At 42.8% G+C, this 140,903-nt stretch overlaps 5 protein-coding genes and 1 non-coding gene across 8 annotated transcripts; 4 read left to right on the top strand and 2 right to left on the bottom strand.

Annotated features, from left to right (window-relative positions):
- The first annotated feature begins 54,169 nt into the window (after positions 1–54,169).
- LOC121841327 lies at positions 54,170–77,203 on the top strand. Of its 3 annotated transcripts, XM_042308730.1 has the most exons (4): positions 54,170–54,470; positions 54,846–54,977; positions 56,685–56,697; positions 71,187–77,203. In XM_042308730.1, exon 4 carries the CDS (start codon positions 71,280–71,282, stop codon positions 75,864–75,866), a length of 4,587 nt encoding a protein of 1,528 aa, XP_042164664.1. In that variant the 5' UTR covers positions 54,170–54,470; positions 54,846–54,977; positions 56,685–56,697; positions 71,187–71,279; the 3' UTR covers positions 75,867–77,203. The 3 variants fall into 3 exon arrangements, with proteins under 3 accessions (XP_042164664.1, XP_042164665.1, XP_042164663.1); XM_042308731.1 differs by lacking the exon at positions 56,685–56,697; XM_042308729.1 differs by lacking the exons at positions 54,170–54,470; positions 54,846–54,977 and having other exon boundaries at positions 56,382–56,697.
- Positions 77,204–83,252: 6,049 nt separating this feature from the next.
- On the top strand, positions 83,253–97,497 carry lg29h11orf65 (linkage group 29 C11orf65 homolog). The gene is made up of 10 exons (XM_024392441.2): positions 83,253–83,737; positions 83,972–84,021; positions 84,234–84,342; positions 84,414–84,506; positions 84,588–84,641; positions 85,156–85,365; positions 85,545–85,678; positions 93,067–93,237; positions 93,353–93,408; positions 93,544–97,497. The coding sequence occupies exons 2-10, from the start codon at positions 83,993–83,995 to the stop codon at positions 93,696–93,698; spliced, it is 1,011 nt and encodes a 336-aa protein (XP_024248209.1). The 5' UTR covers positions 83,253–83,737; positions 83,972–83,992; the 3' UTR covers positions 93,699–97,497.
- trnac-gca lies at positions 94,013–94,084 on the bottom strand. The gene has a single exon. It is a non-coding gene; the product is annotated as a tRNA-Cys (tRNA).
- A 1,495-nt stretch (positions 97,498–98,992) lies between the features above and the next one.
- On the top strand, positions 98,993–100,560 carry LOC112227643 (proteasome maturation protein). Its single transcript, XM_024392442.1, has 6 exons — positions 98,993–99,089; positions 99,538–99,638; positions 99,741–99,801; positions 99,951–100,052; positions 100,174–100,267; positions 100,357–100,560. The coding sequence occupies exons 1-6, from the start codon at positions 99,087–99,089 to the stop codon at positions 100,422–100,424; spliced, it is 429 nt and encodes a 142-aa protein (XP_024248210.1). The 5' UTR covers positions 98,993–99,086; the 3' UTR covers positions 100,425–100,560.
- A 2,874-nt stretch (positions 100,561–103,434) lies between these two features.
- On the top strand, positions 103,435–105,368 carry LOC112227645 (NADH dehydrogenase [ubiquinone] 1 beta subcomplex subunit 4). Its single transcript, XM_024392444.2, has 3 exons — positions 103,435–103,643; positions 103,925–104,068; positions 105,201–105,368. Exons 1-3 carry the CDS (start codon positions 103,467–103,469, stop codon positions 105,261–105,263), a joined length of 384 nt encoding a protein of 127 aa, XP_024248212.1. The 5' UTR covers positions 103,435–103,466; the 3' UTR covers positions 105,264–105,368.
- Positions 105,369–105,444: 76 nt separating this feature from the next.
- On the bottom strand, positions 105,445–116,811 carry LOC112227644 (homogentisate 1,2-dioxygenase). The gene is made up of 14 exons (XM_024392443.2): positions 116,532–116,811; positions 113,894–113,965; positions 113,648–113,736; positions 113,375–113,480; positions 113,227–113,286; positions 113,014–113,105; positions 112,888–112,922; positions 112,723–112,802; positions 112,032–112,131; positions 111,818–111,942; positions 106,500–106,604; positions 106,292–106,418; positions 105,923–106,104; positions 105,445–105,822 (listed from the first exon to the last, which is right to left on the bottom strand). Exons 1-14 carry the CDS (start codon positions 116,544–116,546, stop codon positions 105,679–105,681), a joined length of 1,332 nt encoding a protein of 443 aa, XP_024248211.1. The 5' UTR covers positions 116,547–116,811; the 3' UTR covers positions 105,445–105,678.
- Between the last annotated feature and the right edge of the window lie 24,092 nt (positions 116,812–140,903).

Below are 140,903 nucleotides of genomic sequence, written 5' to 3'. Positions count from 1 at the left end.
AGCTGGTCGGTCATAAAATAATAGAGACAGTAGATCTAGCTGGTCTGTCATAATATAATAATAGAGACAGTAGATCTAGCTGGTCTGTCATAATATAATAGAGACAGTAGATCTAGCTGGTCTGTCATAATATAACAGAGACAGTAGATCTAGCTGGTCTGTCATAATATAATAGAGACAGTAGATCTAGCTGGTCTGTCATAATATAATAGAGACAGTAGATCTAGCTGGTCTGTCATAATATAATAGAGACAGTAGATCTAGCTGGTCTGTCATAATATAATAGAGACAGTAGATCTAGCTGGTCTGTCATAATATAATAGAGACAGTAGATCTAGCTGGTCTGTCATAATATAATAGAGACAGTAGATCTAGCTGGTCTGTCATAATATAATAGAGACAGTAGATCTAGCTGGTCTGTCATAATATAATAGAGACAGTAGATCTAGCTGGTCTGTCATAATATAATAGAGACAGTAGATCTAGCTGGTCTGTCATATATAATAGAGACAGTAGATCTAGCTGGTCTGTCATAATACAATAGAGATAGTAGATCTGCCTGGTCTGTCAAATTAGAATAGAGACAGTAGATCTACCTGGTCTGTCATAATACAATAGAGACAGTAGATCTATCTGGTCTGTCATAATATAATAGAGACAGTAGATCTACCTGGTTTGTCATAATATAATAGAGACGGTAGATCTAGCTGGTCTCTCATAATATAATAGAGACAGTAGATCTAGCTGGTCTGTCATAATATAATAGAGACAGTAGATCTAGCTGGTCTGTCATAATATAATAGAGACAGTAGATCTAGCTGGTCTGTCATAATATAATAGAGACAGTAGATCTAGCTGGTCTGTCATAATAGAGACAGTAGATCTAGCTGGTCTGTCATAATATAATATAATAGAGACAGTAGATATAGCTGGTCTGTCATAATATAATAGAGACAGTAGATCTAGCTGGTCTGTCATAATATAATAGAGACAGTAGATCTAGCTGGTCTGTCATAATATAATAGAGACAGTAGATCTAGCTGGTCTGTCATAATATAATAGAGACAGTAGATCTAGCTGGTCTGTCATAATATAATAGAGACAGTAGATCTAGCTGGTCTGTCAAAATATAATAGAGACAGTAGATCTAGCTGGTCTGTCATAATATAATAGAGACAGTAGATCTAGCTGGTCTGTCATAATATAATAGAGACAGTAGATCTAGCTGGTCTGTCATAATATAATAGAGACAGTAGATCTACCTGGTCTGTCAAAATATAATAGAGACAGTAGATCTGGCTGGTCTGTCATAATATAATAGAGACAGTAGATCTAGCTGGTCTGTCATAATATAATAGAGACAGTAGATCTATCTGGTCTGTCATAATATAATAGAGAGAGTAGATCTAGCTGGTCTTTCATAATATAACAGAGACAGTAGATCTAGCTGGTCTATCATAATATAATAGAGACAGTAGATCTGGCTGGTCTGTCAAAATATAATAGAGACAGTAGAGCTAGCTGGTCTGTCATAATACAACAGAGACAGTAGATCTAGCTGGTCTGTCATAAAATAATAGAGACAGTAGATCTAGCTGGTCGGTCATAAAATAATAGAGACAGTAGATCTAGCTGGTTTGTCAAATTATAATGGAGACAGTAGATCTACCTGGTCTGTCAAAATATAATAGAGGCAGTAGATCTAGCTGGTCTGTCATAATATAACAGAGACAGTAGATCTAGCTGGTCTGTCATAATATAATAGAGACAGTAGATCTAGCTGGTATGTCATACAATAGAGACAGTAGATCTAGCTGGTCTGTCATAATATATCAGAGACAGTAGATCTAGCTGGTCTGTCATAATATAATAGAGACAGTATATCTACCTGGTCTGTCATAATATAACAGAGACAGTAGATCGTGCTGGTCTGTCATAATATAATAGAGACAGTAAATCTAGCTGGTCTGTCATAGTACAATAGAGACAGTAGATCTAGCTGGTCTGTCATAATATAATAGAGACACTAGATCTAGCTGGTCTGTCATAATATAATAGAGACAGTAGATCTAGCTGGTCTGTCATAATATAATAGAGACAGTAGATCTAGCTGGTCTGTCATAATATAATAGAGACAGTATATCTAGCTGGTCTGTCAAATATAATAGAGACAGTAGATCTAGCTGGTCTGTCATAATATAATAGAGACAGTAGATCTAGCTGGTCTGTCATAATATAATAGAGACAGTAGATCTAGCTGGTCTGTCATAATATAATAGAGACAGTAGATCTAGCTGGTCTGTCATAGTATATAATAGAGACAGTAGATCTAGCTGGTCTGTCATAAAATAATAGAGACAGTAGATCTAGCTGGTCTGTCATAATATAATAGAGACAGTAGATCTAGCTGGTCTGTCATAATATAATAGAGACAGTAGATCTAGCTGGTCTGTCATAATATAATAGAGACAGTAGATCTAGCTGGTCTGTCATAATATAATAGAGACAGTAGATCTAGCTGGTCTGTCATAATATAATAGAGACAGTAGATCTAGCTGGTCTGTCATAATATAATAGAGACAGTAGATCTAGCTGGTCTGTCATAAATATAATAGAGACAGTAGATCTAGCTGGTCTGTCATAATATAATAGAGACAGTAGATCTAGCTGGTCTGTCATAATATAATAGAGACAGTAGATCTAGCTGGTCTGTCTGTCAAAATATAATAGAGACAGTAGATCTAGCTGGTCTGTCATAATATAATAGAGACAGTAGATCTAGCTGGTCTGTCATAATATAATAGAGACAGTAGATCTAGCTGGTCTGTCATAATATAATAGAGACAGTAGATCTACCTGGTCTGTCAAAATATAATAGAGACAGTAGATCTAGCTGGTCTGTCATAATATAATAGAGACAGTAGATCTAGCTGGTCTGTCATAATATAATAGAGACAGTAGATCTAGCTGGTCTGTCATAATATAATAGAGACAGTAGATCTAGCTGGTCTGTCATAATATAATAGAGACAGTAGATCTAGCTGGTCTGTCATAATATAATAGAGACAGTAGATCTAGCTGGTCTGTCATAATATAATAGAGACAGTAGATCTAGCTGGTCTGTCATAATATAATAGAGACAGTAGATCTAGCTGGTCTGTCATAATATAATAGAGACAGTAGATCTAGCTGGTCTGTCATAATATAATAGAGACAGTAGATCTAGCTGGTCTGTCATAATATAATAGAGACAGTAGATCTAGCTGGTCTGTCATAATATAATAGAGACAGTAGATCTAGCTGGTCTGTCATAATATAATAGAGACAGTAGATCTAGCTGGTCTGTCATAATATAATAGAGACAGTAGATCTAGCTGGTCTGTCATAATATAATAGAGACAGTAGATCTAGCTGGTCTGTCATAATATAATAGAGACAGTAGATCTAGCTGGTCTGTCATAATATATAATAGAGACAGTAGATCTAGCTGGTCTGTCATAATATAATAGAGACAGTAGATCTAGCTGGTCTGTCATAATATAATAGAGACAGTAGATCTAGCTGGTCTGTCAAAATATAATAGAGACAGTAGATCTAGCTGGTCTGTCATAATATAATAGAGACAGTAGATCTAGCTGGTCTGTCATAATATAATAATAGAGACAGTAGATCTAGCTGGTCTGTCATAATATAATAGAGACAGTAGATCTAGCTGGTCTGTCATAATATAATAGAGACAGTAGATCTACCTGGTCTGTCATAATATAATAGAGACAGTAGATCTAGCTGGTCTGTCATAATATAATAGAGACAGTAGATCTAGCTGGTCTGTCATAATATAATAGAGACAGTAGATCTAGCTGGTCTGTCATAATATATATAATAGAGACAGTAGATCTAGCTGGTCTGTCATAATATAATAGAACAGTAGAGAGTCTGTAGATCTAGCTAGTCTGTCATAATATAATAGAGACAGTAGATCTAGCTGGTCTGTCATAATATAATAGAGACAGTAGATCTAGCTGGTCTGTCATAATATAATAGAGACAGTAGATCTAGCTGGTCTGTCATAATATAATAGAGACAGTAGATCTAGCTGGTCTGTCATAATATAATAGAGACAGTAGATCTAGCTGGTCTGTCATAATATAATAGAGACAGTAGATCTAGCTGGTCTGTCATAATATAATAGAGACAGTAGATCTAGCTGGTCTGTCATAATATAATAGAGACAGTAGATCTAGCTGGTCTGTCATAATAATAGAGACAGTAGATCTAGCTGGTCTGTCATAATATAATAGAGACAGTAGATCTAGCTGGTCTGTCATAATATAATAGAGACAGTAGATCTAGCTGGTCTGTCATAATATAATAGAGACAGTAGATCTAGCTGGTCTGTCAAAATATAATAGAGACAGTAGATCTAGCTGGTCTGTCATAATATAATAGAGACAGTAGATCTAGCTGGTCTGTCATAATATAATAGAGACAGTAGATCTAGCTGGTCTGTCATAATATAATAGAGACAGTAGATCTAGCTGGTCTGTCATAATATAATAGAGACAGTAGATCTAGCTGGTCTGTCATAATATAATAGAGACAGTAGATCTAGCTGGTCTGTCATAATATAATAGAGACAGTAGATCTAGCTGGTCTGTCATAAATATAATAGAGACAGTAGATCTAGCTGGTCTGTCATAATATAATAGAGACAGTAGATCTAGCTGGTCTGTCAGCTAATATAATAATAGAGACAGTAGATCTAGCTGGTCTGTCATAATATAATAGAGACAGTAGATCTAGCTGGTCTGTCATAATATAATAGAGACAGTAGATCTAGCTGGTCTGTCATAATATAATAGAGACAGTAGATCTAGCTGGTCTGTCATAATATAATAGAGAAAGTAGATCTGCCTGGTCTGTCATAATATAATACAGACATTAGATCTAGCTGGTCTGTCATAATATAATAGATACAGTAGATCTAGCTGGTCTGTCATAATATAATGGAGAAAGTAGATCTACCTGGTCTGTCATAATATAATAGAGACAGCAGATCTAGCTGGTCTGTCATAATATAATAGAGACAGTAGATCTAGCTGGTCTGTCATAATACAATAGAGACAGTAGATCTAGCTGGTCTGTCATATAATAGAGACAGTAGATCTAGCTGGTCTGTCATAATATAATAGAGACAGTAGATCTAGCTGGTCTGTCATAATATAATAGAGACAGTAGATCTAGCTGGTCTGTCATAATATAATAGAGACAGTAGATCTAGCTGGTCTGTCATACTATAATAGAGGGATTAGATCTAGCTGGTCTTTCATAATATAATAGAGACAGTAGATCTGCCTGGTCTGTCATATTATAATTGAGACAGTAGATCTAGCTTGTCTGTCATTATATAATAGAGACATAGAGACAGTAGATCTAGCTGGTCTGTCATAATATAATAGAGACAGAGAAAGTAGATCTAGCTGGTCTGTCATAATATGATAGAGAGAGTAGATCTAGCTGGTCTCTCATAATATAATAGAGACAGTAGATCTAGCTGGTCTGTCATAATATAATAGAGACAATAGATCTAGCTGGTATGTCATAATATAATAGAGAGAGCAGATCTAGCTGGTCTGTCATAATATAATAGAGACAGTAGATCTAGCTGGTCTGTCAAAATATAATAGAGACAGTAGATCTGGCTGGTCTGTCATAATATAATAGAGACAGTAGATCTAGCTGGTCTGTCATAATATATAATAGAGACAGTAGATCTAGCTGGTCTGTCATAATATAATAGAGACAGTAGATCTAGCTGGTCTGTCATAATATAATAGAGACAGTAGATCTAGCTGGTCTGTCATAATATAATAGAGACAGTAGATCTAGCTGGTCTGTCATATATAATAGAGACAGTAGATCTAGCTGGTCTGTCATAATATAATAGAGACAGTAGATCTAGCTGGTCTGTCATAATATAATAGAGACAGTAGATCTAGCTGGTCTGTCATAATATAATAGAGACAGTAGATCTAGCTGGTCTGTCATAATATAATAGAGACAGTAGATCTAGCTGGTCTGTCATAATATAATAGAGACAGTAGATCTAGCTGGTCTGTCATAATATAATAGAGACAGTAGATCTAGCTGGTCTGTCATAATATAATAGAGACAGTAGATCTAGCTGGTCTGTCATAAATATAATAGAGACAGTAGATCTAGCTGGTCTGTCATAATATAATAGAGACAGTAGATCTAGCTGGTCTGTCATAATATAATAATAGAGACAGTAGATCTAGCTGGTCTGTCATAATATAATAGAGACAGTAGATCTAGTCTAGTCTAGCTGGTCTGTCATAATATAATAGAGACAGTAGATCTACCTGGTCTGTCAAAATATAATAGAGACAGTAGATCTAGCTGGTCTGTCATAATATAATAGAGACAGTAGATCTAGCTGGTCTGTCTGTCATAATATAATAGAGACAGACATTAGATCTAGCTGGTCTGTCATAATATAATAGAGACAGTAGATCTAGCTGGTCTGTCATAATATAATAGAGACAGTAGATCTAGCTGGTCTGTCATAATATAATAGAGACAGTAGATCTAGCTGGTCTGTCATAATATAATAGAGACAGTAGATCTAGCTGGTCTGTCATAATATAATAGAGACAGTAGATCTAGCTGGTCTGTCATAATATAATAGAGACAGTAGATCTATCTGGTCTGTCATAATATAATAGAGACAGTAGATCTAGCTGGTCTGTCATAATATAATAGAGACAGTAGATCTAGCTGGTCTGTCATAATATAATAGAGACAGTAGATCTAGCTGGTCTGTCATAATATAATAGAGACAGTAGATCTAGCTGGTCTGTCATAATATAATAGAGACAGTAGATCTAGCTGGTCTGTCATAATATAATAGAGACAGTAGATCTAGCTGGTCTGTCATAATATAATAGAGACAGTAGATCTAGCTGGTCTGTCATAATATAATAGAGACAGACAGTGATCTAGCTGGTCTGTCATAATATAATAGAGACAGTAGATCTAGCTGGTCCTGTCATAATATAATAGAGACAGTAGATCTAGCTGGTCTGTCATAATATAATAGAGACAGTAGATCTAGCTGGTCTGTCATAATATAATAGAGACAGTAGATCTAGCTGGTCTGTCATAATATAATAGAGACAGTAGATCTAGCTGGTCTGTCATAATATAATAGAGACAGTAGATCTAGCTGGTCTGTCATAATATAATAGAGACAGTAGATCTAGCTGGTCTGTCATAATATAATAGAGACAGTAGATCTAGCTGGTCTGTCATAATATAATAGAGACAGTAGATCTAGCTGGTCTGTCATAATATAATAGAGACTATAGAGACAGTAGATCTAGCTGGTCTGTCATAATAATAGAGACAGTAGATCTAGCTGGTCTGTCATAATATAATAGAGACAGTAGATCTAGCTGGTCTGTCAAAATATAATAGAGACAGTAGATCTAGCTGGTCTAATAGAGACAGTAGATCTAGCTGGTCTGTCATAATATAATAGAGACAGTAGATCTAGCTGGTCTGTCATAATATAATAGAGACAGTAGATCTAGCTGGTCTGTCATAATATAATAGAGACAGTAGATCTAGCTGGTCTGTCATAATATAATAGAGACAGTAGATCTAGCTGGTCTGTCATAATATAAATAGAGACAGTAGATCTAGCTGGTCTGTCATAATAATAGAGACAGTAGATCTAGCTGGTCTGTCATAATATAATAGAGACAGTAGATCTAGCTGGTCTGTCATAATATAATAGAGACAGTAGATCTAGCTGGTCTGTCATAATATAATAGAGACAGTAGATCTAGCTGGTCTGTCATAATATAATAGAGACAGTAGATCTAGCTGGTCTGTCATAATATAATAGAGACAGTAGATCTAGCTGGTCTGTCATAATATAATAGAGACAGTAGATCTAGTAGATCTAGCTGGTCTGTCATAATATAATAGAGACAGTAGATCTAGCTGGTCTGTCATAATATAATAGAGACAGTAGATCTAGCTGGTCTGTCATAATATAATAGAGACAGTAGATCTAGCTGGTCTGTCAAAATATAATAGAGACAGTAGATCTAGCTGGTCTGTCATAATATAATAGAGACAGTAGATCTAGCTGGTCTGTCATAATATAATATAGATCTATCTGCTGGTAGAGACAGTAGATCTAGCTGGTCTGTCATAATATAATAGAGACAGTAGATCTAGCTGGTCTGTCATAATATAATAGAGACAGTAGATCTAGCTGGTCTGTCATAATATAATAGAGACAATAGATCTAGCTGGTCTGTCATAATATAATAGAGACAGTAGATCTAGCTGGTCTGTCATAATATAATAGAGACAGTAGATCTAGCTGGTCTGTCATAAAATAATAGAGACAGTAGATCTAGCTGGTCTGTCATAGTATAATAGAGACAGTAGATCTAGCTGGTCTGTCATAATATAATAGAGACATAGAGACAGTAGATCTAGCTGGTCTGTCATAATATAATAGAGACAGTAGATCTAGCTGGTCTGTCATAATATAATAGAGACAGTAGATCTACCTGGTCTGTCAAAATATAATAGAGACAGTAGATCTAGCTGGTCTGTCAAAATATAATAGAGACAGTAGATCTAGCTGGTCTGTCATAATATAATAGAGACAGTAGATCTAGCTGGTCTGTCATAATATAATAGAGACAGTAGATCTAGCTGGTCTGTCATAATATAATAGAGACAGTAGATCTAGCTGGTCTGTCATAATATAATAGAGACAGTAGATCTAGCTGGTCTGTCATAATATAATAGAGACAGTAGATCTAGCTGGTCTGTCATAATATAATAGAGACAGTAGATCTAGCTGGTCTGTCATAATATAATAGAGACAGTAGATCTAGCTGGTCTGTCATAATATAATAGAGACAGTAGATCTAGCTGGTCTGTCATAATATAATAGAGACAGTAGATCGAGCTGGTCTGCCATAATATAATGGAGACAGTAGATCTAGCTAGTCTGTCATATTACAATACAGACAGTAGATCTACCCGGTTTGTCAAAATATAATAGAGACAGTAGATCTAGCTGGTCTGTCATAATATAATAGAGACAGTTGATCTAGCTGGTCTGTCATAATATAATAGAGACAGTAGATCTAGCTGGTCTGTCATAATATAATAGAGACAGTAGATCTAGCTGGTCTGTCATAATATAATAGAGACAGATCTAGCTGGTCTGTCATAATATAATAGAGACAGTAGATCTAGCTGGTCTGTCATATATATAATAGAGACAGTAGATCTAGCTGGTCTGTCATAATATAATAGAGACAGTAGATCTAGCTGGTCTGTCATAATATAATAGAGACAGTAGATCTAGCTGGTCTGTCATAATATAATAGAGACAGTAGATCTAGCTGGTCTGTCATAATATAATAGAGACAGTAGATCTAGCTGGTCTGTCATAATATAATAGAGACAGTAGATCTAGCTGGTCTGTCATAATATAATAGAGACAGTAGATCTAGCTGGTCTGTCATAATATAATAGAGACAGTAGATCTAGCTGGTCTGTCATAATATAATAGAGACAGTAGATCTAGCTGGTCTGTCATAATATAATAGAGACAGTAGATCTAGCTGGTCTGTCATAATATAATAGAGACAGTAGATCTAGCTGGTCTGAGACAGTAGATCTAGCTGGTCTGTCATAATATAATAGAGACAGTAGATCTAGCTGGTCTGTCATAATATAATAGAGACAGTAGATCTAGCTGGTCTGTGTCATAATATAATAGAGACAGTAGATCTAGCTGGTCTGTCATAATATAATAGAGACAGTAGATCTAGCTGGTCTGTCATAATATAATAGAGACAGTAGATCTAGCTGGTCTGTCATAATATAATAGAGAATAGAGACAGTAGATCTAGCTGGTCTGTCATAATATAATAGAGACAGTAGATCTAGCTGGTCTGTCATAATATAATAGAGACAGTAGATCTACCTGGTCTGTCAAAATATAATAGAGGCAGTAGATCTATCTGGTCTATCATAATATAATAGAGACAGTAGATCTAGCTGGTCTGTCATAATATAATAGAGACAGTAGATCTAGCTGGTCTGTCATAATATAATAGAGACAGTAGATCTATCTGGTCTGTCATAATATAATAGAGACAGTAGATCTACCTGGTCTGTCATATAATAATAGAGACAGTAGATCTACCTGGTCTGTCAAAATATAATAGAGACAGTAGATCTAGCTGGTCTGTCATAATATAATAGAGACAGTAGATCTAGCTGGTCTGTCATAATATAATAGAGACAGTAGATCTAGCTGGTCTGTCATAATATAATAGAGACAGTAGATCTAGCTGGTCTGTCATAATATAATAGAGACAGTAGATCTAGCTGGTCTGTCATAATATAATAGAGACAGTAGATCTAGCTGGTCTGTCATAATATAATAGAGACAGTAGATCTAGCTGGTCTGTCATAATATAATAGAGACAGTAGATCTATCTGGTCTGTCATATAATATAATAGAGACAGTAGATCTAGCTGGTCTGTCAAAATATAATAGAGACAGTAGATCTAGCTGGTCTGTCATAATATAATAGAGACAGTAGATCTAGCTGGTCTGTCATAATATAATAGAGACAGTAGATCTAGCTGGTCTGTCATAATATAATAGAGACAGTAGATCTAGCTGGTCTGTCATAATATAATAGAGACAGTAGATCTAGCTGGTCTGTCATAATATAATAGAGACAGTAGATCTAGCTGGTCTGTCATAATATAATAGAGACAGTAGATCTAGCTGGTCTGTCATAATATAATAGAGACAGTAGATCTAGCTGGTCTGTCATAATATAATAGAGACAGTAGATCTAGCTGGTCTGTCATAATATAATAGAGACAGTAGATCTAGCTGGTCTGTCATAATATAATAGAGACAGTAGATCTAGCTGGTCTGTCATAATATAATAGAGACAGTAGATCTAGCTGGTCTGTCATAATATAATAGAGACAGTAGATCTAGCTGGTCTGTCATAATATAATAGAGACAGTAGATCTAGCTGGTCTGTCATAAAATAATAGAGACAGTAGATCTAGCTGGTCTGTCATAATATAATAGAGACAGTAGATCTAGCTGGTCTGTCATAATATAATAGAGACAGTAGATCTAGCTGGTCTGTCATAATATAATAGAGACAGTAGATCTAGCTGGTCTGTCATAAAATAATAGAGACAGTAGATCTAGCTGGTCTGTCATAATATAATAGAGACAGTAGATCTAGCTGGTCTGTCATAATATAATATAATAGAGACAGTAGATCTAGCTGGTCTGTCATAATATAATAGAGACAGTAGATCTAGCTGGTCTGTCATAATATAATAGAGACAGTAGATCTAGCTGGTCTGTCATAATATAATAGAGACAGTAGATCTAGCTGGTCTGTCATAATATAATAGAGACAGTAGATCTAGCTGGTCTGTCATAATATAATAGAGACAGTAGATCTAGCTGGTCTGTCATAATATAATAGAGATAGAGTAGATCTAGCTGGTCTGTCATAATATAATAGAGAGACAGTAGATCTAGCTGGTCTGTCATAATATAATAGAGACAGTAGATCTACCTGGTCTGTCATAATATAATAGAGACAGTAGAGTAGATCTAGCTGGTCTGTCATAATATAATAGAGACAGTAGATCTAGCTGGTCTGTCATAATATAATAGAGACAGTAGATCTAGCTGGTCTGTCATAATATAATAGAGACAGTAGATCTAGCTGGTCTGTCAGTAGTAGATCTAGCTGGTCTGTCATAATATAATAGAGACAGTAGATCTAGCTGGTCTGTCATAATATAATAGAGACAGTAGATCTAGCTGGTCTGTCATAATATAATAGAGACAGTAGATCTAGCTGGTCTGTCATAATATAATAGAGACAGTAGATCTAGCTGGTCTGTCATAATATAATAGACACAGTAGATCTAGCTGGTCTGTCATATTATAATAGAGAAAGTAGATCTAGCTGGTCTGTCATATTATAATAGAGAAAGTAGATCTAGCTGGTCTGTCATAATATAATAGAGACAGTATATCTAGTGGTCTGTCATAATATAATAGAGACAGTAGATCTAGCTGGTCTGTCATAATATGATAGAGACAGTAGATCTAGCTGGTCTGTCATAATATAATAGAGACAGTAGATCTAGCTGGTCTGTCATAATATAATAGAGACAGTAGATCTAGCTGGTCTGTCAAAATATAATAGAGACAGTAGATCTAGCTGGTCTGTCATAATATAATAGAGACAGTAGATCTAGCTGGTCTGTCATAATATAATAGAGACAGTAGATCTAGCTGGTCTGTCATAATATAATAGAGACAGTAGATCTAGCTGGTCTGTCATAATATAATAGAGACAGTAGATCTAGCTGGTCTGTCATAATATAATAGAGACAGTAGATCTAGCTGGTCTGTCATAATATAATAGAGACAGTAGATCTAGCTGGTCTGTCATAATATAATAGAGACAGTAGATCTAGCTGGTCTGTCATAATATAATAGAGACATAGAGACAGTAGATCTAGCTGGTCTGTCATAATATAATAGAGACAGTAGATCTAGCTGGTCTGTCATAATATAATAGAGACAGTAGATCTAGCTGGTCTGTCATAATATAATAGAGACAGTAGATCTAGCTGGTCTGTCATAATATAATAGAGACAGTAGATCTAGCTGGTCTGTCATAATATAATAGAGACAGTAGATCTAGCTGGTCTGTCACATATAGATAGAGACAGTAGATCTGGTCTGTCATAATATAATAGAGACAGTAGATCTAGCTGGTCTGTCATAATATAATAGAGACAGTAGATCTAGCTGGTCTGTCATAATATAATAGAGACAGTAGATCTAGCTGGTCTGTCATAATATAATAGAGACAGTAGATCTAGCTGGTCTGTCATAATATAATAGAGACAGTAGATCTAGCTGGTCTGTCATAATATAATAGAGACAGTAGATCTAGCTGGTCTGTCATAATATAATAGAGACAGTAGATCTAGCTGGTCTGTCATAATATAATAGAGACAGTAGATCTAGCTGGTCTGTCATAATATAATAGAGACAGTAGATCTAGCTGGTCTGTCATAATATAATAGAGACAGTAGGTCTGGTCTGTCATAATATAATAGACAGTAGATCTAGCTGGTCTGTCATAATATAATAGAGACAGTAGATCTAGCTGGTCTGTCATAATATAATAGAGACAGTAGATCTAGCTGGTCTGTCATCATAATATAATAGAGACAGTAGATCTAGCTGGTCTGTCATAATATAATAGAGACAGTAGATCTAGCTGGTCTGTCATAATATAATAGAGACAGTAGATCTAGCTGGTCTGTCATAATATAATAGAGACAGTAGATCTAGCTGGTCTGTCATAATATAATAGAGACAGTAGATCTAGCTGGTCTGTCAAAATATAATAGAGACAGTAGATCTAGCTGGTCTGTCATAATATAATAGAGACAGTAGATCTAGCTGGTCTGTCATAATATAATAGAGACAGTAGATCTAGCTGGTCTGTCATAATATAATAGAGACAGTAGATCTAGCTGGTCTGTCATAATATAATAGAGACAGTAGATCTAGCTGGTCTCTGTCATAATATAATAGAGACAGTAGATCTAGCTGGTCTGTCAAAATATAATAGAGACAGTAGATCTAGCTGGTCTGTCATAATATAATAGAGACAGTAGATCTAGCTGGTCTGTCATAATATAATAGAGACAGTAGATCTAGCTGGTCTGTCATAATATAATAGAGACAGTAGATCTAGCTGGTCTGTCATAATATAATAGAGACAGTAGATCTAGCTGGTCTGTCATAATATAATAGAGACAGTAGATCTAGCTGGTCTGTCATAATATAATAGAGACAGTAGATCTAGCTGGTCTGTCATAATATAATAGAGACAGTAGATCTAGCTGGTCTGTCATAATATAATAGAGACAGTAGATCTAGCTGGTCTAGAGACAGTAGATCTAGCTGGTCTGTCATAATATAATAGAGACAGTAGATAGCTGGTCTGTCTAGCTAGGTCTGTCATAATATAATAGAGACAGTAGATCTAGCTGGTCTGTCAAAATATAATAGAGACAGTAGATCTAGCTGGTCTGTCATAATAATAGAGACAGTAGATCTAGCTGGTCTGTCATAAATAATAATAGAGACAGTAGATCTAGCTGGTCTGTCATAATATAATAGAGACAGTAGATCTAGCTGGTCTGTCATAATATAATAGAGACAGTAGATCTAGCTGGTCTGTCATAATATAATAGAGACAGTAGATCTAGCTGGTCTGTCATAATATAATAGAGACAGTAGATCTAGCTGGTCTGTCATAATATAATAGAGACAGTAGATCTAGCTGGTCTGTCATAATATAATAGACAGTAGATCTATCTGGTCTGTCTAATATAATAGAGACAGTAGATCTAGCTGGTCTGTCATAATATAATAGAGACAGTAGATCTAGCTGGTCTGTCATAATATAATAGAGACAGTAGATCTAGCTGGTCTGTCATAATATAATAGAGACAGTAGATCTAGCTGGTCTGTCATAATATAATAGAGACAGTAGATCTAGCTGGTCTGTCATAATATAATAGAGACAGTAGATCTAGCTGGTCTGTCATAATATAATAGAGACAGTAGATCTAGCTGGTCTGTCATAATATAATAGAGACAGTAGATCTAGCTGGTCTGTCATAATATAATAGAGACAGTAGATCTAGCTGGTCTGTCATAATATAATAGAGACAGTAGATCTAGCTGGTCTGTCATAATATAATAGAGACAGTAGATCTAGCTGGTCTGTCATAATATAATAATAGACAGTAGATAGATAGCTGGTCTGTCATAATATAATAGAGACAGTAGATCTAGCTGGTCTGTCATAAATATAATAGAGACAGTAGATCTAGCTGGTCTGTCATAATATAATAGAGACAGTAGATCTAGCTGGTCTGTCATAATATAATAGAGACAGTAGATCTAGCTGGTCTGTCATAATATAATAGAGACAGTAGATCTAGCTGGTCTGTCATAATATAATAGAGACAGTAGATCTAGCTGGTCTGTCATAATATAATAGAGACAGTAGATCTAGCTGGTCTGTCATAATATAATAGAGACAGTAGATCTACCTGGTCTGTCATAATATAATAGAGACAGTAGATCTAGCTGGTCTGTCATAATATAATAGAGACAGTAGATCTAGCTGGTCTGTCATAATATAATAGAGACAGTAGATCTAGCTGGTCTGTCATAATATAATAGAGACAGTAGATCTAGCTGGTCTGTCATAATATAATAGAGACAGTAGATCTAGCTGGTCTGTCATAATATAATAGAGACAGTAGATCTAGCTGGTCTGTCATAATATAATAGAGACAGTAGATCTAGCTGGTCCGTCATAATATAATAGAGACAGTAGATCTAGCTGGTCTGTCATAATATAATAGAGACAGTAGATCTAGCTGGTCTGTCATAATATAATAGAGACAGTAGATCTAGCTGGTCTGTCATAATATAATAGAGACATAGAGACAGTAGATCTAGCTGGTCTGTCATAATATAATAGAGACAGTAGATCTAGCTGGTCTGTCATAATATAATAGAGACAGTAGATCTACCTTGTCTGTCATAATATAATAGAGACAGTAGATCTAGCTGGTCTGTCATAATATAATAGAGACAGTAGATCTAGCTGGTCTGTCATAATATAATAGAGACAGTAGATCTAGCTGGTCTGTCATAATATAATAGAGACAGTAGATCTAGCTGGTCTGTCATAATATAATAGAGACAGTAGATCTAGCTGGTCTGTCATAATATAATAGAGACAGTAGATCTAGCTGGTCTGTCAAAATATAATAGAGACAGTAGATCTAGCTGGTCTGTCATAATATAATAGAGACAGCAGATCTAGCTGGTCTGTCATAATATAATAGAGACAGTAGATCTAGCTGGTCTGTCATAATATAATAGAGACAGTAGATCTAGCTGGTCTGTCATAATATAATAGAGACAGTAGATCTAGCTGGTCTGTCATAGTATAATAGAGACAGTAGATCTAGCTGGTCTGTCATAATATAATAGAGACAGTAGATCTAGCTGGTCTGTCATAATATAATAGAGACAGTAGATATACTGGTCTGTCATAATATAATAGAGACAGTAGATCTAGCTGGTCTGTCATAATATAATAGAGACAGTAGATCTAGCTGGTCTGTCATAATATAATAGAGACAGTAGATCTAGCTGGTCTGTCATAATATAATAGAGACAGTAGATCTAGCTGGTCTGTCATAATATAATAGAGACAGTAGATCTAGCTGGTCTGTCATAATATAATAGAGACAGTAGATCTAGCTGGTCTGTCATAATATAATAATAGAGACAATAGATCTAGCTGGTCTGTCATAATATAATAGAGACAGTATATCTACCTGGTCTGTCATAATATAATAGAGACAGTGGATCTAGCGGTCTGCATAATATAATAGCGACAGTAGATCTAGCTGGTCTGTCATAATATAATAGAGACATAGAGACAGTAGATCTAGCTGGTCTGTCATAATATAATAGAGACAGTAGATCTAGCTGGTCTGTCATAATATAATAGAGACAGTAGATCTAGCTGGTCTGTCATAATATAATAGAGACAGTATATCTAGCTGGTCTGTCATAATATAATAGAGACAGTAGATCTACCTGGTCTGTCAAAATATAATAGAGACAGTAGATCTAGCTGGTCTGTCATAATATAATAGAGACAGTAGATCTAGCTGGTCTGTCATAATATAATAGAGACAGTAGATCTAGCTGGTCTGTCATAATATAATAGAGACAGTAGATCTAGCTGGTCTGTCATAATATAATAGAGACAGTAGATCTAGCTGGTCTGTCATAATATAATAGAGACAGTAGATCTAGCTGGTCTGTCATAATATAATAGAGACAGTAGATCTAGCTGGTCTGTCATAATATAATAGAGACAGACAGTAGATCTAGCTGGTCTGTCATAATATAATAGAGACAGTAGATCTAGCTGGTCTGTCATAATATAATAGAGACAGTAGATCTAGCTGGTCTGTCATAATATAATAGAGACAGTAGATCTAGCTGGTCTGTCATAATATAATAGAGACAGTAGATCTAGCTGGTCTGTCATAATATAATAGAGACAGTAGATCTAGCTGGTCTGTCATAATATAATAGAGACAGTAGATCTAGCTGGTCTGTCATAATATAATAGAGACAGTAGATCTAGCTGGTCTGTCATAATATAATAGAGACAGTAGATCTAGCTGGTCTGTCATAATATAATAGAGACAGTAGATCTAGCTGGTCTGTCATAATATATAATAGAGACAGTAGATCTAGCTGGTCTGTCATAATATAATAGAGACAGTAGATCTAGCTGGTCTGTCATAATATAATAGAGACAGTAGATCTAGCTGGTCTGTCATAATATAATAGAGACAGTAGATCTAGCTGGTCTGTCAATAATATAATAGAGACAGTAGATCTAGCTGGTCTGTCATAATATAATAGAGACAGTAGATCTAGCTGGTCTGTCATAATATAATAGAGACAGTAGATCTAGCTGGTCTGTCATAATATAATAGAGACATAATATAATAGAGACATTAGATCTCTAGCTGGTCTGTCATAATATAATAGAGACAGTAGATCTAGCTGGTCTGTCATAATATAATAGAGACAGTAGATCTACCTGGTCTGTCATAATATAATAGAGACAGTAGATCTAGCTGGTCTGTCATAATATAATAGAGACAGTAGATCTAGCTGGTCTGTCATAATATAATAGAGACAGTAGATCTAGCTGGTCTGTCATAATATAATAGAGACAGTAGATCTAGCTGGTCTGTCATATAATAGAGATAGTAGATAGCTGGTCTGTCATAATATAATAGAGACAGTAGATCTAGCTGGTCTGTCATAATATAATAGAGACAGTAGATCTAGCTGGTCTGTCATAATATAATAGAGACAGTAGATCTAGCTGGTCTGTCATAATATAATAGAGACAGTAGATCTAGCTGGTCTGTCATAATATAATAGAGACAGTAGATCTAGCTGGTCTGTCATAATATAATAGAGACAGTAGATCTAGCTGGTCTGTCATAATATAATAGAGACAGTAGATCTAGCTGGTCTGTCATAATATAGAGACATAGATCTAATAGAGACAGTAGATCTAGCTGGTCTGTCATAATATAATAGAGACAGTAGATCTAGCTGGTCTGTCATAATATAATAGAGACAGTAGATCTAGCTGGTCTGTCATAATATAATAGAGACAGTAGATCTAGCTGGTCTATCATAATATAATAGAGACAGTAGATCTAGCTGGTCTGTCAAAATATAATAGAGACAGTAGATCTAGCTGGTCTGTCATAACATAATAGAGACAGTAGATCTAGCTGGTCTGTCATAATATAATAGAGACAGTAGATACAGCTGGTCTGTCATAATATAATAGAGACAGTAGATATAGCTGGTCTGTCATAATATAATAGCGACAGTAGATCTAGCTGGTCTGTCATAATACAATAGAGACAGTAGATCTATCTGGTCTGTCATAATATAATAGCGACAGTAGATCTACCTTGTCTGTCATAATATAATAGAGACAGTAGATCTAGCTGGTCTGTCATAATATAATAATAGAGATAGACAGTAGATCTAGCTGGTCTGTCATAATATAATAGAGACAGTAGATCTAGCTGGTCTGTCATAATATAATAGAGACAGTAGATCTAGCTGGTCTGTCAAAATATAATAGAGACAGTAGATCTAGCTGGTCTGTCATAATATAATAGAGACAGTAGATCTAGCTGGTCTGTCATAAATATAATAGAGACAGTAGATCTAGCTGGTCTGTCATAATATAAATATAATAGAGACAGTAGATCTAGCTGGTCTGTCATAATATAATAGAGACAGTAGATCTAGCTGGTCTGTCATAATATAATAGAGACAGTAGATCTAGCTGGTCTGTCATAATATAATAGAGACAGTAGATCTAGCTGGTCTGTCATAATATAATAGAGACAGTAGATCTAGCTGGTCTGTCATAATATAATAGAGACAGTAGATCTAGCTGGTCTGTCATAATATAATAGAGACAGTAGATCTAGCTGGTCTGTCATAATATAATAGAGACAGTAGATCTACCTGGTCTGTCAAAATATAATAGAGACAGTAGATCTAGCTGGTCTGGTCTGTCATAATATAATAGAGACAGTAGATCTAGCTGGTCTGTCATAATATAATAGAGACAGTAGATCTAGCTGGTCTGTCATAATATAATAGAGACAGTAGATCTAGCTGGTCTGTCATAATATAATAGAGACAGTAGATCTAGCTGGTCTGTCATAATATAATAGAGACAGTAGATCTAGCTGGTCTGTCATAATATAATAGAGACAGTAGATCTAGCTGGTCTGTCATAATAATAATAGAGACAGTAGATCTAGCTGGTCTGTCATAATATAATAGAGACAGATCTAGCTGGTCTGTCATAATATAATAGAGACAGTAGATCTAGCTGGTCTGTCATAATATAATAGAGACAGTAGATCTAGCTGGTCTGTCATAATATAATAGAGACAGTAGATCTAGCTGGTCTGTCATAATATAATAGAGACAGTAGATCTAGCTGGTCTGTCATAATATAATAGAGACAGTAGATCTAGCTGGTCTGTCATAATATAATAGAGACAGTAGATCTAGAGACAGTAGATCTAGCTGGTCTGTCATAATAATAGAGACAGTAGATCTAGCTGGTCTGTCATAATATAATAGAGACAGTAGATCTAGCTGGTCTGTCAAAATATAATAGAGACAGTAGATCTAGCTGGTCTGTCAAAATATAATAGAGACAGTAGATCTAGCTGGTCTGTGATAATATAATAGAGACAGTAGATCTAGCTGGTCTGTCATAATATAATAGAGACAGTAGATCTAGCTGGTCTGTCATAATATAATATAGACAGTAGATCTAGCTGGTCTGTCATAATATAATAGAGACAGTAGATCTAGCTGGTCTGTCATAATATAGAGACAGTAGATCTATCTGGTCTGTCATAATATAATAGAGACAGTATATCTACCTGGTCTGTCATAATATAGCAGAGACAGTAGATCTAGCTGGTCTGTCAAAATATAATAGAGACAGTAGATCTAGCTGGTCTGTCAAAATATAATAGAGACAGTAGATCTAGCTGGTCTGTGATAATATAATAGAGACAGTAGATCTAGCTGGTCTGTCATAATATAATAGAGACAGTAGATCTACCTGGTCTGTCAAAATATAATAGAGACAGTCTAGCTGGTCTGTCATAATATAATAGAGACAGTAGATCTAGCTGGTCTGTCATAATATAATAGAGACAGTAGATCTAGCTGGTCTGTCATAATATAATAGACATAGAGACAGTAGATCTAGCTGGTCTGTCATAATATAATAGAGACAGTAGATCTAGCTGGTCTGTCATAATATAATAGAGACAGTAGATCTAGCTGGTCTGTCATAATATAATAGAGACAGTAGATCTAGCTGGTCTGTCATAATATAATAGAGACAGTAGATCTAGCTGGTCTGTCATAATATAATAGAGACAGTAGATCTAGCTGGTCTGTCATAATATAATAGAGACAGTAGATCTAGCTGGTCTGTCATAATATAATAGAGACAGTAGATCTAGCTGGTCTGTCATAATATAATAGAGACAGTAGATCTAGCTGGTCTGTCATAATATAATAGAGACAGTAGATCTAGCTGGTCTGTCATAATATAATAGAGACAGTAGATCTAGCTGGTCTGTCATAATATAATAGAGACAGTAGATCTAGCTGGTCTGTCATAATATAATAGAGACAGTAGATCTAGCTGGTCTGTCATAATATAATAGAGACAGTAGATCTAGCTGGTCTGTCATAATATAATAGAGACAGTAGATCTAGCTGGTCTGTCATAATATAATAGAGACAGTAGATATAGCTGGTCTGTCATAATATAATAGAGACAGTAGATCTAGCTGGTCTGTCATAATATAATAGAGACAGTAGATCTAGCTGGTCTGTCATAATATAATAGAGACAGTAGATCTAGCTGGTCTGTCATAATATAATAGAGACAGTAGATCTAGCTGGTCTGTCATAATATAATACAGACATAGAGACAGTAGATCTAGCTGGTCTGTCATAATATAATAGAGACAGTAGATCTAGCTGGTCTGTCATTATATAATAGAGACAGTAGATCTACCTGGTCTGTCAAAATATAATAGAGACAGTAGATCTAGCTGGTCTGTCATAATATAATAGAGACAGTAGATCTAGCTGGTCTGTCATAATATAACAGAGACAGTAGATCTAGCTGGTCTGTCATAATATAATAGAGACATAGAGACATTAGATCTAGCTGGTCTGTCATAATACAATAGAGACAGTAGATCTATCTGGTCTGTCATAATATAATAGAGACAGTAGATCTAGCTGGTCTGTCATAATATAATAGAGACAGTAGATCTAGCTGGTCTGTCATAATATAATAGAGACAGTAGATCTAGCTGGTCTGTCATAATATAATAGAGACAGTAGATCTAGCTGGTCTGTCATAATATAATAGAGACAGTAGATCTACCTTGTCTGTCATAATATAATAGAGACAGTAGATCTAGCTAGTCTGTCATATTATAATACAGACAGTAGATCTACCTGGTTTGTCAAAATATAATAGAGACAGTAGATCTGGCTGGTCTGTCATAATATAATAGAGACAGTAGATCTAGCTGGTCTGTCATTATATAATAGAGACAGTAGATCTATCTGGTCTGTCATAATATAATATCTAGAGACAGTAGTCTGTCTGTCATAATATAATAGAGACAGTAGATCTAGCTGGTCTGTCATAATATAATAGAGACAGTAGATCTAGCTGGTCTGTCATAATATAATAGAGACAGTAGATCTAGCTGGTCTGTCATAATATAATAGAGACAGTAGATCTAGCTGGTCTGTCATAATATAATAGAGACAGTAGATCTAGCTGGTCTGTCATAATATAATAGAGACAGTAGATCTAGCTGGTCTGTCATAATATAATAGAGACAGTAGATCTAGCTGGTCTGTCATAATATAATAGAGACAGTAGATCTAGCTGGTCTGTCAAAATATAATAGAGACAGTAGATCTAGCTGGTCTGTCATAATATAATAGAGACAGTAGATCTAGCTGGTCTGTCATAATATAATAGAGACAGTAGATCTAGCTGGTCTGTCAAAATATAATAGAGACAGTAGATCTAGCTGGTTGTCATAATATAATAGAGACAGTAGATCTACCTGGTCTGTCAAAATATAGACAGTAGATCTACAGTAGATCTAGCTGGTCTGTCATAATATAATAGAGACAGTAGATCTAGCTGGTCTGTCATAATATAATAGAGACAGTAGATCTAGCTGGTCTGTCATAATATAATAGAGACAGTAGATCTAGCTGGTCTGTCATAATATAATAGAGACAGTAGATCTAGCTGGTCTGTCATAATATAATAGAGACAGTAGATCTAGCTGGTCTGTCATAATATAATAGAGACAGTAGATCTAGCTGGTCTGTCATAATATAATAGAGACAGTAGATCTAGCTGGTCTGTCATAATATAATAGAGACAGTAGATCTAGCTGGTCTGTCAAATATAATAGAGACAGTAGATCTAGCTGGTCTGTCATAATATAATAGAGACAGTAGATCTAGCTGGTCTGTCATAATAATAGAGACAGTAGATCTAGCTGGTCTGTCATAATATAATAGAGACAGTAGATCTAGCTGGTCTGTCATAATATAATAGAGACAGTAGATCTAGCTGGTCTGTCATAATATAATAGAGACAGTAGATCTAGCTGGTCTGTCATAATATAATAGAGACAGTAGATCTAGCTGGTCTGTCATAATATAATAGAGACAGTAGATCTAGCTGGTCTGTCATAATATAATAGAGACAGTAGATCTAGCTGGTCTGTCATAATATAATAGAGACAGTAGATCTAGCTGGTCTGTCATAATATAATAGAGACAGTAGATCTAGCTGGTCTAGACAGTCTAGCTGGTCTGTCATAATATAGTAGAGACAGTAGATCTTGCTGGTCTGTCATAATATAATAGAGACAGTAGATCTAGCTGGTCTGTCATAATATAATAGAGACAGTAGATCTAGCTGGTCTGTCATAATATAATAGAGACAGTAGATCTAGCTGGTCTGTCATAATATAATAGAGACAGTAGATCTATCTGGTCTGTCATATTATAATACAGACAGTAGATCTACCTGGTTTGTCAAAATATAATAGAGACAGTAGATCTGGCTGGTCTGTCATAATATAATAGAGACAGTAGATCTAGCTGGTCTGTCATAATATAATAGAGACAGTAGATCTAGCTGGTCTGTCATAATATAATAGAGACAGTAGATCTAGCTGGTCTGTCATAATATAATAGAGACAGTAGATCTAGCTGGTCTGTCATAATATAATAGAGACAGTAGATCTAGCTGGTCTGTCATAATATAATAGAGACAGTAGATCTAGCTGGTCTGTCATAAAATAATAGAGACAGTAGATCTAGCTGGTCTGTCATAATATAATAGAGACAGTAGATCTAGCTGGTCTGTCATAATATAATAGAGACAGTAGATCTAGCTGGTCTGTCATAATATAATAGAGACAGTAGATCTAGCTGGTCTGTCATAATATAATAGAGACAGTAGATCTAGCTGGTCTGTCATAATATAATAGAGACAGTAGATCTAGCTGGTCTGTCATAATATAATAGAGACAGTAGATCTAGCTGGTCTGTCATAATATAATAGAGACAGTAGATCTAGCTGGTCTGTCATAATATAATAGAGACAGTAGATCTAGCTGGTCTGTCATAATATAATAGAGAGATCTAGCTGGTCTGTCATAATATAATAGAGACAGTAGATCTAGCTGGTCTGTCATAATATAATAGAGACAGTAGATCTAGCTGGTCTGTCATAATATAATAGAGACAGTAGATCTAGCTGGTCTGTCATAATATAATAGAGACAGTAGATCTAGCTGGTCTGTCATAATATAATAGAGACAGTAGATCTAGCTGGTCTGTCATAATATAATAGAGACAGTAGATCTAGCTGGTCTGTCATAATATAATAGAGACAGTAGATCTAGCTGGTCTGTCATAATATAATAGAGACAGTAGATCTAGCTGGTCTGTCATAATATAATAGAGACAGTAGATCTAGCTGGTCTGTCATAATATAATAGAGACAGTAGATCTAGCTGGTCTGTCAAAATATAATAGAGACAGTAGATCTAGCTGGTCTGTCAAAATTTAATAGAGACAGTAGATCTAGCTGGTCTGTCATAATATTATAGAGAAAATAGATCTACCTTGTCTGTCATAATATAATAGAGACAGTAGATATAGCTGGTCTGTCATAATATAATAGAGGCCGTAGATATAGCTGGTCTGTCATAAAATAATAGAGATAGTAGATCTAGCTGGTCTTTCATAATATAACAGAGACAGTAGATCTAGCTGGTCTATCATAATATAATAGAGACAGTAGATCTGGCTGGTCTGTCAAAATATAATAGAGACAGTAGAGCTAGCTGGTCTGTCATAATACAACAGAGACAGTAGATCTAGCTGGTCTGTCATAAAATAATAGAGACAGTAGATCTAGCTGGTCTGTCATAATATAATAGAGACAGTAGATCTAGCTGGTCTGTCATAATATAATAGAGACAGTAGATCTAGCTGGTCTGTCATAATATATAGAGACAGTAGAATAGAGACAGTAGATCTAGCTGGTCTGTCATAATATAACAGAGACAGTAGATCTAGCTGGTCTGTCATAATATAATAGAGACATAGAGACATTAGATCTAGCTGGTCTGTCATAATAGAATAGAGACAGTAGATCTATCTGGTCTGTCATAATATAATAGAGACAGTAGATCTACCTGGTCTGTCATAATATAATAGAGACAGTAGATATAGCTGGTCTGTCATAATATAATAGAGACAGTAGATCTAGCTGGTCTGTCATAATATAATAGAGACAGTAGATCTAGCTGGTCTGTCATAATATAATAGAGACAGTAGATCTAGCTGGTCTGTCATAATATAATAGAGACAGTAGATCTACCTGGTCTGTCATAATATAATAGAGACAGTAGATCTAGCTGGTCTGTCATAATATAATAGAGACAGTAGATCTAGCTGGTCTGTCATAATATAATAGAGACAGTAGATCTAGCTGGTCTGTCATAATATAATAGAGACAGTAGATCTAGCTGGTCTGTCATAATATAATAGAGACAGTAGATATAGCTGGTCTGTCATAATATAATAGAGACAGTAGATATAGCTGGTCTGTCATAATATAATAGAGACAGTAGATCTAGCTGGTCTGTCATAATATAATAGAGACAGTAGATCTAGCTGGTCTGTCATAATATAACAGAGACAGTAGATCTAGCTGGTCTATCATAATATATAATAGAGACAGTAGATCTAGCTGGTCTGTCATAATATAATAGAGACAGTAGATCTGGTCTGTCATAATATAATAGAGACAGTAGATCTAGCTGGTCTGTCATAATATAATAGAGACAGTAGATCTAGCTGGTCTGTCATAATATAATAGAGACAGTAGATCTAGCTGGTCTGTCATAATATATAGAGACAGTAGATCTAGCTGGTCTGTCATAATATAATAGAGACAGTAGATCTAGCTGGTCTGTCATAATATAATAGAGACAGTAGATCTAGCTGGTCTGTCATAATATAATAGAGACAGTAGATCTAGCTGGTCTGTCATAATAATATAACAGTAGAGCTGGTCTGTCATAATATAGAGTCTGTCTAATATAATATAGATCTAGCTGGTCTGTCATAATACAGTAGATCTAATAGAGACAGTAGATCTAGCTGGTCTGTCATAATATAATAGAGACAGTAGATCTAGCTGGTCTGTCATAATATAATAGAGACAGTAGATCTAGCTGGTCTGTCATAATATAATAGAGACAGTAGATCTAGCTGGTCTGTCATAATATAATAGAGACAGTAGATCTAGCTGGTCTGTCATAATATAATAGAGACAGTAGATCTAGCTGGTCTGTCATAATATAATAGAGACAGTAGATCTAGCTGGTCTGTCATAATATAATAGAGACAGTAGATCTAGCTGGTCTGTCAAAATATAATAGAGACAGTAGATCTAGCTGGTCTGTCATAATATAATAGAGACAGTAGATCTAGCTGGTCTGTCATAATATAATAGAGACAGTAGATCTAGCTGGTCTGTCATAATATAATAGAGACAGTAGATCTAGCTGGTCTGTCATAATAATATAATAGAGACAGTAGATCTAGCTGGTCTGTCATAATATAATAGAGACAGTAGATCTAGCTGGTCTGTCATAATATAATAGAGACAGTAGATCTAGCTGGTCTGTCATAATATAACAGAGACAGTAGATCTAGCTGGTCTGTCATAATATAATAGTAGATCTAGCTGGTCTGTCATAATATAATAGAGACAGTAGATCTAGCTGGTCTGTCATAATATAATAGAGACAGTAGATCTAGCTGGTCTGTCATAATATAATAGAGACAGTAGATCTAGCTGGTCTGTCATAATATAATAGAGACAGTAGATCTAGCTGGTCTGTCATAATATAATAGAGACAGTAGATCTAGCTGGTCTGTCATAATATAATAGAGACAGTAGATCTAGCTGGTCTGTCATATTATAATAGAGACAGTAGATCTAGCTGGTCTGTCATAATATAATAGAGACAGTAGATCTAGCTGGTCTGTCATAATATAATAGAGAGTAGTAGATCTAGCTGGTCTGTCATAATATAATAGAGACAGTAGATCTAGCTGGTGTGTCATAATATAATAGAGACAGTAGATCTAGCTGGTCTGTCATAATATAAAAGAGACTGTAGATCTAGCTGGTCTGTCATAATATAATAGAGACAGTAGATCTAGCTGGTCTGTCATAATATAATAGAGACATAGAGTAGATCTAGCTGGTCTGTCATAATATAATAGAGACAGTAGATCTATAGCTGGTCTGTCATAATATAATAGAGACAGTAGATCTAGCTGGTCTGTCATAATATAATAGAGACAGTAGATCTAGCTGGTCTGTCATAATATAATAGAGACAGTAGATCTAGCTGGTCTGTCATAATATAATAGAGACAGTAGATCTAGCTGGTCTGTCATAATATAATAGAGACAGTAGATCTAGCTGGTCTGTCATAATATAATAGAGACAGTAGATCTAGCTGGTCTGTCAAAATATAATAGAGACAGTAGATCTAGCTGGTCTGTCATAATATAATAGAGACAGTAGATCTAGCTGGTCTGTCATAATATAATAGAGACAGTAGATCTAGCTGGTCTGTCAAAATATAATAGAGACAGTAGATCTAGCTGGTCTGTCATAATATAATAGAGACAGTAGATCTACCTGGTCTGTCATAATATAATAGAGACAGTAGATCTAGCTGGTCTGTCATAATATAATAGAGACAGTAGATCTAGCTGGTCTGTCATAATATAATAGAGACAGTAGATCTAGCTGGTCTGTCATAATATAATAGAGACAGTAGATCTAGCTGGTCTGTCATAATATAATAGAGACAGTAGATCTAGCTGGTCTGTCATAATATAATAGAGACAGTAGATCTAGCTGGTCTGTCATAATATAATAGAGACAGTAGATCTAGCTGGTCTGTCAAAATATAATAGAGACAGTAGATCTAGCTGGTCTGTCATAATATAATATAGACAGTATATCTACCTGGTCTGTCATAATATAATACAGACAGTTGATCTAGCTGGTCCGTCATAATATAATAGAGACAGTAGATCTAGCTGGTCTGTCATAATATAATAGAGACAGTAGATATAGCTGGTCTGTCATAATATAATAGAGACAGTAGATCTAGCTGGTCTGTCATAAAATAATAGAGACAGCTGGTAGATCTAGCTGGTCTGTCATAATATAATAGAGACAGTAGATCTAGCTGGTCTGTCATAATATAATAGAGACATAGAGACAGTAGATCTAGCTGGTCTGTCATAATATAATAGAGACAGTAGATCTAGCTGGTCTGTCATAATATAATAGAGACAGTAGATCTAGCTGGTCTGTCAAAATATAATAGAGACAGTAGATCTAGCTGGTCTGTCATAATATAATAGAGACAGTAGATCTAGCTGGTCTGTCATAATATAATAGAGACAGTAGATCTAGCTGGTCTGTCATAATATAATAGAGAGAGTAGATCTAGCTGGTCTGTCATAATATAATAGAGACAGTAGATCTACCTGGTCTGTCATAATATAATAGAGACAGTAGATACAGCTGGTCTGTCATAATATAATAGAGACAGTAGATATAGCTGGTCTGTCATAATATAATAGAGACAGTAGATATAGCTGGTCTGTCATAATATAATAGAGACAGTAGATCTAGCTGGTCGGTCATAAAATAATAGAGACAGTAGATCTAGCTGGTCTGTCATAATATAACAGAGACAGTAGATCTAGCTGGTCTATCATAATATAATAGAGACATAGAGACAGTAGATCTAGCTGGTCTGTCATAATATAATAGAGACAGTAGATCTAGCTGGTCTGTCATTATATAATAGAGACAGTAGATCTACCTGGTCTGTCAAAATATAATAGAGACAGTAGATCTAGCTGGTCTGTCATAATATAATAGAGACAGTAGATCTAGCTGGTCTGTCATAATATAATAGAGACAGTAGATCTAGCTGGTCTGTCATATTATAATAGAGATTGTAGATCTAGCTGGTCTGTCATAATATAATAGAGACAGTAGATCTAGCTGGTCTGTCATAATATAATAGAGACAGTAGATCTAGCTGGTCTGTCATAATATAATAGAGACAGTAGATCTAGCTGGTCTGTCATAATACAATAGAGACAGTAGATCTAGCTGGTCTGTCATAATATAATAGAGACAGTAGATCTAGCTGGTCTATCATATTATAATGGAGACAGTAGATCTAGCTGGTCTGTCATAATATAATAGAGATAGTAGATATAGCTGGTCTGTCATAATATAATAGAGATGGTAGATCTAGCTGGTCTCTCATAATATAATAGAGACAGTAGATCTAGCTGGTCTGTCATAATATAATAGAGACATTAGATCTAGCTGGACTGTCATATTATAATAAATATTGTAGATCTAGCTGGTCTGTCATAATATAATAGTGACAGTAGATCTAGCTGGTCTGTCATAATACAATAGAGACAGTAGATCTATCTGGTCTGTCATAATATCATCGTGACAGTAGATCTACCTTGTCTGTCATAATACAATAGAGACAGTAGATCTAGCTGGTCTGTCATATTATAATAGAGACAGTAGATCTAGCTGGTCTGTCAAAATATAATAGAGACAGTAGATCTAGCTGGTCTGTCATAATATAATAGAGACAGTTGATCTACCTTGTCTGTCATAATATAATAGAGACAGTAGATACAGCTGGTCTGTCATAATATAATAGAGACAGTAGATATAGCTGGTCTGTCATAATATAATAGAGACAGTCGATATAGCTGGTCTGTCATAATATAATAGAGACAGTAGATCTAGCTGGTCTGTCATAAAATAATAGAGACAGTAGATCTAGCTGGTCTGTCATAATATAACAGAGACAGTAGCTCTAGCTGGTCTGTCATAATATAATAGAGACATAGAGACAGTAGATCTAGCTGGTCTGTCATAATATAATAGAGACAGTAGATCTAGCTGGTCTGTCATTATATAATAGAGACAGTAGATCTACCTGGTCTGTCAAAATATAATAGAGACAGTAGATCTAGCTGGTCTGTCATAATATAATAGAGACAGTAGATCTAGCTGGTCTGCCATAATATAACAGAGACAGTAGATCTAGCTGGACTGTCATATTATAATAAAGATTGTAGATCTAGCTGGTCTGTCATAATATAATAGAGACAGTAGGTCTAGCTGGTCTGTCATAATATAATAGAGACAGTAGATCTAGCTGGTCTGTCATAATATAATAGAGACAGTAGATCTAGCTGGTCTGTCATAATATAATAGAGACAGTAGATCTAGCTGGTCTGTCATAATATAATAGAGACAGTAGATCTAGCTGGTCTGTCATAATATAATAGAGACAGTAGATCTAGCTGGTCTGTCATAATATAATAGAGACAGTAGATATAGCTGGTCTGTCATAATATAATAGAGACAGTAGATCTAGCTGGTCTGTCATAATATAATAGAGACAGTAGATCTAGCTGGTCTGTCATAATATAATAGAGACAGTAGATCTAGCTGGTCTGTCATATTATAATAAAGACAGTAGATCTAGCTGGTCTGTCATAATATAATAGAGACAGTAGATCTAGCTGGTCTGTCATAATATAATAGAGACAGTAGAAGCTGGTCTGTCATAATAGACAGTAGATCTAGCTGGTCTGTCATAATATAATAGAGACAGTAGATCTAGCTGGTCTGTCATAATATAATAGAGACAGTAGATCTAGCTGGTCTGTCATAATGTCATAGAGACAGTAGATCTAGCTGGTCTGTCATAATATAATAGAGACAGTAGATCTAGCTGGTCTGTCATAATATAATAATAGAGACAGTAGATCTAGCTGGTCTGTCATAAAATAATAGAGACAGTAGATCTAGCTGGCTGTCATAATATAATAGAGACAGTGATCTAGCTGGTCTGTCATAATATAATAGAGAGAGTATATCTACCTGGTCTGTCATAATATAATAGAGACAGTAGATCTAGCTGGTCTGTCATAATATAATAGAGACAGTAGATCTAGCTGGTCTATCATAATATAATAGAGACAGTAGATCTAGCTGGTCTATCATAATATAATAGAGACAGTAGATCTACCTGGTCTCTCAAAATATTAGAGACAGTAGATCTAGCTGGTCTGTCATAATGTAACAGAGACAGTAGATCTAGCTGGTCTATCATAAAATAATTGAGACAGTAGATCTACCTTGTCTGTCATAATGTAATAGAGACAGTAGATACAGCTGGTCTGTCATAATATAATAGAGACAGTAGATATAGCTGGTCTGTCATAATATAATAGAGACAGTCGATATAGCTGGTCTGTCATAATATAATAGAGACAGTAGATCTAGCTGGTCGGTCATAAAATAATAGAGACAGCAGATCTAGCTGGTCTGTCATAATATAACAGAGACAGTAGCTCTAGCTGGTCTGTCATAATATAATAGAGACATAGAGACAGTAGATCTAGCTGGTCTGTCATAATATAATAGAGACAGTAGATCTAGCTGGTCTGTCATTATATAATAGAGACAGTAGATCTACCTGGTCTGTCAAAATATAATAGAGACAGTAGATCTAGCTGGTCTGTCATAATATAATAGAGACAGTAGATCTAGCTGGTCTGTCATAATATAATAGAGACATAGAGACATTAGATCTAGCTGGTCTGTCATAATACAATAGAGACAGTAGATCTATCTGGTCTGTCATAATATAATAGCGACAGTAGATCTACCTTGTCTGTCATAATATAATAGAGACAGTAGATATAGCTGGTCTGTCATAATATAATAGCGACAGTAGATCTAGCTGGTCTGTCATAATACAATAGAGACAGTAGATCTATCTGGTCTGTCATAATATAATAGCGACAGTAGATCTACCTTGTCTGTCATAATACAATAGAGACAGTAGATCTAGCTAGTCTGTCATATTATAATACAGACAGTAGATCTACCTGGTTTGTCAAAATATAATAGAGACAGTAGATCTAGCTGGTCTGTCATAATATAATAGAGACAGTTGATCTACCTTGTCTGTCATAATATAATAGAGACAGTAGATACAGCTGGTCTGTCATAATATAATAGAGACAGTAGATATAGCTGGTCTGTCATAATATAATAGAGACAGTCGATATAGCTGGTCTGTCATAATATAATAGAGACAGTAGATCTAGCTGGTCGGTCATAAAATAATAGAGACAGCAGATCTAGCTGGTCTGTCATAATATAACAGAGACAGTAGCTCTAGCTGGTCTGTCATAATATAATAGAGACATAGAGACAGTAGATCTAGCTGGTCTGTCATAATATAATAGAGACAGTAGATCTAGCTGGTCTGTCATTATATAATAGAGACAGTAGATCTACCTGGTCTGTCAAAATATAATAGAGACAGTAGATCTAGCTGGTCTGTCATAATATAATAGAGACAGTAGATCTAGCTGGTCTGCCATAATATAACAGAGACAGTAGATCTAGCTGGTCTGTCATAATATAATAGAGACATAGAGACATTAGATCTAGCTGGTCTGTCATAATACAATAGAGACAGTAGATCTAGCTGGTCTGTCATAATATAATAGAGACAGTAGATCTAGCTGGTCTGTCATAATATAATAGAGACAGTAGATCTAGCTGATCTGTCTGGTCTGTCATAATATAATAGAGACAGTAGATCTAGCTGGTCTGTCATAATATAATAGAGACAGTAGATCTAGCTGGTCTGTCATAATATAATAGAGACAGTAGATCTAGCTGGTCTGTCATAATATAATAGAGACAGTAGATCTAGCTGGTCTGTCATAATATAATAGAGACAGTAGATCTAGCTGGTCTGTCATAATATAATAGGGACAGTAGATCTAGCTGGTCTGTCATAATATAATAGAGACAGTAGATCTACCTGGTCTGTCATAATATAATAGAGACAGTGGATCTAGCTGGTCTGTCATAATATAATAGAGACATAGAGACAGTAGATCTAGCTGGTCTGTCATAAAATAATAGAGACAATAGATCTAGCTGGTCTGTCATAATACAATAGAGACAGTACATCTAGCTGGTCTGTCATAATATAATAGAGAGAGTATATCTACCTGGTCTGTCATAATATAATAGAGACAGTAGATCTAGCTGGTCTGTCATAATATAATAGAGACAGTAGATCTAGCTGGTCTATCATAATATAATAGAGACAGTAGATCTAGCTGGTCTATCATAATATAATAGAGACAGTAGATCTACCTGGTCTCTCAAAATATTAGAGACAGTAGATCTAGCTGGTCTGTCATAATATAACAGAGACAGTAGATCTAGCTGGTCTGTCATAAATAATAGAGACAGTAGATCTAGCTGGTCTTTCATAATATAATAGAGACAGTAGATCTAGCTGGTCTGTCATAATACAATTGAGACAGTAGATCTAGCTGGTCTGTCATAATATAATAGAGACAGTAGATCTACCTGGTCTGTCAAAGTATAATAGAGACAGTAGATCTAGCTGGTCTGTCATAATATAATAGAGACAGTAGATCTAGCTGGTCTGTCATAAATATAATAGAGACAGTAGATCTAGCTGGTCTGTCATAATATAATAGAGACAGTAGATCTAGCTGGTATGTCATACAATAGAGACAGTAGATCTAGCTGGTCTGTCATAATATAATAGAGACAGTAGATCTAGCTGGTCTGTCATAATATAATAGAGACATAGAGACAGTAGATCTAGCTGGTCTGTCATAATATAATAGAGACAGTAGATCTAGCTGGTCTGTCATAATATAATAGAGACAGTAGATCTAGCTGGTCTGTCATAATATAATAGAGACAGTAGATCTAGCTGGTCTGTCATAATATAATAGAGACAGTAGATCTAGCTGGTCTGTCATAATATAATAGAGACAGTAGATCTAGCTGGTCTGTCATAATATAATAGAGACAGTAGATCTAGCTGGTCTATCATAATATAATACAGACAGTAGATCTACCTGGTCTGTCAAAATAAAATAGAGACAGTAGATCTAGCTGGTCTGTCATAATATAACAGAGACAGTATATCTAGCTGGTCTGTCATAAAATAATAGAGACAGTAGATCTAGCTGGTCTGTCATAATATAATAGAGACAGTAGATCTAGCTGGTATGTCATACAATAGAGACAGTAGATCTAGCTGGTCTGTCATAATATAATAGAGAGGGTAGATCAAGCTGGTCTGTCATTATATAATAGAGACAGTAGATCTAGATGGTCTGTCATAATATAATAGAGACAGTAGATCAAGCTGGTCTGTCATTATATAATAGAGACAGTATATCCACCTGGTCTGTCATAATATAATATAGACAGTAGATATAGCTGGTCTGTCATATTATAATGGAGACAGTAGACCTAGCTGGTCTGTCATAATATAATAGAGATAGTAGATCTAGCTGGTCTGTCATAATACAATAGACACAGTAGATCTAGCTGGTCTGTCATAATATAATAGAGACAGTAGATCTAGCTGGTCTGTCATAATATAATAGAGACAGTAGATCTAGCTGGTCTGCCATAATATAACAGAGACAGTAGATCTAGCTGGACTGTCATATTATAATAAAGATTGTAGATCTAGCTGGTCTGTCATAATATAATAGAGACAGTAGGTCTAGCTGGTCTGTCATAATATAATAGAGACAGTAGATCTAGCTGATCTGTCATAATATAATAGAGACAGTAGATCTAGCTGATCTGTCATAATACAATAGAGACAGTAGATCTAGCTGGTCTGTCATAATATAATAGAGACAGTAGATCTAGCTGGTCTATCATATTATAATGGAGACAGTAGATCTAGCTGGTCTCTCATAATATAATAGAGACAGTAGATCTAGCTGGTCTGTCATAATATAATAGAGACATTAGATCTAGCTGGACTGTCATATTATAATAAAGATTGTAGATCTAGCTGGTATGTCATAATATAATAGAGACAGTAGGTCTAGCTGGTCTGTCATAATATAATAGAGACAGTAGATCTAGCTGATCTGTCATAATACAATAGAGACAGTAGATCTAGCTGGTCTGTCATAATATAATAGACACAGTAGATCTAGCTGGTCTGTCATAATATAATAGGGACAGTAGATCTAGCTGGTCTGTCATAATGTCATAGACACAGTAAATCTAGCTGGTCTGTCATAATATAATAGAGACAGTAGATCTAGCTGGTCTGTCATAATATAATAGAGACATAGAGACAGTAGATCTAGCTGGTTGGTCATAAAATAATAGAGACAATAGATCTAGCTGGTCTGTCATAATACAATAGAGACAGTACATCTAGCTGGTCTGTCATAATCTAATAGAGAGAGTATATCTACCTGGTCTGTCATAATATAATAGAGACAGTAGATATAGCTGGTCTGTCATAATATAATAGAGACAGTAGATCTAGCTGGTCTATCATAATATAATAGAGACAGTAGATCTAGCTGGTCTATCATAATATAATAGAGACAGTAGATCTACCTGGTCTCTCAAAATATTAGAGACAGTAGATCTAGCTGGTCTGTCATAATGTAACAGAGACAGTAGATCTAGCTGGTCTATCATAAAATAATTGAGACAGTAGATCTAGCTGGTCTGTCATAATATAATAGAGACAGTAGATCTAGCTGGTCTGTCATAATATAATAGAGACATTAGATCTAGCTGGTCTATCATAATATAATAGAGACAGTAGATCTACCTGGTCTGTCAAAATATAATAGAGACAGTAGATCTAGCTGGTCTGTCATAATATAACAGAGACAGTAGATCTAGCTGGTCTGTCATAAAATAATTGAGACAGTAGATCTAGCTGGTCTGTCATAATATAATAGAGACAGTAGATCTAGCTGGTATGTCATACAATAGAGACAGTAGATCTAGCTGGTCGGTCATAATATAATAGAGACAGTAGATCTAGCTGGTCTGTCATAATATAATAGAGACATAGAAACAGTAGATCTAGCTGGTTGGTCATAAAATAATAGAGACAATAGATCTAGCTGGTCTGTCATAATATAATAGAGACAGTAGATCTAGCTGGTCTGTCATAATCTAATAGAGACAGTATATCTACCTGGTCTGTCATAATATAATATAGACAGTAGATATAGCTGGTCTGTCATAATATAATAGAGACAGTAGATCTAGCTGGTCTGTCATAATATAATAGAGACAGTAGATCTAGCTGGTCTATCATAATATAATAGAGACAGTAGATCTACCTGGTCTGTCAAAATAAAATAGAGACAGTAGATCTAGCTGGTCTGTCATAATATAACAGAGACAGTATATCTAGCTGGTCTGTCATAAAATAATTGAGACTGTAGATCTAGCTGGTCTGTCATAATATAATAGAGACAGTAGGTCTAGCTGGTCTGTCATACAATAGAGACAGTAGATCTAGCTGGTCTGTCATAATATAATAGCGACAGTCGATCTACCTTGTCTGTCATAATATAATAGAGACAATAGATCTAGCTGGTCTGTCATAATATAATAGAGATAGTAGATCTAGCTGGTCTGTCATAATACAATAGAGACAGTAGATCTAGCTGGTCTGTCATAATATAATAGAGACAGTAGATCTAGCTGGTCTGCCATATTATAATGGAGACGGTAGATCTAGCTGGTCTGTCATAATATAATAGAGACAGTAGATCTAGCTGGTCATATATTTTGTCAGTCCACTAGGGACCTTTGTCTCATGTAAGTGTGTGTGTGTATTCTGTGTTATTATTTAGTTAGATAGTAAATAAATAATTAAACCAATTTGTGTAGTACTGAATAATGAGTACGGCTGGGGTTTCTGCAGATCCAAGAATGTTACGCCTGTTCAGAATGAGAATTGATACGAGATGATTAATATGTTGACTCGTTTATGGATGATATAGGTAAAGACCTTATAGAGTTTAATTCGGGAGATGGTAACTCTCTAAATAACTTCTTCCATGTTGCCCCAAATCCTAACGAGTTAATTGTTAAATGATTAATTTAATTGGGTAACAATTAAACATATTTAGTGGATTATATAAATAAATCATCAGATTAATGAAAGTAAAGTCACTGCAATATACAGATCACAAATTCCAATTGACTATACTTAAACTCTTTAACTGGCAACGGTGTGCGTACTGGGAGCGGAGTCAGGTGCAGAAGAGCAGAGAGTTGTGAACAGGCTCACACTTTATTTAGGCAGGAGAAACCAACAGACGGACGCCACTGCGTCAAAACCTCCAGCCAATGCAAGTGCAAACGCGCAAACAGTCACAATAATATTGTATAAACACAATAACGATTCCAAGAACACAGGATGAGATGTTACTATCCTTTGTGCAAGCACTTCCAAGAGTTTATGTACAGTGAGCCTGGTGAAATTTGGGGAGCACATCATCAGTAGTGTACCTTTGGTTCCTAGGGTGTTTCGGCCTTTCACACTATACACCCTCCCCAAAGGCGGAGAGCGACAGGGTGATCAATCCTACGCTTGCGTCCCATTCCCAATTAGTCATAGGAGTTGCCTTGTTGATGATAGCCAACATCCCATGGGACTATGCATGGCAGGGGCGTCCACCTCCCTGAGTCAAGCATTGTTGACCGCATACCTCCTGGCCCTCTCACTTCGGGGCCCAGCTGGGGTCTTTCCTCTTCATCCAGAGCCACTGACTGCTGCCTTCTGCCGCCTCCAATACAGCTTTGATTGCCGAACGCTGGCTCTGGCCCTTAATTCCCAGGTCTCTAAGCAGTCTGGTTGTAGATGTTGCCACAAAACCTCTGCAGCCCACCTCCACTGGTCGGACTTCTGTGTTCCAGCCATGATGCCGTGCTTCGGCAGCTAGATCGGCATAGCGCAGATGTTTTCGCTCATAAGCCTCATCTACTGAGTCCTCCCAGGGTACTGTGAGCTAAATGATGAAGCCCTTCTTGAGCTAACGGGACCAGAGCACCATGTCAGGTCTTAGGGTGGTGGTTGCGATCTCCGGAGGAAACACAAGTTCAAATCAAATCAAATGTTATTTGTCACATACACATGGTTAGCAGATGTTAGTGCGAGTGTAGCGAAATGCTTGTGCTTCTAGTTCCGACAATGCAGTAATAACCAACAAGTAATCTAGCTAACAATTCCAAAACTACTACCTTATAGACACAAGTGTAAGGGGATAAAGAATATGTACATAAAGATATATGAATGAGTGATGGTACAGAGCGGCATAGGCAAGATACAGTAGATGGTATTAAGTGCAGTATATACATATGAGATTAGTATGTAAACAAAGTGGCATGGTTAAAGTGGCTAGTGATACATGTATTACATAAGGATGCAGTAGATGATATAGAGTACAGTATATATGTATACATATGAAATGAATAATGTAGGGTATTTTAAACATTATATTAGGTAGCATTGTTTAAAGTGGCTAGTGATATATTTTACATCATTTCCCATCAATTCCCATTATTAAAGTGGCTGGAGTTGAGTCAGTGTGTTGGCAGCAGCCACTCAATGTTAGTGGTGGCTGTTTAACAGTCTGATGGCCTTGTGATAGAAGCTGTTTTTCAGTCTCTCGGTCCCAGCTTTGATGCACCTGTACTGACCTCGCCTTCTGGATGATAGCGGGGTGAACAGGCAGTGGCTCGGGTGGTTGTTGTCCTTGATGATCTTTATGGCCTTCCTGTGACATCGGGTGGTGGAGGTGTCCTGGAGGGCAGGTAGTTTGCCCCCGGTGATGCGTTGTGCAGACCTCACTACCCTCTGGAGAGCCTTACGGTTGTGGGCGGAGCAGTTGCCGTACCAGGCGGTGATACAGCCCGACAGGATGCTCTCGTTGTGTATCTGTAGAAGTTTGTGAGTGCTTTTGGTGACAAGCCAAATTTCTTCAGCCTCCTGAGGTTGAAGAGGCGCTGCTGCGCCTTCTTCACGATGCTGTCTGTGTGGGTGGACCAATTCAGTTTGTCTGTGATGTGTACGCCGAGGAACTTAAAACTTACTACCCTCTCCACTACTGTTCCATCGATGTGGATAGGGGGGTGTTCCCTCTGCTGTTTCCTGAAGTCCACAATCATCTCCTTAGTTTTGTTGACGTTGAGTGTGAGGTTATTTTCCTGACACCACACTCCGAGGGCCCTCACCTCCTCCCTGTAGGCCGTCTCGTCGTTGTTGGTAATCAAGCCTACCACTGTTGTGTCGTCCGCAAACTTGATGATTGAGCTGGAGGCGTGCGTGGCCACGCAGTCGTGGGTGAACAGGGAGTACAGGAGAGGGCTCAGAACGCACCCTTGTGGGGCCCCAGTGTTGAGGATCAGCGGGGTGGAGATGTTGTTGCCTACCCTCACCACCTGGGGGCGGCCCGTCAGGAAGTCCAGTACCCAGTTGCACAGGGCGGGGTCGAGACCCAGGGTCTCGAGCTTGATGACGAGCTTGGAGGGCACTATGGTTTTAAATGCCGAGCTGTAGTCGATGAACAGCATTCTCACATAGGTATTCCTCTTGTCCAGATGGGTTAGGGCAGTGTGCAGTGTGGTTGAGATTGCATCGTCTGTGGACCTATTTGGGCGGTAAGCAAATTGGAGTGGGTCTAGGGTGTCAGGTAGGGTGGAGGTGATATGGTCCTTGATTAGTCTCTCAAAGCACTTCATGATGACGGAAGTGAGTGCTACGGGGCGGTAGTCGTTTAGCTCAGTTACCTTAGCTTTCTTGGGAACAGGAACAATGGTGGCCCTCTTGAAGCATGTGGGAACAACAGACTGGGATAGGGATTGATTGAATATGTCCGTAAACACACCAGCCAGCTGGTCTGCGCATGCTCTGAGGGCGCGGCTTGGGATGCCGTCTGGGCCTGCAGCCTTGCGAGTGTTGACACGTTTAAATGTTTTCCTCACGTCGGCTGCAGTGAAGGAGAGTCCACATGTTTTAGTTGCGGGCCGTGTGGCACTGTATTGTCCTCAAAGCGGGCAAAAAAGTTATTTAGTCTGCCTGGGAGCAAGACATCCTGGTCCGTGACAGGGCTGTTTTTCTTTTTGTAATCCGTGATTGACTGTAGACCCTGTCACATACCTCTTGTGTCTGAGCCGTTGAATTGAGATTCTACTTTGTCCCTATACTGACGCTTAGCTTGTTTGATTGCCTTGCGGAGGGAATAGTTACACTGTTTGTATTCGGTCATGTTACCAGTCACCTTGCCCTGATTAAAAGCAGTGGTTCGCGCTTTCAGTTTCACGCGAATGCTGCCATCAATCCACGGTTTCTGGTTTGGGAATGTTTTAATAGTTGCTATGGGAACAACATCTTCAACGCACGTTCTAACGAACTCGCACACCGAATCAGCGTATTCGTCAATGTTGTTATCTGACGCAATACGAAACATCTCCCAGTCCACGTGATGGAAGCAGTCTTGGCGTGTGGAGTCAGCTTGGTCAGACCAGCGTTGAACAGACCTCAGCGTGGGAGCCTCTTGTTTTAGTTTCTGTCTGTAGGCAGGGATCAACAAAATGGAGTCGTGGTCAGCTTTTCCGAAAGGGGGGCGGGGCAGGGCCTTATATGCGTCGCGGAAGTTAGAGTAACAATGATCCAAGGTCTTTCCACCCCTGGTTGCGCAATCGATATGCTGATAAAATTTAGGGAGTCTTGTTAAAATCCCCAGCTACAATGAATGCAGCCTCCGGATATATGGATTCCAGTTTGCAAAGAGTCAAATAAAGTTTGTTCAGAGCCATCGATGTGTCTGCTTGGGGGGAATATATACGGCTGTGATTATAATCGAAGAGAATTCCCTTGGTAGATAATGTGGGCGACATTTGATTGTGAGGAATTCTAAATCAGGTGAACAGAAGGACTTGAGTTCCTGTATGTTGTTGTGGCCACACCACGTCACGTTAACCATAAAGCATACGCCCCCGCCCCTCTTCTTACCAGAAAGATGTTTGTTTCTGTCGGCGCGATGCGTGGAGAAACCAGCTGGCTGCACCGTCTCCGATAGCGTCTCTCCAGTGAGCCATGTTTCCGTGAAGCAAAGAACGTTACAGTCTCTGATGTCCCTCTGGAATGCTACCCTTGCTCGGATTTCATCAACCTTGTTATCAAGAGACTGGACATTGGCGAGGAGAATACTAGGGAGTGGTGCACGATGTGCCCGTCTCCAGAGTCTGACCAGAAGACCGCTTCGTTTTCCCCTTTTTCGAAGTCGTTTTTTGGGGTCGCCGATCCATTCCGTTGTCCTGGGTGAAAGGCAGAACACAGGATCGGCTTCGCGAAAGTCATATTCTTGGTCGTACTGATGGTGAGTTGACGCTGCCCTTATGTTCAGTAGTTCTTCTCGACTGTATGTAATGAAACCTAAGATGACCTGGGGTACCAATGTAAGAAATAACACGTAAAAAAAACAAAAAACTGCATAGTTTCCTAGGAAACTATACATAAGTTGCCGGCCAATGTCAGCTAGCATTTTCCAGTCGCGGGCCAAGCACAGCTGGTCTCGCTCTAATGGTGTAGAGCCGCTCTTCGGTGGTTTAGACCCTTCGCGGACAAAGGTCGTCCGTAAGGGGTGTGATGCTGCTGGGGGTGGTAGGGAGTTGGTGGCAGCTCGCTTGTCCTCCAGGGCGGACGCAAGGTTTTTAAGGACTTGGCTGTGATGCCAAGTGTAGCGTCCTTGGGTGAGGCTTGTTTTACACCCTATGAGAATGTGCCTGAGGTTGGCTGTCATGGAACAGAGGGCACAGTCCGGATCTTCACCATACCATTGGTGAAGATTAACTGGTGTTGGAAGGACGTCATATGTTGCTCTGATGGAAAAGCTCAACCGCCTCGCTTCCATGGCCCACAGATCCTTCCAGCTGATCTTCCTCTTCTCCACACTGTCCCATCGAGTCCACTGTCCTTGTTTGACAAGAGAGACTGCCTTGGCCCACCTTGCAGCCTCCTCCTGATGGCGTACTTCCTGCACTACCATCTTCCGCTGCTCTGGTGCAGTGGCCTTACTCCAAGCAGCATGGCTAGTTAGCCCAAAGCCTCCTCTCCCTTGCTGAACATGACCCAAAATGTCAGCATGTCTGAGGGCTGCTGTTGCCTCCTGGACTGCTTTTCCTGGCCTTCATTTGCGCCCAGTTGCCACGGTCGGCGCGTTGTTGCTCACCACTGGGTCTCGATATTCATTCAGTGTCATCTGGAGCCTGGTTTTTGCACACTTGAATTCCTCTGTTAGACTGGTGAGGGGCAGCTTGAGGACACCATCTCCATAGAGGCCTATGGTGGTAAGGCATCGTGGAACTACGAGCCACTTCTTTAAGTAGCCTGTGACTCCTCTTTCCATCTTCTCCACTGTTGAGATTGGAACCTCATACACTGCTAGGGACCACAACACCCGGGGTAGGAGACCAAACTGCAGACACCAGGCCTTTAACTTTCCAGGTAGTTGGGTGTTGTCGATGGACTGTAGGCTACTACTGATGTCTTTGCGCAGCTGTTGCACCTGGTCTTTGTCCTTCAGGCTTGCATCATACCACCTTCTAAGGCTTTGTACCGGCTGCTCAGACACTGTTGGGATTTGGTCATCTCCGATGAAGAATTTCAGGTCAGAGAATACTCCCTTCACAATCGAGATGCTGCGTGACTTGGATGGTTTCACCTCGTGAAATAAAACACTGAATAAACGCATACCAGTAAAGCGCGTCAACACAAAACTCACACAAAGACATGAGGGGGAACAGAGGAATAAATACATGTAGTGTGATTGGGGAATGAAAATCAGGTGTGCAGGGAACAAGACAAAACAAATGGATAAATGAAAAATGGAGCCGGCGATGGCTAGAAAGCCGGTGACGTCGAATGCCAAACGGCGCCCGATCAAGGAGAGGGGCTGACTTCGGCGGAAGTCGTGACATTAACGTCATCCTCAGCTCTGGAGAAAAACATACGACCATACAAATTCCATGTACACAAACAACAAGTGTGAGGTTAAAATTGGTTGTTTGGTTGTTTGGTTGTTTGCGCAACCAAGGAGGTTTGGGGACAGCACCTAGATATTCTGCACAGATTCTGTCAGACCTGGGCCCTGACTGTAAATCTCAGTAAGAGAAAAATGATGGTGTTCCAAAAAAGGTCCAGTTGCCAGGACCACAAATACAAATTCCATCTAGACACCGTTGCCCGAGAGCACACAAAAAACTATACATACCTCGGTCTAAACATCAGCGCCACAGGTAACTTCCACAAAGCTGTGAACGATCTGAGACACAAGGCAAGTAGGGTTTCTATGCCATCAAAAGGAACATAAAATTTGACATTCCAATTAGGGGCTTCCTAAAAAATACTTTAATCAGTTGTAGAACCCATTGCCATTTATGGTTGTGCAGTCTGGGGTCCGCTCACAAACTAAGAATTCACAAAATGGGAAAAACACCAAATTGACACTGCCTGCAGTATTCTGCAAAAATATCCTCTGTGTACAACACCAAATAATGCATGCAGAGCAGAATTAGGCCAATACCCGCTTGTTATCAAAATCCAGAAAAGAGACGTTAAATTCTACAACCACCTAAAAGGAAGTGATTCCCAAACCGGAAATAACAAAGCCATCATCTACAGAGAGATGAACCTGGAGAAGAGTCCCCTAAGCAAGCTGGTCCTGGGGCTCTGTTCACAAACACAAACAGACCCCACAGATTTGATAGGGAAGCTGAGTGTTCAAATATACTGTTTAGGTTTTCTACTGCCAAGTTTAGACCTTCATTATTCCAGTGGAACGTTTTGTACAGGAAGTTCTCTCTCCCTCTCTATTTTGTGCTGAGCTGGCTCTTTGAATATGAGCAAGTCTCTATGGTTGTTGCTGTAGGAGAATGATGGGGCGGCATTGGGCGGTGCTCAAATTAAAAAGACATTTCCCTGTGGGCCCCTATCAGCTCCAACAGCCCTCCCTGCGGCTGTAATGGCTCCCTCAAGATCACATTAATACATTTTCATAGAGTCATAAAAAACTCCCGACTGCTCTTAGTAGCACAACCACAGGTAGTGAGAGAATAATGTATGGTGGTATTTCAGCAGGAGGAGAGGCAGGGTATGACTGGGGTAAGCCACAAAGTGTACACCATACATGGAGACAGATGGACTGCCACATCAATCAAGTGTAGATGGCTGGGGACTTGCAGTTCAAAGCATTGATCAAAACCTTGTAGAGCTAACTGTGCTAAGATGAATCAATTATTTCTTGACTTGTGATGATCTTGTGATGTTTCACCCTGTTCATAAACCACACAAAAAAAGCACACGTGAAGAAACATATCATAAATACCTACAACTGTGATTGGATTCAGCGGTTTTGCAGAGCTAATCTCAAACCCTGTCATCAAGGAGTACTTAACCTTTGACCTCTGATCATTGAACAGGTGCTCAGGCTCTTAGATGTAAAGGCAACAAACACTGAGCATACAAAACATTAAGAACAGCTTGAAATGCTTTACTTAATTGAGCATACTGAGCACACTGAGCACACTGAGCATACAAAACATTAAGAACAGCTTCCGCTTGCTGTGCATTAGCAGAGAGAAGACTTCGTGCTCCGGTACCGCTTGCTGTGCATTAGCAGAGAGAACTGTCTATGACTTGGGTAACTGGAGTGTTTGACAATTGTTTGGGCTTTCCGTTGACATCGTCTGGTATAGAGGTCCTGGATGACAGGGAGCTCAGCCCGAGTGATGTACTGGGCCGCACACACGTTCTGTAACGCCTTACGGTCGGATGCCAATCAGTTGCCTAACCAAGTGATGATGCAGCCTGTCAAGATGCTCTCAATGACACAATGACACAATGACACACACACTGTTTTCTTCTCTTCAGGTGTGTGTGTGTGTGTGTGTGTGTGTGTGTGTGTGTGTGTGTGTGTGTGTGTGTGTGTGTGTGTGTGTGTGTGTGTGTGTGTGTGTGTGTGTGTGTGTGTGTGTGTGTGTGTGTCATTGGGGGCTAATAAGAGGATAAGTAATGGCTTTCAGTGATTCAACACAAAACATAATTATCCTCCCCGCAGTCGCATCATCAATCTCTACAGAGTTATCCTGAACAACAGCAGAGGCATCACTTTCCACCAAACACACACACACACACACGCACACGCACACACACACCTGAAGAGGTGAAAAACAGTGTGTGTGTGTACAAGATGCAGAAATGCAAGAGCCTCCGGAAGGGGGGGAGAGAGAGAGAGGTAGAGAGAGAGAGAGAGAGAGGTAGAGAGAGAGAAAGAGAGAGAAAGAGAGAGGTAGAGAGAGAGAGAGAGAGAGCGAGAGACAGACAGACAGACAGACAGACAGACAGACAGACAGACAGACAGACAGACAGACAGACAGACAGACAGACAGACAGACAGACAGACAGACAGACAGACAGACAGACAGACAGACAGACAGACAGACAGACAGACAGACAGACAGACAGACAGACAGACAGACAGACAGACAGACAGGGGTTATCTCTCTTGGGTGAAACAACCCATTACAAAATTTGTAGAATTGCAGGAAATGAGCTGTATTTTATATATATATTTTTTTTGCGACAACATTTTGCTTAGGGCCCCCAGATGTGGGTGTGTAGACCCACAAGCCACTGAGGCCACTCGTGATGAGTTTAGATCAATTTGCCCATCCCTGAACTAAGTAGACCTGACCCAGCAGCTGTTGCATTGGTGTCTACGGGACACACCCAGTTAACCAATTTTTGTGTCAATGGTAAATGGCCTGAACGATCTTCATTTATCTGCCATCTTTGTTTGAACTCAGATTTGTCGGTGAAGAGAGCGAGAGAGGAAGAGGAGACAGAGGCGTGCCAAAGTTTCCTGTAGGCTACAGAGAGATGCAAACTGGAAGTGGACGACAGAGTAAGTTTATTTACTGTTTATTGATTGATTACCAGTAGGCCCCGGGAAAAAAATTACTTAGCTGGAATTGCATTTGGAAGTCAAATGATAGTTTATAGAATTGTGGTTTTCATCATTTGCAGCTAATTGATTTCAGTGGGCTATTTCTGATAGCCTATCATTTCAATGGACATCATTTGGTGTTTTTACTATTGATTTGACTTTTGTTTAGTATTTTTTGTGCATTTTATTTTAACCTACTTGTTTACTGCGATTGAGGCAGGCCTATAGGAAAGCAAAGCAGGACGTTTGGAAGTGTTGATTAGCAGATAGTTCAACTCTGCTTCAGCTGAGATGAGTTCACAAAACGCTCCCTGACATCCCTGACATTTAACTGCCACCTAGGAAAGAGTCTGTGCTGAAAGTTCTATAACACTATATAGTAGGTGTTCAGAATTGTTCCTTTGCCATTTAAGCATGCCAATCCCTCCACAAAAGGTCAGCAAATATGTGCTATAAAGTACCGTACACGTATTAAGTTGGGGCGGGACTGGCAGACAGTTGTCACTTGTGACATGCCAATGTTATCAGTAAGGTCGTAATAGGCTAACCTACTGTAAAGCCAAATCCCTTTGATGAATCTTCCTTAGAAATCATTTAGGACGGTTTGTTCCTGACAGTTCTGTGTCCTTATACAGGTTACACCCTCATTATGTAACACCTAGTTGGCAGATGTGTAGGTCTAGGCACACACACACACACACACACACACACACACACACACACACACACACCCACTCCTGCAGAACCACACACACACATCGGACCGCACACACACACACACACACAAGCGCGCGCGCACTCACACACACACACACACATCAGACTACACACACACACACACACACACACAACCACACACAACCACACACACACACACACACGCGCGCACTCTCACACACACACACACACACATCAGACTACACACACACACACACACACAACCACACACACACACACACACACACACACACACACACACACCCACTCCTGCAGAACCACACACACACATCGGACCGCACACACACACACACACAGCGCGCGCGCACTCACACACACACACACACATCAGACTACACACACACACACACACACACAACCACACACACACACACACACACGCGCACTCTCACACACACACACATCAGACTACACACACACACACACACACAACCACACACACACAAACACACATACACTCAACACTTATTTGGCATGTACAGAACATACACTCACTCCTTCAGACCCATACATTACCACACACACATACAGTATGCATGCTAGCAAACAAACACACACACACACACACACACAGTACCAGTCAAAGGTTTAAGCACACCTACTCATTCAAGGCTTTTTCTTTGTTTTTACTATTTTCTACATTGTAGAATAATGAAGACATCAAAACTATAAAATAACACATATGGAATCATGTAGTAACCAAAAAAGTTTATTTTTGAGATTCTTCAAAGTAGCCAACCTTTGCCTTGATGACAGCTTTGCACACTCTTGGCATTCTCTCAACCAGCTTCATGAGGTAGTCACCTGGAATGCATTTCAATTAACAGATGCGCCTTGTTAAAAGTTAATTTGTGGAATTTCTTTCCTTCTTTCCATCAAACAAACAAAAGAGGACGGCTTCGGAATGATTTAGTTTGGAAACATGGATCAAGGAAGGCAGGTTGATGGGGAAAGAAGAGTGGCAGGGAGAGGGAGAATGCGTGGAGGACAAAGGAGAGGAAGACCAAGAGCGGTGGTCTCTGATGAGATAAAAATTATTGACCGTGTTGTAAACCATGGTGTCTCTTTGAGAGAGGACAGTTTAAGGGTGCAACCAAATCTGCAGTATTCAACAGTAGCGTTGAAACTCTTTAGGGTTTAGTTTCCTGAACTTCCTCCTGACTGACGTACCCAAAGTAAACTGCCTGTTACTCAGGCCCAGAAACCAGGATATGCTATGATATGATAATTGGTAGCATTGGACAGAAAACACTTTGCAGTTTCTGAGACTATAACATAATTGATTTGGCAGGCAAAACTCAGAAGAAAATCCAAACATAATTTTTTTTTTTTGACCTCCTAGGCTCTTACTATGGAAACCTATTGATTCTATGTAACTCCGTCTCCCAGATTGCAATTCCTATGGCTTCCACTAGATATCAACAGTCTTTATTCAAGGTTTCAGCCTGCTTTTATGAAAAACCAACAAGTATTTGGAGTTTTTGTTAGGAGACCACCTGAAGCAAATCAGTCTTTCGACGAGCACTTACGAATTTTCCTTTCCTTATTGAGCTACTTTCAATATGATATATTATAGTTTATTTACCTGAGGATTTACCTGAGGATTTACCTGAGGATTAAATTACCTGAGGATTTACCTGAGGATTTACCTGAGGATTAAATTACCTGAGGATTTACCTGAGGATTTACCTGAGGATTAAATTACCTGAGGATTAAATTACCTGAGGATTAAATAGAAACGCCATTTGACTTGTTTGGACGAAGTTTAGCGGTAGCTTTTTGGACTCCTTTGTCTGCATGTTGAACGAGTGGATTACTGAAATCAATGGCGCCAACTAAACAGACCTTTTGGGATATAAAGAAGGATTTTATTGAACAAAATGACCATTCATGTTGTTGCTGGGACCCTTGGAATTGCAGACAGAGGTAGATCTTCAAAGGGAAGTGATTTATTTCATCGCTATTTGTGATTTTGTGAAGCCTGTGCTGGTTGAAAAATATGTTGATGTGGGGCGCCGTGCTCAGACAATCATGTGGTATGCTATCACCGTAAAGCCTTTTTGAAAACTGACAACACAGTTATATTAACAAGAAGTTAAGTTTTTAAATTATATAAAATAGTTGTATGTTCAGGAATGTTTAATATTATGACTATTTATTTGAATTGCGCGCCCTCCGATTTCACCGGATGTTGTCGGCTTGTGTCCCGCTAGCGGTACACCTATCCCTAATTAATAGTACACATTTTCCAGCAAAACAACAGGTGAGATGTGCATCCTTCAATAATAATTGAACTACATATTACAGTACAATACAGTATGTTCACATTTTTACATGTACTGACATTTAGAAATATATTGATTGTTTTGTGTATTTCAGTAGGATCCAAAGGTTGCCTCCCATAGGAGGGAGAGGCAGAATATTATCAGATGTGCAAGATATTGTCAGCGTTGACATGGTAATTGGCAACAATGCAATAAAACTGCGGGAAATCCGGGACAGAGTGCTGGCAGACAATATCACTTTTGGGAATGTGTATACGGTCAGGACAATGACATTTGCCAGAGTCCTAGAGAAACCTCAAACAAGGATGAAGCAGATGTATACTGTACCCTTTGAGAGAAACAGTGAACATGTGAAAGAACTCCGGTATCAAAATGTCCAGGTAAGATGTCTGTTTAATAACCAAACAGGGTACATACCAAGCTATACATAATGTAAAGTACTGGAAAACTGTGGATTTACTATATTTTAGTGAGTAATGAAGATGGAAGCCAGGCAAACTGCACATACATTCACCTTTGTGGATGAAGCTGGATTCAACCTGGCAAAAACACTCCACAGGGGAAGAAATGTGATTGGACAGAGAGCAACCGTAGATGTCCCAGGCCAGAGAGGAGCTAACATCACACTGTGTGCAGAACTGTCCAAAGTTAGTTTGCTGTTACACAAACCACATGACCAGATGTCCTTACTGGATGCCATGAATGCAGGGTGTGGAGACACTTCTCCTGAAGACTGCCAGGGTGTGGAGACACTTCTCCTGAAGACTGGCAGGGTGTGGAGACACTTCTCCTGAAGACTGCCAGGGTGTGGAGGCACTTCTCCTGAAGACTGCCAGGGTGTGGAGACACTTCTCCTGAAGTCTGGCAGGGTGTGGAGACACTTCTCCTGAAGACTGGCAGGGTGTGGAGACACTTCTCCTGAAGACTGGCAGGGTGTGGAGACACTTCTCCTGAAGACTGCCAGAGTGTGGAGACACTTCTCCTGAAGACTGCCAGAGTGTAGAGACACTTCTCCTGAAGACTGGCAGGGTGTGGAGACATTTCTCCTGAAGACTGGCAGGGTGTGGAGACACTTCTCCTGAAGACTGCCAGGGTGTGGAGACACTTCTGCTGAAGACTGCCAGGGTATAGAGACACTTCTCCTGAAGACTGCCAGGGTGTGGAGACACTTCTCCTGAAAACTGCCAGAGTGTGGAGACACTTCTCCTGAAAACTGTCAGGGTGTGGAGACACTTCTGCTGAAGACTGCCAGGGTATAGAGACACTTCTGCTGAAGACTGGCAGGGTGTGGAGACACTTCTCCTGAAGACTGCCAGAGTGTAGAGACACTTCTCCTGAAGACTGGCAGGGTGTGGAGACACTTCTGCTGAAGACTGGCAGGGTGTGGAGACACTTCTCCTGAAGACTGGCAGGGTGTGGAGACACTTCTCCTGAAGACTGCCAGGGTGTGGAGACACTTCTGCTGAAGACTGCCAGGGTGTAGAGACACTTCTCCTAAAGACTGCCAAATATGGAGACACTTCTCCTGAAGACTGGCAGGGTGTGGAGACACTTCTCCTGAAGACTGGCAGGGTGTGGAGACACTTCTCCTGAAGACTGGCAGGGTGTGGAGACACTTCTCCTGAAGACTGGCAGGGTGTGGAGACACTTCTCCTGAAGACTGGCAGGGTGTGGAGACACTTCTCCTGAAGACTGGCAGGGTGTGGAGACACTTCTCCTGAAGACTGCCAGAGTGTGGAGACACTTCTCCTGAAGACTGCCAGAGTGTAGAGACACTTCTCCTGAAGACTGGCAGGGTGTGGAGACATTTCTCCTGAAGACTGGCAGGGTGTGGAGACACTTCTCCTGAAGACTGCCAGGGTGTGGAGACACTTCTGCTGAAGACTGCCAGGGTATAGAGACACTTCTCCTGAAGACTGCCAGGGTGTGGAGACACTTCTCCTGAAAACTGCCAGAGTGTGGAGACACTTCTCCTGAAAACTGCCAGGGTGTGGAGACACTTCTGCTGAAGACTGGCAGGGTGTGGAGACACTTCTCCTGAAGACTGCCAGAGTGTAGAGACACTTCTCCTGAAGACTGGCAGGGTGTGGAGACATTTCTCCTGAAGACTGGCAGGGTGTGGAGACACTTCTCCTGAAGACTGCCAGGGTGTGGAGACACTTCTGCTGAAGACTGCCAGGGTATAGAGACACTTCTCCTGAAGACTGCCAGGGTGTGGAGACACTTCTGCTGAAGACTGTCAGGGTTGGATTAGAAATTCCAGAAGACACTTTCCAAGATGCATCACCAGAGAAGATATAAGATGTGATGTTAATGAGAACTTGTGGCCAAATGCAGGAGAGAGGGAGAACTAGAACCCTCACAGTACTGTACAGTATGAGTGATTATACTATACATGTTGATGATGTTTTTTAAATTATTATTATCGCAGCCCTGGAATTTAAGGAAGTAGTTTTTTGTTTCAACTTCTTTATTTTTCACAAGTAAATGACTATATGCAAAGATATAGAAAAAAATCTAGGCGATTGAAGCAAACTGCTGCATTTCTGATTGATTCTTGTTACATATACCTTAGTACAGTCAGTAAAGTGAAAAGGTGTTAGTCTTATTATATAATAAAATACTGATTCATGTGAAAAATCTTTCAAACTTCAAAGAGAAAAGTTAATCATTTATGTAATGCTCCCTGTTGTTAGTGTTTTTTAGGACAGTGTGTTACGCGTGACGGTGTATGTTTTCGGAGTGAGAATTGTTGCCAGTGTTCTGGTCCAACGAGCTTATTTTGAGACATGTATGAATTGTTTTGGTGGTTTGAGTGAGTTTTGGAGGTGAGATGAACTGTTTGGCCTCAGATGCGTTGTCAGGGCCGTTGTCGGTGGAAGAAGGTGAGGACCAAAGCTCAGCGTGGTATGGGTTCATGATGTTAATATTTCATAAATCAAACTGAACACTGAAATACAAAACAACAAAACGAAACAACAAAACAGTCCTGTCTGGTGAAGACAAACAACAGAAAATAATCACCCACAACTCAAGGGTGAAAACAGGCTACCTAAGTATGGTTCTCAATCAGGGACAACGATGGACAGCTGCCTCTGATTGAGAACCATACCAGGCCAAACACAGAGATACCACAAAGAAAAAAGAACATAGACTACCCACCCCAACTCACACCCTGACCATACTAAAACATAGACTACCCACCCCAACTCACACCCTGACCATACTAAAACATAGACTACCCACCCCAACTCACACCCTGACCATACTAAAACATAGACTACCCACCCCAACTCACACCCTGACCATACTAAAACATAGACTACCCACCCCAACTCACACCCTGACCATACTAAAACATAGACTACCCACCCCAACTCACAGCCTGACCATACTAAAACATAGACTACCCACCCCAACTCACACCCTGACCATACTAAAACATAGACTACCCACCCCAACTCACAGCCTGACCATACTAAAACATAGACTACCCACCCCAACTCACACCCTGACCATACTAAAACATAGACTACCCACCCCAACTCACACCCTGACCATACTAAAACATAGACTACCCACCCCAACTCACACCCTGACCATACTAAAACATAGACTACCCACCCCAACTCACACCCTGACCATACTAACACACAGACAACCCACCCAACTCACACCCTGACCATACTAAAACAAAGACATAATAAAAGACAACCCACCCACACCCTGACCATACTAAAACAAAGACATAATAAAAGACAACCCACCCACACCCTGACCATACTAAAACAAAGACAAAAACAAAGGAACTAAGGTCAGAACGTGACATGCCTGTTGGTAATGCAGACTGTGTGAAGAGTTTTGAAAAAGTGGCTTCAGTATTTACCGATGCTTGTTAGCAATTGAAAAAAACGGTAATGTGTTTGAGCCAATCAGTTGTGTTGTGACAAGGTAGGGTTGGTATACAGAAGACAGAAGATAGTTTTGATGTCTTTACTGTTATTCTACAATGTAGAAAAGAAAAACCCTTGAATGTGTAGGTGTGTCCAAACATTTGACTTGTACTGTACATCTGTCTTATGACAGGCCTCTGAGCTTTCATTGGAATTATCCGTGGAGCTGACCTGTCATAGACTTATGATCTATAGAGTCTACAGGTATGATCTATAGAGTCTACAGGTATGATCTATATAGTCTACAGGTATGATCTATAGAGCCTTCAGGTATGATCTTACATGTTGTACTGTACATATTAGATATGTGCAGAGTGAAGCCTTGAAGCACATGCAGACAGCTGTAGAGTGCAGAGTGGTTTGACCAAGTTGTATTTACTCAGAACGCAATCTGAAGCTTTCCTTTAGGAGGGATGTTTGGTTTGCATTGTGGGTGCTGTATGCATGCCACTGATGCCAATTTAGTTTTATAATCATGTGCCTACAACATTGCGTGTATCTGTGACTAGAACGTGTTCACCTATTTTTCCTTGTTGACATCGATGCACTGATTTGATCTTAATGCAGGATGTCCTCTCCTGACCTGTGGGAGAGAAAAAGAGGGAAAACATTGAGAGAATCTTCCCTGCGGTCTGTTGAACTTGGCATTAACCTCTGTGATAGAGGAATGACTACCACAGAATAACTTTGCTTATAGCATGTCCTGCCACGTTGTCCTGGTATGATACAGGGCTTAGTAAGCCTTACAGCCAAACAAGTATTTTCTACAGGAAAGGCGTTGCAGCTTGTGCATGGCTTGTTTCTCCCTCCTATAGGGCACTCCCTGGACTGGGCGGGAGAAAAGGGGAGGGAGAAAGAGAATGAAAGAAAGAAAAACAGAAGATGGACAGACGGAGAGATAGAGAGTGACGAACAGACAAGTAAACAGGCAGAGAGATAGAGAGTGACGAACAGACAAGTAAACAGGCAGAGAGATAGAGAGTGACGAACAGACAAGTAAACAGGCAGAGAGATAGAGAGTGACGAACAGACAAGTAAACAGGCAGAGATAGAGAGTGACGAACAGACAAGTAAACAGGCAGAGAGATAGAGAGTGACGAACAGACAAGTAAACAGGCAGAGAGATAGAGAGTGAACGAGACAGACAGACAGACAGACAGACAGACAGACAGACAGACAGACAGACAGACAGACAGACAGACAGACAGACAGACAGACAGACAGACAGACAGACAGACAGACAGACAGACAGACAGACAGACAGACAGACAGACAGACAGACAGACAGACAGACAGACAGACAGAAAATCCTTACATGACTTCTATGCCAAAGAGAGCCAAAGGCTTTAAACTGTACTGTGGTCACATTGGATTTAACTGTAGCAGCAAGGACAGGCCAGCCCAGGACAGACCAGCCCAGGACAGGCCAGCCCAGGACAGACCAGCCCAGGACAGGACACACCAGTGTTGTTGAGATGGTAATCACTGCCTTTCCCTGAGGTATAGTACTCTCTGATTACTTTATCTTTCTCAGTGACCAGATTATGTTCAGAATCAGGGAGGATAATCAGATTTTTAGTGGGATTATTTGGACAGGTTGTGATTGTTACATTAGTCCGGGCAGAGACAGATGTCATCAGATAGATGTATGCCAGAGAGATTGTTGCTCTGTGACATACATGATTGACTTGTTTTGCCAACATCAGTGAGAGTTATGGGCGTATCTATGTTAGATTATTGTCAGATCTCTGTCTGTGTTGGTGTGTTAGCTGGCATATCAGTCAGCAGCGTAATGACAGCCTTTATGTATCAGAGTGTTTAGTGGCTGGAGCAGATCATTATGTAATAAATCAATTGGTTTCCATGGATACTTAGGTGTGTTGTTGCCTTGGAGACACCAAGATGTGAGGCAATCCCAGGAGAAGAATCGTTGTGAAAACGAAGTGGAAAGTGATCAGTGCGCTCCAACACCACTCAGTACCAACAGCAGGGGGATAGAACAGACAGGTGAGACACCCCACACACACACACACACACACGCACAGGTGCACGCATGCACACACACACACGCACGCACGCACACACACACACACACACACACACAAACACACACACACACAACCCAGACTAAAAGCCACAGCACAGAAGGGGGTGACTATCTACACAGGTGAAATATTGAAGCTTGGTTGTGTACTATAAATGCTGGGATTTATACATTATACAGTTATTTTCGGTGTTCAGAGATTTTATTTCTCTTGAAGACCCTCAGCCTTTCTATCAGCATTTGTGTATGTCACAGATAGATTTACATAAACACTGCTCCATAAAACAAGGATGTGTGTGTGTGTGTGTGTGTGTGTGTGTGTGTGTGTGTGTGTGTGTGTGTGTGTGTGTGTGTGTGTGTGTGTGTGTGTATTCTTCTATCCTCGTAGGGCCCTAAAATCCCCGAAAGTCCCCACAAGGATAAATGCTATTTTAAGTTTAGGGGTTAGAACTAGGATTATGGGTTAAGGGTTAGGGGTTAGTGGCTAGAGGTTAGGGTTAGGGGTTAAGGTTTAGGGGTAAGGGGTAGGGGTTAAGGTTAGGGTTAGAACTAGGGTTAGGGGTTAAGGGTTAGGGGTAAGGGGTTAGGGGTTAGGGATTAGGGGTTAGAGGTTAGGGGTAGGGGTAAGGGGTAAGGGGTTAGGGGTTAGGGTTAGAACTAGGGTTAGGGGTTAGGGTTAGAACTAGGGTTAGGGGTAATGGGTTAGGGTTATGGTTAGAAGTAGGGTTAGGGTTAGACCTAGGGTTAGGGGTAAGGGGTTAGGGTTATGTTTAGAACTAGGGTTAGGGGTAAGGGGTTAGGGTTATGGTTAGAACTAGGGTTAGGGGTTAGGTGTTAGGGTTATGTTTATAACTAGGGTTAGGGGTAAGGGGTAGGGGTTAAGGTTAGGGTTAGAACTAGGGTTAGGGGTTAGGGTTAGGATCAGGTTCAGGGTTAGGTGTTAGAACTACGATTAGAGGTTAGGGTTAGGGTCAGGTGTTAGGGAAAATAGGATTTTGAATGGAAATGAGTTTTAGGTCCCCACGAGGACAGAAAAACAAGTTTGTGTGTGTGGTGTGCATGCGTGCGTACGTACGTCTGTCTCAAGACATGACAATTACATGATAAAGACAAGTTATTACAAGTGTGATTTATGGCGTTAATTATTAGTTCCACTTTTCCACTATTGCTAAACAATCCCAGGTAAACATTAACATAAATCATGAGAGGAACAGAGAGAGAAGGGGAGATGAGGAAAGACTAGAGAAGGGGAGAGGAGGAAAGACTAGAGAAGGGGAGAGGAGGAAAGACTAGAGAAGGGGAGAGGAGGAAAGACTAGAGAAGGGGAGAGGAGGAAAGACTAGAGAAGGGGAGAGGAGGAAAGACCAGAGAAGGGGAGAGGAGGAAAGACTAGAGAAGGGGAGAGGAGGAAAGACTAGAGAAGGGGAGATGAGGAAAGACAAGACAAGGGGAGAGAGAGAGTGAGAGACGACGGGAGAGAGAGCTGATGGAAAGCAGTTGATCCTGTTGATCAGGGTCACGGAGGTGAATGTGGAACACACTGGAGGAGGTGTGTGTGTGTGTGTGCGTGTGTGTGTCCTACCTAATGCATGTTAGTATGATAACCATTAATATTCATTCTAATGATTTGTTATGTTGTTTTTCACCTCCACGTCTCCCTGCTGTGGCAGTTCTCAGAGAGAGGTAAGGAAAGGCACCCAGGGCTCAGCATGCGCAGGTCAACACAAGGCATTACCATTTAGTGACAACGTTATCGATGACACTTTACTTGACCCCTCTGTTATAAAGCCTAATGACGTAACACATATTATTAACAGTCGGGACGACAGTTCATGTCACCAGTTTTTGTCATTACGGGTGTTGCCATAAGCTAACATTAACTGTCTGCTATATGGCATTATGGAGGCGTCATGGAGGCCATATTATGAATTCACTTAAGACATTAACTCCTTATGAATGTCAGTAGGAACATTGCGTCATGTGAAAACAACCATCATGGAATGCCTGTTTGGGGAGGAGAAGAAGAGTTGTGTTTCCATGGACATCTCATGTACTTGGAAATCATGGTTGGGGTCAATTCCATTTCAATTCAGGAAGTGAAATTCTAAATGTCTTCCAGGCTTTTCAATTTGGAATTTTTTGAGTTGACTGGAATTTAAATGGAATTGACATCCAACCCTGTTGGAAATAAACCTGTTGGTTCTTGACTTATTCTCTTCATAACATTTCCATGGGAATGTGGTGTCAGAATTTGGGATGAGCTCTCAAGGGAAATGTTCTGTGTTGAACTGTGATGTTATGCCTTTCATAGACTCCTGGTATGTTTACACCCTAAGACAAGGCCATTGTGTTTCGGGAACTGTTGATATATTGAAAGAACTGTTGTGTGAACAATATGATTGTATTATTACCGTCTCACTATATAAGGGACATTGAACCATTTCCTCATTGAGTTCTTCCCTGTGAAATCAGAGCTAGATCTCCCCTGCTGCTGCTTGTATTAAAGATTTTTATATTATACAATTATATAGTCTCTGCATTAATCTTTGGATCGAATTGTCCTCAACAGTAACACGAGTCCTGCTCCAGTTTCAATTAGTACACTATTTCCTTTTCCCTGTCAGATTAAATGTCTTTGTCTCACACGTTGAGCTTCTACCTCTCAGCCCAGATAGCCTCTACCTCTCAGCCCAGATAGCCTCTACCTCTCAGCCCAGATAGCCTCTACCTTTCAGCCCAGATAGCTTCTACCTCTCAGCCGAGAAATCCTCTACCTCTCAGCCCAGATAGCATCTACCTCTCAACCCATATAGCTTCTACCTCTCAGCCGAGAAATCCTCTACCTCTCAGCCCAGATAGCCTCTATCTCTCAGCCCAGATAGACTTTACCTCTCATCCCAGATAGCATTTACCTCTCAGCCCAGATAGCCTCTACCTCTCAGCCCAGATAGCCTCTACCTCTCATCCCACATAGCATTTACCTCTCATCCCAGATAGCATCTACCTCTCAGCCCAGATAGCCTCTACCTCTCACCCCAGAAAGCCTCTACTTCTCTGCCCAGATAGCCTCTACCTCTCATCACAGATAGCATTTACCTCTCAACCCAGATAGCATATACCTCTCAGACCAGATAGCCTCTACCTCTCAGCCCAGATAGCCTTTACCTCTCAGCCCAGATAGCCTCTACCTCTCAGCCCAGATAGACTTTACCTCTCATCCCAGATAGCATTTACCTCTCAGCCCAGATAGCCTCTACCTCTCAGCCAAGATAGCCTCTACCTCTCATCCCAGATAGCATTTACCTCTCATCCCAGATAGCATCTACCTCTCATCCCAGATAGGCTCTACCTCTCAGCCCAGATAGCCTCTACCTCTCAACCCATATAGCTTCTACCTCTCAGCCCAGATAGCCTCTACCTCTCAGCCCAGATAGCCTCTACCTCTCAGCCCAGATAGCCTCTACCTCTCATCCCAGATAGCATTTAACTCTCATCCCAGATATCCTCTACCTCTCAGCCCAGATAGCCTCTACCTCTCAGCCCAGATAGCCACTACCTCTCTGCCCAGATAGCCTCTACCTCTCAGCCCAGATAGCCTCTACCTCTCAGCCCAGATAGCCTCTACCTCTCAGCCCAGATACCCTCTACCTCTCAGCCCAGATAGCCTCTACCTCTCATCCCAGATAGCCTCTACCTCTCAGCCCAGATAGACTTTACCTCTCATCCCAGATAGCATTTACCTCTCAGCCCAGATAGCCTCTACCTCTCAGCCCAGATAGCCTCTACCTCTCATCCCACATAGCCTCTACCTCTCAGCCCAGATAGCCTCTACCTCTCAGCCCAGATAGACTTTACCTCTCATCCCAGATAGCATTTACCTCTCAGCCCAGATAGCCTCTACCTCTCAGCCCAGAAAGCCTCTACCTCTCATCCCAGATAGCATTTACCTCTCATCCCAGATAGCATCTACCTCTCATCCCAGATAGCCTCTACCTCTCAGCCCAGATAGACTTTACCTCTCATCCCAGATAGCATTTACCTCTCAGCCCAGATAGCCTCTACCTCTCAGCACAGATAGCCTCTACCTCTCATCCCACATAGCATTTACCTCTCATCCCAGATAGCATCTACCTCTCATCCCAGATAGCCTCTACCTCTCAGCCCATATAGCCTCTACATCTCAACCCATATAGCTTCTACCTCTCAGCCCAGATAGCATTTACCTCTCAGCCCAGATAGCCTCTACCTCTCATCCCAGATAGCCTCTACCTCTCAGCCCAGATAGCCTCTACCTCTCAGCCCAGATAGCCTCTACCTCTCATCCCAGATAGCCTCTACCTCTCAGCCCAGATAGACTTTACCTCTCATCCCAGATAGCATTTACCTCTGAGCCCAGATAGCCTCTACCTCTCAGCCCAGATAGCCTCTACCTCTCATCCCAGATAGCATTTACCTCTCAGCCCAGATAGCCTCTACCTCTCAACCCATATAGCTCCTACCTCTCAGCCCAGATAGCCTCTACCTCTCACCCCAGATAGCATTTACCTCTCAGCCCAGATAGCCTCTACCTCTCATCACAGATAGCATTTACCTCTCAACCCAGATAGCATATACATCTCAGACCAGATAGCCTCTACCTCTCAGCCCAGATAGCCTCTACCTCTCAGCCCAGATAGCCTCTACCTCTCAGCCCAGATAGACTTTACCTCTCATCCCAGATAGCATTTACCTCTCAGCCCAGATAGCCTCTACCTCTCAGCCCAGATAGCCTCTACCTCTCATCCCAGATAGCATTTACCTCTCATCCCAGATAGCATCTACCTCTCATCCCAGATAGCATCTACCTCTCAGCCCAGATAGCCTCTACCTCTCAACCCATATAGCTTCTACCTCTCAGCCCAGATAGCATCTACCTCTCACCCCAGATAGCCTCTACCTCTCAGCCCAGATAGCCTCTACCTCTCATCACAGATAGCATTTACCTCTCATCCCAGATAGCATATACCTCTCAGACCAGATAGCCTCTACCTCTCAGCCCAGATAGCTTCTACCTCTCAGCCCAGATAGCCTCTACCTCTCAGCCCAGATAGCCTCTACCTCTCATCCCAGATAGCCTCTACCTCTCAGCCCAGATAGACTTTACCTCTCATCCCAGATAGCATTTACCTCTCAGCCCAGATAGCCTCTACCTCTCAGCCCAGATAGACTTTACCTCTCATCCCAGATAGCATTTACCTCTCAGCCCAGATAGCCTCTACCTCTCAGCCCAGATAGCCTATACCTCTCATCCCAGATAGCATTTACCTCTCATCCCAGATATCCTCTACCTCTCAGCCCAGATAGCCTCTACCTCTCAGCCCAGATAGCCACTACCTTTCTGCCCAGATAGCCTCTACCTATCAGCCCAGATAGCCTCTACCTCTCAGCCCAGATAGCCTCTACCTCTCAGCCCATATAGCCTCTACCTCTCAGCCCAGATAGCCTCTACCTCTCATCCCAGATAGCCTCTACCTCTCAGCCCAGATAGCCTCTACCTCTCAACCCATATAGCTTCTACCTCTCAGCCGAGAAATCCTCTACCTCTCAGCCCAGATAGACTCTACCTCTCAGCCCAGATAGACTTTACCTCTCATCCCAGATAGCATTTACCTCTCAGCCCAGATAGTCTCTACCTCTCAGCCCAGATAGCCTCTACCTCTCATCCCACATAGCATTTACCTCTCATCCCAGATCGCATCTACCTCTCATCCCAGATAGCCTCTACCTCTCAGCCCAGATAGCCTCTACCTCTCAACCCATATAGCTTCTACCTCTCAGCCCAGACAGCCTCTACCTCTCACCCCTGAAAGCCTCTACCTCTCAGCCCAGATAGCCTCTACCTCTCATCACAGATAGCATTTACCTCTCAACCCAGATAGCATATACCTCTCAGACCAGATAGCCTCTACCTCTCATCACAGATAGCCTCTACCTCTCAGCCCAGATAGCCTCTACCTCTCAGCCCAGATAGCCTCTACCTCTCAGCCCAGATAGCCTCTACCTCTCAGCCCAGTTAGCCTCTACCTCTCACCCCAGATCGCCTCTACCGCTCAGCCCAGATAGCCTCTACCTCTCAGCCCAGTTAGCCTCTACCTTTCAGCCCAGATAGCATCTAACTCTCAGCACAGATATCCTCTACCTCTCGGGCCAGATAGCCTCTACCTCTCTGCCCAGATAGCCTCTACCTCTCAGCCCAGATAGCCTCTACATCTCAGCCCAGATAGCCTCTACCTCTCAGCCCGGATAGCTTCTACCTCTCAGCCGAGATAGCCTCTACCTCTCATCCCAGATAGCCTCTACCTCTCAGCCCAGATAGACTTTACCTCTCATCCCAGATAGCATTTACCTCTCAGCCCAGATAGCCTCTACCTCTCAGCCCAGATAGCTTCTACCTCTTAGCCCAGATAGGCTCTACCTCTCAGCCCAGATAGCCTCTACCTCTCATCCCAGATAGCCTCTACCTCTCAGCCCAGATAGCCTCTACCTCTCAGCCCAGATAGCCTATACCTCTCATCCCAGATAGCATTTACCTCTCATCCCAGATATCCTCTACCTCTCAGCCCAGATAGCCTCTACCTCTCAGCCCAGATAGCCACTACCTCTCTGCCCAGATAGCCTCTACCTATCAGCCCAGATAGCCTCTACCTCTCAGCCCAGATAGCCTCTACCTCTCAGCCCAGATAGCTTCTACCTCTCATCCCAGATAGCCTCTACCTCTCAGCCCAGATAGTCTCTACCTCTCAGCCCAGATGGCCTCTACCTCTCATCCCACATAGCATTTACCTCTCATCCCAGATAGCCACTACCTCTCTGCCCAGATAGCCTCTACCTCTCAGCCAAGATAGCCTCTACCTCTCAGCCCAGATAGCCTCTACCTCTCAGCCCAGATAGACTTTACCTCTCATCCCAGATAGCATTTACCTCTCAGCCCAGATAGCCTCTACCTCTCAGCCCAGATAGCCTATACCTCTCATCCCAGATAGCATTTACCTCTCATCCCAGATATCCTCTACCTCTCAGCCCAGATAGCCTCTACCTCTCAGCCCAGATAGCCACTACCTTTCTGCCCAGATAGCCTCTACCTATCAGCCCAGATAGCCTCTACCTCTCAGCCCAGATAGCCTCTACCTCTCAGCCCATATAGCCTCTACCTCTCAGCCCAGATAGCCTCTACCTCTCATCCCAGATAGCCTCTACCTCTCAGCCCAGATAGCCTCTACCTCTCAACCCATATAGCTTCTACCTCTCAGCCGAGAAATCCTCTACCTCTCAGCCCAGATAGCCTCTACCTCTCAGCCCAGATAGACTTTACCTCTCATCCCAGATAGCATTTACCTCTCAGCCCAGATAGTCTCTACCTCTCAGCCCAGATAGCCTCTACCTCTCATCCCACATAGCATTTACCTCTCATCCCAGATCGCATCTACCTCTCATCCCAGATAGCCTCTACCTCTCAGCCCAGATAGCCTCTACCTCTCAACCCATATAGCTTCTACCTCTCAGCCCAGACAGCCTCTACCTCTCACCCCTGAAAGCCTCTACCTCTCAGCCCAGATAGCCTCTACCTCTCATCACAGATAGCCTCTACCTCTCAGCCCAGTTAGCCTCTACCTTTCAGCCCAGATAGCATCTAACTCTCAGCACAGATATCCTCTACCTCTCGGGCCAGATAGCCTCTACCTCTCTGCCCAGATAGCCTCTACCTCTCAGCCCAGATAGCCTCTACATCTCAGCCCAGATAGCCTCTACCTCTCAGCCCGGATAGCTTCTACCTCTCAGCCGAGATAGCCTCTACCTCTCATCCCAGATAGCCTCTACCTCTCAGCCCAGATAGACTTTACCTCTCATCCCAGATAGCATTTACCTCTCAGCCCAGATAGCCTCTACCTCTCAGCCCAGATAGCCTCTACCTCACAGCCCAGATAGCCTCTACCTCTCAACCCATATAGCTTCTACCTCTCAGCCGAGATATCCTCTACCTCTCAGCCCAGATAGCCTCTACCTCTCAGCCCAGATAACCTCTACCTCTCAGCCCAGATAGACTTTACCTCTCATCCCAGATAGCATTTACCTCTCAGCCCAGATAGCCTCTACCTCTCAACCCATATAGCTTCTACCTCTCAGCCCAGATAGCCTCTACCTCTCACCCCAGATAGTCTCTACCTCTCAGCCCAGATAGCCTCTACCTCTCTGCCCAGATAGCCTCTACCTCTCAGCCCAGATATTCTCTACCTCTCAGCCCAGATAGCCTCTACCTCTCAACCCATATAGCTTCTATCTCTCAGCCCAGATATCTTCTACCTCTCAGCCCAGATAGCCTCTACCTCTCAGCCCAGATAGCCTCTACCTCTCATCCCAGATAGCATTTACCTCTCATCCCAGATATCCTCTACCTCTCAGCCCAGATAGCCTCTACCTCTCAGCCCAGATAGCCACTACCTCTCTGCCCAGATAGCCTCTACCTCTCAGCCCAGATAGCCTCTACCTCTCAGCCAACATAGCCTCTACCTCTCAGCCCGGATAGCTTCTACCTCTCAGCCCAGATAGCCTCTACCTCTCAGCCTAGATAGCCTCTATCTCTAAGCCCAGATAAACTCTACCTCTCAGTCCAGATAGCCTCTACCTCTCAGCCCAGATAGCTTCTACCTCTTAGCCCAGATAGGCTCTACCTCTCAGCCCAGATAGCCTCTACCTCTCAGCCCGGATAGCTTCTACCTCTCAGCCCAGATAGCCTCTACCTCTCAGCCCAGATAACCTCTACCTCTCAGCCCAGATAGACTTTACCTCTCATCCCAGATAGCATTTACCTCTCAGCCCAGATAGCCTCTACCTCTCAACCCATATAGCTTCTACCTCTCAGCCCAGATAGCCTCTACCTCTCACCCCAGATAGTCTCTACCTCTCAGCCCAGATAGCCTCTACCTCTCTGCCCAGATAGCCTCTACCTCTCAGCCCAGATATTCTCTACCTCTCAGCCCAGATAGCCTCTACCTCTCAACCCATATAGCTTCTATCTCTCAGCCCAGATATCTTCTACCTCTCAGCCCAGATAGCCTCTACCTCTCAGCCCAGATAGCCTCTACCTCTCATCCCAGATAGCATTTACCTCTCATCCCAGATATCCTCTACCTCTCAGCCCAGATAGCCTCTACCTCTCAGCCCAGATAGCCACTACCTCTCTGCCCAGATAGCCTCTACCTCTCAGCCCAGATAGCCTCTACCTCTCAGCCAACATAGCCTCTACCTCTCAGCCCGGATAGCTTCTACCTCTCAGCCCAGATAGCCTCTACCTCTCAGCCTAGATAGCCTCTATCTCTAAGCCCAGATAAACTCTACCTCTCAGTCCAGATAGCCTCTACCTCTCAGCCCAGATAGCTTCTACCTCTTAGCCCAGATAGGCTCTACCTCTCAGCCCAGATAGCCTCTACCTCTCAGCCCGGATAGCTTCTACCTCTCAGCCCAGATAGCCTCTACCTCTCAGCCTAGATAGCCTCTATCTCTAAGCCCAGATAGACTCTACCTCTCAGTCCAGATAGCCTCTACCTCTCAGCCCAGATAGCTTCTACCTCTTAGCCCAGATAGGCTCTACCTCTCAGCCCAGATAGCCTCTACCTCTCATCCCAGATAGCCTCTACCTCTCAGCCCAGATAGCCTCTACCTCTCAGCCCAGATAGCCTATACCTCTCATCCCAGATAGCATTTACCTCTCATCCCAGATATCCTCTACCTCTCAGCCCAGATAGCCTCTACCTCTCAGCCCAGATAGCCACTACCTCTCTGCCCAGATAGCCTCTACCTATCAGCCCAGATAGCCTCTACCTCTCAGCCCAGATAGCCTCTACCTCTCAGCCCAGATAGCTTCTACCTCTCATCCCAGATAGCCTCTACCTCTCAGCCCAGATAGTCTCTACCTCTCAGCCCAGATGGCCTCTACCTCTCATCCCACATAGCATTTACCTCTCATCCCAGATCGCATCTACCTCTCATCCCAGATAGCCTCTACCTCTCAGCCAAGACAGCCTCTACCTCTCAGCCCAGATAGCCTCTACCTCTCAGCCCAGATAGCCTATACCTCTCATCCCAGATAGCATTTACCTCTCATCCCAGATATCCTCTACCTCTCAGCCCAGATAGCCTCTACCTCTCAGCCCAGATAGCCACTACCTTTCTGCCCAGATAGCCTCTACCTATCAGCCCAGATAGCCTCTACCTCTCAGCCCAGATAGCCTCTACCTCTCAGCCCATATAGCCTCTACCTCTCAGCCCAGATAGCCTCTACCTCTCATCCCAGATAGCCTCTACCTCTCAGCCCAGATAGCCTCTACCTCTCAACCCATATAGCTTCTACCTCTCAGCCGAGAAATCCTCTACCTCTCAGCCCAGATAGCCTCTACCTCTCAGCCCAGATAGACTTTACCTCTCATCCCAGATAGCATTTACCTCTCAGCCCAGATAGGCTCTACCTCTCAGCCCAGATAGCCTCTACATCTCATCCCACATAGCATTTACCTCTCATCCCAGATCGCATCTACCTCTCATCCCAGATAGCCTCTACCTCTCAGCCCAGATAGCCTCTACCTCTCAACCCATATAGCTTCTACCTCTCAGCCCAGACAGCCTCTACCTCTCACCCCTGAAAGCCTCTACCTCTCAGCCCAGATAGCCTCTACCTCTCATCACAGATAGCATTTACCTCTCAACCCAGATAGCATATACCTCTCAGACCAGATAGCCTCTACCTCTCATCACAGATAGCCTCTACCTCTCAGCCCAGATAGCCTCTACCTCTCAGCCCAGATAGCCTCTACCTCTCAGCCCAGATAGCCTCTACCTCTCAGCCCAGTTAGCCTCTACCTCTCACCCCAGATCGCCTCTACCGCTCAGCCCAGATAGCCTCTACCTCTCAGCCCAGTTAGCCTCTACCTTTCAGCCCAGATAGCATCTAACTCTCAGCACAGATATCCTCTACCTCTCGGGCCAGATAGCCTCTACCTCTCTGCCCAGATAGCCTCTACCTCTCAGCCCAGATAGCCTCTACATCTCAGCCCAGATAGCCTCTACCTCTCAGCCCGGATAGCTTCTACCTCTCAGCCGAGATAGCCTCTACCTCTCATCCCAGATAGCCTCTACCTCTCAGCCCAGATAGACTTTACATCTCATCCCAGATAGCATTTACCTCTCAGCCCAGATAGCCTCTTCCTCTCAGCCCAGATAGCCTCTACCTCACAGCCCAGATAGCCTCTACCTCTCAACCCATATAGCTTCTACCTCTCAGCCAAGATATCCTCTACCTCTCAGCCCAGATAGCCTCTACCTCTCAGCCCAGATAACCTCTACCTCTCAGCCCAGGTAGACTTTACCTCTCATCCCAGATAGCATTTACCTCTCAGCCCAGATAGCCTCTACCTCTCAACCCATATAGCTTCTACCTCTCAGCCCAGATAGCCTCTACCTCTCACCCCAGATAGTCTCTACCTCTCAGCCCAGATAGCCTCTACCTCTTATCACAGATAGCATTTACCTCTCATCCCAGATAGCACATACCTCTCAGACCAGATAGCCTCTACCTCTCAGCCCAGATAGCCTCTACCTCTCAGCCCAGATAGCCTCTACCTCTCAGCCCAGATAGCCTCTACCTCTCATCCCAGATAGCCTCTACCTCTCAGCCCAGATAGACTTTACCTCTCATCCCAGATAGCATTTACCTCTCAGCCCAGATAGCCTCTACCTCTCAGCCCAGATAGCCTCTACCTCTCAGCCCAGATAGCCTCTACTTCTCAGCCCAGATAGCCTCTACCTCTCAGCCCAGATAGCCTCTACCTCTCAGCCCAGATAGACTTTACCTCTCATCCCAGATAGCATTTACCTCTGAGCCCAGATAGCCTCTACCTCTCAACCCATATAGCTTCTACCTCTCAGCCCAGATATCTTCTATCTCTCAGCCCAGATAGCCTCTACCTCTCAGCCCAGATAGCCTCTACCTCTCAGCCCAGATAGACTTTACCTCTCATCCCAGATAGCATTTACCTCTGAGCCCAGATAGCCTCTACCTCTCAGCCCAGATAGCCTCTACCTCTCATCCCAGATAGCATTTACATCTCATCCCAGATATCCTCTACCTCTCAGCCCAGATAGCCTCTACCTCTCAGCCCAGATAGCCACTACCTCTCTGCCCAGATAGCTTCTACCTCTCAGCCGAGAAATCCTCTACCTCTCAGCCCAGATAGCCTCTACCTCTCAGCCCAGATAGACTTTACCTCTCATCCCAGATAGCATTTACCTCTCAGCCCAGATAGCCTTTACCTCTCAGCCCAGATAGCCTCTACCTCTCATCCCACATAGCATTTACCTCTCATCCCAGATAGCATCTACCTCTCATCCCAGATAGCCTCTAAATCTCATCACAGATAGCATTTACCTCTCATCCCAGATAGCATATACCTCGCAGACCAGATAGCCTCTACCTCTCAGCCCAGATAGCCTCTACCTCTCAGCCCAGATAGCCTCTACCTCTCATCCCAGATAGCCTCTACCTCTCAGCCCAGATAGACTTTACCTCTCATCCCAGATAGCATTTACCTCTCAGCCCAGATAGCCTCTACCTCTCTGCCCAGATAGCCTCTACCTCTCAGCCCAGATATTCTCTACCTCTCAGCCCAGATAGCCTCTACCTCTCAAACCATATAGCTTCTATCTCTCAGCCCAGATATCTTCTACCTCTCAGCCCAGATAGCCTCTACCTCTCAGCCCAGATAGCCTCTACCTCTCATCCCAGATAGCATTTACCTCTCATCCCAGATATCCTCTACCTCTCAGCCCAGATAGCCTCTACCTCTCAGCCCAGATAGCCACTACCTCTCTGCCCAGATAGCCTCTACCTCTCAGCCCAGATAGCCTCTACCTCTCAGCCAACATAGCCTCTACCTCTCAGCCCGGATAGCTTCTACCTCTCAGCCCAGATAGCCTCTACCTCTCAGCCTAGATAGCCTCTATCTCTAAGCCCAGATAAACTCTACCTCTCAGTCCAGATAGCCTCTACCTCTCAGCCCAGATAGCCTCTACCTCTCAACCCATATAGCTTCTACCTCTCAGCCGAGATATCCTCTACCTCTCAGCCCAGATAGCCTCTACCTCTCAGCCCAGATAGCCTCTACCTCTCAGCCCAGATAGACTTTACCTCTCATCCCAGATAGCCTCTACCTCTTAGCCCAGATAGCCTCTACCTCTCAGCCCAGATAGCCTCTACCTCTCAGCCCAGATAGCCTCTACCTCTCATCCCAGATATCCTCTACCTCTCAGCCCAGATAGCCTCTACCTCTCAGCCCAGATAGCCACTACCTCTCAGCCCAGATAGCATCTACCTCTCAGACCAGATAGCCTCTACCTCTCAGCCCAGATAGCCTCTACCTCTCAGCCCAGATAGCCTCTACCTCTCAGCCCAGATAGCCTCTACCTCTCAGTCCAGATAGCCTCTACCTCTCATCCCAGATAGCCTTTACCTCTCAGCCCAGATAGCATTTACCTCTCAGCCCAGATAGCCTCCACCTCTCAGCCCAGATAGCCTCTACCTCTCATCCCAGATAGCCACTACCTCTCTGCCCAGATAGCCTCTACCTCTCAGCCCAGATAGCCTCTACCTCTCAGCCCAGATAGCCTCTACCTCTCAGCCCGGATAGCTTCTACCTCTCAGCCCAGATAGCCTCTACCGCTCAGCCTAGATAGCCTCTATCTCTAAGCCCAGATAGACTCTACCTCTCAGCCCAGATAGCCTCTACCTCTCAGCCCAGATAGCTTCTACCTCTCAGCCCAGATAGCCTCTACCTCTCAACCCATATAGCTTCTACCTCTCAGCCCAGATAGCCTCTACCTCTCATCACAGATAGCATTTACCTCTCATCCCAGATAGCATATACCTCTCAGACCAGATAGCCTCTACTTCTCAGCCCAGAAAGCCTCTACCTCTCAGCACAGATATCCTCTACCTCTCGGGCCAGATAGCCTCTACCTCTTAGCCCAGATAGCCTCTACCTCTCAGCCCGGATAGCTTCTACCTCTCAGCCCAGATAGCCTCTACCTCTCATCCCAGATAGCCTCTACCTCTCAGCCCAGATAAACTTTACCTCTCATCCCAGATAGCATTTACCTCTCAGCCCAGATAGCCTCTACATCTCAGCCCAGATAGCCTCTACCTCTCAGCCCAGATAGCCTCTACCTCTCAGCCCAGATAGCCTCTACCTCTCAGCCCAGATAGCCTCTACCTCTCAGCCCAGATAGCCTCTACCTCTCTGCCCAGATAGCCTCTACCTCTCAGCCCAGATAACATCTACCTCTCAGCCCAGATAGCCTCTACCTCTCAGCCCGGATAGCTTCTACCTCTCAGCCCAGATAGCCTCTACCTCTCATCCCAGATAGACTCTACCTCTTAGCCCAGATAGGCTCTACCTCTCATCCCAGATAGCCTCTACCTCTCATCCCAGATAGCCTCTACCTCTCAGCCCAGATAGACTTTACCTCTCATCCCAGATAGCATTTACCTCTCAGCCCAGATAGCCTCTACCTCTCATCCCAGATAGCATTTACCTCTCATCCCAGATATCCTCTACCTCTCAGCCCAGATAACCTCTACCTCTCAGCCCAGATAGCCACTACCTCTCTGCCCAGATAGCCTCTACCTCTCAGCCCAGATAGCCTCTACCTCTCAGCCCAGATAGCCTCTACCTCTCAGCCCAGATAGCCTCTACCTCTCAGCTCAGATAGCCTCTACCTCTCAACCCATATAGCTTCTACCTCTCAGCCCAGATATCTTCTACCTCTCAGCCCAGATAGCCTCTACCTCTCAGCCCAGATTGCCTCTACCTCTCAGCCCAGATAGCCTCTACCTCTCAGCCCAGATAGCCTCTACCTCTCAACCCATATAGCTTCTACCTCTCAGCCCAGATATCTTCTACCTCTCATCCCAGATAGCCTTTACCTCTCAGCCCAGATAGCATTTACCTCTCAGCCCAGATAGCCTACACCTCTCAGCCCAGATAGCCTCTACCTCTCATCCCAGATAGCCACTACCTCTCTGCCCAGATAGCCTCTACCTCTCAGCCCAGATAGCCTCTACCTCTCAGCCCAGATAGCCTCTACCTCTCAGCCCGGATAGCTTCTACCTCTCAGCCCAGATAGCCTCTACCGCTCAGCCTAGATAGCCTCTATCTCTAAGCCCAGATAGACTCTACCTCTCAGCCCAGATAGCCTCTACCTCTCAGCCCAGATAGCTTCTACCTCTCAGCCCAGATAGCCTCTACCTCTCAACCCATATAGCTTCTACCTCTCAGCCCAGATAGCCTCTACCTCTCATCACAGATAGCATTTACCTCTCATCCCAGATAGCATATACCTCTCAGACCAGATAGCCTCTACTTCTCAGCCCAGAAAGCCTCTACCTCTCAGCCCAGATAGCCTCTACCTCTCAGCCCAGATAGCCTCTACCTCTCAGGCCAGATAGCCTCTACCGCTCAGCCCAGTTAGCCTCTACCTCTCAGCCCAGATAGCTTCTACCTCTTAGCCCAGATAGGCTCTACCTCTCAGCCCAGATAGCCTCTACCTCTCATCCCAGATAGCCTCTACCTCTCAGCCCAGATAGCCTCTACCTCCCAACCCATATAGCTTCTACCTCGCAGCCCAGATAGTCTCTACCTCTCAGCCCAGATAGCCTCTACGTCTCAGCCCAGATAGCCTCTACCGCTCAGCCCAGATAGCCTCTACCTCTCAGCCCAGTTAGCCTCTACCTTTCAGCCCAGATAGCATCTAACTCTCAGCACAGATGTCCTCTACCTCTCGGCCCAGATAGCCTCTACCTCTCAGCCCAGATAGTGTTTACCTCTCAGCCCAGATAGCCTCTACCTCTCAGCCCAGATAGCCTCTACATCTCAGCCCAGATAGCCTCAGTAAGCATGGAGTGACGAGCCAGTGTTGACACATGAACACCATTACCTGCTGCAGTTTGATCTAGGAAAAAGCAAAATAGGTCAACTGAAAATCAGTTCAATGGTAGATTGAGATAGTGCACCCTTTGATGTAAGTTTAAATGTAACTAATTTTTGATATCAGTATAATCTGATTTGAACATTTAACTTTCTCGACAGGTGAACAGAGATTATTTCATAGCCAATCACCCTTCAGAGGAAGAGGAAGTGACGTCACTTCCTGTTAAAGAGGAAGAGGACTCCAAGGCAGACATGTTGTCCTCCACGCTGGAGTCAGCTCTCGCCCCTCACTGGAGTGTCCGAATACGCAGGAACAAGCAGGGTGTCGCCTGCACCGACATTGGTGTGGTTGGCAAGGCAACCAGCGAGCCCGGACAGGAACCCCAAGACAGTGGCCTGGAAGTGGGCGAGGGGGGAACATTTTTGAAGCTGCACGACCCTCTTGGGATTGACTCTGTAGTACAACAACAACAACAACAGTTTTTGGAGACCAAGAACCAACGTGTTGGGGAGAGGGGGTTGACCCTCGGATCTCAAGCCCATGAGAGGGCTTCAACCCTGGCTAGCAGCAGAAGCACAGTGGGGGGCTGGTTTGAGGGGAGTACCCCCAGCCACAAACTAGACCACCCAACAATGGCCCCAGTTTCTAATTCTGTCTCTCTGGATGTGAGTTGGGGGAGGCTGAACAACAGAGGGGTAGAGGGTGGAATTGACTTCCCTGATACTCCCACTTCTCCCTTCTCTCCAAACCTGAATGTACACAGGGGAGTGTCACAGGCTGGTCGTCAAGGAGACCAGCCGTCACTGCTGAGTTCCAAACTAACAACCAGTAGCCACCTTCTCTCCCTGAGGAGGCTCAACACTATTGCTATCTCCACCCACACAGAGACCAACGCTCCCTCTATCTCCTCTCCAACCAATCACAGGGATGGAGAGACTTCAGGTCCACATTTCTCTCCAACTGTAAACGATGACAGAGCATCAAAGACAATTAGGCCACACCTCTCCTTAACCTCATCCAATGACGGAGACAGAGAGAGGTCCAAGTCCCTCCCCTATTCAGCTTCCCCCACTTACAGGACAACAGAGAGGTCAAGGCCCCTCCCCTTACCAACTTCCAAACACAGAGAAGCAGACACACACAGAACACACCTATTTTCAACCTCGCCCAATTACCAAAACACAGAGGGCACACCCCGCACCAACCTTCCCCAGACTTCCAGGGTTTATCCCAACAAAACCTTCCCCAGTAAGCAGACTCTTTTGTTTAGTGGTGTAGTGAGACGTCCGCCCTTAGAGAGATCAGGTGCAACCACCGTCCATCTGTCTTCCTCTCCACCATCCCAATATGGCCACCTGGAATCTCTAAGGAGTCAGCCTCTTCGCAGAGGAACCACACTGAGGTCTACTAGCCGGAGACAATACACCAGTCTAGAGGACAGTGGGTCTAATCCCAGTTCCCCCCTCCTCAGTCCCACTACCACCACCACTATCAACCACAACAACAACAACCACACATCCAGCCTCTCAAGCACTTCTAGCAACAATAACACAGGCCCCTGCAGCACCAATGATATCACAGGTGTTAATCCCCAAAGCAGCATCAATAAATCCAATAACACAGGCCTCTGTAGCACCAATGATATCACAGGTGTTAATCCCCAAAGCAGCATCAATAACTCCAATAACACAGGCCCCTGCAGCACCAATGATAGCACAGGTGTTAATCCCGAAAGCAGCATCAATAACTCCAATAACACAGGCCCCTGCAGCACCAATGATATCACAGGTGTTAATCCCCAAAGCAGCATCAATAACTCCAATAGCACAGTGCAAAACACCCACACCGCCCCATCCCAACTGCAGTCCCCTAAAACCGCCTACACCCCTACCACAACCCCCCAACCACGAATACTTAAAACCAGCTACGTCCCCAGTAACCCTAGCCCTTACACCCAACCGTTGTCCCCAGCCAGCTACACCCCCATATCCCTGAGTATGACCACCACCCAGGACCCCTCTACTCCTCCCTTCTCCCCACTCAGCGCACCACCTCATGGGGAGAGGACGTTCACAGGCAGCCTGGCCTGCTCCCCTAAGAAACACCGGTACCCGGTGGAAGAGAGGGTAACATCACATAGAGCATGGCAGGAGTCTCTGAAGCCACAACACTCTGAGGAAACCAGTAGGAGGCTGTCACAGTCTCATTCACGTCAGAGCCCAGCTGACCTGACCAGCTCTACGGCCCCAACCAGACCCCTCCGTAGTGTAGGGTGTCCTGCCATCTTCACCTCCCTGAGATTGGGGAGCCCCACCTGGGCTATGTCACTTGTGTCTCCCCAAACCCCCAGGACCACCAAACTACAGGTCTGGAGGGGAGACTCAATGCATCATTTATCCATAATGCCTGATACAACGGTGAAGGAGGGAGGGCGAACTCTCTCAGAGCGTGTTAGCAAACACACTTCACGGTTCACATTCGACCACACAGGAACAGACTCGACCGCACTAGGACCACAGAGGAAGACATCTGCCCCTCTCTCCCTTCCTGATTTTGGGAGCTTTTACAAGCCTTGGTTTAGCTCCCTGCCCTACTCCACTCTCAAGTCTTCACGAACAACCCTGGGTGAGTTCACACACACAACCTCACCACAAACCCCTCTCTCACCCTCTACCTCACCCCAAACCCCTCTTTCACACTCTACCTCACCCCAACGCTACCCCTACAGCCATCGCAGGACTGGGTCACGGGACAGTTCAAAGGTTGTTGCCTTGGAAACGGATAGTGTCATCAACAACTCCAAACAGACCAGTGAAGACGATGTTGAGACACTTGTATACCGGATTTCTGAGATCGATTCCTCCACCATATTGGACAGTATTAGACTTGCACAACCCTGTTTTCCTCAACACACTCCAGACACACGAGTCGTCACAGATATCAAGTCAAATGAGCTCTCCCGTCTCACCTCTGACCTCTCACAATCGTCACAACACAGCCAGGTGATAGGAAGTCCCAGCTGTCAATCATACCAAAGCGCCAATGACAGTGGAGCATTAGACACTGAGAAGGTTGTGTGTAAAATGGAAAGTTTCCTTAAGTGTGCAGTGGTCCCATTACAACCTCAGAGCCCAACGAAAGAGGCAGAGAAGGGGCAGAAGGGAAGGAACAAAATGGACCTGGTGCTGAGTCGACACCAGCCGACCTTCAGAGTCAACCATCTGGATGACGAGAGGAGGGAGAGGACACCCCAGCCTCCCTCTGTCAGCAGAGCAAGTGACATTAGTGATGGCACTGACTGTAGCGAATCTAGCAATCAAGCAGAGGAGGACAGAAAGGACAGATGGAGGGAGAATGATGGCTTTATCAAACCTTCAACCTCTTTCTGGGCTGGCAGTGAGCGCACATCAGATATGACTAAGGAAAATGTTAGATGTGAACACTCACAAGGTTTAAAAGACAACAAAGAGGCCAGAAACAGAGACCAGCCTCATGATATGGACCTTCCTCAATTTGAGGCTTACAACGACAAAAGCTTCACTCTACCCAGAAACCAACCTTCTAGTCCAGAGATCAGCCCAACCAGGCGACAGTTTGAAGCTTACCAAGAGGAGAGGATCAGTAGAGCCAAAAAGCAACCTCCTCAGAGAGACTTCAGCCCCGATAGGCATCAACCCTGGGGCCCCAGCCGCTCTGCAAGCCTCCCTGCCTACAGATCCTCCTCAGGCAGCCCCAGGAACACTTTCTCCGTCTTCCACTTCAGCCATGAGGACTCCAAGAACCACCATGTCTTCCATTTCAACCACGAGGATTCCAAGAACCACAATGTCTTCCATTTCAATCACGAGGATTCCAAGAACCACAATGTCTTCCATTTCAACCACGAGGATTCCAAGAACCACAATGTCTTCCATTTCAACCACGAGGATTCCAAGAACCACAATGTGTTACTCAGCCCCAGGCTTCCTCATACGAAAAAGACTACCTTTCTCTGTGAGCCAGGGGAAGGAGGGTTTGGTTCCAGGGTGGGCCAGCGTGGCAGTGAGGGACGTATGGCCTCCTTCTCCTCCTGTGCTGATCTCAAATACGGTCTGGAGGCTGGACGTTCCTTCTCTGTGAGCTCCGTGCTCTCCAGTCGACCTTCTGGTCCTGGACGCATCTCCACCAGCCCCAGGATCAGCAGTGTCAGTTACCTCACTGACCCCGCTCTGTCCTTTGGAGAAGAAGTCATGACTTGGGATGACCTCCAGGTCAAAGGTGATTGGATAATACCAATGTGGGACACACACACAACCACTAGCCACAAAACCACTGGTGACAGCCAAGCTGTAAAATCCACAGGTGACAGCCAAGCTGTAAATAACTGGTCCTTCATTCGTGACCAGACCTCCAAAAATGAGTGTAAAACAATCACAGCTAACTTTACAGATCCACGCAAGTCTAGATCCAAATCCTTACCCAGAAATGTATCCTGGGGTTCAGAGGTCACTTGCCAATCTCCGACCACCACCGGCTGCATGTGGAATCCTGGCAGCCTGGAGACCGCTCACTTCCTCTGGGATACAGAGCGTCCTGCAACCACCCCTCCGTCCCATCTCTGGTCCCCAGCCTCCAGACGCATATCTCGCCCCACCAGCTCCACCTCCCCCACAGACCGCAGGGTGTCACAGGACAGTCTGTCCCCCAGGGGGCGCTTGCCCTCCAGGGGCTACGTCTCCAACCTGGCTGCCTTCGAGGAGTCCGACTCAGACTCAGCCTTTGACATGGACTCTGACACAACCACAGACGATGAATACTGCCTGCCAGGTGACAGCGGCGAGAAGGAAACAGAACTGTGAGAGGAGACAATATATAGTCTAAAGTGGGTCTGTCTGTCTCATTTTGGTTTCCTCATATAGAAAGGAAACCTATTAAGCTACCATCTGATTCAGAGGGGTTGGGTTAAATGCGGAAGACACATTTGGTTTGAATGCGTTCAGTTGTGCAACTGACCAGGTATCCCCTTTCCTTCCTTTTTCCTATTTATGACTAGTAAAAACAGACTTCATTTGGTGTCCATGACAGTAAATAAGACTGCACTGTCAGAGTGAACATGATATCATATCACAGGTTAAATGTTATGGTGCTCATGTCATCCTGGTACTCAAAGAACAGCTTATCACATGAGCTCACCACATCCAAGACCATGGCTCTTTGTTTGTTGATGTCACAGGCTGCTCCGATATTGGCCTCTCACTTGACTTTCTCATGTGCTGATATTTGTTATATGATCGGTGGGAAGTGTACACTGAGTGTACAAAACATTAAGAACACCTTCCTAATATTGAGTTTACCTCCCTTTTTTTCCTCACCTGGAAAGAGCAGGTGGAAAGAGCAGGTGTTCATAATGTTTTGTACACTCAGTGTACTTTCTGGGTTGACTGTACTACTTTATCAGCTACACAAAATGAGTTAACAATGGGCTCTGTAAAGCTATTCTATCCTGTTCTGATCAGGGCCTGTATTCACAAAGCATCCCGAAGTAGGAGTGCTGATCTAGGATCAGGTCCCTCCCGGTACATATGATTGTATTTATTGTGATCTGAAAGCCACAACTGATCCTAGATCAACACTCCTACACAGACTCCTTGTGAATACAGGCCCTGTTGTGGTTGAGCCCTGCACCTGATGAGAGGTATATCTACCATGATGAGAGGTATATCTACCATGATGAGAGGTATATCTACCATGATGAGAGGTATATCTACCATGATGAGAGGTATATCTACCATGATGAGAGGTATATATACCATGATGAGAGGTATATCTACCATGATGAGAGGTATATCTACCACGATGAGAGGTATATCTACCACGATGAGAGTGCGTGTCATCTACATTTAATTGCTGCTCATCAACAGGCTTTTAGATAACATCCTATATGATATACAGGGCAAATATCTTTGAGCGTTTTTGTTGTAACGGGAATGATTGTTTGCGGGTTTTTTTTGGTTATCCTTGAAGGCTTTTCGTGAAATGCATATGTATGCATTATAAACAGATCATTATTGTTCAACTTTTGTGAATGACTTTTTATATATGGTTAGCGGCGATGGAAATTAATAACTCTACCTACATGTACATATTACCTCAATTACCTCGACACCGGTGCCCCCACACATTGACTCTGTACCAGTACCCCCTGTATACAGTCTCACTATTGTTATTTACTGCTGCTCTTTAATTATTTGTGATTCTTATCTCTTACTTTTGTTAGGTATTTTCTTAAAACTACATTGTTGGTTAAAGGCTTGTAAGTAAGCATTTCACTGTAAGGTCTACTACACCTGTTGTATTCGGCATTTCACTGTAAGGTCTACTACACCTGTTGTATTCGGCATTTCACTGTAAGGTCTACTATACCTGTTGTATTTGGCGCATGTGACAAATAACATTTGATTTGATTTTGATGTATTTGATACCATTCCACTGATTCCGATCCAGTTAGTACCAGGAGGCCGTTCTCCACTATTAAGTTGCCACCAACCTGTGATACAATTCAATTATTTTGAACATTCCCAGAATATTGCCAAGAAAGTTCTGAGAATCTTGCTTAAGTCACCATTTTTGCGAACTTAACCAGAATATAGTAAAACTGACATTAAATAGAACCACATGGGAACTTGTGTTTCTGTTTCTTAATGTCATTGGAACCATTTGAGAACATGACTTCAGATAGAACCATGATGAAACTAGTAGGGAACATTATGCTGAACTACTGACATTCCCACAGAAGAAAGTAGTTTCTTAACTAAGTAAAAAATACTTTAAAGTACTTAAAGTCATTTTTTGGGTTATCTGTACATTACTTCATTACTTACATTTTCAATTACTTTTACTTTTACTTCATTACATATTCCTACTCACGTACATTTCCCCAGACTCACTTGTACTTGTTACATTTTCAATGCTCAGGCAGGACAGCAATATAACACGTTGCCATTGCTACTGCCTCTGATCTGGTGGACTCACTGAACACAAATACTGTGCTTGTAAAATAAGTCTGAGTGTTGGAGTGTTTTTTTTACTAGGCAAGTCAGTTAAGAACAAATTCTTATTTTCAATGACGGCCTACGAACAGTGGGTTAACTGCCTGTTCAGGGGCAGAACAACAGATGTGTACCTTGTCAGCTCGGGGATTTGATCTTCCAACCTTTCGGTTACTAGTCCAATGCTCTAACCACTAGGCTACCCTGCCTCCCCATGCAGTGTTATGAAAAGTGGCTTGCTTAATATAAGGAATTTGATGTATAGAATTTACTTGTACTTTTTACTTTTACTCAGGTATGACAATGTATTACTTTTTCCACCACTGTACATTAAGTAGATTTGAAATCAGATACTTTTAGACTTTTACTCAAGTTGTATTTTACTGGGTGACTTTAACTTTTACTTGAGTAATTTTCTATACATTGTCATTTACTCAGTCTTTTCTCAGTCTTTACTCAGTCTGTACTCAGTCTGTACTCAAGTCATTTACTCAATCTTTACTCAGTCTTTACCCGGTCTTTACTCAGTCATTTACTCAGTCATTTACTCAGTCTTTACTCAGTCATTACTCAGTCTTTACTCAGTCATTTACTCAGTCTTTGTTCAGTCTTTACTCAGTCTGTCATTTACTCAGTCTTTACTCAGTCATTTACTCAGTCTTTGTTCAGTCTTTACTCAGTCTGTCACTTACTTAGTCTTTACTCAGTCATTTATTCAGTCTTTACTCAGTCATTTACTCGGTCATTTACTCTGTCTTTACTCAGTCTTTACTGAGTCATTTACTCATTTACTCAGTCATTACTCAGCCATTTACTCAGTCTTTACTCAGTCATTTACTCAGTCTTTACTCAGTCATTTTCTCAGTCTTTACTCAGTCTTTACTGAGTCATTTACTCATTTACTCAGTCATTACTCAGCCATTTACTCAGTCATTTACTCAGTCATTTACTCCGTCTTTACTCAGTCTTTACTCTGTCATTACTCGGTCTTTACGCAGTCATTTACTCAGTCTTTATTCAGTCATTTACTCAGTCATTTACTCCGTATTTATCTTTACTTTTACTCAAGTATGACAATTGATTACTGATTCCATCACTGATGGTTAGTTAAGGTATTATGTGAATTAACAATAAACCATTTTTAATTGAGTATCTGCCCAATACATGATAGTTTTATCAAACTATTTTGTCCAACAAGATATTATATCAAACTATTATGTCCAACAAGATATTATATCAAACTATTATGTCCAAAAATATATTTATATCAAACTCGTATCTATGTCCAACAAGAATGTGTGCTGTGACAGTAGTAGTTTGCTATGACTTTCCCCTTGCATACCACAAGAGCAGGTGTACCAAACCACATTCCAGCTATGAGAATGGACCTAGACTAACAATATCAAACACAAAGCCTCTCCACATACTTGTTGCTTTAAATAGTGCCTTTAATGAGTGTAGGTGTGTCTATTTAACTGTATTGTACTAAAGAGGGTGTTTTTCCTATGTATTCCAGTTACATCAATGCAGTGTTATGCTGTGTTGCAGCTGTTTGTCTGTGTGGTTAGGTTAGACAGATGGTAGAAAGCAGCTGGTCACAGTTCCCTTTGGCCATTTTCTATTATGTCACTTGGGAAAGGACACACATGGCTGCACAGCCAGAGAAATGTGGACAAGCTGTAATGGTTTTGTCATGCATTAGTCATCTTGACTGCAGAACAGACGAGTCAAGACAAACCCTCAAGGTCCATATTGACAGTGTGTCTGTTCAAAGCCTGTCTGTTTGTGTCTCTTTCTATACTGTTCTGTATAGTAATAATTAATAAGTCATGCAGTGTTATGAAAAGTATAGCTCTCAGGCGTCATTACGTAAATATTCAGTGGGTGTAGGTGCTATCAACAGTACTCATGTCCTTTCATACATGTGCCTGCTTGTCTTTTTCGTTACACTTCAAATGACTTCTCCCCACTGCAGTTCAACCTGGCAGCACAACTTTCGAATGGGTGTATTCTAATAGTTATTGCATAATGATGGGTTATTAAAATGTCAATTCAAATGGTAATTTATCAAATCTGATCTTGTCAGTAATAGGCTTGAACATTTGGGCAGAATTTTGGACTTGAGTGCTGCCATGGTGAGGCCTTCCCTTCTCCCTTCCCCCTTCTCCCTTCCCTTCTCCCTTCCCATCTCCCTTCTCCCTTCCCTTCTCCCTTCTCCCTTCCCTTCTCCCTTCTCCCTTCCCTTCTCCCTTCTCCCTTCCCTTCTCCCTTCTCCCTTCCCTTCTCCCTTCTCCCTGGCAAGGTTTCTCTCTCTTTCTCTCTCTCTGTCTCTCTCTCTCTCTCTCTCTCTCTCAATTCAATTCAATTCAATTCAATTCAAGGGCTTTATTGGCATGGGAAACATGTGTTAACATTGCCAAAGCAAGTGAGGTAGACAACATACAAAGTGAATATATAAAGTGAAAAACAACAAAAATTAACAGTAAACATTACACATACAGAAGTTTCAAAACAGTAAAGACATTACAAATGTCATATTATATATATATACAGTGTTTTAACAATGTACAAATGGTTAAAGGACACAAGATAAAATAAATAAGCATAAATATGGGTGTATTTACAATGGTGTTTGTTCTTCACTGGTTGCCCTTTTCTCGTGGCAACAGGTCACAAATCTTGCTGCTGTGATGGCACACTGTGGAATTTCACCTAGTAGATATGGGAGTTTTTCAAAATTGGATTTGTTTTCGAATTCTTTGTGGATCTGTGTAATCTGAGGGAAATATGTCTCTCTAATATGGTCATACATTGGGCAGGAGGTTAGGAAGTGCAGCTCAGTTTCCACCTCATTTTGTGGGCAGTGAGCACATAGCCTGTCTTCTCTTGAGAGCCATGTCTGCCTACGGCGGCCTTTTTCAATAGCAAGGCTATGCTCACTGAGTCTGTACATAGTCAAGGCTTTCCTTAATTTTGGGTCAGTCACAGTGGTCAGGTATTCTGCCGCTGTGTACTCTCTGTGTAGGGCCAAATAGCATTCTAGTTTGCTCTGTTTTTTTGTTAATTCTTTCCAATGTGTTAAGTAGTTATCTTTTTGTTTTCTCATGATTTGGTTGGGTCTAATTGTGCTGCTGTCCTGGGGCTCTGTAGTGTGTGTTTGTGTTTGTGAACAGAGCCCCAGGACCAGCTTGCTTAGGGGACTCTTCTCCAGGTTCATCTCTCTGTAGGTGATGGCTTTGTTATGGAAGGTTTGTGAATCGCTTCCTTTTAGGTGGTTGTAGAATTTAACAGCTCTTTTCTGGATTTTGATAATTAGTGGGTATCGGCCTAATTCTGCTCTGCATGCATTATTTGGTGTTCTACGTTGTACACGGAGGATATTTTTGCAGAATTCTGCGTGCAGAGTCTCAATTTGGTGTTTGTCCCATTTTGTGAAGTCTTGGTTGGTGAGCGGACCCCAGACCTCACAACCATAAAGGGCAATGGGCTCTATGACTGATTCAAGTATTTTTAGCCAAATCCTAATTGGTATGTTGAAATTTATGTTTCTTTTGATGGCATAGAATGCCCTTCTTGCCTTGTCTCTCAGATCGTTCACAGCTTTGTGGAAGTTACCTGTGGTGCTGATGTTTAGGCCAAGGTATGTATAGTTTTTTGTGTGCTCTAGGGCAACAGTGTCTAGATGGAATTTGTATTTGTGGTCCTGGTGACTGGACCTTTTTGGAACACCATTATTTTGGTCTTACTGAGATTTACTGTCAGGGCCCAGGTCTGACAGAATCTGTGCATAAGATCTAGGTGCTGCTGTAGGCCCTCCTTGGTTGGTGACAGAAGCACCAGATCATCAGCAAACAGCAGACATTTGACTTCGGATTCTAGCAGGGGGAGGCCGGGTGCTGCAGACTCTTCTAGTGCCCGCGCCAATTCGTTGATATATATGTTGAAGAGGGTGGGGCTTAAGCTGCATCTCTCTCTCTCTCTCTCTCTCTGGGCATATGCCCAGACAGGCTGCAAATATATTTTGTACATATATGCGCAAATTGAATGTGAGGCTGGGCTGGCCCAGAAGTAGGTGGGCGTATGCATGGCCACCCCTACACCTGCACCACTGGGTGAGATTGAAGCTGTCCTCAACTGCCTTGTTGCCTTGCATGCACTGCTCTGTGTAAACTAGAAACTTTTTCTAGAGGGACAGTGTGTAATGTGTGATTAACTAAATTGATTTTGTACTTGTATAGAATCTTCATTCTCCATAGAGACGCTGGATGCAGAGTTTCAGTCCCTTGCAATTCCTCACATCCTAAACGTTAAGTAGAAAAGAACATCCATAGACACAGAGCTGTTGCAGCAGATAGACCACTTCCTACAGGTAACATCCATAGACACAGAGCTGTTGCAGCAGATAGACCACTTCCTACAGGTAACATCCATAGACACAGAGCTGTTGCAGCAGATAGACCACTTCCCACAGGTAACATCCATAGACATGGAGCTGCTGCAGCAGATAGACCACTTCCCACAGGTAACATCCATAGACACAGAGCTGCTGCAGCAGATAGACCACTTCCTACAGGTAACATCCATACACACAGAGCTGTTGCAGCAGATAGACCACTTCCTACAGGTAACATCCATAGACATGGAGCTGCTGCAGCAGATAGACCACTTCCTACAGGTAACATCCATAGACACAGAGCTGTTGCAGCAGATAGACCACTTCCTACAGGTAACATCCATAGACACAGAGCTGTTGCAGCAGATAGACCACTTCCCACAGGTAACATCCATAGACATGGAGCTGCTGCAACAGCAGATATCTCATGTGTGTGTGTGTGGGGGGGGTGACAGTGCAAGGTGATGAGCTTGATGCTCATTTCCAATAACTATTAAGGGGTCTTATTCTTATTTGTTTGAGAAACAAAATCAATATTGCTCTTTTGTCCATAATAATCTCATCATGTAGGCTATACCCGCGCTATATCGACGGGCTGTTGTGTAGAGCGCACGTCGGCAAACTCCCTAAAAAACGCAACAAAAATATTGTTAGAAAACGATCAATAGAGTTGATTTTTTTTCTTCCTTTATTTAACCAGGTAGGCAAGTTGAGAACAAGTTCTAATTTACAACTGCGACCTGGCCAAGATAAAGCAAAGCAGTTCGACACATACAACAACACAGAGTTACACATGGAGTAAAACAAACATACAGTCAATAATACAGTAGAAAAATGAGTATATATACAATGTGAGCAAATGAGGTGAGATAAGTAAGGTAAATGCAATAAAAAGGCCACGGGAAATGCGATGGAAACTCGTGTCACTGCAAAAATGTGTATGTGCACTACATCATCACGCATATACTTTTATTCCAAACAAAATATACTTGATGGAAACACAATTGTGGTAGGAATATAGCATTTTGTTTGTATGCGAATTTTTGCATATTCGCGTGACAAGACGTCGCCAATTGGATGGAAATGTAGCTCGTGACAGGCTCTGCATGTTGCTTGGTAACCAAATGGCGTTTGCTCAAACAGCTGAAAACCCGAACATACAAACCCTGCGTTTAGGGCATGTTTTGCAAATATATGTAACGAAAACAAATGATGACATGGATTAACTAACTTGTTATCTATATCTTTCAAAGGTTCAAGCTTTCTGTTTTGAACAGACACATTTAGGGTAAGTTCTGTGCGCAATTGGAATAGGTGGTTGGATCATCATAGTGCGACGAATGTACCCGGTTCCGTTTTCTGACGCAGATGCTGGGCGAGTCACTTATCTGTCTGTCTTTTGCCAGTGTGTATTCTACGCGTTCCTGTGTCCTGTTTTGCTGCATTGGTTCTCTGTCCATTGTGGCCGTTGCATAACAACAGTTCTTTTAATGCACTTTGTATTTACCCATTTCGGTCACAGGCACAGGTCCAGTTCATAAGCATGGAGAAGAACTATTACGCAATAGAAAGGTTAGTAGAAGTTATTCCTAAACTCAACATTAAATGGATACGCCTCCACCACCTAACACCTAAAGTTACCATGCCTCAGTACTTTAGAGCAGGTATAAGATAATGTGCCACAACTCAAGCAGTAAAAATGAAGGTTCTTAGTACCAGTCACACCACCCCACTTCAAACACGGATCTCAGCCCACCATAGTTACCCCTTTAATCCCCTCCCAGTGCCCCTTCGTCCCCCCCAGTGGAGGATATGATGGAGCTGGACGGCAGGCAGCAGAGAATATACCACAGGGCTGCCAGGATGATACAGAGGACATGGAGGAGACATGTGGTGGGTGGAACCACAATACAACACACACTAACACGCACAGACCGTGTAACCTCTCTATATCCTATGTGTAGGATACACGCGTGTTCCAGTACTTCAAGAACCTTGTGAGGTTCCGTAACCAGGGAGACCCTCGACTCCTGCTCAAAAATGTCAATCCCAGAGAGGTACAGGCACCAGATATACACACACATGCAGACAGACACACACAGACAGACACATTATGAATGTTACTATGGTTGTTGCAGGCAAATATTCTGGATGCTGCTGCAGGAGTCCACATCAGATTCAGACTGGGAGGGGTAAGTTCATTTTGTCAGTGCTAAAATGCACATTATAATCTGGGTGGTTCAAGCCCCGAATGCTGATTGGCTGACAGCTGTGTTATATCAGACCATATGAGAAAGTTAAGGAGAGCCTCACACTCTAGGAGCTCCGATGCAATAATTTAAGAACCAACGTTTGGACAGACAAGCTGTCTTCTTCAGACCCCGGTATGACAAAACATGTTTTACTGCTCTAATTGTGTTGGTAACCAGTTTTCAATAGCAATAAGGCACCTCAGGGTTTGTGGTATATGGCCAATATATCACGGCTAAGGGCTGTATCCAGGCACTCCTCGTTGCATAAGAATAGCCCTTAGCCGTGGTATATTGGCCATATACCACACATCCCTGGGCCTTATTGCTTAGATAAACACCCATCACTCGCAATACTAATACCTGAATTTATTTCAAAATCTATCTGCAATGATTTATGCAATACAAATAGATGTGTGCATGCTAATGTGAGATGAGTTTTTCTCTCCCCTCACAGACCACCTTTCCACCGAGCATCTACTATAAGATCTACACCCATCGACCCATCGTGGACATGTGTGCCAACAGCCCCAAGGACTACACCCACCCCAGACAGAAGAGGTCCGTCCCCAGGCAGATACACAATGGAAGGACCCAGGTGCAGGACGACCATGCTGGCTGGTACCACCGCGTGGAGAACAACGGCTGGAGACTGCTCTCTGGGAAGGTGGTGCAGCAGTTCTGATTCCATGATATCACACTGTATCAGATGTGGGTTCAGTATGATATGGTTGGAACCGCCAACAGAGATCCTTTGTTTGTCTTCATTGTTTTAGTGCAGTACTCAGCTACTCTGTGAAAGAAGAATCATTTGAGAAGCGCTGTGCACTCTCTGTATTGGTTCAGGCTGCTCTGTTAGGTGACATCATCACGTTGGAGACCAATGGCAGGAAGGTGGAGTTTCACCATTCCAAACTGCAGCGTCGTCAGGACGTGGACAGGAGGAAGAAGAGGAGGAAGATTGAATGGTTGAAGCAGATGTGAGTTAAGTGTGCATCCTTACCTGCAACAGCACTACTCACCTGTTCACTCACCGGTATTCAACAGCACTACTCACCTGTATTCAACAGCACTACTCACCTGTATTCAACAGCACTACTCACCTGTATACAACAGCACTACTCATCTGTATTCAACAGCACTACTCACCTGTTCACTCACCTGTATGCAACAGCACTACTCACCTGTTCACTCACCTGTATTCAACAGCACTACTCACCTGTTCACTCATCTGTATTCAACAGCACTACTCACCTGTATTCAACAGCACTACTCACCTGTATTCAACAGCACTACTCACCTGTATTCAACAGCACTACTAACCTGTATTCAACAGCACTACTCACCTGTATGCAACAGCACTACTCACCTGTATGCAACAGCACTACTCACCTGTATGCAACAGCACTACTCACCTGTATGCAACAGCACTACTCACCTGTATGCAACAGCACTACTCACATGTATGCAACAGCACTACTCACCTGTATGCAACAGCACTACTCACATGTATTCAACAGCACTACTCACATGTATTCAACAGCACTACCCACCTGTATTCAACAGCACTACCCACCTGTATTCAACAGCACTACCCACCTGTATTCAACAGCACTACCCACCTGTATTAAACAGCACTACCCACCTGTATTCAACAGCACTACTCACCTGTATTCAACAGCACTACTAACCTGTTCACTCACCTGTATTCAACAGCACTACTAACCTGTATTCAACAGCACTACTCACCTGTATACAACAGCACTACTCATCTGTATTCAACAGCACTACTCACCTGTTCACTCACCTGTATGCAACAGCACTACTCACCTGTTCACTCACCTGTATTCAACAGCACTACTCACCTGTTCACTCATCTGTATTCAACAGCACTACTCATCTGTATTCAACAGCACTACTCACCTGTATTCAACAGCACTACTCACCTGTATTCAACAGCACTACTAACCTGTATTCAACAGCACTACTAACCTGTTCACTCACCTGTATTCAACAGCACTACTAACCTGTATTCAACAGCACTACTCACCTGTATTCAACAGCACTACTAACCTGTTCACTCACCTGTATTCAACAGCACTACTAACCTGTATTCAACAGCACTACTAACCTGTTCACTCACCTGTATTCAACAGCACTACTAACCTGTTCACTCACCTGTATTCAACAGCACTACTAACCTGTATTCAACAGCACTACTAACCTGTTCACTCACCTGTATTCAACAGCACTACTAACCTGTATTCAACAGCACTACTCACCTGTATACAACAGCACTACTCATCTGTATTCAACAGCACTACTCACCTGTTCACTCACCTGTATGCAACAGCACTACTCACCTGTTCACTCACCTGTATTCAACAGCACTACTCACCTGTTCACTCATCTGTATTCAACAGCACTACTCACCTGTATTCAACAGCACTACTCACCTGTATTCAACAGCACTACTAACCTGTATTCAACAGCACTACTCACCTGTATGCAACAGCACTACTCACCTGTATGCAATAGCACTACTCACCTGTATGCAACAGCACTACTCACCTGTATGCAACAGCACTACTCACCTGTATGCAACAGCACTACTCACCTGTATGCAACAGCACTACTCACCTGTATGCAACAGCACTACTCACATGTATTCAACAGCACTACCCACCTGTATTCAACAGCACTACCCACCTGTATTCAACAGCACTACCCACCTGTATTCAACAGCACTACCCACCTGTATTCAACAGCACTACCCACCTGTATTCAACAGCACTACTCACCTGTATTCAACAGCACTACTCACCTGTATTCAACAGCACTACTCACCTGTATTCAACAGCACTACTAACCTGTTCACTCACCTGTATTCAACAGCACTACTAACCTGTATTCAACAGCACTACTAACCTGTATTCAACAGCACTACTCACCTGTATACAACAGCACTACTCATCTGTATTCAACAGCACTACTCACCTGTTCACTCACCTGTATGCAACAGCACTACTCACCTGTTCACTCACCTGTATTCAACAGCACTACTCACCTGTTCACTCATCTGTATTCAACAGCAGTACTCACCTGTATTCAACAGCACTACTCACCTGTATTCAACAGCACTACTAACCTGTATTCAACAGCACTACTAACCTGTATTCAACAGCACTACTCACCTGTATGCAACAGCACTACTCACCTGTATGCAACAGCACTACTCACCTGTATGCAACAGCACTACTCACCTGTATGCAACAGCACTACTCACCTGTATGCAACAGCACTACTCACATGTATGCAACAGCACTACTCACCTGTATGCAACAGCACTACTCACATGTATTCAACAGCACTACTCACATGTATTCAACAGCACTACTCACATGTATTCAACAGCACTACCCACCTGTATTCAACAGCACTACCCACCTGTATTCAACAGCACTACCCACCTGTATTCAACAGCACTACCCACCTGTATTCAACAGCACTACTCACCTGTATTCAACAGCACTACTAACCTGTTCACTCACCTGTATTCAACAGCACTACCCACCTGTATTCAACAGCACTACCCACCTGTATTCAACAGCACTACCCACCTGTATTCAACAGCACTACTCACCTGTATTCAACAGCACTACTAACCTGTTCACTCACCTGTATTCAACAGCACTACTAACCTGTATTCAACAGCACTACTAACCTGTATTCAACAGCACTACTCACCTGTATTCAACAGCACTACTAACCTGTTCACTCACCTGTATTCAACAGCACTACTCACCTGTATTCAACAGCACTACTAACCTGTTCACTCACCTGTATTCAACAGCACTACTAACCTGTATTCAACAGCACTACTAACCTGTTCACTCACCTGTATTCAACAGCACTACTAACCTGTTCACTCACCTGTATTCAACAGCACTACTAACCTGTATTCAACAGCACTACTAACCTGTTCACTCACCTGTATTCAACAGCACTACTAACCTGTATTCAACAGCACTACTAACCTATATTCAACAGCACTACTAACCTGTTCACTCACCTGTATTCAACAGCACTACTCACCTGTATTCAACAGCACTACTAACCTGTATTCAACAGCACTACTAACCTGTTCACTCACCTGTATTCAACAGCACTACTCACCTGTTCACTCACCTGTATTCAACAGCACTACTAACCTGTTCACTCACCTGTATTCAACAGCACTACTAACCTGTATTCAACAGCACTACTAACCTGTTCACTCACCTGTATTCAACAGCACTACTAACCTGTTCACTCACCTGTATTCAACAGCACTACTAACCTGTATTCAACAGCACTACTAACCTGTTCACTCACCTGTATTCAACAGCACTACTAACCTGTATTCAACAGCACTACTAACCTGTATTCAACAGCACTACTAACCTGTTCACTCACCTGTATTCAACAGCACTACTAACCTGTATTCAACAGCACTACTAACCTGTATTCAACAGCACTACTAACCTGTTCACTCACCTGTATTCAACAGCACTACTCACCTGTTCACTCACCTGTATTCAACAGCACTACTAACCTGTTCACTCACCTGTATTCAACAGCACTACTAACCTGTATTCAACAGCACTACTAACCTGTTCACTCACCTGTATTCAACAGCACTACTCACCTGTTCACTCACCTGTATTCAACAGCACTACTAACCTGTTCACTCACCTGTATTCAACAACACTACTAACCTGTATTCAACAGCACTACTAACCTGTTCACTCACCTGTATTCAACAGCACTACTCACCTGTTCACTCACCTGTATTCAACAGCACTACTAACCTGTTCACTCATCTGTATTCAACAGCACTACTCACCTGTATTCAACAGCACTACTCACCTGTTCACTCACCTGTATTCAACAGCACTACTCACCTGTATTCAACAGCACTACTAACCTGTTCACTCACCTGTATTCAACAGCACTACTAACCTGTTCACTCACCTGTATTCAACAGCACTACTCACCTGTTCACTCACCTGTATGCAACAGCACTACTCACCTGTATTCAACAGCACTACTCACCTGTATTCAACAGCACTACTAACCTGTATTCAACAGCACTACTCACCTGTATGCAACAGCACTACTCACCTGTATGCAACAGCACTACTCACCTGTATGCAACAGCACTACTCACCTGTATGCAACAGCACTACTCACCTGTATTCAACAGCACTACTCACCTGTATTCAACAGCACTACTCACCTGTATGCAACAGCACTACTCACCTGTATGCAACAGCACTACTCACCTGTATTCAACAGCACTACTCACCTGTATTCAACAGCACTACTCACCTGTTCACTCACCTGTATTCAACAGTACTACTCACCTGTTCACTCACCTGTATTCAACAGTACTACTCACCTGTTCACTCACCTGTATTCAACAGTACTACTCACCTGTATTCAACAGCACTACTCACCTGTATTCAACAGCACTACTCACCTGTATTCAACAGCACTACTCACCTGTATTCAACAGCACTACTCACCTGTATTCAACAGCACTACTCACCTGTATTCAACAGCACTACTCACCTGTATTCAACAGCACTACCCACCTGTATTCAACAGCACTACCCACCTGTATTCAACAGCACTACTCACCTGTATTCAACAGCACTACTCACCTGTATTCAACAGCACTACTCACCTGTATTCAACAGCACTACTCACCTGTATTCAACAGCACTACTCACCTGTATTCAACAGCACTACTAACCTGTTCACTCACCTGTATTCAACAGCACTACTAACCTGTTCACTCATCTGTATTCAACAGCACTACCCACCTGTATTCAACAGCACTACCCACCTGTATTCAACAGCACAACTCACCTGTATTCAACAGCACTACTAACCTGTTCACTCACCTGTATTCAACAGCACTACTAACCTGTATTCAACAGCACTACTCACCTGTATTCAACAGCACTACTAACCTGTTCACTAACCTGTATTCAACAGCACTACTCACCTGTATTCAACAGCACTACTCACCTGTATTCAACAGCACTACTAACCTGTTCACTAACCTGTATTCAACAGCACTACTCACCTGTATTCAACAGCACTACTAACCTGTTCACTCACCTGTATTCAACAGCACTACTAACCTGTTCACTCACCTGTATTCAACAGCACTACTAACCTGTATTCAACAGCACTACTAACCTGTTCACTCACCTGTATTCAACAGCACTACTAACCTGTATTCAACAGCACTACTAACCTGTATTCAACAGCACTACTAACCTGTTCACTCACCTGTATTCAACAGCACTACTCACCTGTTCACTCACCTGTATTCAACAGCACTACTAACCTGTTCACTCACCTGTATTCAACAGCACTAACCTGTATTCAACAGCACTACTAACCTGTTCACTCACCTGTATTCAACAGCACTACTAACCTGTTCACTCACCTGTATTCAACAGCACTACTAACCTGTATTCAACAGCACTACTAACCTGTTCACTCACCTGTATTCAACAGCACTACTAACCTGTATTCAACAGCACTACTAACCTGTATTCAACAGCACTACTAACCTGTTCACTCACCTGTATTCAACAGCACTACTCACCTGTTCACTCACCTGTATTCAACAGCACTACTAACCTGTTCACTCACCTGTATTCAACAGCACTACTAACCTGTATTCAACAGCACTACTAACCTGTTCACTCACCTGTATTCAACAGCACTACTCACCTGTTCACTCACCTGTATTCAACAGCACTACTAACCTGTTCACTCACCTGTATTCAACAACACTACTAACCTGTATTCAACAGCACTACTAACCTGTTCACTCACCTGTATTCAACAGCACTACTCACCTGTATTCAACAGCACTACTAACCTGTTCACTCATCTGTATTCAACAGCACTACTCACCTGTTCACTCACCTGTATTCAACAGCACTACTAACCTGTTCACTCATCTGTATTCAACAGCACTACTCACCTGTTCACTCACCTGTATTCAACAGCACTACTAACCTGTTCACTCATCTGTATTCAACAGCACTACTCACCTGTATTCAACAGCACTACTCACCTGTATTCAACAGCACTACTCACCTGTATTCAACAGCACTACTAACCTGTATTCAACAGCACTACTAACCTGTTCACTCACCTGTATTCAACAGCACTACTAACCTGTATTCAACAGCACTACTCACCTGTATTCAACAGCACTACTAACCTGTATTCAACAGCACTACTCACCTGTATTCAACAGCACTACTCACCTGTTCACTCACCTGTATTCAACAGTACTACTCACCTGTTCACTCACCTGTATTCAACAGTACTACTCACCTGTTCACTCACCTGTATTCAACAGTACTACTCACCTGTATGCTCAAACTGCATCATTATTGCTTATCTGTAACAGCAATGCTAACCTGTAATAGCCTCAGCTGTCCCTCTACTTGTCCCCCTCAACTCTACCTGTCCCTCTACCTATCCCCCTCACCCACACCTGTCACTCTACCTGCCCCCTCACCACACCTGTCCCCCTCAACCCTACCTGTCCCCCTCAGCCTACCTGTCCCTCTACCTGTCCCCCTCACCCACACCTGTCCCTCTACCTGTCCCCCTCAGCCTACCTGTCCCTCTACCTGTCCCCCTCAGCCTACCTGTCCCTCTACCTGTCCCCCTCAGCCTACCTGTCCCTCTACCTGTCCCCCTCACCCACACCTGTCACTCTACCTCCCCCTCACCACACCTGTCCCCCCTCAGCCTACCTGTCCCTCTACCTGTCCCCCTCAGCCTCGCCTGTCTCTCTACTTGTCCTCCTCAGCCCCACCTGTCCCTCTACCTGTCCCCCTCAGCCTCGCCTGTCTTTCTACTTGTCCTCCTCAGCCTCACCTGTCCCTCTACCTGTCCCCCTCAGCCTTGCCTGTCTCTCTACTTGTCCTCCTCAGCCTCACCTGTCCTTCTACCTGTCCCCCTCACCCACACCTGTCCCTCTACCTGTTCCTCTCACCCTCACCTGTCCCTCTACCTGTTCCCCTCAGCCTCACCTGTCCCCCCACCCATACCTGTCCCTCTACCTGTTCCCCTCAGCCTCACCTGTCCCCCCACCAACACCTGCCCCTCTACCTGTTCTCCTCAGCCTCACCTGTCCCCCTCAATCTCACCTGTCCATCTACCTGTTCCCCTCACCCACACCTGTCCCTCTACCTGTTCCCCTCAGTCTCACCTGTCCCCCTCAATCTCACCTGTCCATCTACCTGTTCCCCTCACCAACACCTGTCCTTCAACCAACTGTCCGCAGGTATGACCGGGGCTGTCTGCATGCACGTACAGAGCATAGTGAGACAGCCATGCTGGTGGAGCGGTCAGCCCAGGGCATGATGGACGCTGTGGAGCAGCTGGGACCCAACCACATCGTAGAGTGGGAAGTGGATGAACTACTGGAGTGGACCAACGCTCTCAACTTTGACGAGTAAATAACCTCCATATGTACCTTTTTTTTAATCATCCTTCATTATAACAGGTGATCCCATTGAGACAGTTGCAATAGTGTTACCCAAAGCAACATATTTTTCATATTTCTGCAGGTATATTAATGACTGGGGGGTTGTGGGTACCAGTAATTCCTCTGAGTCTTGGAAAGGTACAATTTTTTTATTCCTTGACCTGAGGCACATAATAACGACACCAACAATTTATGTGGGATTATAGCACCCCCCTCTGGTGAAAGGGAGTAAAAAGGTTATTTTGCTCTCTTTCTGTTTCTCTTTCTCCCAAGACAAGAGGCTGGTTCCTTCCAACCTGGAGCCTTGTGTTGAGTTCTCAGGGCTGGGGCAGGAGGACAGCCAGGTGGATACCTACAGCAGTGTCCTCCACCCCCTGGTCTCCAGCCTCATCAAGTCAGAACACTCCAAGGCCAATCTCTTTGACTGACTGACTGACTGACTGGCTGGCATTGTATTGCTGACCAGACCAGTAAATTGCAATAGCAACCATCAGACACTACTACTATGACACTATACAGTGAGATTAAATTAAATGTGATGAGAAGTAAAGCAAAGTGTTGAATGTAACTATGATAATACATTATAGGTTGTTGTTGCTAAGGGTAACAGGGTTTGTTTTCTACTCTACTGTTCTCGAATCTGTAATGGACATACTCACACCAGATGTAGGCTGATACAATGTGCTTCTAAAGATTATACTTACTGAGGTTTCAAGTATGAGCAAAAGTATCAAACAAAATGAGGGGGCACCCGGATTTGAACCGGGGACCTCTTGATCTGCAGTCAAATGCTCTACCACTGAGCTATACCCCCGTACTCATAACAATTGGAAAATAATTTTGATATAAATCTTAATCCGTTCGTGAATGTTGTACATTTAATATCAGTATTATAAACCATATATAGTACATATAAACGACACAGTAGTTCCAAAAGCAGCATCCATCCTACTTTCCTTTTTATTTACGTCTATCTGCCCGCTTGTATTTCTATCATCTGATTGGGAAGTGTGGTCAAACGGTGGAAGAGGGTCAGAGGTCGGTGGGTAGTTGGACGTAATGGAGAAGTTGGTGAAGAAACAGCTGTGTTGGAATGCGAACAATATTGGTGTCCGTTCTGATTGTATGCAGCGGGTGGATGAGGGTCAGAGGTCGGTAGTGGGAAGACATAGGAACAAAATAAATGACGATACAGAAAGCAGTGGAGCGTCCAGTAAATAAAGCCACCCGATCGGGTGCACTGCACCCCGGAAGCATAAATATGGCCAAAGTAGGAAGAAAGAGTGATGATGTGTTGGAGTGGAAAGTGGTAATAGTGTTCGATGACAACACAGGGCCTCACTTACGACTAACTAATGCCGTAGAGAAAGAGGTAGGTGAAGTGAAATTAGTTTGTTTCATTGGACACGGTCGATTGTTAATATTGTGTAGCCAGGCTCAGCAAGAGAATATTCTGAAAATGGAAAACGCTTACTGGGAAGAAGATTAAAACCATGTCCCTGGTGCATATGATAGATTGAGGGGAGTCATAGGGTCCCAAATATATGTCCACGGGTTATATTAAAGAAAATGTGACGGGAGGCCAATAGGTTGTTCAGTAGGAAAGAGGGTCTCAGTGAAAGTCTATCAGTGATGCTGAGGGTTTGAGAAAGTCATGCTGGGAAAAGTACAGGTAGGATTCCTCAGTTACAATGTTAGAGAATTTGCCCCATATGCACTGCAGTGTAGTAAATGCCAAAGAATGGGACATGGAGCCAGAGGAGTGTCCAAGGTGGCTCTGGACACCCCTGACATCTGATTGGCCGCCCCAGGTACCACCCCAAAATGTTATTCGCTACTGTCAGTTTGATGCTGATTGACATCTCAATTCACCTCTTGTTGAAAGAATCATTTATTTTCAACAGCAGTGCATTTTTTCAAATCAGACTTCTGTTCCTTAAGGACCCAATGGTAGGCCAGGCCTATACTTTAAACTACTCATTTTAGTTAGCAGTTGTTAGTATCTAATCTTGTGGATCCCTGAATTATAGAGATATGACACGTTAAATAATGTGTCATATATTTCAGGCATTTCAAGATCAGAGAAGAGGGTCCTGTACAGCCGTGTTTGAAAACATTTCCCAGAACTCAGCATGGTACTAGGAAAAGGGCTTTCAACCGCTCCTGGTGTAAGGACAATTCATGGCTTGAATATTCTGTAAGTCAAGATTCAACTTATTGTTTCGCCTGTATTCATGTTTCTCTACCTGAATCTGCCTTCACATCACAGTCAGGTTTTTGTAACTGGAAAAAAGTGCTGTTTAAAGGTTCTGGGTTTAAGCTCCATTCAAAGGCAGAGCATCATATCAATGCTATGTATGCTTGGAATCAGCATTAAAGGGCTATTGACAGCAACTCCTCAATGTTAGATGTCAGAAAGGGCGAGCGGAAAAAGAAAGTGGAGGAAAACTGTACTTACATTAAAACAATTACAGATGTTCTCCTATTAACTGCCAGTCAAAATATAGTGTAGAGGTCATCGAGAGTCTGATGACTCTCACAACAAGGGTCATTTTTGGACAATCTTAGAAGAAATAGCAAAGCATGTCCCTCCCATAGAGACAAGGATGAATGCATGTGGCAATACTAAATACACAAGCCACCAAATCCAGAAGCAAGCAGATCTCACACAAATTAAAATCGATTTCCTTGAAAAACATGTTCTGGACTACAGATATAATCTTGTGCGGCAAGGCTATGACACTGCATCCGTCATGAGCAGAAAACATTCTGGTGTGTCTGCACGGATTAAAAACAGTGCAAGATTTGCAATTTATGTGCACTGTAATGCACATTATTTTGAATTTTGTTTTTTGTCGAGGCTGTAAAATCACTGCCTGAGGCAGTTCACTTTTTTGCTCTCCTGCAGAAGCTGTATAACTTTGTATCTGGCTCGTGGCTTGCAGTTCAGAAAGAGCTTTATCCACAGCAGCAGCCCAGGGAACTACGGAGACTTACGGATGGAAGGCTGGCATGCAGATACATGGCATGCCGTGATCTGAGGGACAGGCTTCCAGCAGTTCTGAGAGTGCTACAGGATATAACACTTGAAAATAGTGTTTATAGATCAGTGGGGGCAAGGGGCCTTCTGTCTCAGATTTACATCTCATAGGGCTTTTGGTTACCTTTTGGAAAGTGCTTGGTGATGCCAAATGTCCCTCTGACATGCTCCAATCAAGCTCTCTTGACCTAGCAAGGGCTGTGGATCTAGTAGGTGCCCTTACAGACACATTACAGGACTACAGAAGTGAGGGATACTATGGGGAACTATGGAAAGAGGTTGAAGAGATGGCAGAGCTCTGTGAAATAAGTGTACAAACAGTGTGTAAAAGACAGCCTAAAACAAGCTTAAGATTTCACAACTCATTGATGATGATGTAGGACAGAAAAATAGTGACCAAAGTGACGGTGAGAGCATCCAAAGAGCTGTCTTTTATCAAGTGCTTGACAGTCTCACAACTGAGCTGCTGAGGCGTTTTTCAAAGAATAAATGCGAGATAAGGGGTCCAGTCTCTCAACCCAAACAGTACAACATTCCTTAATGAGGAGCCTCTGTTTGCTCAGACCTTTGAGTCAGATTTAGAGGACCTCAAACATGAGGTTCATCAAACCAGGCGGCTACTTGATAGGAGAGAGAAAAGTGGAAGGGACAGACCGTCTACTCTCCTTGACTTTGTTGTGTTTCTAGAACCTTATAAAGAGGTCTTCCATGAGCTATTTCGACTTTGTAAGATATCTGTTGTTACACCAGTCAGCAGTGCTTCTTGCGAGAGAAGCTTATCAGCCTTAAAACAGATTAAAACCCACCTGAGGACAACCATGGTTGATGACAGGTTAAGTCACCTCTGAATTCTCAGTGTTGAGTGAAGGAGGACACGCTCCCTCAACATGGATGAGGTTGTGAAACATTTTGCCAGTTCTCACCAGAACTGCAGAATATTGCTGTTTAAAATCTTTCTAGGATAATTTGGTGCTTAGACGGTCCCTCTGGTCATGATTAAAACCTGCACTGTGTACTAGCTAGTACACTGACATTCTAAAATTATAAATCTAAAAGGGTATCATGTCAAACAGGTTTAATGTGGTCTTGATTAGGCCAATTCCAAAACTTTTCTTTGCTATTTTATTTTTTTTATTTCACCTTTATTTAACCAGGTAGGCCAGTTGAGAACACCTTTATTTAACCAGGTAGGCTGGCCAAGATAAAGCATAGCAGTGTGAACAGACAACACAGAGTTACACATGGAGTAAACAATTAACAAGTCAATAACACAGTAGAAAAAAAAAGAGAGTCTATATACATTGTGTGCAAAAGGCATGAGGAGGTAGGCGAAAATTACAATTTTGCAGATTAACACTGGAGTGATAAATGATCAGATGGTCATGTACAGGTAGAGATATTGGTGTGCAAAAGAGCAGAAAAGTAAATAAATAAAAACAGTATGGGGATGAGGTAGGTAAAAATGGGTGGGCTATTTACCGATAGACTATGTACAGCTGCAGCGATCGGTTAGCTGCTCAGATAGCAGATGTTTGAAGTTGGTGAGGGAGATAAAAGTCTCCATTAGTTAACATAATATATATGAGCATAAATATGATACTGTAAATTTGTAATACTGATGGGCATCAAAATAATTTTTATTTTTCAAGTCCATTTCTGCTTGATACCTGGTATGTCAAATTGCAGTGTGTTTTTTTTGTAAATAAACTATGCAATTTTTGTAACACACAAATGTTGTCTTATCTTCTTGGTGCTTGAGCTTTATTTTCTGAAAATATTTTGGATGTTCAACACTTATGGACCCAGATTTTATATTAATGAGAGAGAGAGAGAGAGAGAGAGAGAGAGAGAGAGAGAGAGAGAAAAAATAAAAATAATCGGGCTGTAGAGACACTGACTATTCCTAGTACGTTAAAGAGTTCTAGTGAACTAACCCTTATGGACCTCACTATCTGCTACATTGAAGAACTCCGGGTTCAGTGAATTATCACCTCTAATCAGCAATCATAGGATTCATTCATGCTCCTTAGATGCCAGGTTAGGGTTACACACTACTGTTCTGTCATGGTCTATGGACCCCCTGAAGTATCCTTGGTCACCCCCTGGTCACCCTGTGTATAAAACTCTGCGTGTAGCTGCTTAGTGTAAAGGAAACAAAAGATGTGCCAAGTGTAGAGGGGCACATGATTACGGTGAAGGTGGAAGCAATGTGAAGGGGCTGTGCAGCATTTGGTATAGAGAGAGGCTCAGAGATATAGGATCAGACATCAGAAATGTTCAGAAATCTTGTGCTCATAAATGTGCAGTGCCAAAGGACACCTCGACAGTCAATAAAGTTGACTTCATAGCTTTTATTGGTAAGGTTATCAGTACGACAGTACGGGTTGTGGAAAGCAGAAATGCCAGGTTGAAGGTTATTGTGGAGAAGAGATATTGGGGTGAACAGATGTTACTGTTGAAATGGTTATTGACATGCTGAACAATCCTACGGGTGGAGTGTTTCAGCATGATATAGATCAAGTTTAATGGGGTTGGGGAGGATGTGGTAGAAGTTAGGAATTTATTTGGTTTTGAATTGTATTTTCATGGTAGTACATAATAGGACAGATCATGGTTGATCGTAAATTCCAGCACAGTAGGTGGCGGCATGCACTTTTAACGTGTGTTTGCGGACCGCCATGACATCATAGAAGAAGAAAAATAAGTGACGTCATACTAACGCGACCCTGACCGGAAGTTTTGTACTAAAAGTGGAAACAGCCGCATCACAGGGACAATGGTAGCTATCGAATTACCAACATTTGTTGTTTAATTCATACATTAAATTTGTAAAATGTATAGTTGATAGATAGCTATGTTGTCTATACGAAATACCAATGAATCGTGGGGTTTTATTAATGTATTGCTTGCTGTGTTTGTAGAGACGTTTGGATTTTGATTAGTCACTCATGCCGGTGAACTAGCTAAAGTTAGCGCGTTATTAGCAGCGATGATGTCCAACGTTAGCTCTAGCTAGCTATTTGTGTTTGTTTGTGTCCGTTTGTTTTGGTTAATTCAACTAAACTAGCGCTAACAATCTTGCCTATCCTTTGCTTCGTGCCAGCTAGGTAGTTAAGTAGCACTTATCTCAGCTGTTTGGGATACACTGAAGTGTTAGCTAGTAGGTAACGTTAGTCATCATGCCTCTACTATAATGATAACTGGGTTGTTATTTTGTTCGTCTCCAGAATACTCGTGGACTACGATCACAGCTTAAGGACAGTGTACCGGTGACGGGCATGGGTCAACAGGTTGGGGCTTATGGCGTCCAGGACACACTCAGGAGCGGGTGAGAGAACTGTCTCTGCTGGACACTCATTCAACTCAAAGTATGTAACGTTAACTATATAACAGTTTGTGAGACATAACTGATAGTTGAACTCTCTCTCAGGTTCAGCAGTGTGAAAAATGAGCTGCTCCCCAGCCATGCGCTGGAGCTGTCAGAAAAGAATGTGAGTGACACAATACGCTGTTGTTCTGAGCTAAAGGCTAGGTATATGTTCTGGGAGTTAATACAAGTTCAGGTCTCATACAACTTTTCTCAAATAAAACACTAATGCTCCTTTAGCTCCAACATTGACTTTTGTACTCTCCCTTGCAGTTTCAGCTGAACCAGGACAAGATGAACTTCTCCAACCTCAGAAACATCCAGGGCCTCCACGCTCCCCTGAAACTGCAGATGGAGTACAGGGCAGCCAGACAGGTAGACACACATGTCTCTCTGATCTTCATTGAAAACAAAGAATAGTGTTGGTGAAAATGCAATAAGCAACTTTCCCACTTATCCCTTACCACTTTCCCTGTCCCTTCTCTCTCTCCCTTAGATCCAGCGCCTTCCGTTCCTGCAAAGCTCACACCTGGCCCTGGACACTCTCAAAGGGAACGATGAGAGCATCAGCTTTGAGGACATCCTCAACGGTAAGAGACACTGTATACAGATTAGACAACAGCAGAAAGAAGTTAAACTAATGTGAACTTAGCACTATTTTGTGTCCATCTCCCTGCAGACCCATCCCAAAGTGAGATGGTGGGTGAGCCCCACATCATGATGGAGTATAAGCTGGGCCTGATGTGAGAGCCGTCAGACCCCCGGATGTTTGTGTTTACCCTCTGTTCACTTCCTCATATGAGACAGCACTCAAGACTTTCGTATCGTTGGATTCCTTTGTTTCTAATAAATCCTATAACTCAACCATGTTGTTGATCTATTACAGGTGTGTGCTAGTGTTTTTGGTGTATGCTTGCCTGTTCACTGAATTTATAGAAATAAGCATAAGATGCATTGCAACTTTTAAGAAAAAACTCTTATGAATCTTATCCATCACGACAACACACGTCTGTCAGATGCCCCTGACTGTTGGTCCCCCCTTGTGGTACAAAAAAACACTGCACCAGGTCCTCGTGCTTCAGCACACACGCCACTTGTGGTCACGTCCAATCTACCACCCTCACCTCGTCCCCAACGACTGCCAGCATCCGGCCTGGCGGGGCAGAAAGCCATCCAGTTGCTAGGCTGCGTCCCCGTCTCCATAGTGAACACGTCTGCTGACATCCCACAGCATGACAGAGTCATGGGAATTGCAGTACGCGATGAGGTCACCAGTGGGGCTTAGTGAGATGTGGTTGATGGAGCTGCGGAAGCCGTAGAATGTCTAGGCGCGTGGCGGTCCGGGTATCCCACAAGGACAGTCTTCAGCCGAGGGGGTGGACAGGCTAGGGGAGGAACTACACTGTTGATAGAACCAGTGTGGCTGTGTAGCGGCACCTCTCACTCTGCAGGTCCCACACCTTTATAATATGGATAATCATGTCTACAAATATGATGGCACACATTACCTCAACACAGTCAGCATGTGTGTGCCAAGTTTGGTAGAAGAACAGGAAATATTTATTTCCTAACCAACCTTAACTGTGTCATCAAGGGAGCAGGAGGCCACAAAGTCTCCTCCAGAATGGAAGGAGCAGCCCCAAGCGGCTCTCTGGGGTCAGCACACAGCGGCCCTCAAAGGTCCCATATCTGGAACCTGGAGTCCCACCAGTGGCCCCTAGCTTAGCCCCGTCAGGGTGGAAGTTATCCCCAGAGAGCCGTCGCTGTGCCCTGGCCTGTTGAAATCAGCTCTCCTTCAGGAAGCCTCCAGAGCTGGTCGTCACCAGCTGAGGCAACCACTAGTTTGCTTGGGTGTAGAGCCAGGTAGCTGACAAGCAGGGTGTGGGCCAAGAGATGTTTTATTGTGAAAAAAGTAAACAGTAACTTTATCATACATTTAGTAGTTTGAGTTACTATTAGGGATATAAAATGCCTTGATACATAAAGGGTGAGCAGGGTATTCATCACATCTTACCTTGTGTCTTCAGCTTTCTAATATCTTCAGTCTTTTCTTCTCCTGGCCCACTCACCTGTACTGGAGACGGTGGAAATCTCTGGCTTTTTGGAGCTTGTCCCGCTGCTGAGGCTGTTTGTCTGTGTTTTTCATCTCGCTGTAATAAAATGGTTTTGAGTGTACACATCTGGAACTAGCCCCACATCCTCTGTGTTAAACAGACATTTGTGCACCATCTCATTCCACTCCGTTTGAAAGCAGTTCATCGTTTTGGACATGCCCATGCTGATAAGGAAGTTGGGTGGAAAGTCATTGACCACTTCGGGTGGGCCTTACCTGTTTTGCATGTTATTTTGGTATTAATACATGTCACATATCAATTTGCAAACAATGTAAAAAAATAAATAATAGTAATTGAGTTACTAAAGCCACATACAAACATGGTCTCTTTTTGCTTTCTTGAGTAAGGCAGCTCCAAAATGCAGGGGTTTCAGCCTGGCTTGTTATGTTATATCTACAGTAGCTTTGATTGGACTGATCATGTCAACATCATACTTTCAAAATCTTAGCTGGAGTCATCACCATGAATCAAGTTGACAATCTTCTGGCAAATCCTTTTTAATCCTTGTCATATGAAGATAAATAATGAAGAGAAATTATAGATAAAATGTATCGGTGCTCATCGGCCATTGGACATAAACATTACACAACAAGTTTCAAATTCAACAATGAGTGGTTTGGAAGGAATCGATGACAAGTGGCTAACTACAAGAATTGTAAAGAAATCACTAGCCTGCTATTCAGTGGAGGGGCTGTGTGGTCCAAAATCTGGGATTAAGTGTCTCTTTAACAAGTTTAAAATGGTAAACATTCAACATTGGCCATGCTGTCAATGAAGCATGATTTGTGCCACATACAAAACAATTGCTAACTCGTAACTGCGAAAACTTGATTTCAGTGAGTTCAAGACAACTGGCAATTCTGGAAAAAATGGAAAATATGTTTTGAACGGTCATCCATCTCGGAATTGTAAGTCGGGAACTTGGGCCTCTTTATTTGAGATTCGGCCTGAAGATCAATGACGTCAATATGATTCAACCTTGTTTTTTATCCCCAAGTTCACAGTTGTCTTGAAAGCACCATAAATCCAGAGAATGACAAACTTTGATGACAACATTTGCCCATGAAGGACTGCCAAGCCACCTTCCTGTTCAAGTGAGCACAGAACAACAACGTGAGTCCAAAAATGACGTGTATGCTGCTGCATAAATGATGTAATATGCCAGGGATATATTTATACATGTAGCCTATGACCTGTTTTAGAGAAATGTAATCATCACATTTTGTAAGAGCTTTCATTGTCCACTTATATGCACCCTTTATTTATCCTACAGTTCTGACTTGGTGTACAGGGAGAACACTAAGAACGGCACATGTTTGAATTCTGCTGCTGTACATTTCAAAAGTGCTAAACAAATAGTTATATTGACTATGTCCGTCCTAGCTCGCTCATGAATGTCTTCATCGAAATTACGGATTGTCTTATCTGCTTGTCATCCCCTTATGCCATAGTTTGTACATCTCAATTGTCAATAGAAACCACATTTGTTTAAGCAAGTCAGCCATATCAGCTATGTTTTTTTTTAAAGGCATTAAATTAGGGTGAATGAACTGTTTCACTGCCAGACAAGGCTCCACTGACGGAGGAAAACTCTGCTGCTGGAAGAGAACGCGATACTTTGTGTTAATCTAATCTCGTTGTCTGTCTCTACGGTCATTGGTCTCTACTCACAAACATGGCGGACTACCGCGAAGCGCCCTTGGCCACTCGGCCAAAAACGTTGGACCCAGCTGAATATTTCAACCTTTCGCTGGACCAGAGACGTGCCGAGGAGGAGAGGGCTGGTTTAAGGGCCCAGCTGAAGAGACAATATCAGATGCAGCTAAACAACCCGCACAGAAAAGAGCTTATTGTAAGTAGAGTGAGCTAACATGCTAACGCTAGCTAGCTTGCGAATGTCAGACCCACAGTTCACCCAGGGGTAATGCTATTGATGGTGTTTGCTAACGTTACTTTTGTTGATGTGACCTTGATGTTACTATTTCGGAATAAGTTTGCTATTTAAACTAGGGGGAACATGACTGTTTCTGAATTCAACCGTTTTTACCACGATAGTAGTTGACTGCAATAAGACTGGCACCCACTCTCAAAGAATGGCCATCATTATTGACATGCTGTTTTTTGTGCTTACAGGAAGACCCTGCCTTGACACGCTGGGTGTATGCACGCACCAACCCCTACAACCACTTCAGAGCCACCAAGAAGACGTCGCTGCTAGGTGGGCTCTTTGGAGTGGTTCCCCTCTTCGTCCTGTACTACGTTCTGAAGACAGACAGGGTATGGATGAGATGACACCAACCCTTATCCTACTTGTTCCCTGACATTAGGGGTCTGTTCCAAATACACCCTAGCCTTTATACCAGTGGTCAACAACCTTTTCTGAGCCAAGATCACTTTGAGTCAAAATACAAAATTAGATCTACCACTCAGGTTTTTTTTTTTAAACATGACTTAAACGTAAGCAACTCAATATTAGGAAAGTGTTCCTACCTATATTATGAAGGCAAACTTGTACAGGGCCACCAGACTGTGCCCACTAAGGTCATCCATTGAACAGACACATTTGCTGTCTAATGCAGAAGTGATTGGAGTATGAGCCCTCAGACAGAGACAGTAAATTCATCTTAGCTCATCGACATGGTGAAATCATTTTTGCATTATTGGAAGCAAATACACTTTGAAGCTTTGTCTAACTCCATAATAGTTTCAAGATTTCTGCCAAATATTTAAGTCAGGGAGAAGCCTAGCATGTGTTCTAAGTTCATATTCTACTCACCATTCTTTGTAACAGTATAACCTTAGACCGTCCCCTCACCCATACCCGGGCGCGAACCAGGGACCCTCTGCACACATCAACAACAGTCACCCACGAAGCATCGTTACCCATCGCTCCACAAAAGCCGCGGCTCTTGCAGAGCAAGGGGAACCTACTACTTCAAGGTCTCAGAGCAAGTGACGTCACCGATTGAAACGCTATTTAGCGCGCACCGCTAACTAAGCTAGCCGTTTCACATCCGTTACAATGGCACCACCATTGTTATTAAGAGCCTCTCTCTGACTCAGAGAGCTGTCACAGACCTGGGTACTGAGGCTCACACTGTGCTGTAATTTCTCTGCTATTTCTCCACTGCGAGGAAGAAAAACAACCCTGTATTTATTCATGAGACATTAGTTCATATTATAAACACGCCACCAAGAGGTTGCTTAGAGCAGGGCTTCCCAAACGCAGTCTTTTTGGTTTTAGCGAAGCACGACACAGCTGAGTCAAATAACTTATTATCAAGCTTTGATTATTTAAAAACAGCTGTGTAGTGCTAGGGGCAGAAATTAGTTTGGGAAACCCTGGCTTAGGTGACAATGCTTTCTCTCTGTTGCCATCGTAACCTCATTAACCCCCCCCCCCCTGCAGGACAAGAAGGAGGAACAGATCAAAGCTGGGACCTACGACCGCAAGTTCAAGCTCGCCTACTGAGTTTGCTCATTGCAGACCTCCATTGTAAAGTATTGTAGATTTAATGTCAGAGTGTGTATCTGTTATTGTTAACTGAATAAAATGTCCTTTTGTTGAAAAAGCTAAGCAAATGTCTGCCTGTCATTACAAACATACATGGGCTGTGAATGACATGAGCAGCAGAGTGGTGAAAACATGATAATACATCTTCCAGGGAATTTTTATTCATTCACTTTTGTCCAGTAACTTTTTATCAATGAACTGGTCAGTCAAACAAGCATACACCAATTACCCAAACACTATTAGGCTATGAGTGATAGAATGAATTGAGCCACGGTATAGTGGTATGAAGCTAAAGAGGTCCAGGATGTTGACTTTATGGGTCTTTGCTCCTTAAGTGATCTAGGGGAAGCAATGACTGTTCTGCTTCTCTACTCTACTGTTTGCTTGGTCTCCAGTTGGGGTCGAAGTGTTTGCGTAGCGGCTCCCAGCACTGGTAGTAACTCTTGTCCAGCCTCTGACACGTCTCCAGACCCCACTTAGTAACCGCCATGCTGAACGACGACTCAAACATGAAGGCCTGAGAGAGAGAGAGAGAGAGAGAGAGGGATGTTACTTGACGGCTCACTGATATTTACAGTTTTATAATTTCATCACGTGTGTGCGCTCCCATATGTTACCATGGTCCCATCGGCCACCCTCTCTGGTTTGAGGAGAGCGGTGCTGCTCTTCTCGAAGCAGTCTCTGTCAGGGCCATGAGGGGTCATCGTGCTGTGGAGAGTGCCCCCTCCTGGCTGGAAGCCCTCCTCCTTGGCCTCATAGTGGCCCTTGATCAGCCCCATGAACTCACTCATACAGTTCCCTGGAACACAGACAGGGGGAGCTCTAACACACACTACTACAAAATACATTACAGAGACACCAGGGACAGGTTAGGGTAGTCCCTAGATGGCTATGCCAGAAAAGGACAAAGTTCTCGGTAACATCAGAACTGAAGATGAGCGAGTGCTTGAGATAGTTGTTCTTAAAGTGTGTGTGTGTGGTCGTACTGTGGTAGTACGGGGGTCTGAAGGTGTGGTCGGCCACTCCCCAGCGTGGGGGGAAGATGACAAAGTCAGCCATGGCGACTCCTGGACGAGAGGACTTGGCCGTCAACACTGTGAAGATGGAAGGATCCTGGTGCACAGATGGAGGAGAGGAAGGGTTAGGGGCGTGTGTCTAGGCATGTTTGTGTGTGTGTGTGTGTGAGGTTCTCACCGCATGATCGAAGGCCACACAGTTGATGACCATGAAGTTGTCCAGGTTGTATTTGTATGGAGTGTAGTTTCCATGCCACGCTACCACATTGAAGGGAGAGAAACTCTGTAATCACACACACAAGAAGGAATAGAATAATCAAATGTATGGTAGGGGTGAGGCAGGCGTCAGCATCCCTACCGCACCTTGGACCTGGAGTTATAGCCATACCTCAAGTCAATTTTCATTTCTGGAAAGAGGGACCTTGATATTCAGAACTGAAAAACAGAAGTAGACCAGCATAAGGGAGAAAAAGAACCTGAGGATAAGGGCTGATTTGGAACGGTGGGCCTCCTCTCCTTCTCTACTATTCTTTTCATTCTCCCCATTCGCTGTGATCTTCAGCTCCAGGTATTTATGCAGTAATTGGTTTCACAATCAAACTTTCAGGGCCCTCGGCTCGGAGAGAGATGGGGTGGAGAGAGAGAGACACGAAGACGGTGTAGAGATATTTCTTCATCTTGATTGTTAAAACCACAGCAATTTTATGTAGCAGTTCTGATAATGTCACTGTGAAAGAGACATTCAATGGTAGTTCTAAAATCAATATTATTCATTACAGCTCAAGCCGTCTTCAGGACTGACCCATGTACCCTCTCAAACGTGCGCAAGCACACACGCACTCTCCCACAGACATACACCATAAATGAAATACTAACACACTCGTATGCAGTACAAACACACAGTCACCATGCACCCAGGGGGTTGGAGTACCAAGGCAGGTAATCTCTTGGGCATTACAGTTCCTGTGATAACTCTGCCAGACTCGATTAAAAACGGTGAGAGAGAAATAAAAACAAACATATTGGCCCAGTCAAGCAAATAATAAGTTAATTTGAGCAATTTGATCTCTCTGCAGGGGGACCAAACAGCAGGACGAGACAGAGACGGAACCTGCCCCCCACTTACACACACACACACACGGTGGGGGAGAGAGAAAGTACAAGCCCCGACACTCAGTCTCAACCCAGAGATGACTAAGAGAAAGAGAGGTGGATGTAGAGAGGTTAATGAAAGAAAGAGGGGACTGGTGTATATCCCCATGCATCCACATGGCATTCGGAAAGTATTCAGATCTCATCACTTTTTACACATCTTGTTATTGTTACAGCCTTTTTCTAAAATTGATAAAAATTTATGTTTTTCCTCATCAATCTACACATAATAGGCCCTGCCCCGCCCCCCTTTCGGAAAAGCTGACCACGACTCCATTTTGTTGATCCCTGCCTACAGACAGAAACTAAAACAAGAAGCTCCCATGCTGAGGTCTGTCCAACGCTGGTCCGACCAAGCTGACTCCACACTCCAAGACTGCTTCCATCACGTGGACTGGGAGATGTTTCGTATTGCGTCAGACAACAACATTGACGAATACGCTGATACGGTGTGCGAGTTCATTAGAACGTGCGTTGAAGATGTCGTTCCCATAGCAACGATTAAAACATTCTAACCAGAAACCGTGGATTGATGGCAGCATTCGTGTGAAACTGAAGGCACGAACCACTGCTTTTAATCAGGGCAAGGTGTCTGGTAACATGACTGAATACAAACAGTGCAGCTATTCCCTCCGCAAGGCTATCAAACAAGCTAAGCGCCAGTACAGAGACAAAGTAGAATCTCAATTCAACGGCTCAGACACAAGAGGTATGTGGCAGGGTCTACAGTCAATCACGGACTACAGGAAGAAACCCAGCCCAGTCACGGACCAGGATGTCTTGCTCCCAGGCAGACTAAATAACTTTTTGCCCGCTTTGAGGACAATACAGTGCCACTGACACGGCCTGCAACGGAAACATGCGGTCTCTCCTTCACTGCAGCCGAAGTGAGTAAGACATTTAAACGTGTTAACCCTCGCAAGGCTGCAGGCCCAGACGGCATCCCCAGCCGCGCCCTCAGAGCATGCGCAGACCAGCTGGCCGGTGTGTTTACGGACATATTCAATCAATCCCTATACCAGTCTGCTGTTCCCACATGCTTCAAGAGGGCCACCATTGTTCCTGTTCCCAAGAAAGCTAAGGTAACTGAGCTAAACGACTACCGCCCGTAGCACTCACATCCGTCATCATGAAGTGCTTTGAGAGACTAGTCAAGGACCATATCACCTCCACCCTACCTGACACCCTTGACCCACTCCAATTTGCTTACCGCCCAAATAGGTCCACAGACGATGCAATCTCAACCACACTGCACACTGCCCTAACCCATCTGGACAAGAGGAATACCTATGTGAGAATGCTGTTCATCGACTACAGCTCGGCATTCAACACCATAGTACCCTCCAAGCTCGTCATCAAGCTCGAGACCCTGGGTCTCGACCCCGCCCTGTGCAACTGGGTACTGGACTTCCTGACGGGCCGCCCCCAGGTGGTGAGGGTAGGCAACAACATCTCCTCCCCGCTGATCCTCAACACTGGGGCCCCACAAGGGTGCGTTCTGAGCCCTCTCCTGTACTCCCTGTTCACCCACGACTGCGTGGCCATGCACGCCTCCAACTCAATCATCAAGTTTGCGGACGACACAACAGTGGTAGGCTTGATTACCAACAACGACGAGACGGCCTACAGGGAGGAGGTGAGGGCCCTCGGAGTGTGGTGTCAGGAAAATAACCTCACACTCAACGTCAACAAAACTAAGGAGATGATTGTGGACTTCAGGAAACAGCAGAGGGAACACCCCCATCCACATCGATGGAACAGTAGTGGAGAGGGTAGCAAGTTTTAAGTTCCTCGGCATACACATCACAGACAAACTGAATTGGTCCACTCACACAGACAGCATAGTGAGGAAGGCACAGCAGCGCCTCTTCAACCTCAGGAGGCTGAAGAAATTTGGCTTGTCACCAAAAGCACTCACAAACTTCTACAGATGCACAATCGAGAGCATCCTGGCGGGCTGTATCACCGCCTGGTATGGCAACTGCACCGCCCTCAACCGTAAGGCTCTCCAGAGGGTAGTGAGGTCTGCACAACGCATCACCGGGGGCAAACTACCTGTCCTCCAGGACACCTACACCACCCGATGCTACAGGAAGGCCATAAAGATCATCAAGGACATCAACCACCCGAGCCACTGCCTGTTCACCCCGCTGTCATCCAGAAGGCGAGGTCAGTACAGGTGCATCAAAGCTGGGACCGAGAGACTGAAAAACAGCTTCTATCTCAAGGCCATCAGACTGTTAAACAGCCACCACTAACATTGAGTGGCTACTGCCAACACACTGTCAATGACACTGACTCTACTCCAGCCACTTTAATCATGGGAATTGATGGGAAATGATGTAAATATATCACTAGCCACTTTAAACAATGCTACCTTATATAATGTTACTTACCCTACATTGTTCATCTCATATGCATACGTTGATACTGTACTCTATATCATCGACTGCATCCTTATGTAATACATGTATCACTAGCCACTTTAACTATGCCACTTGGTTTACATACTTATCTCATATGTATATACTGTACTCGATATCATCTACTGTATCTTGCCTATGCTGCTCTGTACCATCACTCATTCATATATCCTTATGTACATATTCTTTATCCCCTTACACGGTGTATGACAGTAGTTTTTTTTGGAATTGTTAGTTAGATTACTTGCTCGTTATTACTGCATTGTCGGAACTAGAAGCACAAGCATTTCGCTACACTCGCATTAACATCTGCTAACCATGTGTATGTGACAAATACAATTTGATTTGATTTGATTTGATAATACCCCATAATGAGAAAGCAAAAACTGTTTTTTAGAAATATTTGCAAATGTATTAAAATTTAAAAAAACACCTCATTTACATAAGAGTTCGGACCCTTTTCCTAGAGACTCGAAATTGAACTCAGGTGCATCCTGTTTACACTGATCATCCTTGAGATGTTTCTACAACTTGACTGGAGTCCACCTGTGAAACAGCATGCTTGGAGTTTGCCAAAAGGCACCTAAAGGACTCGCAGATCATGAGAAACAAGATTCTCTGATCTGATGAAACCAAGATTGAACTCTTTGGCCTGAATACCTAGCATCACGTCTGCAGGAAGCCTGCCACCATCCCTACGGTGAAGCATGGTGGTGGCAGCATCATGCTGTGGGGATGATTTTCAGCGGCAGGGACTGGGAGACGAGTCAGGATCGAGGGAAATATCAACAGAGCAAAGTACAGAGAAATCATTGATGAAAACCTACTCCAGAGCACTCTGGACCTCAGATTGGGGTGAAGGTTCACCTTCCAACAGGACAAATGACCTTAAGCACACAGCCAAGACAACATAGGAGTGGCTTCAGGACAAGTCTCTGAATGTCCTTGAGTGGCCCAGCCAGAGCCAGGACGAACATCTCTGGAGAGACCTGAAAGTAGCTGTGCAGCGATGCTCCCTAACCAACCTGACAGACCTTGAGAGAATCTGCAGAGAAGAATGGGAGAAAATACCCAAATAAAGGTGAGCTTGTAGCATCAGACCCAAGAAGACTTGAGGATGTGATCGCTGCCAAAGGTGCTTCAATAAAGTAGGGTCTGAATATTTATGTAAATTAGATTTGTTTTTTTATTTGTAATACATATGCAAACATTTCTAAAAACCTGTTTTTGCTTTGTCATTAAGGGTTATTGTGTGTAGATTGATAAAAATCATTTTTTAAATCCATTTTAGAATAAGGCTGTAAGTTAACAAAATGTGGAAAAGGTGAAAGGGTCTGAATACTTCCTGAATACACTGTATCCCCTCTTACGCAGGTGTTTCCACGGTTACCTCCCTCCCTAACACACACAAACACACGCAGACACACCCTCCGTCCTCCCCTTCCCTGTCTTTAAAATCCCCTCCTGTCAGACAAAATGAGTCGATCCAATTACCTGCTCGACAGGATGCTTTCAGAGCGGGGTGGGAAATCATTCCACGGTAAAATATGCTGAAATTAATTCTTAACTCGAGCAAGGTTTTCTCCCCTTCTGAAAAGACAGGTAGGTATCTGGCGGGAACTCCAGGACGCGTTAATCATAATTGGTTAAGGCTGGTAAGTGAGCCGAGACGGGAGCCTGCTGATCAGAACTGTCAGGCATTTTATATTAAATAATCGGGGAGGGTAGTTCGATGTTAACATGCAGCTATTCTCGGAGTTGGGACGGCTAGATAGCTAATCGCCAACATTAGTGGTGTCCCATGTATATTTTACAAGCTACTATCATGAATTATAGTGCTGTGTATTGTAATGTCTGTGACAGAACATGTATATATGAACCCAAAGACACACGTGTACTCATGTCGCGCACAGGTACACACCTGTTGGCTGGAGAACAGTTTGCCCTGATACTTGTTGATGACGGTGTAGCCTGTGGCCACCTCACGGTCCTCATACCACGCTACCGGAGTCAGGAAGTCCCTGGGATTGGCCAGTCCGTTGGCCCCTAGGAAGATGATAGGTTCACAAATGTTATAGCGTTGAAAGGTGGGAGGGTCAAGGTGTCACGTTGAGGAGGAATGGTGTCACACGCACCTATGGGTCCCAGGTCGGGAAGCTCAAAGTGGGCTCCGTACACCTCCAACACGTATCCTCTGGTCTCCCCGAACACATTCACACTGAAACGCATTCCTTGCTGCAGCACACAAGGGACATACAGATATATGCGAGGGGACAGGTGAAGGTTGACAGTTACAGGTTGCAGGTGAAGGTTGACAGTTGCAGGTTGACAGTTGCAGGTGCGGGTTGGCAGTTACAGGTGAGGGTTGCAGGTGAAGGTTGACAGTTGTAGGTGAGGGTTGGCAGTTACAGGTGAAGGTTGACAGTTGTAGGTTGACAGTTACAAGTGAGGGTTGGCAGTTACAGGTGAAGATTGAAAGTTACAGGTGAGGGTTGGCAGTTACAGGTGAAGATTGAAAGTTACAGGTGAGGGTTGGCAGTTACAGGTGAAGATTGAAAGTTACAGGTGAAGATTGAAAGTTACAGGTTGACAGTTCAGGTGAAGTTTGACAGTGGCAGGTTGACAGTTCAGGTGAAGTTTGACAGTGGCAGGTTGAAAGTTGACAGTTACAGGTTGACAGTTACAGGTGCATGTTGGCAGTTACAGGTTGACAGTGATTATCACAGGGTGAAGGTTGACAGTGAGCGGGATTCATGTGAAGCATGGTTTTGTTGTTGAGAGCCGTCAAGATCGACAGGCTTAAGTTCTCTGGTGCTGCCGTCTCACCTGGATGACACAGATCTCGTTGGGTTCCACCATCATCTTCCCAAACTCTGTCGTGATCAGAATCTCCCCCTGCTGGGGCACTGAGAGAGAGAATGGGGGTACTTACTTATTGCTTATTAACTTAACATGTGTACCTTTACTAAAGAAACTGCATATTTGACTGACCAATGAGGAAATCTCCATCTGAATTGTTGAAACACCTGAAAAGCAGAGACCACATAAAATTGTTGACATGGGGCTCAGAGTTGTAAAGCTCAATTATGGGAGAGATGATCACCACACACCACACACCTGTCAACCATGGAGGTGTTGCAGGTGAACATGTGGATGCCGATCCCATTGCGGGACTTGGTGTCTCCTGCTCCACATAGGGTGTGCAGACCCTATGATTGACAGATGGGAGAACCAATCAGACCCAGGACAGATGACAAGCTATTCAGCAGAAACAGCTATTTTCTACCAGGTAAAACCAGAGGACTGAGTGAAGGAGGGATTATGTTTTACCGTCACAAAGTCCACTTTCTTCTCTGAGGATTTGGGGATGGTGAACGGCATCCAACGGAGCTACGAAAAGGAAATATTTTAAAATGTTGAGACTTAATTTCCCGTTTATCTTCTCTCTCTCTCTCTCTCTCTCTCTTTCCCTCTGTACCTGGTTAGGGTCAGGTTCCACTTCGTCCCAGTTCTCTGTTAGGTTCCCACAGTGCATTGCGGTGTAGGGCTTGTGGCGGACGGACGGCAGGATACGGTACAACCAGCTGTAGAATCGAGGAAAGAAAGTTAGCAAAGATAGTGTGTTCGTCTGTGTGCTCGTCTGTGTGCATGTCTATGAATAAGTGCATAAAATTGCTTTGCTATACACATATTCTGAGGACCATTGAAAGGAGGATACATTCCTGCCAATCACTATTAAATGACTGGATACCTCCTCTTATTGGTTGGCCGTGGGCAGGTGAAGGCGGAGCCAGAGAGTTGTTCAGCATAGAGGCCATAGGGACACACCTGAGGGTTGTTCTGGAGAGACACAACAGAGCTGGGTTCAACATCCCAGAGGGGGTAACGGAGGTGTAAGGGGTGTTTGCAGGGGCAACGGAACCTAAAATGTAGGCTATACAGGTGTGTTTTAAGGGGTGGTGTTGTATAACAGGTGAGGTGTAGTGTGGGATGTTACCTGTCCCTCAGGTAAGGACCCTGGGCAGCGAGGGTCTTCAGAGGAGAACTCATTCCCAAACCCACTCAGGTACTGGAGGAGATTGAGAGAGAGATGCTACAGTTGACAGTGACACTTTACATCTGCCTTCAGTATTACATTATATTATGACATCATCATGTCTATGTTGTTGAGTCCTTATACACTGTACAAAAATATAAATGCAACAATTTAAAAGATTTTACTGAGTTACAGTTCATATAAGGAAATCAGTCAATTGAAATAAAATAATTAGACCCTAATCTATGGATCGCACATCTGGGAATACAGATATGCATCTGTTGTTCACAGATACCTTTAAAAAAAAAGTAGGGGAGTGGCTCAGAAAACCAGTCAGTATCTGGTGTGACCACCATTTGCCTCATGCAGCACGACACATCTCCTTCGCATAGAGTTGATCAGGCTGTTGATTGTGGCCTGTTGAATGTTGTCCCACTCTTCAATGGCTGTGTGAAGTTCCTGGATATTGGCAGGAACTGGAGCACGCTGTCATACCTGTCGATCCAGAGCATCCCAAACATGCTCAATGGGTGACATGTCTGGTGAGTATGCAGGCCATGGAAGAACTGGGACATTTTCAGCTTCCAGGAATTGTGTACAGATCCTAGCGACATGGGGCCGTGCATTATCATGCTGAAACATGAGGTGATGGCGGTGAATTAATGGCACGACAATGGGCCTCGTCACGGTATTTCGTCATGGTATCTGTGCATTCAAATTGATTAAATGCAATTGTGTTTGTTTTCTGTAGCTAATGCCTGCCCATATTATAACCACACCGCCACCATGAGGCAATCTGTTCACAAAATTGACATAAGCAAACCGCTCGCCCACACGAAGCCATACATGCCGTCGACCATCTGCCCGGTACATTTGAAACCGGGATTCATCCATGAAGAGCTCACTTCTCCAGCGTGCCAGTGGCCATCGAAGGTGAACATTTTCCCACTGAAATGGATTACAACGCTGAACTGCAGTCAGGTCAAGACCCTGGTGAGGACGACGAGCATGCAGATGAGCTTCCCTGAGATGGTTTCTGACAGTTTGGGCAGAAATTCTTCGGTTGTGCAAACCCAGACTCATCAGCTGTCTGTGCAGCTGGTCTCAGATGATCCCGCAAGTGAAAAAGATGGATGGGATGGAGGTCTTGCGCTGGCGTGGTTACACGTAGTCTGCCGATGTGAGGCCGGTTGGACGTACTGACAAATTCTCTAAAACGATGTTGGAGGTGGCTTATGGTAGAGAAATGAACATTACATTCTCTGGCAACTGCTCTGGTGGACATTCCTGCAGTCAGCATGCCAATTGCACGCTCCCTCAAAACTTGACACATCTGTGGCATTGTGTTGCGTGACAAAACTGCACATTATAAAGTGGCCTTTTATTGTCCCCAGCACAAAGTGCACCTGTGTAATGATCCTGCTGTTTAATCAGCATATTGATATGCCACACCTGTCAGGTGAATGGATTATCTTGGTGAATGGATTATCTTGGCGAATGAGAAATGCTCACTAACAGATCCAAACAAATTTGTGCACAGAATTTGAGAGAAATAAGCTTTTTGTACTTATGGGAATTATATAGGATCTTGTATTTCAGCTCATGAAACATGGGACCAATATTTTACCTAACATGTAGCTTTTATGCTCAGAGTAGTTGTGTCATCTGTTTGCATATGTAACGATTGTGAAATGGCTAGCTAGCTAGTTAGCGGTGTTCGCGCTAAATAGCGATTCAATCGGTGACGTCACTTGCTCTGAGACCTTGAAGTAGTAGTTCCCCTTGCTCTGCAATGGCCGCGGCTTTTGTGGAGGGATGGGTAACGATGCTTCGTGGGTGACTGTTACTAATGTGTGCCGAGGGTATGGGCGAGGGGACGGTCTAAAGTTATACTGTTACACATACTTGGCACACAATGCAAACCTACGTGACTTTTCTGATGTAGCCATGCAACGCCACAAAAGCACGACCCCGTTTTCTCTCTTTCTCCTCTCACAGTAGCCTACGCTTGGAACTTGGCGCACGCACCAAAAAAATTGTGCTGAGTCATCGCGGGTCTGCAAAAGCGCAAGCGTCTTTTTGCAGTTATGCGCGCACTCACGTGATTACATTCCTTGCATTGTAGTTTACTTGGTGTGGAAGAATGATGCCCAAATTCTCAATAAATGACAGTGGCGGAATGAAACATGAGTGGCACAATGGCTGTCAACTGATTACAGTGTTAACCGTGTTACCTCAGAACTCTGCGTTCCACAAGCCGCTAGGGAGCATCTGGGCAGCTGCTAAACGCAGCGCGCTGATTGGACATAAGGGAACGCCCCTTCAGCCCACCGCCTGACCGTGGCAGTATGCTCCAGATTTATAAAACACAGTTTAGTCTTGCATTGCATATCATGAGATTTCGGACATTTGTTGATGCGATTGAAAGTTTATTTTTTAACTATATATATGCTTATCGTTCCCATATGTCAGCATTTCTTATTTTAAATCGAAGAACAATTTATGAGAAATAACAGCCCTCTGCAAAAAAATAACCTGAATTTAGGTTCATCATAAATGGAGGTAATATTTACGGAAGTTGTTCCTCCTTAGTCCTTACCTTAAGCTCAGACATTGTGCTTCCTGATGAAACTGTCCTCCTGAAGAAAATACGTGTTTGAAGTCCAACACGCTGGTTAAAACGTAACTATTTCTCTCCAGTACCTCAGTATACGATATCTAACCAATACGCCAAACAACCCCCACGTCCCGAGATGGAGAGAGTGAAAAAAAGAGGAGAGGAGGGCTGGATTTATGCTTTTTCTCAATGTGGTTTTAATTAAAACCAGACCGTTCCGTGACGCATGGGGAGTTCTCTCTGGTAGAAAGGGGTGGATATGCATAGAAAAACAGAGACAGGGGTGGAGAGGCTGAGAAAACAAGGACCAAAGTCACAGGGAAAGCAAATACAACCCCAAACCACCTTTTAGATCCAACATGCTTCCAATGGCCATGAGACGTGTAGTTTTCGTTCCATCCACATCCGGGCTATGGATGCACTGACTGCGCTGATGGTGATGCATGTAGAAATATAATGAATTATATGGTGATGCACAACAGTGCACTGAAATTATAGAGATCTTATTCAATTACCATTCTACTTCCTAATGCTATGACTAAAACCAACGAGATGATGACTCCATTACTTAGCTGGCCATGTTGGAAAGGACAACAGTGGCAATATAGTCAGGCCTGCTGAGCATGTGGTATGTTTAAGCAATAAGGCCCAAGGGGGTGTGGTATATGGCCAATATACCATGGCTAAGGACAGTTAGTATGCATGATGCAATGCAGAGTGCCTGGATACAGCCCTTAGGTCATGGTATAAAGGCCATATACCACACACCCTTGTGCCTTGTTGCTAATTATAAACTGGTTACCAATGTAAATAGAGCAGTAAAAATAAATGTTTTGTCATACTTGTGGTATACAGGCTGATATACCACGGCTGTCAGGCTGTCAGCCAATCAACATTCAGTGCTGAACCATCCAGTTTATATAGGCCTATGAATGATTGAGTTTAGCATAGGACCTAATCGAAGAATCAGAGGTATAGGCCTTTATCATTATCGATAGAATCAAAAGGGACAAGCAATCTGTGGGATATAGAATAACAAATTATTGATTATTTTTTTATCTGCTTTAAACCACATCAATTTTTTTATTCAGAATCATTTAAATGAATAATACATGAATATTAAACATGCAATCGAATTTTCATCTGAACAACAGGACGAAAACTATCTACATTAGAGGCCAAATTTATTCAGTTCATTTTGTCAAAAGGAGAGGACCAAACTGGTCGCAGCTAAAGTCCCAGCACTATCAAAAATAATGAATTTCCCTTTCTCATTCTTCATCCCAATCCCGTCTCTTGGGTATTTATTTTATTTTAGGGAGGGTTCGGGCAAAGGTAAATGATGGCAATTCTCATAGCGAGGCGCAAGTAAACTCGACGCGACAGATGTAACTGTTCTCCAGCGAGGCGTGCAGTTGCCGCGGGTGTCCCGCCGTGTGCCGCGTCGCATACGAGAAAGCCCAACGGCGGAAAATATCGCGACCAGGTCTGCGGAAATTGATCTGCTCCTTGTATTGAGAAAGAAATGAGAGATTTGAATAACACCTCCGAGTTTAATGATAGAATTCTGCAGAAATGTGTCTCCTCTCCAGGTAGTGTTCTGTGAGGGGCTGAAATACTGAAGAATGGAGGAAAGTAGCCTATTGCATCTGCAGTTGTATCTATGCATGAGTAAGTGGGCAGTAAATGGTTTGTTATTAGGGGCCTACTGGACTCAATGGCCTGATGGGAAATGGCATGCATATCTTAACTCACCTGCTACAAACCCCAATGCACCCACCCAACACACACCCAGTGTCAGTTTGTCTGGACATGTCTGCGTTTTAACCTGAACGGTTGAAATATTGAAAATATGAAACACATTTCCTTGTTGTCCCGTCACCTTTATATGGCCGAAGTTGCTCTGGATAAGTGTATGCTAGATTACTCAAATGTAACTGAAACTGTAAATGTAAATTACAAAGTCAAATATAAAATGTGATGACAACAAAACACTTGTGTTGAGAAGGCCTTGGCGTAGGCAGGATCTCTCCTCATATGTATGCTGAAAACATCCACAGCTATACACACACAACACACCGATCCACAAATATCTTCTAATCTTCTAAGGTAAATAATTGGTAACTCCACTGATTAACCAGCAACACGAATTGTCCACACACACACACACACACACACACACACACACACACAGCCACACACAGCCACACACAGCAGCTCTAGTATACCCTCTCTGTCTCTCCTGCTCTGAAATCATGTGTGACTCTCAATGTCTCTCTGTCTCTCTCTCACTCTCTCTAAATTTCAATTCAAATTCAATTTCAATTCAAGGGGCTTTATTGGCTTGGGAAACATATGTTAACATTGCCAAAGCAAGTGAAGTAGATAATAAACAACAGTGAAATAAACAATAAAAATGAACAGTAAACATTACACTCACAGAAGTTCCAAAAGAATAAAGATTTCAAATGTCATATTATGTCTATGTACAGTGTTATAACAATGTGCAAATAGTTAAAGTACAAAAGGGAAAATAAATTAATATAAATATGGGTTGTATTTACAATGATGTTTGTTCTTCACTGGTTGCCCTTTTCTTGTTGCAACAGGTCACAAATCTTGCCGCTGTGATGTCACACTGTGGTATTTCACCTCGTGGAAATGGGATATCCTGGAGGGGGAAATCAATCATTTCCAGGCCCAGGGACATGTACTAGTATACAAACCTCGGCCTAAACATCAGCGCCACAAATATTTTCCACAAAGCTGTGAACAAGCTGAGAGACAAAGCCTTTTATGCCAGTCTCTCTGTCTCTGTCTCTGTCTCTGTCTCTGTCTCTGTCTCTCTGTCTTTCTCTCTCTCGCTCCCTCTCTCTCTTTCTCCTTCTCTGAGTTGAGTCTCTTCTGCGTTCTACCCCACTAATGTTATGCAAATGGTTTAATATGAAGATAAAGACTGTTGCCGTGCATTGCTCTCTCCTGGTTCACGCCCTCAGGCTTCCACAACGATAGTTTTAACGAGCATCGCATTATTCAGGAGTCATTAAACGATGCCCTCTCTGAGACACACACACACACACACTTAATGGATATTACAGCTCCTTACACACACACACACACACACACACACACACACTTCATGGATATTACAGCTCCTTACACACACACACACACACACTCTACACATGCCTTTTAGTACCGGCTCCCAGTTTCGAACACATCACAGTGTCACAGAATCAAAATTACACTCTCCACCCACAGAGAAAATTGCCTTGGAATTGCTTGGTTATAAAGATGTACTTAAAAAAAAAAAAGACAAGTAATGCAACAAAAACACAACAGACTTTAGTGCTTTGTGGACAACTTGTGATGCTGGTTAATTATTGGACTTACCAATTATTTACGTCAGAATATATATGTGGATTGGTGTGTTGTGTCCGTGCGAAGGACACAAAATCGCTTTACAATTGTAAAAAAAATAATAATAACAATAAAAAATAAACAGGAGTCAAAATAAAACAAAACATGAATAAAGAGAGAGGTAGTCTGGAAGAATGAAGAGGTTGTGATGTATCAGTGTATGAGGAGGGTCAGATTGGGATTTAGATACGAATCCAGTCTAGTGGAAGAGGTAGTGTGTGTGTGTCGGTGTGTGTGTGCTTTAGTGTGTGTATGTGGGGGGGGTTAAGGGTAAGCCTTGTTAAAGAGGTGGGGCTTTAGGAGGGACTGAAAGATAGGGATGGACTCCGAGTCATGGATGGCTGGAGGGAGGGAGTCCCAGAGCCTAGGAGCAACCCTTGAGAAGGCCCCTGTCGCCAAGCTCCCACCTGGAGATGACAAGGTGGCCTGCTGTGGTGTAACTGAGTGCTGGTAGGGGAGAAGAAGGTCTGAGAGGTAAGGGGGGGGGAGTACTTTGTAGGTCAGAATAAGGATCTTGTAATCAATGCGTTGGGAGACAAGGAGCCAGTGGAGTTCACAGAGGACAGCGGAGATATGCTGCCAGGACTTAGTGTGGGTGAGGAGTTGAGCTTCAGAGTTCTGAACCATTTGGAGCTTATGGAGGGAGCCTGAGTTGATTTTTATTTATTTTAATTTTAATTTTACCTTTATTTAACCAGGTAGGGAAGTTGAGAACAAGTTCTCATTTACAATTGCGACCTGGCCAAGATAAAGCAAAGCAGTTCGACAGATACAACGACACAGAGTTACACATGGAGTAAAACAAACATACAGTCAATAATACAGTATAAACAAGTCTATATACAATGTGAGCAAATGAGGTGAGAAGGGAGGTAAAGGTAAAAAAGGCCATGGTGGCAAAGTAAATACAATATAGCAAGTAAAACACTGGAATGGTAATTTTGCAATGGAAGAATGTGCAAAGTAGAAATAAAAATAATGGGGTGCAAAGGAGCAAAATAAAATAAATAAATTAAATACAGTTGGGAAAGAGGTAGTTGTTTGGGCTAAATTATAGGTGGGCTATGTACAGGTGCAGTAATCTGTGAGCTGCTCTGACAGTTGGTGCTTAAAGCTAGTGAGGGAGATAAGTGTTTCCAGTTTCAGAGATTTTTGTAGTTCGTTCCAGTCATTGGCAGCAGAGAACTGGAAGGAGAGGCGGCCAAAGAAAGAATTGGTTTTGGGGGTGACTAGAGAGGTATACCTGCTGGAGTGTGTGCTACAGGTGGGAGATGCTATGGTGACCAGCGAGCTGAGATAAGGGGGGACTTTACCTAGCAGGGTCTTGTAGATGACATCTAGCCAGTGGGTTTGGCGACGAGAATGAAGCGAGGGCCAGCCAACGAGAGCGTACAGGTCGCAATGGTGGGTAGTATATGGGGCTTTGGTGACAAAATGGATTGCACTGTGATAGACTGCATCCAATTTGTTGAGTAGGGTATTGGAGGCTATTTTGTAAATGACATCGCCAAAGTCGAGGATTGGTAGGATGGTCAGTTTTACAAGGGTATATTTGGCAGCTTGAGTGAAGGATGCTTTGTTGCGAAATAGGAAGCCAATTCTAGATTTAACTTTGGATTGGAGATGTTTGATATGGGTCTGGAAGGAGAGTTTACAGTCTAACCAGACACCTAAGTATTTGTAGTTGTCCACGTATTCTAAGTCAGAGCCGTCCAGAGTAGTGATGTTGGACAGGCGGGTAGGTGCAGGTAGCGATCGGTTGAAGAGCATGCATTTAGTTTTACTAGTATTTAAGAGCAATTGGAGGCCACGGAAGGAGAGTTGTATGGCATTGAAGCTTGCCTGGAGGGTTGTTAACACAGTTTCCAAAGAAGGGCCAGAAGTATACAGAATGGTATCGTCTGCGTAGAGGTGGATCAGAGACTCACCAGCAGCAAGAGCGACCTCATTGATGTATACAGAGAAGAGAGTCGGTCCAAGAATTGAACCCTGTGGCACCCCCATAGAGACTGCCAGAGGTCCGGACAGCAGACCCTCCAATTTGACACACTGAACTCTATCAGAGAAGTAGTTGGTGAACCAGGCGAGGCAATCATTTGAGAAACCAAGGCTGTCGAGTCTGCCGATGAGGATGTGGTGATTGACAGAGTTGAAAGCCTTGGCCAGATCAATGAATACAGCTGCACAGTAATGTTTCTTATCGATGGCGGTTAAGATATCGTTTAGGACCTTGAGCGTGGCTGAGGTGCACCCATGACCAGCTCTGAAACCAGATTGCATAGCAGAGAAGGTATGGTGAGATTCGAAATGGTCGGTAATCTGTTTGTTGACTTGGCTTTCGAAGACCTTAGAAAGGCATGGTAGGATAGATATAGGTCTGTAGCAGTTTGGGTCAAGAGTGTCTCCCCCTTTGAAGAGGGGGATGACCGCAGCTGCTTTCCAATCTTTGGGAATCTCAGACGACACGAAAGAGAGGTTGAACAGGCTAGTAATAGGGGTGGCAACAATTTTGGCAGATAATTTTAGAAAGAAAGGGTCCAGAATTTCTAGCCCGGCTGATTTGTAGGGGTCCAGATTTTGAAGCTCTTTCAGAACATCAGCTGAATGGATTTGGGAGAAGGAGAAATGGGGAAGGCTTGGGCGAGTTGCTGTTGGGGGTGCAGTGCTGTTGACCGGGGTAGGAGTAGCCAGGTGGAAAGCATGGCCAGCCGTAGAAAAATGCTTATTGAAATTCTCAATTATGGTGGATTTATCAGTGGTGACAGTGTTTCCTATCTTCAGTGCAGTGGGCAGCTGGGAGGAGGTGTTCTTATTCTCCATGGACTTTACAGTGTCCCAGAACATTTTTGAGTTAGTGTTGCAGGAAGCAAATTTCTGCTTGAAAAAGCTAGCCTTGGCTTTTCTAACTGCCTGTGTATAATGGTTTCTGGCTTCTCTGAACAGCTGCATATCACGGGGGCTGTTCGATGCTAATGCAGAACGCCATAGGATGTTTTTGTGTTGGTTAAGGGCAGTCAGGTCTGGGGAGAACCAAGGGCTATATCTGTTCCTGGTTCTAAATTTCTTGAATGGGGCATGTTTATTTAAGATGGTTAGGAAGGCATTTTTAAAAAATATCCAGGCATCCTCTACTGACGGGATGAGATCAATATCCTTCCAGGATACCCCGGCCAGGTCGATTAGAAAGGCCTGCTCGCTGAAGTGTTTCAGGGAGCGTTTTACAGTGATGAGTGGAGGTCGTTTGACCGCTGACCCATTACGGATGCAGGCAATGAGGCAGTGATCGCTGAGATCTTGGTTGAAGACAGCAGAGGTGTATTTAGAGGGGAAGTTGGTTAGGATGATATCTATGAGGGTGCCCGTGTTTAAGGCTTTGGGGAGGTACCTGGTAGGATCATTTATAATTTGTGTGAGATTGAGGGCATCAAGTTTAGATTGTAGGATGGCTGGGGTGTTAAGCATGTTCCAGTTTAGGTCGCCTAGCAGCACGAGTTCTGAAGATAGATGGGGAAAATCAGTTCACATATGGTGTCCAGAGCACAGCTGGGGGCAGAGGGTGGTCTATAGCAGGCGGCAACGGTGAGAGACTTGTTTTTAGAGAGGTGGATTTTTAAAAGTAGAAGTTCAAATTGTTTGGGTACAGACCTGGATAGTAGGACAGAACTCTGCAGGCTATCTTTGCAGTAGATTGCAACACCGCCCCCTTTGGCAGTTCTATCTTGTCTGAAAATGTTGTAGTTTGGAATTAAAATGTCTGAATTTTTGGTGGTCTTCCTAAGCCAGGATTCAGACACAGCTAGAACATCCGGGTTGGCAGAGTGTGCTAAAGCAGTGAATAGAACAAACTTAGGGAGGAGGCTTCTAATGTTAACATGCATGAAACCAAGGCTATTACGGATACAGAAGTCGTCAAAAGAGAGAGCCTGGGGAATAGGAGTGGAGCTAGGCACTGCAGGGCCTGGATTCACCTCTACATCGCCAGAGGAACATAGGAGGAGTAGAATAAGGGTGCGGCTAAAAGCAATAAGAATTGGTCGTCTAGAACGTCTGGAACAGAGAGTAAAAGGAGGTTTCTGGGGGCGATAAAATAGCATCAAGGTATAATGTACAGACAAAGGTATGGTAGGATGTGAATACAGTGGAGGTAAACCTAGGTATTGAGTGATGAAGAGAGAGATATTATCTCTAGAAACATCATTGAAACCAGGAGATGTCATTGCATGTGTGGGTGGTGGAACTAATAGGTTGGATAAGGTATAGTGAGCAGGACTAGAGGCTCTACAGTGAAATAAGCCAATAAACACTAACCAGAACAGCAATGGACAAGACATATTGACATTAAGGAGAGGCATGCTTAGTCGAGTGATCAAAAGGGTCCAGTGAGTGGAGATGTTGGTTGGGGGTCACGGCGATTTAGACAGCTAGCCAGGCCATCGGTAGCAAGCTAGCATAGGATGGAGGTCTGTTGTTAGCCACCTCTTGCGTACCGTCAGTAGATTAGTGTGGTTCCGTGTGGTAGAGGGGATTAATCCAAATCACACAACAACAACAAAAATAAAAACAATAGATATAGTTATAGAGGCCCAAGAAGAAAACATAATAATAATAAAAATAAATAAATTGTCCGATTGTCTATTCAGATAGCAGCCGGTAATACAGCTAACGGTTAGCAGGCCGCAGATGGGCATTCAGGTAACGTCGCGATGGAGGAGCCAGCCGGATCTCCTTCGGGTAGATAACGTCGGCAGTCCAGTTGTGAAGGCCCGGTGGGGCTCCGCGTAGGCAGTAAAACGGGTCCGGATAGGTGACTGCAGCCCAGGAGTGATTGATGGAACTCAGGAGTGATTGATGTTATAATAATTGATGTTTGCTCCGGAATCGACGAAAGCCGATAGTCACACGGATAGCAGCTAGCTAGCTGTGAGATCCGGGTATGAATGTCCAGAGAGCAGTTGAAATCCAGGGACATGGAGAGAAAAATTGGTCCGGTATGTTCCGTTCCGAGCCTCGCTGCGCCGTACAAAACTGGCGATAGATTTTCGAGCTAAAGGATAGCTGATGACCACAAACCGTGGTTAGCTGAATACTAACGATTTGCCAGTAAAGAAGCTAACTAGCTTCTGAACTAGCTTCTGATTAGCTTCTGGATTAGCTTCTGGGCTAGCTTCTGGCTAGCTCCTGGCTAGCTTCTGGCTAGTTTCTGGCTAGCTTCTTGGAGTTTCTGGCTAGCTTCTTGGAGGATTACAGATTTGAGGTAAATAATACTTTTTTATAAATATAAATTGGTGAGGCGGGTTGCAGGAGAGTGTTTTGAAGATGAGTTGATGGAAAATAAAAATAAAATGTTTGTGAAAAAAGTTGTAAATATATATATATACAGGACACGACAAGATGAGGACAAAAAGACGTCTGAACTGCTATGCCATCTTGGTGACATCAACATCAATTGATGCCGGAAAGCAGTGAGTTACAGTAGTCAAGACTGGAGGAGATGAACGCATGTATGAGGGTTTCAGCTGCAGGAATGGAGAAGTTGCCTATGAGGTTCAGTTTTATCACTGTTGATCTAGAAGAAGTTTTGTTGCATCCATGTTTTTTATTGCAGAGCGGCAGGATTCAATGTGGGTCAGAGGTGGGTTGAGGAATATAGAAGTGGAAGTCAAGGTTAAAGTGACAGAGGATCTGACCAAGGGAGAGGATGTAAATGATGAAGAGTAAGGGACCCAGAACAGAGCCCTGGGGCACACCCTGTCTAACTGCAGCTGAGTCTGAGGTGTGGCCATTGAGGGAGATGTGGTGGGTCCAGTTTGTGAGGTGGGATTGTAGCCAGCAGAGTGCAGTGCCCTCAACACCCAGACCATCCAGCCTAGTGAGGAGGGTCTGATGGCTCACTGTGTCAATATCAGCACTTAGGTCAAGGTGAATCAGAATGTTCAGGGCACCAACATCAGCAGAGGGGAAGAGGTCATTGATAACTTTTAAAAGTGCAATTTCAGTACTGTGGAGTTTGTGATGTATGTGATATATGGACAGAAAGCAGGCAGGCAGGCTTTGATGAGAACACTGGGGAGAGGATCCAGGGATGGACAGAGAGCAGGCTCTATACCAAATGAGCATACCACTAGCATACCCATACCCCTCTCTTCCTTGTTTCACACCTGGTAGTTTGGTGGATGGGACTACCAGCTCTCTGTAACCTAGAAGGCAACCAGTGAGTCAGTTTCCTTTATTCCATGTTTCTTAGGTTGTAGGATGACAATGTCTGTATTTCAATTTCTTTGATGAAATCTGGGATCCTGTTCTTTTGGCCAAAGGCAGATGACCTCAGACCTTGTATATTCCAGGATGAAAGAGTAAAAGCTTTGTGTTCCATAGTTTCTAGTGTTGTTTTTGTGTTATTTAGGTGCGGACCATCTCTGTCTGTCTGTCTGTCTGTCTGTCTGTCTGTCTGTCTGTCTGTCTGTCTGTCTGTCTGTCTGTCTGTCTGTCTGTCTGTCTGTCTGTCTGTCTGTCTGTCTGTCTGTCTGTCTGTCTGTCTGTCTGTCTGTCTGTCTGTCTCTCTCTCTCTCTCCCTCTCTCTCTCTCTCTCTCTCTCTTTCTCTCTGTATCTCTCTCTCTCTCTGTCTGTCTGTCTGTCTGTCTGTCTGTCTTTCTTTCTCTGTCTATGAGTCTGTTAAATTCCACCTTTCTTGACCCCTGGGTGACTCCCACAGGGACAGAGAGTGTGCAGTCATGAATTCCTCACTGTGGACTGGACTGTGTGTGTGTTTCTTACATTCTCAACACAGACTGTGTGTGGGGCCCGGCGATGGAGAGGGATAAATCCAATAGAGATCGCAGGGTTACACTGAACAGCTGTTCCCCCACTGGCCCTCACCAGACCTGCAGGTCGGGGCTGTTCCACCACTAGCCCTCACCAAACCTGCAGGTCGGGGCTGTTCCCCCACTGGCCCTCACCAGAACTGCAGGTCGGGGCTGTTCCCCCACTGGCCCTCACTAGACCTGCAGGTCGAGATAGAATAAATACCTAATGATACTGCACACACACACACACACACACACACACACACACACACACACACACACACACACACACACACACACACACACACACACACACACACACACACACACAGAGCCCTCACACACACAAAGAGAGCCCAGACACACACACAGAAAGCCCAGACACACACACACACACAAAGCCCAGACACACACACAGAGAGCCCAGACACACACACAGAGAGCCCAGACACACACACAGAGAGCCCAGACACACACACACACACACACACACACACACAGAGCCCAGACACACAAACAGAGAGCCCAGACAATGCCATTACGTGTCCCACCCACACCAAGGGGGAATTAGCCCGAGGGGCTAATTCCATTTGAGATGAAGTGTCTGATGAGCCGCAGGATAGCCACTGTGATCAGGATCCAGAGCAGAGGAGGTTGGTGGCATCTTAATTGGTGAGGACGGGCTCGTGGTAGTAGCTGGAGTAGAATAAGTGGAAAAATATCACCAACATCAAACAAATGCTTTCCATGTATTTGAAGCCATTCCATTCGCTCTCCGTTCCAGCCATTATTATGAGCTGTCCTCCACTCAGCAGCCTCTCTGAAACAAAGCCAGCGTCACTGAACGCCCCTCAAGAAGACATTGCGGATCTACACCCTCCATTACCAGCTCACAGGGCTCAATGCGGCGGCCATTTTGTGCCAACTGTGATGTGTCTACTACCCTCTTTCTCTCTGGAGGACAATATATTATGAGGTTACTGAAGTAAATACAGACATGAGCCACATAAATGTGTTGAACCTTGTCTCTTTTATCCTAATGGCAGCTCAGAAGACATCCTAGGGCTACAGGCAGAGATTTGATTCACGCTGCTACAAGGCCTCGTACTGTCGGCCTCTTGATCCTCCTTACCATCCATTTCACTCATCTGGCTGACATGGTACCAACATCGCCCACAAGGTTCTGCGAAATTCACCCAATTCAATCAGGTTCTGAGAGCCTTGAACCCATGACCTGCCATATACCCCTAACCCATGACCGGCTATATAACCCTAACCCATTACCTACTATATACCCCTAACCCACTACCTACTATATAACCCTAACCCATTACCTACTATATAACCCTAACCCATTACCTACTATATACCCCTAACCCATGACTGGCTATATACCCCTAACCCATTACCTACTATATACCCCTAACCCATTACCTACTATATACCCCTAACCCATTACCTACTATATACCCCTAACCCATTACCTACTATATACCCCTAACCCATTACCTACTATATAACCCTAACCCATTACCTACTATATACCCCTAACCCATGACTGGCTATATACCCCTAACCCATTACCTACTATATACCCCTAACCCATTACCTACTATATACCCCTAACCCATTACCTACTATATACCCCTAACCCATTACCTACTATATACCCCTAACCCATTACCTACTATATACCCCTAACCCATTACCTACTATATACCCTAACCCATTACCTACTATATACCCCTAACCCATTACCTACTATATACCCCTAACCCATTACCTACTATATACCCCTAACCCATTACCTACTATATACCCCTAACCCATGACCTACTATATAACCCTAACCCATTACCTACTATATAACCATAACCCATTACCTACTATATACCCCTAACCCATTACCTACTATATACCCCTAACCCATTACCTACTATATAACCCTAACCCATTACCTACTATATACCCCTAACCCATTACCTACTATATACCCCTAACCCACTACCTACTATATACCCCTAACCCACTACCTACTATATACCCCTAACCCATTACCTACTATATAACCCTAACCCACTACCTACTATATACCCCTAACCCACTACCTACTATATACCCCTAACTCATTACCTACTATATAACCCTAACCCATTACCTACTATATAACCATAACCTGCTATATAACCCTAACCCATTACCTACTATATAACCATAACCCATGACCTGCTATATAACCCTAACCCATGACCTGGCATATTTAACCCTAACCCATGACCTGCTATATAACCCTAACCCATGACCTGCTATATAACCCTAACCCATGACCTGCTATATAACCCTAACCCATGGCTGCGCGAGAACACAAAGCACCCAGGGCCCTTGTGCTACAAATCTTTTAGAGTAGAGCCTAGCCAGCCCTGAAGATTTTGTTTGGCCCTGGCCTCAGCTATGGAAAGAGCACATAAGTCTGAGGCTTTAGGTCAAGCACCAGGCTAACTCACTGTAGTGGAAATGGTCCATTAATTTACTAAGGTAGGCTACATTTCCAACCACTTTGTTTTTGCAAGCCTACAGAAGCCTACAGGCCCACAGGCCTACAGAATCCTACGTAATCCCACAGAAGCCTACAGAAGACTACAGAATCTTACAGAATCCTACAGGCTACAGAAGCCTGCAGGCCTACATAAGTCTACAGAAGCCTACAGGCCTACAGAAGGCTACAGAATCCTACAGGCCTACAGAAGGCTACAGAAGCCTACAGGCCTACATAATTCTACAGAAGCCTGCAGGCCTACATAAGCCTACAGAAGTCTACAGGCCTACAGAAGCCTACAGAAGTCTACAGGCCTACAGAAGCCTACAGGTCTACAGAAGCCTACAGAAGTCTACAGGCCTACATGAGCCTACAGAAGTCTACAGGCCTTCAGAAGCCTACAGAAGTCTACAGGCCTACAGAAGCCTACAGGTCTACAGAAGCCTACAGAAGGCTACAGGCCTACAGAAGCCTACAGAAGCCTACAGAAGTCTACAGAAGCCTACAGAAGCCTACAGAAGCCTACAGGCCTACAGAAGCCTACAGAAGCTTACAGGCCTACAGAAGCCTACAGAAGTCTACAGGTCTACAGAAGCCTACAGAAGGCTACAGGCCTACAGAAGCCTACAGGCATACAGAAGCCTACTGGCCTACAGAAGCCTACAGAAGCCTACAGGCCTACAGAAGCCTACAGGCATACAGAAGCCTACAGAAGCCTACAGGCCTACAGAAGCCTACAGAAGCCTACAGGCATACATAAGCCTACAGAAGCCTACAGAAGCCTACAGGTCTACAGAAGCCTACAGGTCTACAGAAGCCTACAGGCCTACAGAAGCTTACATGCCTACAGAAGCTTACAGGCCCACAGAAGCCTACGGTCCTACATAAGTATACAGAAACTGACAGGCTGACAGGACTACAGAAGCAGCTCACAGATCACTGCACCTGTACACAGGCCATCTGTAAATAGCCCATCCAACTACCTCATCCCCATACTGTATTTATTTATTTATCTTGCTCCTTTGCACCCCAGTATCTCTACTTGCACGTTCATCTTCTGCACATCTACCATTTCAATGCTTAATTGCTATATTGTAATTACTTCACCACCATGGCCTATTTATTGCCTTACTTCTCTTATCGTACTTCATTTGCACACACTGTTTATAGACTTTTTCAACTGTATTATTGACTGTATGTTTGTTTTATTCCATGTGTAACTTTGTGTCGTTGCATGTGTCGAACTGCTTTGCTTTATCTTGGCCAGGTCGCAGTTGTAAAAGAGAACTTGTTCTCAACTAGCCTACCTGGTTAAATAAAGGTGAAATAAAATAAATAAATAAAATACAGAATCCTGCAGAAGTCTACAGGCCTACAGAAGTCTACAGGCCTACAGAATTCTACAGGCCTACAGAAGTCTACAGGCCTACAGAAGCCTACAAGCCTACAGAATTCTACAGGCCTACAGAATTCTACAGGTCTACAGAGGCCTACAAGCCTACAGAAGTCTACAGGCGTACAGAAGCCTACAAGCCTACAGAAGTCTACAGAAATCTACAGATGTCTACAGGCCTACAGATGTCTACAGGCCTACAGAAGCCTACAGGCCTATAGAAGTCTACAGAAATCTACAGAAGGCTACAGGCCTACTTTAATCCACACACTCTGCTCAATACAGATTCAAAAGAACCTCACATTTTCATCTTGTGGCATCTGCAGTGCAGACTCTGACAGACCGTTTAACTTGACTCCAAGCACCTGAAAACCTTGGAAAAAATCTCTGGATGAATCTTTTGGGTTTCCTTGAGGAATCCCTCTGAAAAAGGGATATTTTTTTATAAGAGGGGCTCAATTTAGACCCTTTTTAATAATATATTGTAGAGGTGGCAGCCTATCAGATTGGAGGAGTTGCTTATTGGAGGTGTGGCTTATTGGAGGAGTTGCTTATTGGAGGCGTGGCATATTGGAGGAGTTTCTTATTGGAGGCGTGGCATATTGGAGGAGTTTCTTATTGGAGGCGTGGCATATTGGAGGAGATGCTTTCATATGACTTATTTTTAGTCACCAGTTAGCGTAAATGTATTTCCTGTTCATCATGTTAAGTTTGTACACAGCAAATTAATATTTATGCATGTTACATTTTCTAATATAAAATGAATATCATTAACGATTACAAATTTAACTTGGCAAGTCAGTTCAGAACAAATTCTTATTTACAATGACGGCCAACCCCCCTTTACAATGACGGCCTCAGACGACGCTGGGCCAATTGTGCGCCGCCCTATGGGACTCCCAATCACGGCCGGTTGTGAGACAGCCTGGAATCAAACCAGGGTATGTAGTGCCGCCTTTAGCACTGAGATGCAGTGCTTTAGACCGCTGCACCACTCGGGAGCCCTGGTACATACAGTAGTAAAGTGCTAACTATTCCAACTTCTCATAGGCTCTTGAGGAACTCATACACCTCGGTTAGACTAATTGAAGCTACAAAACGGACCGTTTTCAACCTTAACATGTGACGACAGAACAACAGAACAGACAAACAGGAATGAGTGTCCCAAAAAAACATCCATCTTAAAGCCACTAAGTCACGCCCCCCACTCCGGGAATCCTCCAGGAACTTGTTGATACATTGAACCGGTGAAGGGTCCTCTGAGAATTTTCTTATTAAAAAAAATGTTTTTATCAGATTAGAATGCAATTTATTCTATCACACCAATTGTTTCTATAATTTACATAAAACTCAGACAAGGTCAGATAGCAGTGAGGTACTTCATTTGTCCTAATCAAATCAACCATCATTTGCATCACGCCATCCACATGAGCTGTTGCCGCTAACTGGATAAATGGACTTCTTCAGACAGGAGAGGGCAGGTACGTTTTGATAAGCTTGTGAGGTAATTAATTTGCATACATTACTTTGATTATCTCATTAAGGGGAGAAGTGATTCTTCAGCTGAATTTTTTGGCACTCTTGCTTGCGCACAGTCAAATTAACCCACGCCCGCAAAGGTGCAATCAATGAAAGGGCAAACGTGCCCAAGCTTGTGAGTTCAGTCACCCCTGCGCCCCCCGATTCGAGCTTTCCTCATAGACGAAACGCGACAATATCAGCAAACAATGTTTATGGACTGACACTGAATGTACAAAACATCAAGGACACCTGCTCTTTCCATGACATAGACTGACAGGGGAATCCAGGTGAAAGCTATGATCCCTTATTGAGGTCACTTGTTAAATCCACTTCCATCAGTGTAGATGAAAGGGAGGAGACAGGTTAAAGAAGGATTTTTAAGCCTTGAGACATGGATTGTGTATTTGTGTCATTCAGAGGGGGAATGGAAAAGACCAAATATTTAAGTGCCTTTGAACGAGGTCTGGTAGTAGGTGCCAGGCACACCGGTTTGTGTCAAGAACTGCAACGTTGCTGGGTGTAACATTCTTCTTCCTCCTCCAAGGATCAGACCAATTTGCAGCGTGGTAAGTGTCCATAATGATATATTTAATAAATCAACAGAACAAAATAACAAAAGTACAACCAAACCACCGAAACAGTCCCGTATGGTGAAAACACTAACACAGGATACAACCACCCACAAAACACAATAGAAAACAGCCTACCTAAACATGGTTCTCAATCAGGGACAACGATGACAGCTGCCTCTGATTGAGAACCATACCAGGCCAAACACAGAAAACCAAATCATAGAAAAACAAACATAGACAACCCACCCAACTCACGCCCTGACCATACTAAAACAAAGACATAACAAAAGAACTAAGGTCAGAACGTGACACCGGGTTTTTCACACTGAACAGTTTCCTATGTGTATCAGGAATGGTCGACCACCCAAAGGACATATAGCCAACTTGACACAACTGCGGGAAGCATTAGAGTCAACATGAGCCAGCGTCCTGTAGAAAGCTTTCTGGAGCGTCCATGGCCCAACGAATTGAGGCTGTTCTGAGTGCAAAAAAAGGGGGGGGGGCAATTCAATGTTAGGAAGATAACCTTAATGTTTTGTACTCAGTGTATGTTGGCAGGTGTCTCAACCTCTTGGCCTTGATTCACGCTATCAAAGCAGCAGTCAATGGAGTGAAGACAATGGAGCCACAAGAGGAAGGCCCAAAACATTTTCAAAGACTCCAGCCACCCCAGTCATAGACTGTTCTCTCTGCTAGCGCACGGCAAGTGGTACTGGAGCACCAAGTCGAGGACCAAGAGGCTTCTTAACAGCTTCTACCCACCAGGCAAAAGACTCCTGAACAGCTAATCAAAGGGCTTCTCTCTGTTTATTATCTATGCATAGTCACTTTAACTCTACCTACATGTACATACTACCTCAATTACTTCTAGTAACCGGTGCCCCCGCACATTAACTCTGTACCAGAACCCTCTGAATATAAGCTCCACATTAACTCTGTACCAGTACCCTCTGAATTTAAGCTCCACATTAACTCTGTACCAGTACCCTCTGAATATAGTCTCCACATTAACTCTGTACCAGTACCCTCTGAATATAAGCTCCACATTAACTCTGTACCAGTACCCTCTGAATATAGTGTCCACATTAACTCTGTACCAGTACCCTCTGAATATAAGCTCCACATTAACTCTGTACCAGTACCCTCTGAATATAGTGTCCACATTAACTCTGTACCAGTACCCTCTGAATATAAGCTCCACATTAACTCTGTACCAGTACCCTCTGAATTTAAGCTCCACATTAACTCTGTACCAGTACCCTCTGAATATAAGCTCCACATTAACTCTGTACCAGTACCCTCTGAATATAGTCTCCACATTAACACTGTACCAGTACCCTCTGAATATAAGCTCCACATTAACTCTGTACCAGTACCCTCTGAATATAGTCTCCACATTAACTCTGTACCAGTACCCTCTGAATATAGTGTCCACGTTAACTCTGTACCAGTACCCTCTGAATATAAGCTCCACATTAACTCTGTACCAGTACCCTCTGAATATAGTCTCCACATTAACTCTGTACCAGTACCCTCTGAATATAGTGTCCATGTTAACTCTGTACCAGTACCCTCTGAATATAAGCTCCACATTAACTCTGTACCAGTACCCTCTGAATATAGTGTCCACATTAACTCTGTACCAGTACCCTCTGAATATAAGCTCCACATTAACTCTGTACCAGTACCCTCTGAATATAGTGTCCACGTTAACTCTGTACCAGTACCCTCTGAATATAGTGTCCACATTAACTCTGTACCAGTACCCTCTGAATATAAGCTCCACATTAACTCTGTACCAGTACCCTCTGAATATAGTCTCCACATTAACTCTGTACCAGTATCCTCTGAATATAGTGTCCACATTAACTCTGTACCAGTACCCTCTGAATATAAGCTCCACATTAACTCTGTACCAGTACCCTCTGAATATAGTGTCCACGTTAACTCTGTACCAGTACCCTCTGAAAATAAGCTCCACATTAACTCTGTACCAGTACCCTCTGAATATAAGCTCCACATTAACTCTGTACCAGTACCCTCTGAATATAAGCTCCACATTAACTCTGTACCAGTACCCTCTGAATATAGTCTCCACATTAACTCTGTACCAGTACCCTCTGAATATAAGCTCCACATTAACTCTGTACCAGTACCCTCTGAATATAAGCTCCACATTAACTCTGTACCAGTACCCTCTGAATATAAGCTCCACATTAACTCTGTACCAGTACCCTCTGAATATAAGCTCCACATTAACTCTGTACCAGTACCCTCTGAATATAAGCTCCACATTAACTCTGTACCAGTACCCTCTGAATATAGTGTCCACGTTAACTCTGTACCAGTACCCTCTGAATATAAGCTCCACATTAACTCTGTACCAGTACCCTCTGAATATAAGCTCCACATTAACTCTGTACCAGTACCCTCTGAATATAGTGTCCACGTTAACTCTGTACCAGTACCCTCTGAATATAAGCTCCACATTAACTCTGTACCAGTACCCTCTGAATATAAGCTCCACATTAACTCTGTACCAGTACCCTCTGAATATAAGCTCCACATTAACTCTGTACCAGTACCCTCTGAATATAAGCTCCACATTAACTCTGTACCAGTACCCTCTGAATATAAGCTTGCTTGTTATTTTACTCCTGCTGTTTAATGATTTGCTGGTTTTAAGTATTAAACTTTCAAATAGCTCTTTGTTGACTGTTTCTGGGTGTTATCGTCCTCCATCAGCACAGGCCTGCACCCTACCTGCCCCAAGCTCTCTCCTGGCACCCTACACCAAGTCTGAATTTGTCCTGCTAGGTGACCTAAACTGGGACATGCTAAACCACCTGACCAAGTCCTAAAGCAATGGGACTCCCTAAATCATTATCAGATTATTACCAATCCCACAAGGTATGACTCCAAACACCCAGAAAAGGCTACTCTCCTTGATGTTCTCCTCACAAATAATCCTGATAGGTATCAGTCTGGTGTTGTCTGTAATGACCTTAGTGATCACTGTTTTACAGCCTGTGTTCGTAATGGCTGCTCAGTGAAATGACCTGTCCTGATTTGTCACAGACGCTAAAAAACATATGAGCAAGCCTTCCTTCATGAACTGGCCTCTGTGAAATGGTCTAGAATCAGCTTGATCCCCTCAGTCGAAGACGCTTGGACCTTCTTCTTTGATATTTTCAGTGATATTGTTAACAAACACGCCCCCATAAAGACAATAGGAATTAAAAACTGGTTCAGCTCCTGGTTCGACCGTGGCCTTTCAGAGTTACTCTACCTCAAGAATTGCATTTGGCGAAAGGCCCGGCACACGCATACTCAGGCTGACTGGCTCTCGTTCAGGTAAATGAAAAATAAGTGCACTCAGGCTATTCGGAAGGCCAAAGTTAGTTACTTTAAGGAGCAGTTCTCTTTCTGTGGGTCGAACCCCAAGAAGTTCTGGAAAATGGTTAAAGACCTGGAGAATAAACCCTCCTCCTCACAGCTGCACATGTCCCTTAAAGTTGATGATGTGGTTGTTACTGACAAGAAGCACATGGCTGAGCTCTTTAATCACCACTTCATTAAGTCAGGACTCCTATTTGGCTCAGCCATGCCTCCTTGCCCGTCCAACATTTCCTCATCTCCCACCCCTTCTAATGCAACAATCCCTGATGCTTCTCCCTATTTTTCCCCTGCCCTGCTACAAAGTTTCTCCCTGCAGGCAGTCACTGAATCTAAGGTGCTAAAGGAGCTCCTGAAACTTGACCCCAAAAAACATCTGGGTCAGATGGTTTAGACCCTTTCTTCTTTAAGGTTGGTGCCCCTATCATCGGCAAGCTTATCTCCAACCTTTTTAACCTGTCTCTCCTTTCTGGGGAGGTTCCTATTGCTTGGAAGATCAAGCTAATCCTAGCCGTTATAGGCCAATTTCTATGTTTCCCTGTTTATCAAAGTGTTGGAAAAACTTGGCAATAATCAACTGACTGGCTTTCATGATGTCTATAGTATTCTTTCTGGTATGCAATCTGGTTTCTGCTCAGGTTATGTATGTGTCACTGCAACCTTAAAGGTTATGGTGCTATTTTTATTGACTTGGCCAAAGCTTTTGATACGGTAGACTATTCCATTCTTGTGGGCCGGCTAAGGAGTATTGGTGTCTCTGAAGGGTCTTTGGTCTGGTTTGCTAACTACCTCTCTCAATGAGTGCAGTGTATAAAGTCAGAAAATCTGCTGTCTCAGCCACTGCCTGTCAGCAAGGGAGTACCCCAAGGCTCAATCCTAGGCCCCACGTGCTTCTCAATTTACAACAACAACATAGCTCATGCAGCAGGAAGCTCTCTCATCCATTTATATGCAGATGATACAGTCTTATACTCAGATGCCCCCCACAGATTTTGTGTTAAATGCCCTACAACAAAGATTTCTTAGTGTCCAACAAGCTTTCTTTACCCTTAACCTTGTTCTGAACACCTCCAAAATAAAGGTCATGTGGTTTGGTAAGAAGAATGCCCCTCTCCCCACAGGTGTGATTACTACTTCTGAGGGTTTAGAGCTTGAGGTAGTCACCTCATACAAGTACTTGAGAGTATGGCTAGACGATACACTGTCCTTCTCTCAGCACATATCAAAGCTGCAGGCTAAAGTTAAATCTAGATTTGGTTTCCTCCATTGTAATCACCCACTTTCACCCCAGCTGCCAAACTAACCCTGATTCAGATGACCATCCTACCCATGCTAGATTACAGACATGTAATTTATAGATTGGCAGGTAAGGGTGCTCTCGAGCGGCTAGATGTTCTTTAGCATTCGGCCATCAGATTTGCCACCAATGCTCCTTATTGGACACATCACTGCACTCTATACTTCTCTGTATACCCGTCGCAAGACCCACTGGTTAATGCTTATTTATTTTAAAAAAACCTTAGGCCTCACTCCCCCCTATCTGAGATATCTACTGCACATACTGCCAGTCACATTCTGTTAAAGGTCCCTAAAGCACACACATTCCTGGGTCGCTTGTCTTTTCAGTTCGCTGCAGCTAGCGACTGGAATGAGCTGCAACAAACACTCAAACTGAACAGTTTTATCTCAATCTCTTCATTCAAAGACTCACTTATGGTTGCTTTGCGTGATGTATTGTTGTCTCTACCTTCTTGCTGTTGTCTGTGCCCTGTTTTGCGCTGCTGCAATTATGTTTTGCTACCATGCTATTTTTTTATTTAACCTTTATTTAACTAGGCAAGTTAAGAACAAATTCTTATTTTACAATGACGGCCTAGGAACGGTGGGTTAACTGACTTGCCTCGTTAAATCAAGTTTAAATACACAAAAAATAAATACAATTATTTGTTACATTTATTTCTGTTTTCTACTTATCTGTTTTACTTAACACTTTTTTTTCTTAACTTCTTAACGCATTGTTGATTAAGGGCTTGTAAGTAAGCATTTCACTGTAACCTGTTGTATTCGGCGCATGTGACAAATAAAATGTGATTTGATTTCTGCTGCTCACGTGCCCGACCTATCCAGCAGCCGTGGATTTAAGAGCAGGCCGTTCCACGGCTCTACTTCATTTAAAACTCCTTGGCATCGAAGAGGAGCTTGGGTAGACCCCACAGACATCTTTCCTCCTGATCATCTGTAGGCTCCCTTGCGCTTGACTCTGAAGTGACTCTGAAGTGACTCTGATGCACATGGGGGATATCTTAGGTTTATCTCTATGGCATCCAGAAACTGAGCTATGACCTAAATCCGAGGAGTCAAAGAAATTGGGAAGTAATCATTTAATGTGTGACTCTGTCCGTATTCTGTAAAATAGAATATGTATAATTAAATTGAGGGTTCAAAAATAAATTTGAATAATAAAAAATAGGCCTATTTGGTAGCAGAATACCATTTGGGGAAATTGGGTCTAGACTTCCCTTTTCCATATCATTATTATTAAATAGCATACATAACATATGTAATGAGTCTTGTTAAACAACGAGGAATTGCAGGAAATGAACATCAACATTTTCCAAATAAAACAAAACCAAGCTATTGGTGGTGTATTTAATAATATAGGCTATTTCAATAACCAATAACGTTTTTCATATAATGACATATTTTCAAATGTGAGAATGGGGATTTTGAAACCCCTGTCTTCGGGATGTGTCCTTTACAGAAGGAATACACAGGCTATGGAAACATCACCTCTCATGCAGCAAGGGAAGGTTCAAATGATTCCCAACTCAAACCCACGTCTGGATTTAGGTGTCCCCCATTGTAATGCTCAATGGTTCTTGAAATATAATAATCAAAGCAAAATAAGTGTTCAAATCAAGAAAACATGAATAATTGATGTTACACATGCAGGCCAATTTAGACTGTGATCTGAAGCCATTCTTGTGATGTTGCTATTCATTGTAAATGTGTGTAGGTCTATGTAGCCACATTGTGTCTATGGTCGTATGCTTTTTACATGTTCTATCTATATCTGTAAATGAACCAATGAAATCAAGCCACACCCCGACCATGATGACAGACGCCTGTGTGTCCTTTCAAACTATATCAACTAGAGACCCGCAGTGTGTATCATTATATCCTGATGAAGACAGCTTGTCGGTCCAAACGTTGGTTATAAATGATTGCATCTGAGCTCCTAGAGTGTGAGGCTCTCGTTTTCTTATTCAGGTGTTTTACTCCGCTAGCCAGCACCTCGCCTAAACAGCTGTGCGTTTCTTTCACCTCCAGATACACATGCAGGCCAAAACAGATATGCAACGAATAAAGTTCACCATGCATGGGCACCTCTTTAGGGAATACAATTTACAGGCTTTTCTTTGATGGGCCCTGCGTGTATTTTTACTTAATCATTGAGGAGAATGAAGCCTAATCTTGGGTTTGAAATATTTAAATCATCAATTATTGGGACAAATTATCCAGTCAGTTGAGTGAAATTAGATCCCTTTGTTTTTTATCAGACCGCATTATGGTTGGAAATGTGGCCTACTGATTTGATTATGACTGCGTGCGCCGTCGCCTTTGTTGTTTCGATCATCGCCTGTAGTTCTGAACCAACAAAGTCATTAAATTGACTCCCTCGCGCTCTCAATATGCGGGGCTGTTAATAACCACTAATTATCTTTTGCTTAGAGCGCCTTTAAAAGCCCGCTTCGTTTCGCTCGCTCTCTTTCTCTACTCCTGCTAGCGTTCCCGGGCTGAGCAGCATCCAATTATACCAGCGAAAGGAAGAAGATAAACCACCCGCAGCGTGGCCACGAGACTGGAACTTCCGTTAACGGCTCATATTCTGTCAGATTAAAACTGAACACGGTCAATGTCAAGACAACAACAATCAATTAGGCCTAATCAGTCAGTGAACTAAGAGAGAGAGATATTAGACTCAACCAAATCATGGGAGAAAAAAAAAGATAACTGACACATTGGAAAGAATTCACAAAAAAACTGAGCAAACTAGTATGCTATTTGGCACTGAACAGAGTGTACACAGTGGCAGAATACCTGACCACTGTGACTAACCAACATTTAAGGAAAACTTTGACGAGGTACAGACTCAGCGAGCATAGCCTTGCTATTGAGAAAGACCGCCGTAGGCAGACATGGTTCTTAGGAGAAGACAGGTTATGTGCTCACAGACCCACAAAGAATTAGAAAACAAACCCAAGCAGCAAGATTTGTGACCTGTTGCCACAAGAAAAGGGCAACCAGTGAAGAACAAACACCATTGTAAATACAACCCATATTTATGTTTATTTATTTTCCATGTTTTACTTTGAACCATTTGCACATCGTTACAACACTGTATATAAATAATATGGCATTTGAAATGTCTTTATTATTTTGAACTTTTGTGAGTGTAATGTTTACTGTTCATTTTTATTGTTTATTTCACCTTTGTTTATTATCTACTTCACTTGCTTTGGCAATGTTAACATGCGTTTCCCATGTCAATAAAGCTCTTTGAATTGAATTGAATTGAGAGAGAGAGAGAGAGAGAGAGAGAGAGAGAGAGAGAGAGAGAGAGAGAGAGAGAGAGAGAGAGAGAGAGACAGAGAGAGAGAGAGACAGAGAGAGAGAGACAGAGAGAGAGAGAGAGAGAGAGAGATGCATGC

This window comes from Oncorhynchus tshawytscha, linkage group LG29, assembly GCF_018296145.1.
Source record: "Oncorhynchus tshawytscha isolate Ot180627B linkage group LG29, Otsh_v2.0, whole genome shotgun sequence".
Taxonomy (NCBI): domain Eukaryota; kingdom Metazoa; phylum Chordata; class Actinopteri; order Salmoniformes; family Salmonidae; genus Oncorhynchus; species Oncorhynchus tshawytscha.
Note: the sequence above shows the minus strand (reverse complement) of the source record. Positions and strands in the feature narration are given on the sequence as shown.

Coding starts and splice junctions, on each gene's coding strand:
- LOC112227643 (XM_024392442.1), top strand. Junction 100,053..100,173: donor AGTACAGGGCAGCCAGACAG/GTAGACACACAT, acceptor TCTCTCCCTTAG/ATCCAGCGCCTTCCGTTCCT. Junction 100,268..100,356: donor CTTTGAGGACATCCTCAACG/GTAAGAGACACT, acceptor ATCTCCCTGCAG/ACCCATCCCAAAGTGAGATG.
- LOC112227644 (XM_024392443.2), bottom strand. Junction 112,803..112,887: donor AGATGGAGATTTCCTCATTG/GTCAGTCAAATA, acceptor TCTCTCTCTCAG/TGCCCCAGCAGGGGGAGATT. Junction 112,132..112,722: donor ACGAGATCTGTGTCATCCAG/GTGAGACGGCAG, acceptor TGTGTGCTGCAG/CAAGGAATGCGTTTCAGTGT.
- lg29h11orf65 (XM_024392441.2), top strand. CDS start 83,993: ATGGAGAAGAACTATTACGCAATAGAAAG. Junction 85,366..85,544: donor GGAGACTGCTCTCTGGGAAG/GTGGTGCAGCAG, acceptor GTATTGGTTCAG/GCTGCTCTGTTAGGTGACAT. Junction 93,409..93,543: donor TTCCTCTGAGTCTTGGAAAG/GTACAATTTTTT, acceptor CTTTCTCCCAAG/ACAAGAGGCTGGTTCCTTCC.
- LOC112227645 (XM_024392444.2), top strand. CDS start 103,467: ATGGCGGACTACCGCGAAGCGCCCTTGGCCACTCGGCCAAAAACGTTG. Junction 103,644..103,924: donor CGCACAGAAAAGAGCTTATT/GTAAGTAGAGTG, acceptor TTGTGCTTACAG/GAAGACCCTGCCTTGACACG. Junction 104,069..105,200: donor ACGTTCTGAAGACAGACAGG/GTATGGATGAGA, acceptor CCCCCCCTGCAG/GACAAGAAGGAGGAACAGAT.
- LOC121841327 (XM_042308729.1), top strand. CDS start 56,647: ATGTTGTTTTTCACCTCCACGTCTCCCTGCTGTGGCAGTTCTCAGAGA. Junction 56,698..71,186: donor GTGGCAGTTCTCAGAGAGAG/GTAAGGAAAGGC, acceptor CTTTCTCGACAG/GTGAACAGAGATTATTTCAT.